This window comes from Scyliorhinus torazame, chromosome 29, assembly GCF_047496885.1.
Source record: "Scyliorhinus torazame isolate Kashiwa2021f chromosome 29, sScyTor2.1, whole genome shotgun sequence".
NCBI lineage: Eukaryota > Metazoa > Chordata > Chondrichthyes > Carcharhiniformes > Scyliorhinidae > Scyliorhinus > Scyliorhinus torazame.
The window spans coordinates 24682025-24795628 of record NC_092735.1 but is presented as its reverse complement, the minus strand read 5'-3'; the positions used below and the strand labels follow the sequence as shown (position 1 = coordinate 24795628).

Here is a 113604-nt window from a genome sequence, read left to right as displayed (position 1 = left end):
GCAAATGGAGCAGTTTTGGGCCACCTTCTCAATGTCGGTGTCGAGGCCTGGCCACCAGACATAACTCCGGGCCAACATTTTCATTTTGGTCACACCTGGATGCCCATTGTGCAAGCCCCTTAGTATCAGCTCCTGGCCTTTTTCCGGGACAATCACACGCGTCCCCCACAAGAGGATGCCGTCTTCCACGCTGAATTCTGACAGCCTGTAGGAAAATGCCCGCAACTCGCCTGGTAGCTGTCTATGCTGCCCACCATACAGGACTATGTGCCGAACCTTTGACAGGACTGGCTCCGTCTGGGTCCACTCACGGATCTGTGATGCCGTGACAGGCAAGGTGTCCATAAAATTTAGGGTTGCAACCACCTCACCGGTCGTGGGGGTCGACATGGGGCCGGTCGATAAAGGCAATCGGCTCAGTGCGTCGGTATTTGCTATCTGCGTTCCTGGTTTGTGCTCCAGAGAATATTCGTATGCAGCAAGCAATAAAGCCCAGCGCTGGATCCGTGCGGAAGCAATGGGCGGTATTGGCTTATCCTCTCTGAAAAGTCCCAGCAGAGGCTTATGATCAGTCACGATAGTGAAATGGCGGCCATACACGTACTGGTGGAAGCGTTTCACTGCAAAAACCACTGCCAGGCCCTCCTTCTCGATCTGCGCGTACTTTTTCTCCACTGCAGTCAATGTGCGGGAGGCGAAAGCTATCGGTCGCTCGACCCGTTCTCCATCTTGTGGGACAGGACGGCCCCAATACCATACAGGGATGCATCACATGTGACGAGCAAAGGCTTTCCAGGATCATAGTGGGTTAGTAACCCAGACGATGATAATTGTTGCTTTACCCGCTGGAAAGCGGTTTCTTGCGGCTGACCCCAAACCCAGGTATGATTTTTCTTTAGCAGAAGGTGCAACGGGGCCAGCGTAGTTGCCAGATTGGGGGAGGAACTTCCCGTAATAGTTTACGAGACCGAGAAAAGAACGAAGATGCGAAGTGTCAGTCGGGGCAGGGGCCTGTTGAATCGCACGCACCTTCTCTGCGACAGGGTGTAAACCTTCGCGGTCCACCTGATAACCTAGGTAGACTACTTCCTTTGCCTGAAATACGCACTTTGTGCGACGTAAACGGACTCCAGCCTCCGAAAAGCGTCTAATGACAGCCTCCAGATTTTCCAAATGTTCCTGCTCCGACTTCCCTGTAATCAAAACGTCATCTAAGTAGACAGCAACACGTGGTAAACCTCACAAAATGCCCTCCATAACACGTTGAAAAATAGCGCAGGCAGAGGATACTCCAAAGGGCAACCTTTATATTCATCCAGGCCCCGGTGTGTATTAATTGTTACATATGGTCGGGAGGCAAGGTCCAGCTCCAACTGTAGGTAGGCGTGACTCATATCTAATTTTGTGAAGGAGAGTCCGCCTGCAAGCTTCGTGTAGAGATCCTCTATGCGAGGCATTGGATATCGGTCGAGTCGGGAAGCCGTATTCACTGTAAGTTTATAGTCGCCACACAAGCGAACTGTGGCATCTGGCTTCATTACAGGTACAATTGGTGCTGCCCAGTCAGCAAAACGGATGGGCCTGATAATACCCAAACTCTCCAAACGAGTGAGCTCCCCTTCTACCTTCTCGAGCAAGGCGTAAGACACCGGGCGCGCCCGGAAATAGCGCGGCGTGGCTCCTGGTTCGACTTGGATACGGGCTACGGACCCTTTTATTTTCCCCAAACCAGGCTGGAATACATCTCGGTATCATCCTAGCACCTCAGTCAACCCTTCAGAAACTGTTTGGAGGATGTGCTGCCATTGCAACCGCAAATGGCGCAACCAGTCCCGACCCAACAGGCTGGGCCCATGGCCGCGCACCACGATAAGTGGGAAACGCCCCTCCTGGCGTCCATAAACAACAGGGGTCATTGTAGTTCCTGCAATGTCCAGTGGTTCCCCCGTGTAGGTGGCGAACCTGGCCTAGGAGTCGGTTAATGTAATGGTCTGTATACCCTGCTTGATGCGGTCGAATGTCCTCTGGGCGATCACGGAGACCGCTGCGCCAGTGTCCAACTCCATCTCAAGCAGGTGACCATTGACCCGTACTGTCACCTTAATGGGGGCCACACGGGGAGCTGCCACACAATGCAGCTGCAGGCAGTCGTCCTCCGTCTCCACGTCCTCAGGAGTAGTCGCCGCAGGTTCATCCACATGGACGGTACGGCCCCTGGGCTGGTCCCAGTTTTGGTCGGAACGACGGCGCCTCTGGTGCCTCCAGGACCGGCGTCCGCGACGGGGTCGGCGCCTACAAGTCTGACACGGACATGGCTCCTAATCCATTGGTTCTGGAGAAGGCTCCCTTCGGGGAGGACTGTCCGACGGCCACTGGCGTCGATCCGGACGTCACCTTGCCCAAGGTACCGCAGGAGTGCGGGGGAATGTTTTCGGACGGAAGGGGTTGCGCCCCAAGGCATGCACTTCCATTCCCTGTAGCTCCTGCTCTCCTCGTTCTGCGCTCTCTTGGGACAATACTATTTGAATGGCCTGTTGAAAAGTCAATGTTGGCTCAGCTAACAACTTATTCTGGGTGGCCGCATTGTTAATACCGCAAACCAAACGGTCGCGTAACATGTCTGACAAGGTCTCACCATAGTCACAGTACTCCGCAATCCTGCGTAGCCTGGATAGAAAATCGGCAAGGGATTCTCCAGGTGTCCTCTCAGTGGTATTAAACCGGTAATGCTGGACTATCGTGGACGGGGTTGGGTTAAAATGTTGCCCCACCATATTCACAAGTTCATCAAACGTTTTGGTGTCCGGTGCAGCTGGGTACGTAAGGCTCCTAATCACCCCAAACGTATGCGGGCCGCAGGCGGTGAGCAATATGACCACCTGCCGCTCGTTTTCGGTGATATTGTTTGCCCGGAAATAGTAACGCATCCGTTGTGTGTACTGGTTCCAGCTTTCTAGCGCAGCATCAAAAACATCCAAACGTCTGTACAGAGGCATGGTGTAATAGAAAACAACTTCCAACCTGTATCCAACAAAAATCCAGGTAGGTGGCTTCAGCAGTGTAGACAGCTATTCACTTTAACCCTCGTCACCAGTTTTGTGAGGGCCATGAAGAATCCAGCACGAGTTTTAAGGATACAAAGTGATAACATTTATTTACAATAACATATATATATATATAACAGCAGCAGCAACTTCCCTTGCTGCACACTCCTTCCTGCTGGTTCCAAACTGGCCAGCTTTATTTATACTTGGAGTTTACTAATGGTTTCTCCGCCCCCCCTCATTGGGGAAGCTCATACTCCCACAGGATTGTGGGATTATCATTAGTCTCCAGCCAATGGTCAGCAGGCAGGTTATAACAGCCTGTCAACCCATAATCGGGATATGCCTTTACGCAGAAGACTCAAAGTTGAAACAGCCTGCTTGTTAGCACACTGTGTTCCCAGGTTTTGTTTGGAGAGGAGAAGCCAGACTTCTCGGCACCGAGTGGATCTTAGAAACCAGGTTTGGAGGGAATTGGATCGATTGTTTTACAGGCAACCGGTGTGTTGGCCAGGGACATGTTCTGCCTGACAATAGTCAGTGATTGATTCCTGTGTGATGCTTTTCTGAAAGAACTTGGCAGAAGTGAAAGAAACACACTCTCTCACCTGCTTGGTGAAGTGAAAGAACTGCTCTCTTGTTCTGAAAGCAGTGAGTGCCGGGCACATCCCTTGATGTAAACCTGAAATGATGCTGAGTTTGCAGAGAAAGTAGACAACCATGGCAGAGAAAACCATCTCAAAAGGAAGAAGTACCAAAACAAAAACCTGAACATCAGAAAGACATTAACTGGAGGTCAGTCCAGAGCGTCAAAGATACTTTTATTTTTATTAATATTTTCTTTCCCTTCCCACCACCCTTTCCAACAAGGGATGGAGATTTTACTATTTTTCACCAGGGCTTTTCCAAACGAATCTACTGGGTTTGGCTGTTTGAATTGATCTATGGTCATGAAGCACAAAGTCAATTAAAATTGATTAAAGAGAAGTTTCTGAAACAAAAAGATGAATCCTTAATGTTGGATTATGTTGATGGAGAGACTCACAGGCGCTTGTCCGGTCACCCAAAAGCATTTAAAGGTTTCGGGAGAAAGAATGAAAATGTGGGCAGACAAACATGTCTGGTCCCGAATGTTCCAAGCTGCAAATGAGGTACTGGCATTGTTGCATTTGCAGGTGGAACCCCTGAAAGCAAAATTCAGCGGCCCCTAGAAGGTAGTTAGCAGTGTAAGGTGCCTTACCTAATAGATACTCCAGACCGTAGGAAGAAGGACCAATTTTGCCACATAAACATGTTGAAAATAATATCATTGTAGGCAGGAAAATAGGATGGACCCAATGCATCAGGTGGTAGAGTGGTGGATGAGGACAGAGATAGTAAGAGTGAGGTAGGGGAAGAGGTCAACAGTTCACAGAGTGGCCCTCCTGTGGTGCGACTAGCATGTACGGTAATACTAGAACATTTAGATACTGAGTTTGCAAATTTAGAAGAAGAGAAACAAAAAGATCTCATAAAGTTACTGTAAAAGCATAAATAGATTTGTAGGGACACACTGGGACATTAACTGAACATGATGTAGATGTCGGTGACTCCAACCGGATAAAACAGCATCCATTAAAAAAAATAATAATTTAGAGTACCCAATTCATTTTTTCCAATTGAGGAGCAATTTAGCGTGGCCAATCACCTACCCTGCACATCTTTGGGTTGTGGGGGTGAAACCCACGCAGACACGGGGAGAATGTGCAAAGTCCACACGGACAGTGACCTACAGCCGGGATCGAACCTGGGACCCCGGCGCCGTGAGGCAGCAGTGCTAACCACTGCGCAACCGTGCTGACCTTAAAACAGCATCCATAATCGACTGATTGGCGGCCCGGTAGCACAGTGGTTAGCATCGTTGTTTCACAGCACCAGGGTCCCAGGTTCGATTCCCGGCTTGGGTCACTGTCTGTGCGGAGTCTGCACGTTCTCCCCCGTGTCTGCGTGGGTTTCCTCCGGGTGCTCCGGTTTCCCCCCACAAGTCCTGAAAGACGTGCTTGTTGGCTGAATTGGACATACTGAATTCTCCCTCTGTGTACCCGAACAGGTGCCGGAGTGTGGCGACTAGGGGCTTTCCACAGTAACTTCATTGCAGTGTTAATGTAAGCCTACATGTGACAATAATAAAGATTATTATGATTATTATGAACCCACAGGAACTATTTCAGAGAGAAGGGGAATCATTGAATTGAGCTGGGTAGGAATAGCTGGTGTTCGGCAGTTGTGTTCGTACTAAGTAAGATGGGATTACCTAGCTCTTTATTGACCACTGGATGGTCGATGCCATCACTAAAACAGATTTGTATCTGACTCCCAGGTTGGAGGACTGTATTGCTGGGATAGGCAGTACCTCATGCCTTTCGAAAATTGATTTGTTTAAAAATTTTCATTAAAAAAAAAAATCATACAAAAGAACCAACCAGAGTTGGTTAACAAGAAAACGCACCTATTAACTTAACCGCAAAAAAACCTAAACTTAATAACTGACGGTAACTCGTTCTTTAAAAAAGGAAATGAATGGCTGTCATCAAAATTGATTTATTGAGGGGCGGCACGATGGCATAGTGGTTAGCACTGCTTCTTCACAGCACCAGGGACCCGGGTTCAATTCCCGGCTTGGGTCACTGTCTGTGTGGTGTCTGCACGTTCTCCCCGTGTCTGCGTGGGTCTCCTCCGAGCGCTCCGGTTTAGAACATAGAACAGTACAGCACAGTACAGGCCCTCCAGCCCACGATGTTGTGCCGACCATTTATCCTAATCTAAGATCAACCTAACCTACACCCCTTCAATTTACAGCTGTCCATGTGCCTAAGAGTCACTTAAATGTCCCTAATGACTCTGACTCCACCACCTCTGCTGGCAGTGCATTCCACACAGCCACCACTCTCTGTGTAAAGAACCTACCTGACATCTCCCCTATACCTTCCTCCAATCACCTTAAAATTATGTCCCCTCGTGACAGCCATTTCCGCCCTGGGGAAAAGTCTCTGGCTATCCACTCTATCCATGCCTCTCATCACCTTGTACACCTCTATCAAGTCACCTCTCTGCCTTCTTCGCTCCAGTGAGAAAAGCCCGAGCTCCCTCAACCTTTCTTCATAAGACATGCTCTCCAGTCCAGGCAGCATCCTGGTAAATCTCCTCTGTACCCTCTCCAAAGCATCACATCCTTCCTATAATGAGGTGACCAGAACTGGACACAATATTCCAAGTGTGGTCTAACTAGAGTTTTATAAACTGCAGCAAAACCTCGCGGCTCTTAAACTTAATCCCCCTGTTAATGAAAGCCAACACACCATACGCCATCTTAACAACCCTATCAACCTGGGTGGCAACTTTGAGGGATCTATGTACGTGGACCCCAAGATTCCTCTGTGCCTCCACACTTCCAAGAATCCTGCCTTTAACCCTGTATTCAGCATTCAAATACAACCTTCTAAAATGAATCACTTCACATTTATCAAGGTTGAGTCCAGAAACTGGAAGGGGTTGGTTCGGGGGGGGGGAGCATCGTGTCTCACTGTATCCGGATGACCTGCTCCTGTACATTGCGGATCCGGTGGAGGGGATGGGGGAGGTCATGCAGATTCTTGGAGGCTTTTCGGGGTATAAGCTGAATGTTGGAAAAAGCGAGCTTTTTGTGATACATGCGAGGGGCCAGGAAAAGAGACTGCGAGAGCTACCGCTCAAGATGGTGGAGAGGAGCTTTCGTTACTTGGGCATCCAGGTGGCTAAGAGCTGGGGGGTCTTGCACAAGCTCAATTTAGTTCGGCTGGTGGATCAGATGGAGGAGGACTTTCGGAGGTGGGACATGTTGCCACTCTCCCTGGCAGGCAGGGTGTAGTCCGTAAAGTTGACGGTCCTCCCTAGGTTCTTGTTCGTCTTCCAGTGCCCGCCCATTCTCATCCCCAAGTCCTTTTTCAAGTGGGTAAATAGGAGTATTACGGGACTTGTGTGGGCAAACAAGACCCCGCGGATTAAGAGACTGTTCTTGGAGCGCAGTCGGGGGGAGGGGGGTGGGTTGGCGCTGCCTAACTTTTGCAGCTATTATTGGGCAGCGAATGTATCTATGATTGGGAAATGGGTAATGGAGGGAGAGGGGGCTGTGTGGAAACGGTTGGAAGCGGCGTCTTGTAAAGATACTAGCTTGGGGCACTGATAACGGCACCACTGCTGCTTCAGTCGACACGGTATACCACAAGCCTGGTGGTGGCGGCGACATTGAGGATCTGGGGGCAGTGGAGATGGCACAGGGGGGAGGTAGGGGCCTCAATCTGGACCCTGATATGGAACAATCACAGGTTCGTTCCGGGTAGAATAGACGGGGGGGGGGGGGGGGGTGGTAGTCTGTGTAGAGGTATTACGGTACCTGGTAATGCTGGAACACGATTGGTAGATATTGTATGTTTCCTATTGGTCAAGCTGTATGGTAGCTCCGCCCTGGAAGGTGGGGTATAAGAGCCTGTGCCGCCCCAGCAGCCTTCATTCTGTACCTGAGCTGCTGGGGGAAACATCTAGCTTATTAAAGCCTACAGTTGGACTGCAACCTCGCTTTAGTGGTCATTGATCGTGCATCAATTTAATAAGCTAGATTTAAAAGGATGGAGCTCCGAATCAAGCCGGAGTGTCTGCAACTCAGCCCCCACGCGATGAACTCAACGGCAATCTTTAAGCACTGGCTGGCGTGTTTTAAAGGATATCTCGGAACGGCCGAAAACACACCCACGGGAGAACAGAAATTGCAAGTCCTGCACTTGAGGGTGAGCCCGGAAATTTACACCCTCATCGAGGACGCGGATGACTTCGATGCAGCAATGGAGCTGCTAAAAGGGCATTATATTCGCCCGGTAAACCAGGTCTACGCCCGACATCTGCTAGCATCGAGGCGACAAATACCTGGGGAATGGCTGGAAGAATTCTACCATGCACTCCTGGTGTTGGGGAGAAACTGCAGCTGCCCGCAAGTTTCGGCGAGCGACCACATAGAACACTTGATCCGGGACGCTTTTGTGGCAGGTATGCTGTCCTCCCAAATCCGCCAGCGATTGCTGGAAAAAGACACCCTAGGCGTCAAGGAGGCACGGGCCCTTGCCGGCTCCCTAGACGTGGCCTCCAAAAACGCCCGCGCTTATGTTCCCGACCGCATGGCAGCCCCCTGGGTAGCGTGGAACCTCTCCGCAGCCAACCCCGACACATCCCCCATCCCCCCACAACCCCACAAGGATGCAAGACGGCCTGGGAACCCCGGGGGCCCCGCCGCTACTTTTGCGGGCAGGCCAAGCACCCCCGGCAGCGCTGCCCAGCCCGCGCATCCACCTGCAAGGGATGCGGTAAAAAGGGCCACTTCGTGGTGGTATGCCAGGCCCGTGTGGTCGCTGCGGTCTCCGGCGGCGAATGCGGACCGCCACCACAAACCTCTCCACGGTCCCCGTGCGGCTAGCGGGCGCCACCATCTTCCTCCTCCAGGGCCACGTGCAGCCCCCGGGCGCCGCCATCTTGTCCCACGGACGCCACGTTCGATGGATGGGCGCCGCCATTTTGTGCACCCCCAGCTATGTGCGACCAATGGGAGCCGCCATCTTGGATGGACTCCCAGGACCCCAGCTCGGCTGACCGCACACCGCCCGAAGAGAACACTCAACTGCTGCAATTAGCCGCGGTGACCTTGGACCAGTCCCGGCCTCGAACATTCTCAACTGCTACAACAGTACTAATCAACGGGCATGAGGCGTCCTGCTTAATCGACCCTGGGAGCACGGAGAGCTTCATACACCCTGACACGGTAAGGCGCTGTTCTCTCCTCGCCCACCTCGTTAATCAAAAAATCTCCCTGGCCTCCGGTTCCCACTCAGTAGAGATAAAGGGGTTTTGTGTAGCAAACCTCACGGTCCAGGGGAGGGAGTTTAAATATTACCGGCTCTACGTCCTTCCCCACCTCTGCGCGGCCACACTCCTCGGTTTAGACTTCCAGTGTAATCTCCAAAGTCTAACTTTCAAATTCGGCGGCCCTATAACCCCCCTCACTGTCTGCGGCCTCGTGACCCTCAAGGTCGACCCGCCTTCCCTGTTTGCAAACCTCACCCCGGATTGCAAACCCGTCGCCACCAGGAGCAGACGGTACAGTGCCCAGGATCGGATCTTTATTAGGTCAGAGGTCCAAAGGCTACTGAGGGAAGGAGTCATTGAAGCGAGCAACAGTCCCTGGAGAGCTCAAGTAGTGGTGGTAAAGACCGGGGAGAAGCATAGGATGGTCATCGACTACAGTCAGACCATCAACAGATTTACGCAGCTGGATGCGTACCCTCTCCCCCGCATATCCGACCTGGTAAACAGGATCGCGCATTATAAGGTGGATCTTAAGTCTGCCTACCACCAGCTCCCCATCCGCACTAGTGACCGTAAATACACTGCCTTCGAGGCAGATGGGCGGCTCTATCATTTCTTAAGGGTTCCCTTCGGTGTCACCAACGGGGTCTCGGTCTTCCAGCGCGAGATGGACCGAATGGCTGACCGGTACGGTTTACGGGCAACATTCCTGTATCTCGATAATGTCACCATCTGCGGCCACGACCAGCAGGACAACGACACCAACCTCCGAAAATTCCTCCAGACCGCAAGGATCCTTAACCTTACATATAACAAGGATAAATGCGTGTTTAGCACCGACCGCCTAGCTATCCTCGGCTGCGTAGTGAGAAATGGAGTTATAGGCCCTGATCCTGAACGCATCCGCCCCCTTATGGAGTTCCCCCTCCCTCACTGCTCCAAGGCCCTGAAGCGCTGCCTCGGGTTTTTCTCTTACTATGCCCAGTGGGTAGTGAGTAGTTGTCCAACTATGCGGACAAGGCCCATCCCCTGATCCAATCCACAGCTTTTCCCCTGTTGATAGAGGCCCGCCAGGCCTTCAACCGCATCAAAGCAGACATTGCAAAGGCCACGATGCACGCCATCGACGAGTCCCTCCCCTTCCAGGTCGAGAGCGACGCGTCTGACGTAGCTCTGGCGGCCACCCTCAACCAAGCGGGCAGACCCGTAGCCTTCTTCTCACGTACCCTCCATGCTTCCGAAATGCGCCACTCCTCAGTTGAAAAGGAGGTCCAGGCCATAGTAGAAGCTGTGCGACATTAGAGGCATTACCTGGCCGGCAGGAGATTCACTCTCCTCACTGACCAACGGTCGGTTGCTTTCATGTTCGATATTGCACAGCGGGGCAAGATAAAAAACTATAAGATCTTGCGATGGAGGATCGAACTCTCCACCTACAACTACGAGATCTTGATTCGTCCCGGGAAGCAAAATGAGCCTCCTGACGCCCTGTCCCGCGGCACATGTGCCACCGCACAAGTGGACCGCCTCCGAGCCCTCCACGAGGACCTCTGCCACCCGGGGGTCACTCGCTTTTTCCACTTTATCAAGACCCGCAACCTGCCCTACTCCATCGAGGAGGTCAGGACAGCCACCAGGGACTGCCAAATCTGCGCGGAGTGCAAACTGCACTTCTACCGGCCAGAGAAAGCACATCTGATAAAGGCTTCCCGTCCCTTTGAACGCCTCAGCATGGACTTCAAAGGCCCCCTCCCCTCCACCGACCGCAACACATATTTCCTGAACGTGATGGACGAGTACTCCCGGTTCCCATTCGCCAGCCCCTGCCCCGACATGACCGCAACCACCGTCATCAAGGCCCTCCATAGCAGTTTTACGCTGTTCGGGTTCCCTACTTACATACTCAGTGATAGGGGATCCTCCTTTATTAGCGACGAACTGCGTCAATTCCTGCTCAGCAAGGGCATTGCCTCGAGCAGGACGACCAGTTACAACCCCCGGGGTAACGGACAGGTAGAGAGGGAGAACGGAACGGTCTGGAAGACCGTCCTACTGGCCCTACGGTCCAGGAATCTCCCAGTCTCCCGCTGGCAGGAAGTCCTCCCGGATGCCCTCCACTCCATCCGGTCACTGCTTTGTACCACCACCAACCAGACACCTCACGAACGTCTCCTTGTCTTCCCCAGGAAGTCCTCCTCTGGGACCTCGCTCCCGACCTGGCTGGCAGCACCCGGACCCATCCTGCTCCGAAAACACGTGTGGGCGCACAAGTCGGACTCGTTGGTCGAGAGGTTCCATCTTGTCCACACTAACCCCCAGTACGCCTACGTGGCGTACCCCGACGGCTGACAAGATACGGTCTCCTTACGAGACCTGGCGCCCGCCGGAGTCCCACGCATACCCCAGCCAGCAGTCCCACCCTCCCCTCCACCAGGGCACCTTACAGGGGGATCGGTCCTTCCGCCGCCCCCGTCTAGGCCCCCCCACCCACCGACGCACTCCGCAGGCGCTCTCTTCCCAGGTCAACCGTTTTCCCCACCAGCGCCATCTAGGGGTGACGAAACTGCCATGGAGATCGAAGCCACGCTCCCGGAGTCACAGACACCCGAGCCTCCACTGGAGTGACCACCGAAGCTCCGACGATCACAGAGGACGACCAGGGCCCCCGATCGACTGATTGCTTCATTTTAAATTGTAAACTGTAAATTTAAATCATCAATTGTAAATAGTTATTAGAATTGTAAATAGTTACAAAACGCTTTACGGAGGTATTACGGTACCTCCATAACTAATTCTACCACGTTGCCATGTATGTAGTATCAGGCCACCACCCCCGCCGGACTCTTTTTTAACAGGGGGTGAATGTGGTATTATCGGTATTACGGTACCTGATAGGCTAAAGCACCATTGGTGGAAACTGTATGCTTTCTATTGGTTAGAATGTATGATAGTTCCGCGCTGCTAGGCGGGGTATAAGAACCCGTGCCGTCCCAGCAGCCTTCATTCTGCACCTCAGCTGCTGGGGGAAACATCTAGCTTATTAAAGCCTTCAGTTGGACTACAACCTCGCTTTAGTGGTCCTTGATCGTGCATCAGGGATCCACTGGGCATCGTAGGAAAAAAAACCTAGGCAGCGCTTCAGGGCCTTGGAGCAATGCGAGAGGGGGAACTCCATAAGGGGGAGCAAGCATTCAGGGTCGGGGCCTATAGCTCCATTATGCACTACGTAGCTGAGGATGGCTAGGCGGTCGGTGCTGAACACGCATTTATCCTTGTTATACGTGAGGTTAAGGATTTTTGTGGCCTGGAGGAATTTTCGGAGGTTGGTGTCGTGGTCCTGCTGGTCGTGGCCGCAGATGGTGACATTATCGGGATACGGGAATGTGACCCTTAAACCGTACCGGTCAACCATTCAGTGCATCTCTCGTTGGAAGACCGAGACCCCATTAGTGACACCGAAGGGAACCCTTAAGAAGTGGTAGAGCCGCCCATCTGCTTCGAAAGCAGTGTATTTGCGGTCACTAGTGTGGATGGGGAGCTGGTGGTAGGTGGACTTAAGATCCACCGTGGAAAAGACCTTGTCTTGCGCGGTCCTGTTGACCAGGTCGGAAATGCTGGGGAGAGGGTACATGTCATGCTGCGTAAACCTGTTGATGGTCTGACTGTAGTCGATGACCATCCTATGCTTCTCCCCGGTCTTTCCAACCACTACTTGAGCTCTCCAGGGACTGTTGCTAGCCTCAATGACACCTTCCCTCAGTAACGGCTGGACCTCTGACCTAATAAAAATCCGGTCCTGGGCACTGTACCGTCTGATCCTGGTGGCGACTGGTTTGCAATCCGGGGGGAGGTTCGCAAACAGGGAAGGCGGATCGACCTTGAGGGTCGCGAGACCGCAGACAGTGAGGGCCGCCGAATTTGAAAGTTAGATTTTGGAGGTTGCACTGAAAGTCCAACCCTAGGAGTGTGGCGGCGCAGAGGTGGGGAAGGACGTGGAGTCGGTAGTTTTTGAACTCCCTTCCCTGGACCGTGAGGTTGGCTACACAAAACCTCTTGATCTCTACTGAGTGAGATCCGGAGGCCAGGGAGATTTTTTGATTAACGGAGTGGACGGGGAGAGAACAGCGCCTTACCGTATCGAGGTGTATGAAGTTCTCTGTGCTCCCAGAGTCGATTAAGCAGGACGTCTCATGCCCGTTGATTAGTACCGTTGTTGTAGCAGTTGAGAATGTTCGAGGCCGGGACTGGTCCAAGGTCACCGCGGCTAATTGCAGCAGTTGAGTGTTCTCTTCGGGCGGTGTGTGGTCAGCCGAACTGGGGTCCTGGGAGTCCATCCAAGATGGCGGCGCACACTGGTCGCACATGGCTGGGGTGCACAAAATGGTGGCCCCCGTCCATCGCACGTGGCGTCCGCGGGACAAGATAGCGGCACCCGGAGGCCACACGTGGCTCTGGTGGAGGAAGATGGCAGCACCCGCTGGCCGCACGGGGTCCGTGGAGAGGGTTGTGGTGGCGGTCCGTATTCGCCTCCGGAGACCGCAGCGACCGCCCGGGCTTGGCATACTGCCACGAAGTGGCCCTTTTTGCCGCATCCCTTGCACGTGGATGAACGGGCCGGACAGCGTTGTCGGGGGTGCTTGGCTTGCCCACAAAAATAGCAGCAAGGCCCCCCGGGGTTGCCATGCCGTCTCGCAGCACAAGCTTGTGGGGGGATGGGAAATGCCTTGGGGTCGGCCGCGGGGGGGGGGGGGGTCCACGCTGCCCAGGGGACTGCCACGCGGTCGGGGACATAAGCGCGGACGTTTCGGGAGGCCACATCCAGGGAGCCGGTAAGGGCTCGTGCCTCCTTGAGGCCTAGTGTATCTTTCTCCAGCAATCGCTGGCGGATTTGGGAGGACAGCATACCTGCAATGAAAGTGTCCTGGATCAAAAGTTCTGTGTGGTCGCTCGCCGAAACTTGCGGGCAGCTGCAGTTCCTCCCCAACACCAGGAGCGTACGGTAGAATTCTTCCAGGGATTTCCCAGGGATTTGTCGCCTCGTCGCTAGTAGATGTCGGGCGTAGACCTGGTTTACCGGGCAAATATAATGTCCTTTCAGTAGCTCCATTGGGGCATCGAAATCGTCCGCGTCCTCGATGAGGGTGTAGATTTCTGGGGCCACCCTCGAGTGCAGAATTTGCAGTTTCTGTTCTCCCGTGGGTGTGTTTTTGGCCATCCCAAGATATCCGTTGAAGCACGCCAGCCAGTGCTTGAAGGTTGCCGCTGAATTTGCCGCGTGGGGGCTGAGTTGCAGACACTCCGGCTTGATTCGGAGCTCCATCCTTTAAAAACTAGCGTATTAAATTGATGTGCGATCAATAACTCCAGATGCGAGATTGGAGACAATTGAAGGCTTTAATGAGCTAGATGTTTCCCCCAGCAGCGCAGGTACAGAAGAAAGCTGCTGGGGCGGCACGAGCTCTTATACCCCGCCTTGCAGGGCGGAGCTAACATACAGGCTTAACTAATGGGAACAAGTACATTCTCCACCAATGGTATTCCGGCATTACCAGGTACCGTAATCCTTCTAACACAGACTACCACAATGTCCATATGTTCTGGGCATGCCCGGCACTTACAGGATTTTGGAAAGGCTTCGCGAAGGCTATGTCCAAGGTCTTGGACACTCGGGTAAAACCGAGCTGGGGGATAGCGATATTTGGGGTATCAGATGATCCGGGAGTGCAGGAGTCGAAAGAGGCCAGAGTTGTGGCCTTTGCCTCCTTGGTAGCCCGGAGAAGGCTCTTGATGATGTGGAGGGACGTGAAACACCCAAGTGTAGAGGCTTGGGTCAGTGACATGGCTGGGTTTCTCAGGTTGCAGAGGATAAAGTTTGCCTTGCGTGGGTCCTTGCAGGGGTTCTCCAGGCGATGGCAATCGTTCCTTGACTTTCTCGCGGAACGTTAGGTGGAGGTCAGCAGCAGCAGCGAACCAGAGGGGTGGGGGGAGACTCTCCTATTTATTCCCCTAACCTTTTGAGTCTCCTATCACTATTGCTTTTCTATTCTATCCCCTTCCCTTCTGAGCCAGACTCAGTGCCAGAGACCTGGCTAGTGCAGGGTGATCTTTCAGAGGGTCGGTGCAAACAGTGCCAGGGACCCAGGTTCGATTTGCGGCTTGGGTCACTGTCTGTGCGGAGTCTGCATGTTCTCCCCTTGTCTGCGTGGGTTTCCTCCGGGTGCTCCGGTTTCTTCCCACAAGTCCCGAAAGACGTGCTGATAGGTAATTTGGACATTCTGAATTCTTCCTCAGTGTACCTGAACAGGTGTCGGAATGTGGCGACGAGGGGATTGCTTCATTGCAGTGTTAATGTAAGTCTACTTGTGACAATAAAGAATATAATTAAAACTTGATGGGTCAAATGGACCCCTTCTGCACTGCAGGAATTCTAATGCTCCGAAACAAGCCCAGTCTGTACTGGGCTGGGCTGCAGGCAAGATCATGGTGCCCCTCCTCCGCACCCTTTCTAGCACAGAGTTCCAGAAATCCATACGCTTGAAGAATACGTGGGGCAGCACGGTAGCGCAGTGGTTAGCCCAGCTGCTTCACAGCTCCATGGTCCCAGGTTCGAGTCCCGGCTTGGGTCACTGTCTGTGCGGAGTCTGCACGTTCTCCCTGTGTCTGCGTGGGTTTCCTCTGGGTGCTCCGGTTTCCTCCCACAGGCCAAAGATTTCACAGATTTTTTTTAGTGCTGAAGGAGGCCATTCGGCCCATTGAGTCTGCACCAGCCCTTGGAAAGAGCACCATACCCAAGCCCACACCTCCACGCTATCCCCATAATCCAGTCACCCCACTTAACCTTTTTGGACACTAAAGGCAGTTTAGCATGGCCAATCCATCTAACCTGCACGTCTTTGGTCTGTCGGAGGAAACTGGAGCATCCGGAGAAAACCCACGCAGACACGGGGAAAACGTGCAGACTCTGAACAGATGTGCGGGTTAGGTGGATTGGTCATGCTAAATTGCCCTTAGTGTCCAAAAAGGTTAAGTGGATTACGGGGATAGAGTGAAGGCATGGGGTTGAGTAGGGTGCTCTTTCCAAGAGCCGGTGCAGACTCGATGGGCCGAATGGCCTCCTTCTGCACTGTAAATTCTATGAAATCTGTCAATTGGGTCACGTCATAATACTGAACCAAACTTTCCCAAAGGTATGGTTTGGTTCATGTTTAATTCCCAGTGTTTGTGCACAAAGAGGAGTGGGTGATGCACATTGCTGTGAGAAGTGGGGAACTGCAGAGGGAGGGTGGGGGTGGAATGGAAGGGACTGTCCCAATGAGCAGCAAGGCATTGCGAGGCAGAATGACCAGACTGAGCCTGGGACGCAGGTCGGCGCCGGCCGGTCGGCGTCATGACGTCACTGCACGCTACGCACGCCCACACCTATAAAAGCCACGCCCCGTGACGTCAACCGGCAGTGTTTACTTCCGGTCAGTGAGGGCGAAAAAAAAACTCCGGTTAAATGACAGATTTGAGCCTCCCCCTCGGCCTCGTGATCCGGATAAATTGAAAGAAGTAACAGCGGTGACACTTTTGAAACGACTGAGCCACATTGATATATCCATCGGAGGCCACGAGGAGGTGCGGCGCCTATGGATTGGTTAATGGGGTAAGTCAAGGGTTTGCTGGCTGATTTGCACCTTGATTGAATTTCGGAAGGAATTCTAAACGCCACAGAATTAGATGTCCGATGAGGGAGGACGTTCTCCTCGATTTTTCGCCCCCCAAGTGCGCATGCTTCTGCATCGCGGCGTGTGCTGGGGCCTGGAGTTCCCGGACCGCACGAATCGCTGGGAACCGGAGGAGGAGGAACTACAGCTCCCAGGGTGCAGCGCGGCGGCCCCGTGCGAGAACCGTTAGCAGCCGAGCCAAGCGCGAGGCCTCTACCCGCGCGAGCCCCGCCCCTCCCAATGCAGCCCCTCCCCCTCCCAATACAGCCCCTCCCCCTCCCAATATAGCCCCTCCCCCTCCCAATACAGCCCCTCCCCAAGCCCCCCTCACTTCAGCCCCGCCCCTCCCATGCCCTGCAGCCCCTCCCATGCCCTGCAGCCCCTCCCATGCCCTGCAGCCCCTCCCATGCCCTGCAGCCCCTCCCATGCCCTGCAGCCCCTCCCATGCCCTGCAGCCCCTCCCATGCCCTGCAGCCCTGCCCATGCCCTGCAGCCCCTCCCCCTCCCATGCCCTGCAGCCCCTCCCCCTCCCATGCCCTGCAGCCCCTCCCCCTCCCATGCCCTGCAGCCCCTCCCATGCCCTGCAGCCCTGCCCTCTGCTGCCCCACCCCCTGCACCTCTTCCCCCTGGAGCGCATCCAGTCATGCTGCTTTGCCTCCAGTCCCGCCCCTTCTCCATCCTCTGCAGCCCAACCCACTCCCCTGCAGCCCTGCCGTCTCACTGCCTGCTGCAGCCCCGCCCCCTCCCCACACCCAACGCCTGTCATCACACCCCTGTCGTCCCGCCCTCGCCCCGCCCCTGTCGTCCCATCCCTCGCCCCGCCCCTGTTGCCCGTCCCTCGTCCCGTCCCTCACCCCGCCCCTGTCGTCCCGTCCCTCACCCCGCCCCTGTCATCCCGTCCCTCACCCCGCCCCTGTCGTCCCGTCCCTCACCCCGCCCCTGTCGTCCCGTCCCTCACCCCGCCCCTGTCGTCCCGTCCCTCACCCCGCCCCTGTCGTCCCGTCCCTCACCCCGCCCCTGTCGTCCCGTCCCTCACCCCGCCCCTGTCGTCCCGCCCCCTCACCCCGGCCCTGTCGTCCCGCCCCCACACCCCGGCCCTGTCGTCCCGCCCCCTCACCCCGGCCCTGTCGTCCCGCCCCCTCACCCCGGCCCTGTCGTCCCGCCCCCTCACCCCGGCCCTGTCGTCCCGCCCCCTCACCCCGGCCCTGTCGTCCCGCCCCCTCACCCCGGCCCTGTCGTCCCGCCCCCTCACCCCGGCCCTGTCGTCCCGCCCCCTCACCCCGGCCCTGTCGTCCCGCCCCCTCACCCCGGCCCTGTCGTCCCGCCCCCTCACCCCGGCCCTGTCGTCCCGCCCCCTCACCCCGGCCCTGTCGTCCCGCCCCCTCACCCCGGCCCTGTCGTCCCGCCCCCTCACCCCGGCCCTGTCGTCCCGCCCCCTCACCCCGGCCCTGTCGTCCCGCCCCCTCACCCCGGCCCTGTCGTCCCGCCCCCTCACCCCGGCCCTGTCGTCCCGCCCCCTCACCCCGGCCCTGTCGTCCCGCCCCCTCACCCCGGCCCTGTCGTCCCGCCCCCTCACCCCGGCCCTGTCGTCCCGCCCCCTCACCCCGGCCCTGTCGTCCCGCCCCCTCACCCCGGCCCTGTCGTCCCGCCCCCTCACCCCGGCCCTGTCGTCCCGCCCCCTCACCCCGGCCCTGTCGTCCCGCCCCCTCACCCCGGCCCTGTCGTCCCGCCCCCTCACCCCGGCCCTGTCGTCCCGCCCCCTCACCCCGGCCCTGTCGTCCCGCCCCCTCACCCCGGCCCTGTCGTCCCGCCCCCTCACCCCGGCCCTGTCGTCCCGCCCCCTCACCCCGGCCCTGTCGTCCCGCCCCCTCACCCCGGCCCTGTCGTCCCGCCCCCTCACCCCGGCCCTGTCGTCCCGCCCCCTCACCCCGGCCCTGTCGTCCCGCCCCCTCACCCCGGCCCTGTCGTCCCGCCCCCTCACCCCGGCCCTGTCGTCCCGCCCCCTCACCCCGGCCCTGTCGTCCCGCCCCCTCACCCCGGCCCTGTCGTCCCGCCCCCTCACCCCGGCCCTGTCGTCCCGCCCCCTCACCCCGGCCCTGTCGTCCCGCCCCCTCACCCCGGCCCTGTCGTCCCGCCCCCTCACCCCGGCCCTGTCGTCCCGCCCCCTCACCCCGGCCCTGTCGTCCCGCCCCCTCACCCCGGCCCTGTCGTCCCGCCCCCTCACCCCGGCCCTGTCGTCCCGCCCCCTCACCCCGGCCCTGTCGTCCCGCCCCCTCACCCCGGCCCTGTCGTCCCGCCCCCTCACCCCGGCCCTGTCGTCCCGCCCCCTCACCCCGGCCCTGTCGTCCCGCCCCCTCACCCCGGCCCTGTCGTCCCGCCCCCTCACCCCGGCCCTGTCGTCCCGCCCCCTCACCCCGGCCCTGTCGTCCCGCCCCCTCACCCCGGCCCTGTCGTCCCGCCCCCTCACCCCGGCCCTGTCGTCCCGCCCCCTCACCCCGGCCCTGTCGTCCCGCCCCCTCACCCCGGCCCTGTCGTCCCGCCCCCTCACCCCGGCCCTGTCGTCCCGCCCCCTCACCCCGGCCCTGTCGTCCCGCCCCCTCACCCCGGCCCTGTCGTCCCGCCCCCTCACCCCGGCCCTGTCGTCCCGCCCCCTCACCCCGGCCCTGTCGTCCCGCCCCCTCACCCCGGCCCTGTCGTCCCGCCCCCTCACCCCGGCCCTGTCGTCCCGCCCCCTCACCCCGGCCCTGTCGTCCCGCCCCCTCACCCCGGCCCTGTCGTCCCGCCCCCTCACCCCGGCCCTGTCGTCCCGCCCCCTCACCCCGGCCCTGTCGTCCCGCCCCCTCACCCCGGCCCTGTCGTCCCGCCCCCTCACCCCGGCCCTGTCGTCCCGCCCCCTCACCCCGGCCCTGTCGTCCCGCCCCCTCACCCCGGCCCTGTCGTCCCGCCCCCTCACCCCGGCCCTGTCGTCCCGCCCCCTCACCCCGGCCCTGTCGTCCCGCCCCCTCACCCCGGCCCTGTCGTCCCGCCCCCTCACCCCGGCCCTGTCGTCCCGCCCCCTCACCCCGGCCCTGTCGTCCCGCCCCCTCACCCCGGCCCTGTCGTCCCGCCCCCTCACCCCGGCCCTGTCGTCCCGCCCCCTCACCCCGGCCCTGTCGTCCCGCCCCCTCACCCCGGCCCTGTCGTCCCGCCCCCTCACCCCGGCCCTGTCGTCCCGCCCCCTCACCCCGGCCCTGTCGTCCCGCCCCCTCACCCCGGCCCTGTCGTCCCGCCCCCTCACCCCGGCCCTGTCGTCCCGCCCCCTCACCCCGGCCCTGTCGTCCCGCCCCCTCACCCCGGCCCTGTCGTCCCGCCCCCTCACCCCGGCCCTGTCGTCCCGCCCCCTCACCCCGGCCCTGTCGTCCCGCCCCCTCACCCCGGCCCTGTCGTCCCGCCCCCTCACCCCGGCCCTGTCGTCCCGCCCCCTCACCCCGGCCCTGTCGTCCCGCCCCCTCACCCCGGCCCTGTCGTCCCGCCCCCTCACCCCGGCCCTGTCGTCCCGCCCCCTCACCCCGGCCCTGTCGTCCCGCCCCCTCACCCCGGCCCTGTCGTCCCGCCCCCTCACCCCGGCCCTGTCGTCCCGCCCCCTCACCCCGGCCCTGTCGTCCCGCCCCCTCACCCCGGCCCTGTCGTCCCGCCCCCTCACCCCGGCCCTGTCGTCCCGCCCCCTCACCCCGGCCCTGTCGTCCCGCCCCCTCACCCCGGCCCTGTCGTCCCGCCCCCTCACCCCGGCCCTGTCGTCCCGCCCCCTCACCCCGGCCCTGTCGTCCCGCCCCCTCACCCCGGCCCTGTCGTCCCGCCCCCTCACCCCGGCCCTGTCGTCCCGCCCCCTCACCCCGGCCCTGTCGTCCCGCCCCCTCACCCCGGCCCTGTCGTCCCGCCCCCTCACCCCGGCCCTGTCGTCCCGCCCCCTCACCCCGGCCCTGTCGTCCCGCCCCCTCACCCCGGCCCTGTCGTCCCGCCCCCTCACCCCGGCCCTGTCGTCCCGCCCCCTCACCCCGGCCCTGTCGTCCCGCCCCCTCACCCCGGCCCTGTCGTCCCGCCCCCTCACCCCGGCCCTGTCGTCCCGCCCCCTCACCCCGGCCCTGTCGTCCCGCCCCCTCACCCCGGCCCTGTCGTCCCGCCCCCTCACCCCGGCCCTGTCGTCCCGCCCCCTCACCCCGGCCCTGTCGTCCCGCCCCCTCACCCCGGCCCTGTCGTCCCGCCCCCTCACCCCGGCCCTGTCGTCCCGCCCCCTCACCCCGGCCCTGTCGTCCCGCCCCCTCACCCCGGCCCTGTCGTCCCGCCCCCTCACCCCGGCCCTGTCGTCCCGCCCCCTCACCCCGGCCCTGTCGTCCCGCCCCCTCACCCCGGCCCTGTCGTCCCGCCCCCTCACCCCGGCCCTGTCGTCCCGCCCCCTCACCCCGGCCCTGTCGTCCCGCCCCCTCACCCCGGCCCTGTCGTCCCGCCCCCTCACCCCGGCCCTGTCGTCCCGCCCCCTCACCCCGGCCCTGTCGTCCCGCCCCCTCACCCCGGCCCTGTCGTCCCGCCCCCTCACCCCGGCCCTGTCGTCCCGCCCCCTCACCCCGGCCCTGTCGTCCCGCCCCCTCACCCCGGCCCTGTCGTCCCGCCCCCTCACCCCGGCCCTGTCGTCCCGCCCCCTCACCCCGGCCCTGTCGTCCCGCCCCCTCACCCCGGCCCTGTCGTCCCGCCCCCTCACCCCGGCCCTGTCGTCCCGCCCCCTCACCCCGGCCCTGTCGTCCCGCCCCCTCACCCCGGCCCTGTCGTCCCGCCCCCTCACCCCGGCCCTGTCGTCCCGCCCCCTCACCCCGGCCCTGTCGTCCCGCCCCCTCACCCCGGCCCTGTCGTCCCGCCCCCTCACCCCGGCCCTGTCGTCCCGCCCCCTCACCCCGGCCCTGTCGTCCCGCCCCCTCACCCCGGCCCTGTCGTCCCGCCCCCTCACCCCGGCCCTGTCGTCCCGCCCCCTCACCCCGGCCCTGTCGTCCCGCCCCCTCACCCCGGCCCTGTCGTCCCGCCCCCTCACCCCGGCCCTGTCGTCCCGCCCCCTCACCCCGGCCCTGTCGTCCCGCCCCCTCACCCCGGCCCTGTCGTCCCGCCCCCTCACCCCGGCCCTGTCGTCCCGCCCCCTCACCCCGGCCCTGTCGTCCCGCCCCCTCACCCCGGCCCTGTCGTCCCGCCCCCTCACCCCGGCCCTGTCGTCCCGCCCCCTCACCCCGGCCCTGTCGTCCCGCCCCCTCACCCCGGCCCTGTCGTCCCGCCCCCTCACCCCGGCCCTGTCGTCCCGCCCCCTCACCCCGGCCCTGTCGTCCCGCCCCCTCACCCCGGCCCTGTCGTCCCGCCCCCTCACCCCGGCCCTGTCGTCCCGCCCCCTCACCCCGGCCCTGTCGTCCCGCCCCCTCACCCCGGCCCTGTCGTCCCGCCCCCTCACCCCGGCCCTGTCGTCCCGCCCCCTCACCCCGGCCCTGTCGTCCCGCCCCCTCACCCCGGCCCTGTCGTCCCGCCCCCTCACCCCGGCCCTGTCGTCCCGCCCCCTCACCCCGGCCCTGTCGTCCCGCCCCCTCACCCCGGCCCTGTCGTCCCGCCCCCTCACCCCGGCCCTGTCGTCCCGCCCCCTCACCCCGGCCCTGTCGTCCCGCCCCCTCACCCCGGCCCTGTCGTCCCGCCCCCTCACCCCGGCCCTGTCGTCCCGCCCCCTCACCCCGGCCCTGTCGTCCCGCCCCCTCACCCCGGCCCTGTCGTCCGGCCCCGTCGTCCCGCCCCCTCACCCCGCCCCGTCGTCCCGCCCCCTCACCCCGCCCCGTCGCCCCGCCCCCTCACCCCGCCCCTGTCGCCCCGCCCCCTCACCCCGGCCCTGTCGTCCCGCCCCCTCACCCCGGCCCTGTCGTCCCGCCCCCTCACCCCGGCCCTGTCGTCCGGCCCCGTCGTCCCGCCCCCTCACCCCGGCCCCGTCGTCCCGCCCCCTCACCCCGGCCCCGTCGTCCCGCCCCCTCACCCCGGCCCCGTCGTCCCGCCCCCTCACCCCGGCCCCGTCGTCCGGCCCCTGTCGTCCCGCCCCCTCACCCCGCCCCTGTCGTCCCGCCCCCTCACCCCGCCCCTGTCGCCCCGCCCCCTCACCCCGGCCCTGTCGTCCCGCCCCCTCACCCCGGCCCTGTCGTCCCGCCCCCTCACCCCGGCCCTGTCGTCCCGCCCCTGTTGCCCCACTCCCCGCCCTCGGGTGAGGCAGGAATGTGGGGTTGAGGATACAATGCGATCAGCCATAATCTTATTGAATGGCGGAGCAGGCTCGAGGGGCCGTGTGGCCTCCTCCTGCACCTAATTCTTATGTTTGTGTGTAACCCAACCCAACAGCAGATCAACCAAATCGGTGTATGTAGGACAAGGGGGGATTCCCACTCGAGTTGGATTTGAAGTGTCCAAGATGGGGAACCCAAACCCAACTTGTTTGGGGGTTTGAAACCAAACAGGGTAAAGGACATATCTCAAATCCTATGGAGTTGGACGCAAGAACGGTACTGTTCAAGGCATAAAGCTGAGGCGGCATGGTGGCGCAGGGGTTAGCACTGCTGCCACCGGTGCCAAGGACCCAGGTTTGTTCCCAGCTCCGGGTCACTGTCCGTGTGGGGTTTGCACATTTTCTCCATGTCTACATGTGCAGGTAGGTGGATTGGCCACGCTACATTGCCCCTTAATTGGGAATTTAAAAAAAAATTAAGGCAGAAAACTGAGCTGGGCACACAATGGAGGAGATAACTCAACCCGTTGTTCAAGTTGTTCATTGCTAATAGTGTTTGGAGGGAAATAATTCAGACGTGGTCAATGGAAGTGCCCAGTTCCAGCTTATCACAGGAGAGCTACTCTTAATTCATTCTTCTGTATGACCTCACTGGCTTATTTCTCTTGCCTATAAATCGTTTCAACCTTGTTGTCCTGCATTTCTGGCCTTGATCTTTCACCTAGGTTTTCAACTTAAGGAATAAAAATGTCAGATCGACGTGATGTGTAATGGGAGAGGGTCTAGGCAAACATGGGCATGAGGGATTGTGTAAAACGAATTCAGTGAGTGCCTGTGAGGTTTGTCAGAAAGCAATGTTTGGTGCTGAAATTTAATCAAGCAGAGAATTGTGTAGACTTGGTCATTTGTAAGGTGAGTCAGATAGTAAGATAGTGGGAAAGTTAAGAGTGGAGGTTAGTTGGAAATGTTTGCTTGTATCTTTAAACCATTGACTGCCGAAACTCAGTGTCCGAATCAGGCTTGATATACATAGGTGGATTGGTGGAGCTGTCGTAGTTTTTAATAGATATACTTGGTAAGGCATCTTACGTAGAACTGTTCTTTTTGTTGCCTGATCGAAGTTGCTACATCCACCTTGATAAAATTAGATTGTGGGTAAGGTTAAGAGAGGGTAGCACAAGTGGATAGCACTGTGGCTTTACAGCGCCAGGGTCCCAGGTTCGACTGCCTCACGGCACTGAGGATCCGGTTTAGATCCCAGCCCCGGGTCATTGCCTGTGTGGAGTTTGCACATTCTCCCCATGTCTGATTGGATCTCACCCTCACAGCCCAAAGATGTGTAGGGTAGGTAGATTGGCCATGCTAAATTGCCCTTTAATTGGAAAAAAATTGGGTACTCTAAATTTATCTAAAAATAATAATGTTGGAAGGCCAACCATGGGATTTCAAAATGCAATCGGAGAAACAACGTTACCTGTGCTTGAATGATTCTGAAATAATTGTTTCTGTATTTAAACACTAGAATAGTAGGTGAAGAGTAAAATATTTCCCAAAATTCACCTTCTGTGAAATTGTTAGACACTACCATTCTCTGCAACTTTGACTCCTTGTCTGCAGAAAGATCCAAGCTTATCTCTCAGCGTCGGTGCTTGATGCTTGTTACACTCTTGTCATGTATTCCAGACTTGGCATTTCAAAGATTTCTCTGTATCGGGACGGACTTGACAGACCGTTTTCTGTTGTAAGTTTTGTTGCTTACCTCCTGCAAGTGGTTCTCATCTGAATTGTTGAGGACTTCATGTGTTTATAGGTGCCAGAATTAAAATTTAAAAAAATGTATTGGGGATGCATCGTTGGTACCTGACAGGGAAAAAAAATGGTTAACATTAAGAGACCTTCATCAGAACTTCTTGTGTATTTCCTGCTGAACAATATGGGTAGAAAGAAAACTGGATGTTTTTAGGATCAAGTCGGAGATGGAAGTTTTTGGGTGCAATTGAGCTGTCATGTTTCGAATGGTACTGTACAATTGGCAATTTCTTACATTTTTGTCCCATAATGCTAATCTTTTATACCCTGAACATAGAACATACAGTGCAGAAGGAGGCCATTCGGCCCATCGAGTCTGCACCGACCCACTTAAGCCCTCACTTGCACCCTATCCCAATAACCCCTCCTAACCTTTTTTGGTCACTAAGGGCAATTTAGCATAGCCAAACCACCTAACCTGCACACCTTTGGGACTGGGAGAAAACCGGAGCACCCGGAGGAAACCCACGCAGACACGGGGAGAACGTGCAGACAGTGACCCAGCAGGGAATCGAACCTGGGACCCTGGCGCTGTGAAGCCACAGTGCTAATCACTTGTGCTACCAAGTTGCCCTTAAGGTCCAGTTCTTAAGGTCCAGGCTCCCATTGAGATCTTTTCCATGTCATCCAGTACATTATAATAATCTTTATTAGTGTAACAAGTAGGCTTACATTATCATCACAATGAAGTTACTGTGAGAATTCCCGAGTTATCACCCACAGGTACACTGAGGAAGAATTTAGAATGTCCAATTCACCTAACAAATATGTCTTTTGGGGATTTTCTGAGAGGAAACCGGAGCACACAGAGGAAACCCACGCAGGCAAGGGGAGAACGTGCAGACTCCACGTAGCCAATGACCCAAGCCGGGAATCGAACTTGTGTCCCTAGCGCTGTGAACAACAGTGTTATTTTTATATAAATTTGGAATACCCAATTATTTTTTTTCCAATTAAGGGGCAAATTTAGCATGGCTAATTCACAGAATTGATAATAAACCCACGCAGACACTGGGAGAATGTGTCAACTCCACACGGACAGTGACCCAGGGCTGGGATTCGAACCCGGGTTCTCATCGCCGCAGTACCAGTGCTAACCACTGAAACAACAATGTTAACCACTGTGCTACCATGCTGCCCACAACTGGCCATTGTGCACAACCCTAGATGATGCGTGTTGGTCAGATCGCTCATGGCGGCTATCCTTGCCTTATGCAGATACTTAGTTTACTAGTGGGAAGGGGTGGGACAAGATTAATAATGATTAATTTTGAAATTCGAATGATTCACATCCTCTGGGCCCTGTGGGTCGTCATCACTTTGACGTGGGGGCGAGGTTTGTACGCTCACCTGATCCCTTGAATTATACTGTCAGGAGCTCCTTGCTCCTGGTAGGGCTATCAGTAGCATCAAAATCGGGGAGGGGGGGTGGGGTGGTGGTGCCAGACAAAGTGTCGACCTCGATGAGAGAACAAATGAAGGAGGAAGAAGCTGCAGGGTGATTTGGTCCCAATCATCGTGGTTCAACACATCACCAAAATCTGACTAGCCCATCAAGATTGGGTGGACAATGACACCACCAAGGTCCCCACGTTAAACAAAGTCATGTGTAGGCTTCTCTCAAGTGCCATCTGCCAAGTCCTGTGGCGATGGAGAATTGGCAAAGGGGGGACAGGGCAGTGAACCTGGGAGCCCTCCTCAATCATTGGCACTCAGGTGACAGATACATGAAGGTGGTTGGGCATCTGTGTTGGGACAAAGGTGTTTATGTGCAGCAGCATCTGTGACCGAGCAGTCCCCTTCAGGATAACCTCTGATCACCAAAATATAGAACACAGAACATTACAGCACATAGAACATTACAGCGCAGTACAGGCCCTTCGGCCCTCGATGTTGCGCCGACCTGTGAAACCACTCTAAAGCCCATCTACACTATTCCCTTATCGTCCATATGTCTATCCAATGACCATTTGAATGCCCTTCGTGTTGGCCAGTCCATTACTGTTGCAGGCAGGGCATTCCACGCCCTTACTACTCTCTGAGTAAAGAACCTACCTCTGACATCTTATATCTATCTCCCCTCAATTTAAAGCTATGTCCCCTCGTGCTAAATATGGGTAGGGGGCTTGAAAACATGCCCTAAAAATAGGCTGTCTGAGCTTCTCCTGGCTGGGGTCCCAACCAGATAACCATCTTTGTGCTCAAAGGAAGAGAACTTTAAAATTTTGCAACTTGGAATGTTAGAGCATTCATGGATAATCTCAAGAGTGACCATCCAGTAAGAAGGTCAGCAATCAAATCACGTCAGCTATCGAAATTCCAAATTGATATTGTTGCTCTCAATGAGACTCACCTCCCTGGGGAGGGGACACTGATGGAACAGGCAGAGGGATACCCTTCTACTGGATAGGAACGTCTGACAGTGACTCTCGTGTCCACTTAGTTGGTTTTCCCACCGGAATAAGATCTTTGATGCACTGCCAGAACTCCTCAATTGTTTTAAATGAGTTTCAAATGAAAGGCTCATGACACTTCACCTACAGCTCAGATATAACCAATGTGCCATTGACATCAGCGTTTATGCCTGACCCACGACTCTGATGATTGTAGAGTTGTACAGTGCAGAAAAGGTCCTTCGGCCCACCAAGTCTGGGACAATAACTATCCCTAAATTTCGATATTAAGGAAAAGTTCAATTTTAACTTTGAATCCTCACTGCCGTCCAATAAGAACGCAAAAGATCATCCTTCTGGGGAACCTTTGAGCATCCTCCGGGGTGGGTGGGGGGGGGGGGGGGGGGGGGGGGGGGTGGAAGAGGGAAGAAGGTCACGCCTGGGCGTTACCCTGGCAATTTACCTGGCACTGACCCCTGGCCAGAGGCATATTGCATAGGGGGGGGGGGTTTGGAAGGGGATGTTTCTACTTATATTTTTTAAAAATCTGGGTGCCCTTGATCTTTTTAAAAACCTAGGTTGTTGCCCGGCCTGCCAGTATTACGTCCTGGGACTGACCTGCTCCTTAACCTTTTATTTGCACTGAATGATTAAGGGTATGGTGGAGGAAGTGTTCTTGGGACCAGCAGCATTCAAACAAACTCAACCAAATCAACTTTGGATGGATGGACACTCTGTCCCGATCCTGAAAAATCCCCCCCCCCCCCCCCCCCCCCCCCCCCCCCCACTAGGTCCTCTTACTCAACTCTCAAATGGCCAGTGTTCCAGAGGAGGACAAATAAAGACACTGATTCTCCTCGTGGAGCGTGGCAAAATTGATAATATCGACTGGGAGGAGGTTTCTGCCAATTGCTCAGAATGGTGACAATCTGTCCATCAAGCTACATCTCGTTTTTGAGTCACAAAGTCTTTATGAATAGTCCAAAGCCACGCTAGAAAAGGAAGTAAACCCTGCACTCCTGAACCCACTGCCTCCTGGGGCATTCTGTCCCATGTGCTCAAAGATCTGTACGTTGAGATTTGGCCCGTTTCAGTCACATGAAGACCCTTGACAGAAACTCACGATCCTGATTAAACATCATCCTCGAATCAAGGGGCAGGAGACAATATATACGGAATCCCGGTGGCATCAGAAACAATAAGGGCAACAATTTGATGAGTCCAGTTAATAACTAGACCCGAAGAGGAGAAGATTTGAGTTGTTCATGGTTATCATCGAAACATCAGTGGAGCTACTTGTTGCTGTCAATGAGTATGCTGTTTCTACTGTGGCAGCTCGGAATGAGCTTTACTTTACATGAAACAAATTATGCTGACAACTTAATTGTTCAATTTAGAAAATGTTTGACTTCACATCAAGCTTCACTCTTGCCTGGGAGGGCTTGATATTGATATTTATTGCATGAGGTGGGTGATTTTGTTTCTTAGCACTGTTCCAAAATAAGTACATCACACAATAAAGATAGCCCAGATTGAAAGTTGGATCTTAAGCTGGTATTTTCATACTCAATACTTGTTGGAAATCTCTTGGCTGATCAATTCAGTATTGTCTACAAGCACTGCCTTTAGAATGGAGACCCTAATTGTCCCTCTGGCACTATTTCAAGAAGTGCAGGGGACTTCTCCCAGTTTCCTGGCGAATATTAAATCCCGATAGTAGCACAATGGTTAGTACAGTTGCTTGACAGCTCCAGGGTCCCAGGTTCGATTCCCGGCTTGAGTCACTGTCTGTGCGGAGTCTTCACGATCTCCCCGTGTCTGTGTGGGTTTCCTCCGGGTACTCCGGTTTCTCCCACAGTCCAAAGATGTGTAGGTTAGGTGGATTGGCCGTGCTAAATTGCCTTTGGTGTCCAAAAAAAAAGGTTAGATGGGGTTACTGGGTTATGGGGGTAGGTTGGAAATGTGGGGTTTAAATGGGGTGCTCTTCGAAAGGCTGGTGCAAACTCGATGGGCTGAATGGCCTCCTTCTGCACTGTAAATTCTATGATTCTATTTGAAATGGTTCAGTGCAGCATGTCCATGGAATGAAGTAACTATCATTTTCTTTTTTAAGGTAGCAGTTTAATAACATTATGTAGCAACTGGAAGAAAATAATTTGTAGGTCAAATCAGTGTTGGTTCATGATTTGGCAGAGATTAAAAATGTTCACATCTCCCATATTCTTTTGGATCTCCATATAATGATTTCTGGTTGAGATCTCATAGAAGACTGCATTATTTCAGTATTTGCCAGTAGTACTCTGGCTGCTTGTTAGTCGTGGCATGTAATTCCAGCGTGACCTTTCATCCCTTTCCTTAATTTCAAGCTTCTCATCCTTCCACATTCTGGAATTGATCACATGGGAAATTGTAGGGGAGATCTTTACACTCTTCAGTTCACGTTTGATTAAAATAACACAAGAACAAAAATGAAGACGAGCACAGTTAGCTATTCCTCCCTCTCAAAAAAAACCTTGTCTATCTGCTTTTTCCTGACTTTCGAAGCTCTCTTGCATTGAGCAGTTTAGTCATAAAACCTCCAAACCAAGATGCAAAGCCTGCTGATAGGCAAATAATGTACACGAGTGTCAGTGTGGCCAAGTGATACAGCACTCTAGGTTGGAGATGGAGCGCACTGTGGAGACTCGAGGATCTAATTTAGACTATGAAAGTTCCTTTGCTGAAAGATACCGACACTTGGATGCAATGAAGCCTTTACCTGTCTGTTCAGCTGGATGTAAAAGATCCCAAAACATACAGGTGTAATGGGTAGCATTTAAAAGTTGCTACAGTTCCAGATGACCATAGGCTACTTTCCCCTTTGAGGGGGAGAGCAGGCTGCTGGTGGTTTACTGAGGGTCACCACACCTCCGGTGAGGGGCAAGGTTGAGAAGGCAGAGTTTGGGTTATCCCTTCATTTACTCCTTAATCAACACCATTGAAAATGGATTAAGCTGGTCACTTATTTCTGTTTTTGGAACCCTGCTGTGCCAAATGTGCAACATTATGGTTCCAAGATAATTCATGTTTAGTGTTTTGGGATGTCCTGAGGGTGTGAAGGCACGGTGTTTAAAAAAAGAATTACCTGTTTCTGTGCACATTCTATGTAAATACCAACACCAGCCAATGTTCTCACCTTTCTGAATAAAACTGCTAGCTGTGTGAAATTGCAGAGTCAGTTTTGTGCTGTGGGCCCACACCTGTTAGGGGTTGATCAGAGTGGCCAAACTCATTTTCCCCCTGGAAAATACTTGCTCTATATTGTGTAGATATCTCTTGTAAAAATTCCAAGCTCTTTACAGGTAGCAAGTTACTTTGAGATAGTGTGCACAAAATTCAAGCAGTCATTCTGCACACAGCAAAACCCCATAAACAGCAATTAAATTAATGGCCAATTATTTGACAATCAGGAATGTTGGCCAGGACCTGTATAAGGCACTGTTAAAGTGGCTGTGTTTGAATCCTAGTCTCGGATTTATAAGGGCAGAGTGCTTCGAAAATTAAACTAGTGGTTCAGCTCAGTTGGCTGGACAGCAGGTTTGTGATGCAGAGTGAGGTCAACAGCACGAGTCCTGCTAAGGTTTTTCATGAAGGCCCCACTCTCTCAACCTTGCCCCTTGTCTGGGGTGTGGTGATTCCGAAAGCAGTCTATGATCATCTAGGGTTATGGTGAGTTTACTTACCACATATCATGCTATTGATTTGGACTGGAGTTATGACCAGTTGTAAGGTGGCTATGAGCTGGGTTTTTTACACACCCCTCTTTTTTTTTTTCTTTTCCCTCTCTTTCAAGTTGCTTCATTTGTAATTGAATCCTAGCCAATTCAAATAAAAACAAAATTCTGAAAGAACTAAGTAGGTCTAGCAGCAAGTTCCAAAGAAGAGAAATATGTTAAATCCTGTTTCTCTCTCCACAATGCGGCGCTTTCTGTTTTTATTTCACATTTCCAGCATCTGCAGTATTTTGCTTTTATCTTCGCCAACTCAAGCTGCGTTTATCTAGATTACCTTTTCTTTCCTCAAGGTTCAGATGTTGAGCCAATACTGAACTATTTCTGCTTCCATAGAGCCTACTTTTAACATTTCCAACTTTTCTGCCACTGCTTTTAAATTTACCTTTGTTAACTGTTGCAAGGCACACAGAAAAATGCTCTTTTGAGGCAAGCTTTTGAAATAGTTGTTTTAAACTTTGCAATGAATACAGCAAACTTTACTGTGAAATATTGTGTTTAAAGCTTAGCAAATCGCAATGTACTCGCCTCAGCCTGTGCTTTTGAAATCTTGCAAAGAGCACCTAATTTTGTTACAATCCCTGATTTTAAAAAAGTATATATACTTTTTTGATACATATTTTTCCAATTAAGGGGCAATTTAGCATGGCCAATCCACCTTCCCTGCACGTCTTTGGGTTATGGGGGTCAGACCCACGCAGACATGGAGAGAATATGGATCCCCAATAGCTTTTAAAGAAAAATCCGAACTTCCAGTTGATAGCTGAAAGAATGATGTGTCAAGATTTCACTTTTTAAAACATTTACTGTAGTAAGGAATTCACTAAGATATCATTGACAAAACTGTCCTTTCTTTTGTAGGCAACTTCCCCATTTAACTTTTGATCTGTTATGGCTTCACATTACACTGTCCTTTAAGTGGATCCTTCATCATCCAGAAACCAGTCTAAAATTCTCAGCTCCCAATTACTTTATTTTTACTTTCTCAGCTGGGTATCTCTAACCCCAGAACTATCTTTCTCTAATTCCAAGCTAGGCAAATCTTCCAGCCTCCTCTAAATCTACACAAACTCGATCTTCAATCTGAGTGCGAGCCCTCACGTGTGGTCTGTGTGATGACCGATAGGGTCTGCACTTTCTTTGCTTAAAAGTGCAGGCTTGGCTGTTTCTATCTCGTGCTCGTTACCTCTCAGATGTCTGCAGACCACACAAACCAAAACTGCTGTCTGTGATGGGTTTATAGGGAAGCCTGTAACCTCAACTCAAAAATGACTTCCTCTACCCTCTCTTCCATGGCAATGTGAACCATTGAATCTAAAAATGCTACTTCGTTATCTTTGATCATAACTCCCTTTCGTCATAAAAGTCAATGGATTGTTTACAGTACCACATTTTACATCTCGATAATTATAACACATTTTTAGAGTTTGGGAGACTCTGGGTCTACTCATGGTATTCCCAGAGGCTGGTCATTGTCTTTCAGTCTCTCACCTTCCTCTCAGTAAAACAATCTGACTTCTCTTGATCTCTAACAGTCAAAGCACCCAGGCTTACTGCCAGGCAGACTGCAGGTTGTATAAAGCCACAGCGCCAGAATATTATAATCTTTCAACTAAAATATACAGTTCTAAAACAATACATAATTATCTTTGAAACCCAAGATTAACAATTGTCACTCAAAGTTTTGACATTTGGATTTAAAAGAAAGATTTTTCTTCGTGATGCATACTGGATAACATTTTACACCAGCAGAATTTTAACACGATACATAGCTTGTGCCTTTTGTTGTAAATACAAATTCTCTGCAGACCTACTAGTTGAATTTGGAAAGACTCATATTTTGAATAAAATGGTGGCTTTCTTTGTTAATTCAGCACTGACTGGGTTAATGCCCCAGGATCTTTTGTACATTACAGAGCCTGCTGAGGCTTGTTGCGTTGCAGTTTGTTTCAATTAGATCATTTTCTTTTTTAGTTTGCAGCACAGTTTTATCTGCAGGTTTCATTGTGTCTCCACCATTTTTACCCCTCCTTGCAGATATCTTCCAAAGAACATTCCCATCTTGTTCTTTACCTGCTGACCTATCTGCCCAGAAATGATTTGAATTGTAGCATCTCAGCTGCCGTTCAGTTCGGCTCAGCTGAAGAAGGCGAGAAGAGTGCACCTGATGGAAATGAGCTGCTCTCTTACCATTGGCTGCACTGGAAATAAATATGGCTTTATTGTTCCCATAGCAGCGGTGACCTGGTTTTCTGTGTGTTGCAAACTTTTGTTGGACTGCTGTTTAAAAGCATAACAGTGGAACTAGACCGCTCACTTTTAATGTTAGAAATTGGGAATCTGGGCGGCAGGGTGGCGCAGTGGTTAGCACTGCTGCCCCACGGCGCTGAAGTCCTGGGTTCGATCCCGGCCCCGGGTCACTGTCCGTGTGGAGTTTGCACATTCTCCCCATGTCTGCGTGGGTTTCGCCCCCACAACCCAAAAATGTGCAGGTTAGGTGGATTGGCCATGCTAATTGCTCATTAGTGCCAAAAGATTAAGTGGGGTTACAGGGATAGGGCGAGGGAATGGGCCTAGGTAGGGTGCTCTTTCAGAGGGTTGGTGCAGACGGATGGGCTGAATGGCCTTCCTTGGCACTGTAGGGATTCTATAAGTAGCAGTGCAAAACAAATGACAGGTCTCTGAGAGGAGTATTGCTCTACCGAAGATCCTTAGCAAACATTAAAGGAACCTTAACGCAGCACAGAACGGAATCAAAGCTGGCACCTTCTGTCCTGTGAGGCTCAATGCTACGTGGGGCAGCGTCTTTACCCACTAGGCCGAGGGGAAACTGTCAAATCCTTCTATCTTTCTTATGATCTAGTCATGCAGCAATCTCCTTATCATGTAAGTGTTTGCTTTGGCATGCCCTGTCGCAAAAGTGTTCTGTCAAATAAGTGATGCAGAAAAAATAGGATCATATCCGTGATTCTGTTTGTACCCATTTCACAATGTTAGATTGTTTTTTCTAATTACAGTTCATTACGCATTCAGTTCTGGATGTAGATAGATGGATAATTTACAACTTCTTAAGTTGAAAATTTGGCTTAAGTATCTACTCGAAACAGCCCTTACCCGGGTATTCATTTTTAAAAATAAATTTAGAGTATCCAATTCTTTTTTTTTTCAATAAAGGGACAATTTAGCATGGCCAATCCACCTACCTTACACATCTTTGGGTTGTGGGGGTGAGACCCACGCAGACACGGGGGGAGAATGTGCAAACTCCACACAGACCGTGACCCCCGGCCGTGATTGAACCCGGATCCTCAGCACTGTTGGCAGCAGTGCTAACCACTGCGCCACCGTACCACCCTCAATCTACCTGCGTATTCAATGGATGTGAGCCAGCAGGGTGGGACATTGATCAAATAAAGTTCAGAAATTCAGAAAAGTGGTTAGCACTCATAAAGAAACCATGCTGCAAATGTACAGCAGTTATGTCATTGACAGAAGAGATAAAAGGCATGTTTATGTTCCAGGTAGTTTACCTTGTCAGAATGGCATGCAGTCTGGGAAAGGATCTATGTCCAAAAGGTTAATCTTGCCCCTGCTGTGAATTGGTAACAAATCTTTCTTTTGATCATAGAATCGCAGAATCCCTACAGTGCAGAAGGAGGCCATTTGGCCCTTCCAGTCTGCACCAACCCTCTGAAAGAACACTACCCAGGTCCACTCCCCACCCTGCCCTATCCCCGTAACTTAACCTGTACATCCCTGGGCATGAAGGGGCAATTTAGCACGTCCAATCCATCTAACCTGCACACCTTTGGACTGTGGGAGGAAACCAGAGCACCCGGAGGGAACCCATGCAGACACGGGGAGGATGTGCAAACCCCACACAGACAGTCACCCAAGACAGGAATTGAACCCGGTGAGGCAGTAGTGATAACCACCATGCCACCGTCCCGCCCATTTTATTTCCGATTTCCAAATTTCAGACGTTTCTTTAAGTCCATTGGACCATTGTTCTTGCACTTGACTCACTTTTTGTTATCATAGAATTTACAGTGCAGAAGGAGGCCATTCAGCCCATCGAGTCTGCACAGGCTCTTGGAAAGAGCACCCTACCCAAGGTCAACACCGCCACCCTATCCCCATAACCCAGTAACCCCACCCAACACTAAGGGCAATTTTGGACACTAAGGGCAATTTAGCATGGCCAATCCACCTAACCTGCACATCTTTGGACTGTGGGAGGAAACCGGAGCACCCGGAGGAAACCCACGCACACACGGGGAGGATGTGCAGACTCCGCACAGGCAGTGACCCAAGCCGGAATCGAACCTGGGACCCTGGAGCTGTGAAGCAATAGTGCTATCCACAATGCTACCGTGCTGCCCAACAGCATGATTGACTCTCTTCTGATTAAGCGTTCTTTTATAGCACTGTTCCGGTATATTCTAACCGGCCTGCACCACATCAAACTTTAGAGTTAGATGAGCAATGAGTGGTTTAGGCCTGGTCAGCACTGTGATTTATTGTCATGACGACCTAGGTCAGATTTGCCTCCATTAGTCATGTAATTATGCATGACATCGCCACCACATTTTGTATTTGGCTGTAAAATATAGTCTCTCAACAGGCTATATTGCAGAACACATTGGCTGTGTAACCCATTAAGGGACTGTTTTCTGCTAAGACTAACCTGTAGCTTTTGGAAAAGTGTCGAGGCATATTTGTTATATATGGCTCACATAGGATTGAACACCATGGTTTGGCTGGGAAAACTTTCATGTCATATCATCTTTTCTCTCTTTAGGTCCCTATAAAGCCACATGTCAGTTTCCAGTTGAGTGGCAAGTGACGAACCATTATGAAATAATGGATGTGGCTCAAAGTCATTCCCCAGCACTGTGGGTATACCTAGACCGCCTGGAGGCAATAGGGGATGGGCAATAAATGCTGGCCTAGTCAGTGACCCCCACATCCCGTGAAATCGTTTTTAAAATCCTGCTTTCCCTTTGCAAAAACCACATCCTGCACTCAATGCTTTTGTGTTGCTGATCGAAACCAGCATCTGCCGGTTTTCCTACGGACAGCTGAGGTAATTCACCTGGGAAGATTGGGGAAAGGGTGTGTAATACCAGTCTGTGCTGCACTGTTTGAAGTTCCCCCACAATGCCCATGGGAAAATACTTTATGCAGGCTACAGTGGGTTTCTAGACATAGGAGGATTTAATTCAGAAGAGCAAAATTTCATTTGTTGCGAATTTTAGCACATGGATACCAGCATTCATTATTTTTCACCGCCTTGTCTACCTCCTCTGACCCCTCTCTTATTACCCTTTGTTTCCCCTGAATTTCTGTTCTTCCCTCCCTCTAGGGAGGTGCGCTGCAGCCTCCTCCTTCGCTGTACTCCCATACACCAGCCTACACGCTAGTGTAGCGGTTCCCTTACCAGTCAGATTCCCCTATTTAACCCCGCTCCCCCCCCCGGCCCTGCCTTTTCCACACCTTTGCCTGAGTTCACTCCGCCTTTGTCATCATTTTGCAGCCCATGTTCTGGCCATTGCCCTCTATCATTGTTTGCCCAGACCATTCTTCTGGACAAACCTGTTGGCTTCCTCCATGGCGTCAAAGTATTGTTCCTTGACCTAGTATGTCACCCACAGCTTGGCAGGGTAGAGCATGCCAAACCGCTCCCCATTTTTGTGCAGGGCGGATTTGGCACTATTGAATTCAGCCCGGCGCTTGGCCAGGTTAGCATCAATGTTTTGGTACAAGCGAATGGAATGTCCTTCCCACTTGCACTCTCTCGCGCTCTTCGCCCACCACAGAATTCTCTCTTTGTTCTGATATCTGTGCAGCTTCACGATTATCGCCCGGGTGTCTACCCCGCCTTGGGCCACTGCCAAAGCGTCCTGTGGGTGCAGTCTGTCACTGGGGGTTGACAAAGCCCACCTCCCGAGCATTGCTGCTAGGTTCTCCGCGTGGTTTCTCCCCTCCGTTCCTTCCGGCAGCCCCACGCTTCTCAGATTCTGCCAACGCGATTTGTTCTCCAGGTCGTCGACTTCGTCTTTGAGCCCCGTCTGGGTTCTGACCAGGCTCGCCACCTTGACCTTGAGCGCCGCAATCTGGTCCCCGTGGTCCATGGCGGCTTTCTCAAGGTCCCTTGTCGTCTTCTCCTGGGCCTCTAGCCACTGCTCCATATTGACCAGCACCTCGCTTATGGGGGCTGCTGCAGCCTCTGCTGCCATTTCAACGGCTGCTAGGAGGTCTCTCCTTACTTCCTCTCTCTGTCCCTGGAATTCGGAGGTGATGAAACCCATCAGCCTGTCCATCGGTGCCTGGGTCTGCGCTGGGAGTTCTGCGGGATCGGTTATCCTTGGTTCCATGCCTCCATATGTAGTTGAGGTTTCACTTCCCTCGTCTCTGCTGGCTTTTCGACATGGTGGTTGACTTTTTCCCATCTTGCTTGGCAGTGCGGTTGATTGGTGGGTTGGGGTGCAGGATTGTGGGTACTTTTAGTGCCCATTTGCTGGGGTTAAAAGGCCGTAGTCGAAGATCTTACACGAGAGCCACCGTTCGTGCGAATGCTCAGCTCATGACTGCCACCGGAAGTCGGGGTAGCAGAGTTCTGTCCGTATCTGAAATGAACACTCCAGCAAGGGTTGGCACTTTCAGCAGAGGAAAGGGTGAAAATGTTGCTAGTGTCGGCGGTTGGTAGCTGGGAACATTCCTGAAAGTGCTGAGCTAATTTCTCAGAACCATATTCACAACAAAGTTGGAATTCTAAAGGCACAACTTCAACAGGATACTGTTTAAAAAGTTGGGAAAATAATGGTGAATTGTAGAATCCTTTAACTTTGTAACTTTCCTTTATAAAATTAAAAAAATCACTGATTTCTTCATTGAGGAAATGTTGTTAACATAAAGGGTCAGACATTATAGTTTGATGGATTAGTTTGGTCAGAGCATTGGACCATTGAGTGCTAAAACGTCAGTTCTATGCTTTTTGAGCTATGGATCAAGGAGAACATGAAAATGGTGATTAGAAATAAATAAAAATAACTTCAAAAAAGTTTTCCCCTCTCCCCACTGTTGTTTGCACTGGCTATAGAGCTTTGCCAATTGCTCTGAGAGCCTCAAGGGGCTGGAGGGGACTGGTCCGGGGGGGTGTGGAGCACAGGGTTTTGCTCTATGCGGATGATCTGCTTCTGTACGTTTCGGACCCAGTAGAGGGGGTATAGTACATAGAACATACAGTGCAGAAGGAGGCTATTTGGCCCATCCAGTCTGCACCGACCCACCTAAGCCCTCACTTCCACCCTATCCCCGTAACCCATTAACCCCTCCTAACCTTTTTGGTCACTAAGGGTAATTTATCATGGCCAATCTGCATGTCTTTGGACTGTGGGAGGAAACCGGAGCACCCGGAGGGAACCCACGCAGACACAGGGCGAACGTGCAGACTCTGCACAGACAGTGACCCAGCAGGGAATCGAACCTGGGACCCTGGCGCTGTGAAGCTATCCACTTGTGCTACCGTGCTGCCCCATGGATGGAAGAAATCATGAAGATTTTAGGGGCATTAGGCCAGTTTTAGGGGTATAAGCTAAATATGGAAAAGAGTGAAATGTTTGTGGTTGAGGCGAGGGGATAGGAGGGGCGACTGGGAGAGCTGCTGTTTAAGTCAGTAGGGGGTACTTTTAGGTACCTGGGCATAGAAGTGGCGCGGGAATGGGACCAGCTGCATAAATTGAATCTGGCCCGGCCAGTGGACCAAATGAAGGACGATTTTCGGAGATGGGACACACGTCCGTTGTCTTTGGCCGGGAGGGTGCAAACGGTGAAAATGACGTTCCTCCCGAGATTCCTATTTGTATTTCAGTGTCTTCCCATCTTTATTCCGCGGTCCTTTTTTAAGCGGGTCAACAGAGTGATCACGGGCTTCGTCTGGGCGGGCAAGACCCTGCCGGTAAGGAAGGTAATGCTTGAGCTGAGTCGGGGAGAGGGCAGGCTGGCGCATCTATAAGGAGCTTCTGGGGTCGGAGGAGACGCAGACCGAGGAGCTGAAGCGCAAGTGGGAGGAGGAGCTGGGAGGTGAGATAGAGGATAGTCTCTGGGCAGACGTGTTGAGTAGAGTCAACGTGTCCGCAACATGTGCCAGGCTCAGCCTGATACAATTCAAGGTTGTGCACCGGGCTCACATGACAGTGGCCCAGATGAGCAGATTCTTTGGGGTGGAGGACAGGTGCACAAAATGCGCAGGAGGATCAGCGAACCATGTCCACATGTTTTGGACATGTCCAAAGCGCAGGGGATTTTGGCAGGAGTTTGCGGCCGTCATGTCAAGGTTTTAAAAACAAGGGTGGCGATGAGTCCAGAAGTGGCGATTCTCGGGGTGTTGGAAGACCCGGGAATCCAGGAGGAGAAAGAGGCAGACAGTCTGGCCTTTGCTTCCCTGGTAGCCCGGAGACGGATACTATTGGTATGGAGGGACTCAATGCCCCTGAAGTCGGAGACCTGGCTATCGCACATGGCTAGCTTTCTCTGTATGGAGAAAATCAAGTTCGCCTTGAGAGGTTCACTGTTAGGGTTCGCCCGGAGGTGGCAACCGTTCGTCGACTTCTTCGCGGAAAATTAATCGTCAGCAGACGGGGGTGGGGAGGGGAGGGGGGCGGGGAGTAGTTTAGTTTCAAGAAGGGGGCAATAAGCCTCCCGTAACAGCCTCCCCGAACAGGCGCCGAAATGTGGCGACTAGGGGCTTTTCACAGTAACTTCATTTGAAGCCTACTTGTGACAAGCAATTTTTTTATTTTTATAAGGGTGGGACCTGTACGAAAGGTAAACGGCTTTTGCACTATGTTTATGGTTTCATGTATATTGTTTATTTTGTTGTTACTATACCAAAAATACCTCCATAAAATGTTTATTAAAAAAAATCAATCACAATCTTGTGCATGTTGTTTCCAGAGATTGGAAGGAAGTCAACTTGGATTGTGCCCACCTGCTTGCTCTCGGCTTTCCCACATCTGATCTCCCCGCACAAGGTGCAGTGAGGTTGCTGTTTGCCGAATCGCCCCAGGCTCCATCAACATCAGAACTGTACACTTATCTGGAATACTCTTATAACCAGAGGAGAGAAAATCTGTATGCTGGGGCCAGGGGTGATCTGGGATGAGAATTAATTGAAATCCTTTAATTGTTGGCTTGTATCAAATTTTGAATCACTTTCATGGCGGGTTTTGTTTTCTAAATCTGTTTTGTTAAACTCGCTGTCTTGCAAGCAATGGATGCCCTTTAGAAATATGTGAAGCACTTCAAGGGCTGCCAATTTTTATTTGGTCTGGTGCATGTTTTTGTGAAGCCTTGACATGCCCAAAGTTTGCACAATCATGGTGGAGTTTAAAGTTTTCAGTCTGTAATCGAGGATCTAGTCTCGTGCAAAATTGTTTGTTTTGGCTGGATGTCAAACATTTAACTATCTAATAAAGACCGGGGCATTCTGGTTTTATTTTTTTGCAAAACTCTCAGCTGTTAGCTAGGAAATAGTATGTTAACAGTCGCTTCAAAATAAAAATACTGATGCAAACTGCTTTGCATTTTCTATTTGAACAGATGGAAGCTGTTTCATTCCTGTGAGTGCCAAAGCAAACTGAATCTACTGTATTGGATTGACTGATGAATCAGTCTTCAGCACCAGATAGGTCACAAGACCTCACAGTTCTGTGGACCTCTTTTGCAAGTTTCATCAGCTGCTTATCTGTTTGATACCTTACATTGAGATCTTGCTGTCTATAATCTCACCATCCTGGCTTTAGCTTCCCATACCATCTTATCAGCCAAAGAAAATCCATACTTTGCATATGCTGAAATTAAGCAATGTTATACAAAAGACTTGCTGGTTTCTCACCCTCATATTGTCTATACGCAGACTATTTTGACATAGAATCATGGAATTTACAGTGCATAAGGAGGCCATTCAGCCCATCAAGTCTGCATCGGCCCTTGGAAAGAGCACCCTACTCAAGCCCACGCCTCCACCCTATCCCCATAACCCAGTAACCACACCTAACCTTTTTTTTAGACACTTGAGGGGCAATTTAGCATGGCCAATCCACCTAACCCGCACATCTGTGGGAGGAAACCAGAGTACCCGGATGAAACCCACGCAGACACGGGGAGAAAGTGCAAACTCCGCACAAATATTCCACACAGATAGTCGCCCAAGGCTGGAATTGAACCCAGGTCCCTGGTGCTGTGAGGCAGCAGTGCTAACCACTGTGCCAGTGCGCTGCCTCGTCCTTCCGGTATCCTTGTTGCTTAATACATTCCAAAAGGCACTGGCCCCACTTCACGCAGAAGTGGCGGATGAATATCAGCCTTGTACACTTCCACATATTGCATTATGCCTATCTCCAATAGTTGTTCCCTCACTTCTAGCTGGGCCAATGTTTTGTTTCACCTCTTTCTCATATCTACCTTCATCAAGTATACAAGCCCAGATTTAGAGATCTATCTGTCACTTCCAGCTCCTACACATCAATTCTGCTCTTCAGCCATTTATCCTCCCACGAGTAATTTGTTTTAATCTCCCTTTTCCAGATCCTTTCAACTCTTTTTCCTTCATTCACCTATGCAATCTGATCTTCAATGTTGAAAGTTTCCGTATCCATGGGTTACTAAAAATGTTTCTCCTGCCCTATTCTAAATTTCTTGTATTTATTCTAAAACTCCTGGAAAGACTCTGGGCTGGATTCTCCGATCGGCGATGCCAAAATCGCGTTGGGCGATCGGCCGGAGAGTCCCTGTTTACGCCAGGGTCGGGTCCACGCGCGGCCGGCGCCATGTTGCATGGCACAGCCACGGAGCCGGCCATTCTCCGGCTGTATCTGCAAGTGAAGCCGGGGGCTTTACGCTGCGCGGCTGCTAGCCCCCCACTGGACGAGGGATCGGTGCGGGGGCGGCGCCGACTCTCTGGTCATAAGACCAGAGGGATCCTGCGGACATAGCCGCAGGATGAGAAAATCCAGCCCTCTGTCTCTATGTACACATTTTTCATTTGAAACACTATCAAATCATCCATTATTCTAGACATAATAAGCCCCAACATTTCCAGTCATTCTTTGTATTTGTATTTCTTCATACAGTTGGAAATCCAAGAGAACCATCAATATCCTTACTGTGAGTGTGGAGTCCAAAATTGCATGCAGTACTTTAACTGGGGTCTTGTTAAGGTTTTATGTGAGCTGATCATTACCTTTTGGCTTTTATTTTCTATCCCTCTTGTGATGAAGTCCAGAATTCCATTAGCTTTTAACAGCCTTTGCTGCTTTTACTGTCGTGTAAAGTTGTATCCCCCCACATCCCCCTGCTCTTCCACATCACCAAGCATAATTACTGCTCTTCTCTTCACAAAATGCATCATCTCACATTTACAGGCATTGAATTCCAGCTGCTTCTTGTTTCGCCCATTTCCTATCTTAGTATTCAATTCCCTTTCCTCTAATCACTTAGTCTAAAGAATTAACTATACCTCTTTATTTGGGCATACGTTTGCAAATTTCAGTTGTAACCTCTCTGGGCTGATATCAAAATCATTGATAAACACGGTGTGCTCTTTCTCTCTTCCTGTCCTTTTCTTCGTCATCATGATGGCCGCAACTAAGGACATAACAAATGACTAAATAATTACCTGAGCATTTTATCTCTTTGTGCTGGAGTTACTCACAAGAGCTACAATTAGCAGTGACCTCCTTGAGGTGACTTCCAGCAACTCCTCGATATTTACACTGAACTTTTAACTTTAGTACTGTCACAATGAAGCAATATTTTTCATTTGTTTGTGAGTATTTGGAAATCCCTGCCTCTTTCTAGCATTCCCTTTCCTGCTGTCACTGGAGCAGTGTGAATGTAATGAATTGCCAGCATATTTGCAAAGGATGTGTATTTTTTCGCTTGAAGGTGCGTTGAGCACCATATTTACATATGGGAAAATATAGACAAGGAAAGCCTTACCGGTCCATACAGTTGAGATGCCTACTGTGTACATTCCCCGCCCTTCCCAGAACAATATCATTATCTGGGAGACCGAGGAGAAAAACAGGTTAAAAATCCTAGCCAATTAGTGGGGGAGAACAATTCTTTCAACCCCTTTTAATTAATTAATCTAGTACCCTGGTGCTGATTGACATTACAAGATGGAAATGGTGATCTCTGTTCATATCAGAAGCAGGCCCAGTTTTTGCTTGGAAGGAGCTTGGCGAGTCAGCAAGGAAGGAGCTTGGCGAATCAGCAACCTGTTTGACAGGCACACTTTTCTCTGGGTAAAGAGCTTCCCACCGACCATGGCTCTGCCCTTGTGCAACTTGTAAGTGTGGGGATTGGTTACCTCGCTTTGGAGAATCGAAGATTTCTTGTTGATTCACAGTAGATCGTTATTTGAGATATGTAAAATGGCTTTTAAAATCTAGTTTTAGGGGCAGCACAGTGGCGTAGTGGTTAGCACTGGGACTATGGCGCTGAGGACCCGGGTTCGAATCCCGGCCCTGGACCACTGTCCGTGTTGTAGCCATCTGGGATGGCCACTTCCCTATTACAAAATGGATACTGCAAAGATTGCAGGGAAAATGGACAATACTGAGAAAACAAGCAGGCTCATGGTTTGTCTGTATATTGGAGCCGCAGCTCCCAGACAAGACCAAAACCGCAAACCCATTAGCATACTAATGGCCCATCTCCGGGAACAAAAGAGTAACATTTGAGTAACCGATACTAAGGCAGACACCCCGGCGCAAGTGGAGACCAGAACAAAGCAGGCCAACGGCCACCTAGGACACACCCAGCCATCAGGCCACCCATCCCTTTATTGGATGAAATTGATAGGAACGATCGAGAAACGGCCCAATTGACTGGGGCCAAGTTCAAGGCCCGCCCAATATAGCGCGAAGCCCCTTTTGGTTATAAGAAGGATCCCCCAAGAGAGAATCGTTCGCTTGGCTCCGGCTCTCACCGAGGAGAGACCTGCCTAACAGCTGCACCAGAACAAGCAAGTCCAAGGTCAACGCACGCTACCAGACAGACTACCGTAGCTGTTCCCCTTCACCACTTCGACCCCAGCAGCCTCCGAACCGAGCAGCGGCCATTGTTCCTCTGACTGACCCAAAGGTAAGTATAGGCTTTAGCCGTAGTGATAGTTTAGTCTGTACTATTTGTGCATGAGTATATTTAACTGTGTATGTAAATAAATAAGCATTTGACTTTGAACTAACTAACTGGTGTATTGAGTCTTTGATCAGTATTCGGTTTGAACCTTGTGGCGGTATCGAAAGATACCTGGCGACTCTAGAGCAAAACGTAATTAGGATTAAGGAAGGCGACCACATTGACCGCCAACTTCAGAGCCAAATAAAGAGAGAAACAAATAGCAACATTTACTGGCGACTCTGGTGGGACTCGACCTAGAAGTGGCCTAGTCACTCTGAGAGAACCCAAATTTGATTTGGAATCCAATTGGAAACAGAAAAACCACAAGTAAGAGAACGATACTGATCAAACCTCCGAGATTCGGAAGTGTGTTAATGCATGCGTACTAACAGGGATATAAGGTAAACCTGAGAGATTTTGTTGCGTTAAACTGTTGGGAGTTTTGTAGGCCGGAAATTAATGTAAGCCGTATCCGTGTTTACATCACCACTTTATCACCACTTGGTCCAAATTCAGTAGAGAACCCAGAGATAGAGAGAAAATGGCAATGAAGGCAATGGAACGCCTTATGAACCCCCAAGTATTTGAGGTCGTAGCGACCAGGAGAGTAGGACAGTGTCCCGTATGGGAAAAGGAAATCAGAAAGTACCTCGAAGGGAAAGGATGGCCCCTTTTGGAGCGAATTCTGCGCGAATGATGAAACAGGTCCCTGGAGTATAGGACATGCTTGGTGGGAGAACCTGTCAGAGATCCACAAGAAGAGCTGAGGGAAAGCTCGCAAGCCGATGGCAATCGTGTCCTGCTTGGCACAATTGCGAGGCACAGAGGAGGTCGTTAGGACGCTCCGTAGAGAGATTGAGGAGAGAGACCGAAATAGTGAGGGAGATGTGAGCGAATTTGAGAAGGAGAATAAGGAGTTAAGAGAACAGTTAGCAGCGAGGGACAGAGAGGTGGATGATGCCAAGAGGGCACACCAGTCTTGTCTTGCCCATTTGAGTAGTTTTCAGACCCAGTATGATAAGGCCTACCAGGATACGCAACGTGCGGTCTTGATAAGACAAGAAACCGAGCAACAGGTAGAGAAATTGCAGAAACAGTGCAATGATTTAAAAGCAGCCCTACGAGCACTCCACACTTCCACGACGGAACAAAGGCAGAGCTCGGTAGATCACGCAAAGTGCCGGAAGCAAATTGCAGAATTGCAATCTCTGCTTTCTGTCCAGAATGAGTTTCAAAGTACGTTTGGACCCCAGTTAGACCAGGAAAACGGCCCCGATTGGCAGGAGTTAAATGAAACTGCCCACAGATACGTACATGGGACATGTACGCAAGAAAACCCCCCAAAAAGGAAAGCGCCCCAACCCCGACTGAACAGGCAGAACACACCCCCATGAATCCTGTAATCGCAGGGCCGCAGCAGAAGGAAACGCAGATTTTCTATATCCAACCCCGTTAACCGTGACCCAATTACGGGACGTGTGTGGAAAAATTACACCGTTCCTTCCCACATCAGACCCCCATCAGTTTTTCGCTAGAGTTTTTAAAAAATATATATTTTATTGAAATTTTTTTTTCCTTCCCTGAGCAACATTTTTCCCGCTTACAAAACAAGCGAAACGATAACAGCAACAAAACAGAAATTTTTAAACTTTTTAACAATAATAATAATAATATACAAGTAACAAAACCTCGTACTCTATTGACCTATACTCAACGGAGCCTCCTCCCCCCCCCCCCCCCCCCCCCCCCTCCCCCCTGGGTTGCTGCTGCTGGTCATCCGTCTTCCCTCTAACGTTCCCCTAGGTAGTCGAGAAATGGCTGCCACCGCCTGGTGAACCCTTGAGCCGATCCTCTCAGGGCAAACTTTATCTGCTCCAGTTTAATAAACCCCGCCATATCGTTTACCCAGGCCTCCAGTCCGGGGGGTTTCGCCTCCTTCCACATGAGTAGGATCCTGCGCCGGGCTACGAGGGACGCAAAGGGCACGACATCGGCCTCTTTCGCCTCCTGCACTCCCGGCTCTTCCGCAACTCCAAATAGAGCTAACCCCCAGCCTGGTTTGACCCGGGCCTTCACCACCTACGAAATCACTCCCGTCACTCCCTTCCAATACCCTTCCAGTGCCGGGCACGCCCAAAACATATGTGCATGGTTTGCCGGGCTCCCGCCACACCTCCCACATTTGTCCTCCACTCCAAAGAACCTGCTCAATCTTGCCCCCGTTATGTGTGCTCTATGTAGCACCTTAAATTGAATCAGGCTAAGCCTGGCGCATGAGGAAGAGGAATTTACCCTGCTTAGGGCATCAGCCCACATACCCTCCTCTATCTCCTCCCCTAATTCTTCTTCCCACTTTCTTTTTAGTTCGCCCACCGACTCCTCCCCCTCTTCCCTCATCTCTCTATAAATCTCTGACACCTTGCCCTCTCCGACCCACACCCCTGAAAGCACCCTGTCCTGTATTGTATCCCCTGTGTCGGGAGCCGTGGAAATTCCCTCACCTGTTGTCTAGTAAACGCCCTCACCTGCATATATCTCAAGAAATTCCCCCGGGGTAACTTATACTTTTCCTCCAGTGCTCCCAAGCTCGCAAAAGTCCCATCTATGAATAAATCTCCCACCTTCCTAATTCCCAACTGGTACCAGCTTTGAAATCCTCCATCCATTCTTCCTGGGGCGAACCTATGGTTGTTCCTGATAGGGACCCCACCAGGGCTCCCCGCACCACTCTCTGTCGCCTCCACTGTCCCCATACGTTCAGTGTTGCCGCCACCACCGGGTTCGTGGTGTACCTTTTCGGTGAGAACGGTAGCGGCGCCGTCACCAGCGCCTCTAGACTCGTCCCTTTACAGGACCTTCTCTCCAGCCTTTTCCACGCCGCTCCCTCACCCTCCATCATCCATCTACGTATCATTGCCACATTGGCGGCCCAATAATAATCTCCCAAGTTCGGTAGTGCCAGTCCTCCTCTGTCCCTACTGCGCTGAAGGAACCCCCTCCTTACTCTCGGAACTTTCCCTGCCCACACAAAGCTCGTAATGCTCCTATCTATTTTATTTAAAAAGGTCCTGGTGATTAAAATAGGGAGACATTGAAATACAAATAAGAACCTCGGGAGGACCATCATCTTAATTGCTTGCACCCTGCCCGCCAGCAATAAAGGCTGCATGTCCCACCTCTTAAAGTCCTCCTCCATTTGTTCTACCAGCCGTGTCAGATTAAGTCTGTGCAAGGTTCCCCAGCTCCTAGCGATCTGAATCCCCAAGTATCGGAAGTTTCTTTCCACATATAATTCACTCTTCCCCATGTTTAACCTATACCCCGAAAATTCCCCGAACCTCCTCAAGATTCGCATAACCTCTATCATCCCCCCCGCTGGGTCCGACACGTATAGCAATAGGTCATCCGCGTATAACGAGACTCAGTGTTCTTCTCCCCCTCTAGTCACCCCTCTCCATTTCCTGGAGTCTCTCAGCGCCATGGCCAGAGGTTCAATTGCCAGCGCAAACAACAATGGAGACAGCGGGCATCCCTGTCTTGTTCCCCTATATAATCGGAAATACTCCGATCTATGTCGACCTGTAACTACGCTTGCCGTCGGTGCCCCACAAAGTAGTCTAACCCAGCGAATAAATCCGTTCCCAAACCCAAACCTCCTTAACACTTCCCATAAATACTCCCACTCTACCCTATCAAATGCCTTCTCTGCGTCCATTGCCGCCACTATCTCTGCCTCCCCCTCTACTGAGGGCATCATTATCACCCCTAATAGCCGTCGCACGTTAACATTCAATTGTCTCCCTTTTACGACCCCTGTCTGATCTTCGTGCACCACCCCTGGGACACAGTCCTCTATCCTCGATGCCAGCACCTTTGCTAGCAGTTTGGCGTCCACGTTCAATAGTGAAATAGGTCTATAGGACCCACACTGCATCGGATCTTTGTCCCTCTTCAAAATTAGCGATATCGTCGCCTCCGACATTGTCGGGGGTAGTGTCCCCCCTTCCCTGGCCTCATTGAACGTGCTCGCCAACAAGTCCACATATTTTCTGTAGAATTCCACCGGGAACCCGTCCGGCTCCGGGGCCTTCCCTGCTTGCATGCTTCCCAGTCCCTTAATAACCTCGTCCACCTCAATCGGCGCCCCCAGGCCTGCCACCGCCTGCTCCTCCACTTTCGGGAACCTCAACTGGTCCAGGAACTGCCGCATCCCCTCCTCTCCCTCTGGGGGCTGAGACCTATACAGTTCTTCATAAAAGGTCTTAAACACCTCATTTATCTTTCCTGCCCTTCGCACAGTGTCTCCCCTTTCATCCCTAATTCCTCCTACCTCCCTCGCCGCTGCCCTCTTTCGCAGTTGGTGCGCCAACAGGCGACTAGCCTTTTCCCCATATTCATACCTCCTCCCCTGTGCCTTCCTCCACAGTACCTCCGTCTTTCTGGTGGTCAGAAGGTCAAACTCGGTCTGGAGTCGTCTCCTCTCCCTGTACAGCTCCTCCTCCGGGGTCTCTGCAAATTCCCGGTCCACCCTTAAAATCTCCCCCAGTAATCTATCCCTTTCCTTGGCCTCTGTTTTCCTTTTGTGGGCCCCAATAGAAATCAGCTCTCCTCTGACCACCGCTTTTAGTGCTTCCCAGACCACTCCCACAGGGACCTCGCCGTCGTCATTGACCTCCAGGTATCTCTCGATACACCCCCTCACTCTTGCACACACTCCCTCATCCGCCATCAGTCCCACATCTAATCGCCAGAGTGTTCTCTGCTCCCTGTCCTCTCCTACTTCCAGGTCCACCCAATGTGGGGCATGATCCGAAACCGCTATGGCTGAGTATTCAGCTTCTTCCACCCTAGAGATCAACGACCTTCCTAAAACAAAAAAATCTATCCAGGAGTACGCTTTATGGACGTGGGAGAAGAAGGAATACTCCCTAGCCCTGGGTCTAAGAAATCGCCATGGATCCACTCCCCCCATTTGGTCCATAAACCCCTTAAGTACCTTGGCCGCTGCCGGCCTTCTTCCAGTCCTTGAGCTGGATCTATCTAGCCCCGGGTCCAGCACCGTATTGAAGTCCCCTCCTAAAATCAAATTTCCTGCCTCCAGGTCCGGAATACGCCCCAGCATCCGTCTCATGAACCCCGCATCGTCCCAATTTGGGGCATACACATTAACCAACACGACCTCCATTCCCTCCAGCCTACCACTCACCATTACATATCTACCTCCACTATCTGCTACGATGTTCTTTGCTTCAAATGCTACCCGTTTCCCCACCAAAATGGCCACCCCTCTGTTCTTTGCGTCCAGTCCTGAGTGGAACACCTGTCCCACCCATCCTTTCCTTAGCCTAACTTGGTCGGCCACCTTTAGGTGCGTCTCTTGGAGCATAACCACGTCTGCCCTTAGTCCTTTCAAATGCGCGAGCGCTCGGGCCCTTTTTATCGGTCCATTCAGGCCTCTCACGTTCCACGTGATCAGCCTCACTGGGGGGCTACCTGCCCCCCTCCCGTGTCGACTAGCCATTACCTTCTCTAGGCCAGTCCCATATCCCGCCTCCGCGCTCCCGCTTGCTCCCCCAGCGTCGCATTCCGCCCCCGACCACCCTCTCTTTAGCCATTTCCTTTTGGATTTCCGCAGCAGCAACCCAGTTGTCCCCCCGCTAGATCCCTAACTAGCTTGATTGCTCCCCCCATATCACTTCCGTAAGTCAGCTGACTTCAACTGACCCCGGCTACTCCTGCTCGCTCCTCAGCCCCCCCGGTGTAAGGGAACTCCCATCCGCCTTGCGCCTGTTTTCCCGCCTTATTCTTTCTGGCGCGGGAACATCCCTTTACCTGATCCGCCTCTTATGGCGCAGCTCCCTTTCCCCTCCCCCTCTCCTTCCCCATTCTCTGACTATGTCCCGCCTCTCCCCCCCCCTCACCGGCGCCCACATTTCCCCAGTGTCCCCCCCCTTCCCTGTTTACTTCTCGATTAACTTTCACCATCCCATTAACAAAAACAATAATAACAACAATAACAGTTCCCTGCAGCATCAGTCCCTCAGTTCCGGTCCAGTTTCTCTTCATTGATGAAGGACCATGCTTCCTCCGCCGTCTCGAAATAGTAGTGTCTCTCCTGATGCGTGACCCATAGTCTTGCTGGCTGCAGCATCCCAAACTTCACCTTCCTTTTGTACAACACCTCTTTGGCTCGGTTGAAGCTCGCCCTCCTTCTCGCCACCTCCGCACTCCAATCCTGGTAGATCCTTACCACCGCATTCTCCCATCTGCTACTCCGCACCTTTTTAGCCCATCTCAGGACCTCTTCTCTGTCCTTAAGGCGGTAGAATCGCACGATTATCGCCCTCGGTGGTTCTCCCGCTTTTGGTCTTCTCGCCGGGATCCGATTTGCCCACTCCACCTCCATGGGGCCCGCAAGGCCTCAGCACCCATCAGTGAGCTCAGCATCTTACTTGCGTACGCTCCACAGTCCACTCCTTCCACACCCTCCGGGAGACCTAGTATCCTAAGGTTCTTCTTTCGCGCTCCATTTTCAAGGGCCTCAATCCTATCAGCACACTTTTTATGAAGTGCCTCGTGCGTCTGAGTCTTGACCGCCAGGCCCAGGACCTCGTCCTCAATACCTGATACCTTCTGCTCCACCACGCGAAGTTCAGTCTCCTGGGTCTTTAAAGTCTCCTTAAGCCCCTCAATTGCCTGTAACAACGGGGTCATTACCTCCTCCTTCAGCAGGTCCACGCACCGTCTCACCACCTCGTCCTGCTCAGGCCCCCATGTCACCTGTGGTTTCTCCGCCGCCATTTTGTTCCACTCCCTCTGACCTTCTGGCTGCAGATTCTTCGGGCTGCAGCCGCTGCCGCCGGTTTTTCCTTCCGTCGTTCGGGGGGGGGGACTCCCTTCCCTCGCGCCTCGCACCGGGTTTTACGGCCGTCCAAGTCCCCGTTGGGGCTCTTAAAAGAGCCCGAAGTTCCGTCGGAGCTGGAGCCGCCGAAACGTGCCGCTAGCAACCGCTAGCAACCCTGCCGCAACCGGAAGTCTTTCGCTAGAGTTAAACAGCAGGCTACCATGTACGGCCTGGAGGAAAAGGAGCTAGTGCGGCTCACAGTTTTAAGCCTCGACCCTTCAGTCGTGGCATCCCTTCCCGACCCACAGAACGTAGGAGGAGGCACCCTACAAGAAATGCACACAGTGATTCTGGATACGATCGGCTACAACCGAGGAGACCCGGTAGAAGGCCTAAACAAGTGTAGGCAAAAGAAAACCGAGCACAGCGTTTGCTGGACGCTTGTGGATACATTTCACAGCAGTTTTCGGAGAATTTGCCCGTGCCCATTTGTCCGCAGATAATATGGCCAAATGGACTCGAAGCCTAGTCTCTCATGCGACAGAGGCAGGACAGAGAGCTTGCGCAAATTATGACCCCTCAGACAAGGCCCACAAAGAGAAATGGGTTTTGAAAAGATTGTCCCGCGCTTGGGAACAATCCGTTCAAGGCAAAACCGCATTTGCAAAACCAGAGGAAGAGCAGGCAGACATGAATCCAGTCAGGATGCACCAGAACCCTGCATGGGTAAATGAGGGCAGGAACATCCCACCACAACCCAAATCCCAGGAATGTTACAACTGTGGACAATTAGGTCACTATGCACGAGAGTGCAATGCGCCCCAAAAGCAGCAGAAAACCCAACAGACAGGCACCCTAAATAAGAATAGGGCAAAGCCAATCCATAACGTTAGCGCCCATTCAGAGAACGCAGACATGAACTGCACCGACTGACGGTGTTCGGGCTCCCCAACTTGGGTCTGCGATGCCCTTTGGGACACGTCCGGTAGACCGGTCGTAGCAGGCAAAATCCGGGGACACCCCGTAGAATTTCTTTGGGACACAGGAGGGTCCCGCACCCCACACAATTCCTCCACGATGTCTTAGTGAGACACGTGGCCCACAACAGACACCATCACACTCAGCGGCTTTACAGGTCATTTACAACAAGTACACATCACAGCCTCTGTAGCGATACAAATAGGGAACATTACGACTAAACACCCCGTAGTTTTGGTCGATCTACCCCAGACAGCTGAACACATCCTAGGAATCGATTTTATGAGCTCCCACAATCTCTCTTTTGATCCGGTTAATAAATGTGTGTGGAGAATGGCAAAGGCAGCATGAGCCCCCGCCACGTTCACAGTTGGAGACTATGAAAACAGAATTAGCTCAGTAGGAGACTTCTGGTTCGACCCTCCAGCCATTAGTCAGGACAAACAGGTTAGGGAAGTCCTGCAGCAACACAAAGCAGCATTTGCACAGCACAAGCATGACTGTGGCAAGATAGCTGGCTTGGTGAACATTACAGATCCCGACCCCAGACCCCAAAAGCAGTACGGTTTTCCCCAAGAAGCAGAGGGAGAAATATCTAGGTAATAGAGAGTCTGCTTGATAAAGGTGTACTCCGATCAGTAGCCTCCACGAACAATGCACCAATTTGGCCCGTCAGGAAACCCGATGGATCATGGCGACTGACCATTGATTACCGGAAACTGAACAAAGTAACCCCAGTAGCAGCCCCCACCGTAGCCACGAGTCCCGAGACCATGCTCAAACAGGGACCCCAGTCAAAGCTTTTTTCGGTTTTGGACATTAGCAACAGCTTTTGATCCATTCCATTGGATAAAGTGTGCCAATATAAATTCGCCTTTACATTCCAGGGACAACAATATACCTGGACGTGCCTTCCACAAGGCTTCCACAATTCCCCCTCCATTTTCCACCGACAGCTGGCCTAGCAAAATTTTCCCGACCAGAATGTCTGGTCCAGTATGTAGATGACTTGCTACTACAGACCGATACAAAGGGAGAGCACATTTCGCTTCTTGCCGAACTCCTAGGACTCCTAAAACAGATTGGATGTAAAGTCAACCCCAAGAAGGCCCAGATTTTGCAGGAAAAAGTGATTTACTTGGGTACAGTAATCACTCATGGTAAACGCGAGATCGAGCAAAAGAGAATTGATTCGATCGTCAAATTGCCCCTTCCCCATAATGTCTCAGCCCTCTGGTCATTTTTAGGACTGGTTCGCTACTGCGGAAACCATATCGACGGTTTTGCCACGAAAGCAGCGCCCCTATCCGACCTTCTCAAGAAAACAGGCACCTTGGGAATGGCTTCCACAGCACACTGATGCCGTGGATGCTTTAAAGAGAGCCCTCAGCACAGCCCCCCGCATTACAGGTCCCAGATCCACTTTCTCCGTACGCAATTGAAGTTGCAAGCACTGACCGAACCCTTTCGGCCGTGCTCCTCCAGGAACACCATGACCAATTACGCCCCGTGGCATACGCCTCACGCGTGTTAGACCCTGTCGAGCAAGGATTTTCTGCCTGCGACAGGCACCTGCTCGCAGTTTTTTGGGCAGTACAGTACTTCGCCTACATTACAGGACTCAACCCCATCACCATTCTCACGGAACACACCCCAACACAGCTATTACTAGACGGTCGACTTAAAGATGACACAGTCGGCCAAATCCGCGCAGCCCGTTGGACCCTTCATTTACAGGGACGGGGCATTACATTTAAAAGAACCAAGACCCACACTTTCCTAGCCGATAATTTGCAATATGCAGGTACGCCACATGAGTGTGAGATCATCACCACAAAACACAACACAGGCCCATTTATGCCTAAGTCACCTCCCAGGAAAGCAGGTAATACACCCCAGGGACCCCAGCCCACGGACACGTGCGCACCCCTGAAGATTTATGTAGATGGCTCCTCCACAGTTTTGAATGGAAAGAGAATCACCAGTTGCGGCATTTCTGTAGAGGACGCACAGGGATGCGCCCTTGACGAGATTTCATTAAAGTTGCCAGGACATCTAGGCTCGCAGGCAGCAGAACTGGCAGCCAAAGCTTACATTGTAGACCACACCGACTCGTTTCCGACCCCAGCAGACATAGATTCGGACAGTTTGTATGTCTGTACTAGTTTAACGGAATTCCTACCCCTGTGGGAAATTAGAGGATTTGTTTCCGCAGACGAAAAGCCCATACCCTCAGCCCCATTACTCCGGCATATCCTAGAGACAGCTAAAAATAGGAAATATGGTATAATTAAGGTTCGCAGTCATCACTCCCCCCCGCCGCCGCCCCGGTAACGTTAAAGCAGATGCCCTAGCGAAGGCAGGTTCCAGGCATGATTACTTTTGGAACCCCCCCCCCCCCCGAGAGCACCCCAGTACACGCGGTTCAGAAGGAAGATGAAAAACACTGGGAAGTTTTAAAAGGAACCTTCCCAGCTCCGTACGATAAGTTTAAGAACGCAATAACCACACATGACGGTGTGATCCTGAAAGACGGCATTTATGTAGTTCCCAGCCAGGACAGGAACCAGATCATTTGTCAGTTCCATGACAATCATGGACACCAGGGCATTGAACGCACCCTAACCCACCTCAGACCTCTCTGCTGGTGGCCTGATTTAAAAGCCAATGTTACTCACTGCATTAAAAATTGCTAGATCAGTGCCCAGAACAATCCGGACAGATATGCATGAAAGGCTCAGTTTAGTCACACCCGCCCTGTTAATGGCCCCTGGACGAATTTGCAGATAGATTACATAGGACCCCCTACCCCCTGCAGAAATGTTTATAAGTATGTGTTGGTGGTCATCGACACCTTCACAAAATGGGTGGAAGCTTTTCCATCGAGAACGAATACGGCCAAGACAACAGCTAAAATCCTAACACAGCACATCTTTACAAGATGGGGCCTCCCATGCAGTATAGAGTCCGATCAAGGCTCCTATTTTACAGGACGAGTAATGAAGAACGTCCTCACAATTTTTGGAATTAGGCAGAAGTTTCACATAGCATACCACCCCCAGTCAAGCGGCATTGTAGAGAGGATGAGCAGAACTCTAAAAGCCACTCTCAGGAAAATGGTGCAACAGAACAACAGCATCTGGGATTCAGTTCTCCATTGGCTTTAATGTTCCTACGAAACACGGTATCCATGTCCACAGGATACACCCCCCACACCCTCATGACCGGACGCCCCATGAAAGGGACAGAGTATTTATTAGGACTAGATTTGGCCAGCCCCGCAGTCACCGTCCTCACCTAAGAAAATGCTGCACATAGTTACTTGAGAATATAAAGGCAGCCCTGCTCGCAGCAGCTGTGAGACTTCGGACCAGGAGGAAACAAAGCAAGGCTTGTTTCGATAAAACGGTACACGCCACCGAGTTTGTAGTAGGGCAGCAAGTGATGCTTTCCCGATACAACCCCAGTTCATTCCTTTCCCCCAAATTTTCCAGACCGTTCTCCATTTCGGACAAAGTCAGCCTCTCGGTATACAAGATCACATATCCCAACGGCAAGTCTGCGTGGTTTCACATAAACTAGCTTAAGGCTTATGGCTCGCAGAACAACCATGCACACCACATCTTGCAGCAGCAGATGAGCACGCCCCGCCCACAGATGACGCATTCCTACCCTCTCCCAGCCAGTCCAGCCCGTCCTCAGACACATCTTCAACTCCACCCCCAGAGGCACGACTCCACCTCTCCCTTCCTTCAACCGACAGCGACAGTGATAGCGATAGCAATGACGACAGCCACAGCACACCACGTTATGATTATACCCCTGTACCAGGCCCCATTCCCAGCGAATCCGAGCACGATTCCAGTGACCTCTTCGAAATTACGTACATCAAGGCCCCTGACCCAGGCCCCTGACCCAGACCCACCGCCCGACGATTACGGATTAAAAACTAGTAGCTCCAACCTCGACACACGATTCTGGCTCCGAGACAATTCGCTTAGGCTCATCTGGAATGATGAGATGGATCCCAATTCGCCCCAAGCAGCTTTAGTCAAACTACTCCAGTCAACAGTATGGCAACCAGGAGAAGATGATGACATAGAGTCTGCCTAAACTCCCACCAAGCGAATCCCTTTGCGACCCTGTTCGCTACTGAGCAATGAGGTGTCCACATGATGGTAAAAAGGAACCGATGGAGAGATACGGTGCCCTTTCTGATGGAACCTGCACCATGCTTGTAACGTATGTTTGTTTGTTCATTTAATGTACATGTTAAATGTTATTTGTGATTTTAAAAGTTTTCATGGCCCCACGCCACCACACTTTTAACGCCCACTGGCAGTTAATGGAACAAGTTTGTCAACAGACAACCGTTCAGAGGAACTAGTTTGTCGACAGACACCACTCATAGCTACTCTCCTGATTCAATCACGAGAGGCAACCCCCACGATGACCACTTTCTTACCCGTTCTTGCCGGTCGCTCAGGCAGTGGAGAAACTGCACTGGTCCCAGTCCTGCCTGAGGACGCCCCTCTGGTCAGCTAAGCTCGGGTAGAGCACAAACGGCACTGATCAACGTCCTACCTGGGGATTCCACCCATTTCTTACCCGCCGCGGCCCATACGCACCCCATTTTGGCTTGTTACGTTCAAAATTCTTTTGTTTGTTTCTGGCGACCCTTGGGTTGCTTCCGTATGCTATTTACATCCTCAAACACTAGGATGGTAGATCGCACAGGCTACGAGACGGCTCGCACTGTGTCAGTATTTTTCTCGGATGTCTTGTCCAAATATTCGTTTTTTTTAAAATGAGGGAGTCACAGATGGTGACCAATTATAATGGGTAATTGGCAACAAAGGACGGACAGACAGACATACGAGATCTTAAGCAAGATAATAACCTATATTCTGCTTGTGTCCATAGAACTCCGGAACCTCGGGGACCCCTGAGGAAGAAAAAGAAGAAGACCGACAAAAGGAAAGATGAAGACAACCTTCATGTTTTTCACCTGGATCTTAGCAGGATCCCTTCAGTTGCGCGCGGACGCTACCCCCCCCTAACCCCTACCACACAGGCCATGAATGATTCCCACCCCTGCCATACACTGTACCCCGAGATAGTTACCCCCGAGACAGTTACCGATACCCTGACCGGGTGTGACAGGTTTATCACCTGGTATTCACTATCTTACATAGTAGAAGCACTCTTAGTACTGGCGATACTCTGCAGTATCATGCAGACACTTAGACTCAGGAAATGGCGAAGGAGAGCCTCCCGCTCTCGCACCCCGGTATACACGTTTAGGTCCCCTATTTTCGGACTCCAACAAACCTCCCAACCCCTTTAAGTGAATTAAAGTGCATCCGTTTTTCTTTGTGTGTTTTGTTCGTTCAATAAAGAAATGTAAACCTCTGTGCTTGACTGCCAAGCCAGAGAAACTTGTGTTGCTGCTATTTGTACAGTTTAAAGTGTTGTAGATTATTTTTGATTGTTTGAGTGAGGATAGTTTTTTGAGGATCGTTAGAGGTTCCAGTTTTTTATTTTGTAATGCATGCCTGAATGTCATAGCGCCCCGTAGAATTTTATAATGATGTATATGTAAAATGATTTTAGGTAAAATTGTGATTCATAGGATAGGGCAGTGTAGAGCCCGTGAAGTGCCTATGGGTGCCCCGCTTGGTCAGAGAACGAAGAAAACGCGGTAATGTGATCCTTTACGCTTCGCGTTGAGGATCACAAGGAGGGTGTGTTGCCATCTGGGATGGCCACTTCCCAATTACAAAATTGACACTTTGCAAAGATTGCAGGGAAAATGGACAATACTGAGAAAACAAGCAGGTTCAGGGTTTGTCTGCATATTGGAGCCGCAGCTCCCAGACAAGACCAAAACGGCAAAGCCATTAGCATACTAATGGCCCATCTCCGGGAACAAAAGAGTAACATTTGAGTAACCGATACTAAGGCATCACCCCGGCGCCAGAGGAGACCAGAACAAAGCAGGCCAACGGCCACCTCGGACACACCCAGCCATCAGGGCACCCACCCCTTTATTGGATGAAATCGATAGGAACGATCGAAAACGGCCCAATTGATTGGGGCCAAGTTCAAGGCCCGCCCAAAAGTGCACGAAGCCCCTTTTGGGTATAAGAAAGATCCCCCAAGAGAGAATCGTTCTCTTGGCTCCGGCTCTCACTGAGGAGAGACCTGCCCAACAGCTGCACCAGAACAAGTAAGTCCAAGATCAACGCACGCTACCAGACAGACTACCTTAGCTGTTCCCCTTCACCACTTCGACCCCAGCAACCTAAGAACAGAACAACGGCCATTGTTCCTCTGACTGAGTGGGCGCCCAAAGCTAAGTATTGGCTTTAGCAGTAGTGATAGTTTGTAGTATTTGTACATGAGTAGATTTAACTGTGTGTGTAAATAAATAAGCATTTGACTTTGAACTAACTAATTGGTGTATCGAGTCTTTGATCAGTATTCGGTTTGAACCTTGTGGCGGTATCGAAAGATACCTGGGGACTCTTGAGCAAAACGTAATTAGAATTAAGGAAGGCGACCACATTGACCGCCATATTCAGAGCCAAATAAAGAGAAAAACAAATAGCAACAGTGTGGAGTTTGCACATTCTCCCCATGTCTGCGTGGGTTTCACCTCCACAACCAAAGATGTGCAGGTTAGGTGGCTTGGCCACACTAAATTGCCCTTATTTGGAAAAAATATATGATTGGGTAGTCTAAATTTATAAAAGAAAATCTAGTTGTAGTCTTGATATTAGAGTTTCAGTAAATCATAGGGTGGCACGGTAGCACAGTGGCTAGCATTGTTGCTTCACCGCGCCAGGTACCCGAGTTCGATTCCTAGCTTGGGTCACTGTGTGGAGTTTGCATGTTCTCTCCATTCTGATGGGGTTTCGTCCGGGTGCTCCTGTTTCCTCCCAGAAGTCCCGAAAGACGTGCTTGTTAGGTGAATTGGACATTCTGAATTCTCCCTCTGTGTACCTGAACAGACGCCGGCGTGTGGTGACTGGGGGATTTTCACAATAATGTCATTGCTGTGTTAATGTAAGCCGACTAGTGACACGAATAAAGACTTATTATTAATAGTTAGCATGTTACAGTTTCCTACAGCCATGTGTTAGCAACCAACCGTGCAATCATAGAGTCTGCCCTTTGAATTGTATGGAATGAACTCCTGGGGGGAGAAATCTATTGCCCCTTGCCGCAGTGGCAGAAATTTGAGAAAATTAATTAATAATCGTGTGTGAAGTCATTAAAATATAGTGACTCAGTTGAATTTTTTGTTCTCATCCAGTTTTTGGAACCAAATATATCAAGTGGACAGCGCTGTATTTTATAACCAGCGAGAGTCGTGTTTCTGGGACACAATTAATATTAGCTCACTTTCTTTGCACAGAATCCCTAAAGAGACGAGGATGACTCCTTTGTGTTGGGTTCAATTTAGAGACGCTCCCTAAGGTCTTTGCTTTGTGTTGTCGTGGCAGCAGCCATAGCCTGCCTTCCGATTGGTCTTCTTAGGAGTCGGTGCTATAAGCACATCAAATGCAGTCAAACTAGTTTGCAGAGTGGTTTGAGCTTGCTGTGTTACAGAGGGGGGACACTTTGCACATGCTATTGTGCCGGGTGTGGGGATTTTGTTTTGTTTGTGTTGGTTTCCTCCAATCTGGCGGTGTAGTAAAATAATAGGGGGGCCCTGGAGCAGTGCAGGATGGTCCTACAGGCTGTAGGGAAGGCACTGGGCTACAAGAAAAGGTAAGAAAGTAAGAGGGAAAGGCAAAAATTGTTTCGGGGAGCGTGCCGCTGAATTGGAGCGAATGCCCTTGCGAACTTTGAATCAGACCGCAGATCCTTGGGGTCCCAAATTTCTACCCTACCCGCACTGATCTGAGTAGTGCAGCATTAGCACAGCCTCCTGATCTGAGAACTTTCAACTGAAGTGTAAAACTGTTTTGTCTTCTCTGCTTTTTTCAGTTATTTTAAAGTACCGCAGCGAAAGGGAACAGGTTCAACGAAGTCAGTTTCTGCCCATCTAACCATAACATGCTGGGCAAAACTTGTAACTTGGGGATAATCTGTTGACCACGCTGTTAAATTGTATACTGTTGGACGGCCGGTTAAATGGTCCGCGCTGTGTTTGCTGGTAGGTATTTTGAAACGGTTTACTATCAGAATAGCCCAAACAAGAGGCGCACACATTTTAGGAATGCTGGATGATGCAGTAGTGTTGACACCAGGTGAGTGCACCGTCTCATGAAGCATTTCACAGTTGTTCAGCCATCTGGGTAGTTAAAAAAAACCACGCATTTTACCCAGGTGGGAGAAATCGACTGGGGTTCTTGTTCCTGATGAACGCCAAAGATGTATATACAAGGTGGTGTCAGATGAAATAAAAACAGAAAATGCTGGGAAAACTCTGCAAGTCTAGCAGCATCTGTGGAGAGAGAGAGTTAATAAGATATGACTTCCTCTGTTTGTATTTCGGATCTCTAGCATTAGCAGTATTTAGCATTTATTTTGATAGCTGTTTAGTCTTCTGACACTTTCAAAGATCATGCGAGTAGTGGGCACTTGGGCAAATATTGGAAGGTAGCAATCATTAGGAGTAGACAGGACAAGGACAAAAAAGTTCAACTTTATAACCTGTCTTGAGGTTTCACACGTTAAAGTTAGTGACCGGATTTATGGCCGTTTTTAAAATTTTACCAATCCAGTTTCCCTCATCTGAAAGCATAAATTCTTGCAAGATTAGAGTTCCCATGGGCATCGAGCCTTTCTTAATTTCCGAGCCGAGACAGCAAGTGCAGTCATGCTTTTTAACGAGACATGGCGTTACAGACGAGCCTTCTCCGGTCCTACTGCCCAATTACTAGGGCCGAGAATGGAAGCCCCCAGCCAGATGACCTGTTTCTAATCCAGAAATGCTGAGGCCAGCTGGAGAATCCACACTGTGACCCTGGCTGGGATGAGCGAGCTCAGCTCAAACTGGCAGTGGAATCTGAGAGTTTAGTGGTTTGTACGGCTCCGGTGCACTCCATTTTTACTGCGTTGTCAAGACATTTGGCACTATTAACTGCCACTTTTTGAAGCGTGCCAAATAGTATTTATGGGGTACTTGTATACTGTTTCATATTGTACACAGTGCTTCCTTTCTGCTGCCAGTAGTCCATTGTGTGTTGAGGGATATTCAATATTACTTTGCAAGGGGGAGAGAAGCTGACCAGAATCTGGGTTTCCGTAGAATACTATTCTTTGTTTCATTGCTGTGTTCAAAGACCTGGATTTTTAGTAAAATTACAGGCCTAGATAGTGAATAACTTTAGTAAATCTAATGGTAAATCTTACGCTATGCGTAAGTTACATTTTGGCAAGATTTTCCTGAAACCATACTTATGAAGTTTAAATTTAATTTTAATGCCATATAGCTGAAGGTAATTTGATACATCAAGGCAATATAGACATGTCTCTCTTAATCTAAAACTGGAGTATTATTATGCTGCAAAACCCTCCTCCCCTCTTTGATAACTCAAACTGGCCAAATAGGTTCGTACATATGAAACCATTGAACCAATTAAGCCCCTCATTTTTTTTCAGACAATCCCATCTACCTGTCACCTCACTTTATTTAGCAATCCCTTTTCTCCCCAAAACTCACCTAGCTGTCTCTCATCTGCTGCAATGGCCTCCCCGGTAACTTATTCAAAAATGTAACTGCCCGTTAGGTGAAAAGTTCCACGTGATGTCCTTCCTTGTTCTCCTGTGTTGCCTGGTGTTTGTGTCCTTCGCTCTAATTTGCTGGGATCAATTTCTTCATCATTCATTAGTTAAAGCAGCTCAGAAATGCAGACTTTGTTCCTCTTAAGATGATAATGGTTGTGGTAAAGAAAAGTTGGTAATATCAGTTTGAGTAGTTGTTCAGTGTTTGAAAGAGGTTGGGGGATTGGGTTCGAGATTGTGATACATTCACCAGCTTTGCAACAGACTAATCTCCTCAACTATGTTACACCTGTATAATGTATTTCATATGAGCTGTTAACCCAAGGAATGGAAATGGAAAATCACTTATTGTCACAAGTAGGCTTCAAATGAAGTTACTGTGAAAAGCCCCTAGTCGCCACATTCCGGCGCCTGTTCGGGGAGGCTGTTACGGGAATTGAACCGTGCTGCTGGCCTGCCTTGGTCTGCTTTCAAAGCCAGTGATTTAGCCCTGTGCTAAACAGCCCCTGTGGAGTACATCTAACCAAAATTCAAATTTGGGTGCAGTAACAGCTTTATTTCAAGTTATAGGAACTTGTCCGCTTTGACACCTGCCAAAGGCAAAGAACAAACTTCTGAAACAGCTGATAAAACCACCCCCCATTCCCAAATTGTGACCAGTGTTGCTAAACCTATTTGGCATATAGGAAAAAGGCAATATACATTGTGTAGTGTGCTGCTTCTGTGATATTCTCATTTTCAATTCTCCCCACAATCCATAATCACCAGTATGTCACCCTAATCTTGTACAACTCAAAGTGCTCTCTCCACCCACAGCCCACATTTGGAGTGACGGAATGTATAATTGGTTCCTTTTCCGCCATCTGAGAAGGAATATTGTGAAGATTTCACACACCCACCAAATTTTATCCTTTAATGAAATCCTAGTGACGACAGGCCATAATTTACCTATATTTAACTTAGACAGAATAACCCAGGCTGGAATATATAAATATATATATCCTCTTACATTCCAGATATTTTGCGAAGCTACTTTATACCAGCCACCCTCCTCCAAAGTTGCCTTGTAACATGCTCTTGCCTTGCCAAGCTTATGTGCCATTTTAGATTGGGTGGATTGGCCATGCTAAATTGCCCCAAGTGTCCGAAAGGTAAGGTGGCGTTACTAGGTTACAGAGATAGGGTGGAGGCATGGGCTTGGGTGCGCTTTCCAAGGGCAGGTGCAGACTCGATGGGCCGAATGGCCTCCTTCTGCACTGTAAATTCTATGATTTTCTCAAAATAATTGGAAACCATTAAAAAAAAATGGTTACAAAAAATCATATTTACTTTTTTTGCCAGATTATCTGTGACTTTTAGGTTGGGATCTTTTTATTCCGCTAATTGCGCACCCCGATCGTGGGTTTCCCGGCGGCATGGGGTGGATTCAGTGGGAAATCCCATTGACAAAAAGATCCCACTGCCGACCAACGGCAGACCGCCTCTCACTGCCAAGAAACACGTCACAGGGAGGCCAAAGAATCCCGTCCACTATTTCTCCACCAATTTCTTTTTCCCTGTTTTTCTCTCCTGAAAGATTTAAAAGGTTCAGATGTTTGGAATAGAAAATAACTCCTGTAGCACCACTTTTCAGGCATAAAACAAGAAGAAAGCTAAAGTATCTCTCGGCATTGATTCCACTGCTGCATTTGTGTGTCCGTTTTTATCTGCCGACGAATGGTAAATTTTAACTTTAGAAAGAATTAATATAAAAGCATTTTCTATGGAGCCAGAAAGCTCAGGAGGGCTTCCCCCCCATCATCATTTGAATTGAATTAAGTGGATGTATATCCTTTGAAGTTTAGATGAATGAGAGGTGAGCTCATTGAAGTATATGAAATTCTTTGTGTTTAACAGTTGGGCGTTGAGTGTCTGTTTCCACTGGCTGGAGAGTATAGATCTAGGGGTCATAGGGATAAGGGTTGAGCCATTTACTGCTGAAATGAGGAAACATTTCTTCACTTTGAGGGTTGTGAATGTTATTGGATACTAAGGGAATCAAGGGGATAGGGCATGAACGTGGAGTTGATCTGGAAGATCGGCCACGATCATTTTGAATAGTGAACCAGGCTTGAGGGACCGCATGACCTATTCCTGCAGCTATTTCCTACGTTCTTAGTCCTTGCGATCACTAACTGACCCCAGCAGTTGTTGAGCCAGCACCCATTTGGAATATATCTATACAATACTGACGGTAGAGGGCCTAAAATTGAATTTCCCCCTGGTCAAGCTACCTGTAGAGATGTGGCAGCTTGCACTGAACATGTAGATGAGGCCTTAGGGCCAATTCCTCAGTCTGACCAAAATAGTGGCCATTATCCTTATGTGGTTCTTGTCCACAAACTACTTGGGGATGGATGATGGTAGAGCATCCTGCCCATAAAGGCACACATATATGCACAGAGTTACTGGCTAGTGATCGGAAGCACCAACCCTAGTTAAGTCCCCCCCCCCCATCCCCTTTTTCTAGCAGAGCAGCACTGTGGCTAATTGTGATGTTTCTACCATATCCATAATGAATGAACTCAGTGGAGACTGTAGACTGTGCATGTTTTGATCCCTAGTTTTTTCAGCTGATCTCACTCATGTTGTTGGTAGGGATACAATTGGCTGCCTTGATATTCTGAGTTGGAGGAAAATCTGCCCGGTTTCTTACTGCTTATTACTGATAAGACAAGAGTATTGGTGTGAAGCCCACTATTTTGCTACCGCATCGCACCCTGCATCCCCACCCCTCGCCCCCAACCCCAGTTAGCTAGCTTACTGATTCAGACTGTTTAGGTTCAAATGAAGAATGGTCACCAGTGATAAGGAATGGGTTTAGAGACATTCCAATTAAATGTCTCATTTATGTTAAGTATCCAATAATTGACACATATGTAAAGAAACATCAGGTGGCCTTTGGGGAAGATGATGTGATGATAGAGTTTTGTACAGAGTTGTGTTGAAGGAAAATAAAAGTGTTTGTGAGAAGGAGCAGAACTTTGACTCTTTTTATACAACAGCAGCTAAATGTCTAACAACCAGATTAGGTACAAGAGGGGATGGAACCATAATCCATTGCAAGCCACCACCCTCAAATGAGAAGAGGCATAGATGGTTGATTAAACGAAAATTAATTTAAAAATCTCTGTTCTGCCCATTTACTTGTTCTAATAAGCTGCTGAGAGTGTTTATTGCCCCATCTCTGGAACAGTGCCTGACATTTGCAAAATGTAATGACAAAATGCTTTGAAATGTGAACATAAAAACATAAAAGGATTAATTCCTCTGTATTAAAACAACCAAATTCCCTCAAGGTGCGGACTTTTGTAAGATGCAAAAGGCACACTCTCCAGCCCTTCATGTGATTCCTGCAAAATTCCCTAACCCTCCAGGTAGTTAGTAAATCCTTTTGGCCAAGGCAGTTTTTGGCCCACGAGGTGGGTCTGGCCCAGGTGCTGTCTGGTAACTGACAGTAAGCAAGAAGTGGAGTAGACAAAAGAGGGGCTGAGAGTCAAACAGCGATGATTAATCGTGGAATGCAGCAAGCCTGAACTCGTATAGCTGAAACAGCCCCGGGGAAATCTGCACACTTGTGTTAACTAGCTGAAAACAATCTGCTCAAAAATATGTCTCTCTTAATTCATTTTTGATCGTATATTCTCTCTTTTCCGTTTATTCTTCTCTTTTCTCTTTCAACCTTGTTTAAAATCTTCCCTTGTTTGTTTTCCTCTCTTTTTAACCGTTGCAAAATGTAATGCCAAAAAGCTTTGAAATGTGAACTTGTAAAAATTTAACTATCCTCAAAAAGTCTGTTTTCCCCCCCCTTGAAATTATATCAGTGTGTTTCTAGAGAAGATGACAATATAAGAAATAGCAACAGCTAGCAATTATTCAGGAGTGGAGAGATAATAGGAATGGCTTTGGACAGTCCAAGTTGTTGAACCTAATCATCAAATTTTAATTGCTGCCTTGCTTTAAAATAAAATGCTCTTACGATGTTGCTCATGGGGAGTCGGGGAGCATTATAGTTGCATGGCAAATGGAACGAAGGGAACTGAGCAGCCAGATGAGAAATGTAACAGAGCTAGGAATCGCAAGTGTCAGAGTTGAGGTGGAATGGATGGAACAATGCAAAAGGCTGGAGTTGAACAAAATGGATTCCCTGTTGTCTTGGGAACCGAGAGTGTTATGGCTAGGGTTTAGAGAACCCCAAAGTGTATCATGGAGTTCACCTGACCCACAACTTTTAATAGATTGTCGTATGGGGAACACACGGCCCACTCTACAGGTGTGGTAGAGCAGAAATCGAAAAGTATTTTTTTAAAAGCAAAACAATGTTTATTCTATGAACTCCAGTTAACCTTTTTAAAACATACAATGAACATCTTAGCAACCATTAATTCAAATACAACCCCCAAAGAATACAACACTAAGTAATCCTTTAAGCTTTCCTTTTAACATCCATAAGACGGAAAACACCTTTCAACAGAAGCACATTAGGTTTACATTCACTACTGAGAACATTTATAATTCTGAATTCACCAAATGATCAAGAGATAATCTTTTGATGGCAGAGAGAACAACAGTACACCTGCTCTGTCTGGCTTCAGCTCCAACACTGAAAACGAAACTAAAACACACCCTGCAGCCTGCTCAAAAACAAAAGTAAAAGGCTGACAGACAGCCCAGCTCAACCCTCTCTCTGACATCACTGCAGTAGTAAACACCCATTTCTTAAAGGTACTCTCACTACAGATATTTATATACCCACCCATTTATAAACACCCATTTCTTAAAGGTACTCTCACTACAGATATTTATATACACACCCATTTATAAACACCCATTTCTTAAAGATACTCTCGCATGACGAGAGCAATAAGGCAAATAAAGATGCTGGAGCTCAGGCTGAAAGAAAAGAGATCAGTTCTGCGTAGCATGTCATCTGTTTCTATTATTATCTATTTCAGGCCATTGTGTAAAGCTAGTTATCAAAGTTTAGGAAAAAAAAGAATCTTGGAATACCAGCATTTATTGCCCATCGCTAGTTTCTCTTGAGAAGATGGTGAATTGCCTTCTCGAACCTCTGCAGTCTGAGTGGTGATAGCACTCCTGCTGCTGTTTACCCTTAGTGTCCAAATAAGATTGGGTGGGGTTATTGGGTTATCGGGATAGGGTGGATGTGTGGGCTTGGGTAGGGTGCCCTTTCCAAGGGCCGGTGCAGACTCGATGGGCCGAATGGCCTCCTTCTGCACTGTAAATCCTATGTCCCTCCAGATAGTGGAGGTCTGGGTGGTTCCACTATCAAAACAGCCTTGATCCAAGTACACAGTGGCGCCATGGTGCACCTGGTGGTCAATCAAACAATTTGCGGAGCAGGCTTGAGGGGAGAGATGCTCCTTTTTATTCCTGTTTTATGCTCTTATGTTCTTTGTCCTGAATGATGTTGACCTTAATTTCAAACTAACAATGTTTCTCTGTTTAATTCTTCAGACCTCCTTTAACTCAGAATTGGCAATGGGGTGAAAGCAGGATTTGCAAAAAGCAACTCCCAGTACATTCTGTGACGGTGCAGTACTACTAGATTGTAAAACATTTTTAGTATGTTCTGCCATATGCCCACCCCTACCTCTGCAGACTTGTACCCTGCCCCAAAGCTCCACAATGTATTGATGGATAGGAGCAGTCATGACTGCGCCCTGGAGTTGACATTTGCTGAGGAGCTTTTTCATTCAAGATAGCTGGGAACTGATACATTGATACAATAATATTAATTGGGGAATCTCAAATCAGGTTTGGACCTTAAGGAATTTTGAGAAAACATTGGGGCGGGATTCACCGTTTTGCCAGCAGTCTGGGGGTTTCCCGACGTCGGGAGCTGCCCCACAATGGGAAACCCCATTGACCGGCCGGCGTAACGGAGCATCCCGCCGGCGGGGTGAAGCAGAAATATGGCGCGGCGAATCCCGCCCATGTTCTTTTTAAAAAAAAAAAAAAAAAAGATTTCATTGTTCCGGCTTTGTTAAAATTCATTCTTTACAGGATGTGGGCTTCGCTGGCTAGGGCAGTATTTGTTACCCATCCTAATTGCGCTTAAGGAGGTGGTGGTGAGCTGCCTTCTTGAACTGTTGCAGTCCATGTGGTGTAAGTACACCCACAGTGCTACTATGGAAGGGGTCCCAAGGTTTTGACCCAGCGACAGTGAAGGAACGGCAATAGATTTCCAAGTCAGGATGGTGAGTGACTTGGAGGGGAACTTCCAGGTGTCTGCTGCTCTTGTCCTTCTAGGTGGTAGTGGTCGTGGGTTTGGAAGGTGCTGTCTAAAGAGCCTTGGTGAGTTGCTGCAGTGCACCTTGTAGATGGTACACATGGCTGCTACTGTGCGTCGATGGTGGAGGGAGTGAATGCTCGTGGAAAGGGTGGCAATCAAGTGGGGGCTGCCTTGTCCTGAGTGTTGTTGGAGCTGCACCAGGCAAGGGGAGAGTATTCCATCACACTCCTGACTTGTGCCTTGTAGATGGTGGACAGGCTTGGGGAGTCAGGAGGTAAGTTATCCCCCACAGGATTTCTAGCCTCTGACCTTCTCTTGTAGCCACAGTATTTATATAGCCAGTCCAGTTCTCCTTGCTAAATGATTTATTGCCTTTTGTAACTACTTGCCGCGCGTTTATTGATGATATTCCTTCCTGTTGGATGTTCTTTGTTACTGTTTTAAGAAAATTGCATTTGGTCCTGTTGGGTGGTAGTGTGTTGGATGCTTTGCCCCTGTGACATTGTGGCATTTTCTGGTGCGTTGAACAAGCAGTCCTCCCAATAAGATTTTAATTTGGTAAAACATTGTTAATTTTGCTTTGGATTTCCATTTCTTCCTACCCACCATGAACTCGTGTATCACAGGTAAATTCCTTAGTGGTAGTGGAAAAGACTCCTGCTTACGATGCTGTAGGGCAGCATGATAGCACACGTGGCTAGCACTGTAGCTTCACAGCGCCAAGGTCCCAGGTTCGATTCCCCGCTGGGTCATTTGTGTGGCATCTACACGTTCTCCCCGTGTCTGCGTGGGTTTCCTCCGGGTGCTCCGGTTTCGTACCACAGTCCAAAGACATGCAAGATTAGGTGGATTGTCCATACTAAATTGCCCTTGGTGTCCAAAAAGGTTAGGAGGGGTTAGTGGATTGTGGGGATAGGGTGGAAGTGAGGGCTTAACTGGGTCGGTGCAGACTCAATGGGCCGAATGGCCTCCTTCTGCACTGTATTTCTGTATGTATGTAATGACCTTGTGCAATGAAGTGAGCAGAACAACCAGAGTTTGTTTTTCTTTAAATGCATTTTTGTGCTACTGCATGGGGGCACGCTAATGCACGGCACCGCAAAAACGAATTGGCTCAGATACTGAACTCTCAATTTCAACCACATTGTTTTCAGATGATCCCTCATTTATTTTGTATTCTTTGAAAAACAGTTGCATAATTTTCAGAATCTACTTCTGTGTTTGTTTTTTAAGAGTTGGAATGCTGTGACATGTCTGATATGGGTAATTTACAATGCTTGGGAAAATTGCTTCTGTTTATGTGTAACCTCTTCACACCAGGGTTGCGTTATTGTAAAGGAGATCTGGGCGAGGAGACATGCACTAATGATGGAGGGAATTGCAATAATCATAGGGGAAAATGCCTACAAAATGGAGTTGGGAAAAGTGCCAACTCTGGTGGTCGTGTACTTGGCGGTATCTTCACAGGACCAGCATTAACATTATAGTTTGTCATGGTATAAATTGGAAATTGATTAGAGTCATGTAATCTAACCAGCGAACTCTCATTCTTATGGACACTATCAATGAGCTCTGTGCTGTTTATGACTAATGGCGGCGGGGCGGCGCAGTGGTTAGCACTGCTGCCTACGGCGCTAAGATCCCAGGTTCAATCCCGGCTCTGGGTCACCGTCCGTGTGGAGGTTTTGCCCCCACAACCCAAAGATGTTCAGGGTAGGGGGATTGGCCAAGCTAAATTGCCCTTTAATTGGAAAAAAATAATTGGGTACTCAAATTCTTTTTAAAATGACTAATGGCGGTAGACTAGGCTAACAGAGAACATCACTGACTTGTACCTAGAACATGTTTTATGATGTAGTGTTTGAAACCTATTTCTGAATTTATTTATAGTTTATCTTTTTCTCCCCCAGGAAGACTGCAAAATCAAAGTCAGATGAAAAACTTCCTTCGACTGAAGAGAAAAAGTTGTATCTGGAGGCAGAGTACACCTCAGCCCGAGTGTCTGATGCAGATTTGCCCATGCTCGTGAGCTTGCCCAGAGAAATCGACCAGAATGAATGGTTGGCCAATAACAGTGAGTAAACCTCACAATAAACTAAAGGTTCCCAGCGAGGGAATGGTATGGTGACATTGGTGCTTCAGGGTTAATGTTTGATTGGAATGGAGTTTATTCTCTACCAATTCTCCTTATAATGATTTCCTAGATATGTTCAGGCAAAGGCTAGCAGCGAGGGGAGATTTAAGTGAAATTGGGCGAGCCAGTCATCTTGTAGATGCTCTTGCAAATGCTTTTTAAAATAAATTTAGTGCACCCAATTCATTTTTTCCAATTAAGGGGCAATTTAGCGTGGCCAATCCACCTACCCTGCACATCTTTTGGGTTGTGGGGGCAAACACAGGGAGAATGTGCAAACTCCACACGGACAGTGACCCAGAGCCCAGAGTGCGGTGAATCATAACTCAGCCCAACGCATCACACAAGCTTGCCACCCCCACATTGATTCTGTATACACCTCCCCCTGCCTCAGGAAGGCAGACAGCATTATCAGAGACCCCTCCCACCCAGGCATTGCCTTCTTCCAAACCCTTCCATCAGGCAGAAGGTACAGGAGTCTGAAGACTCGCCCATCCAAAAGAACAAAGAACAAAGAAATGTACAGCACAGGAACAGGCCCTTCGGCCCTCCAAGCCCGTGCCGACCATACTGCCCGACTAAACTACAATCTTCTACACTTCCTGGGTCCGTATCCTTCTATTCCCATCCTATTCATGTATTTGTCAAGATGCCCCTTAAATGTCCCTATCGTCCCTGCTTCCACTACCTCCTCCGGTAGTGAGTTCCAGGCACCCACTACCCTCTGCGTAAAAAACTTGCCTCGTACATCTACTCTAAACTTTGCCCCTCTCACCTTAAACCTATGCCCCCTAGTAATTGACCCCTCTACCCTGGGGAAAAGCCTCTGACTATCCACTCTGTCTATGCCCCTCATAATTTTGTATACCTCTATCAGGTCGCCCCTCAACCTCCTTCGTTCCAGTGAGAACAAACCGAGTTTATTCAATCGCTCCTCATAGCTTATGCCCTCCATACCAGGCAACATTCTCGTAAATCTCTTCTGCACCCTCTCTAAAGCCTCCACATCCTTCTGGTAGTGTGGCGACCAGAACTGAACACTATACTCCAAGTGTGGCCTAACTAAGGTTCTATACAGCTGCAACATGACTTGCCAATTCTTATACTCAATGCCCCGGCCAATGAAGGCAAGCATGCCGTATGCCTTCTTGACTACCTTCTCCACCTGTGTTGCCCCTTTCAATGACCTGTGGACCTGTACTCCTAGATCTCTTTGACTTTCAATACTCTTGAGGGTTCTACCATTCACTGTATATTCCCTACCTGCATTAGCCCTTCCAAAATGCATTACCTCACATTTGTCCGGATTAAACTCCATCTGCCATCTCTCCGCCCAAGTCTCCAGACAATCTAAATCCTGCTGTATCCTCAGACAGTCCTCATCGCTATCCGCAATTCCACCAACCTTTGTGTCGTCTGCAAACTTACTAATCAGACCAGTTACATTTTCCTCCAAATCATTTATATATACTACAAAGAGCAAAGGTCCCAGAACTGATCCCTGTGGAACACCACTGGTCACAGCCCTCCAATGAGAAAAGCATCCCTCCATTGCTACCCTCTGCCTTCTATGGCCTAGCCAGTTCTGTATCCACCTTGCCAGTTCACCCCTGATCCCGTGTGACTTCACCTTTTGTACTAGTCTACCATGAGGGACCTTGTCAAAGGCCTTACTGAAGTCCATATAGACAACATCTACTGCCCTACCTGCATCAATCATCTTAGTGACCTCCTCGAAAAACTCAATCAAGTTAGTGAGACACGACCTTCCCTTCACAAAACCGTGCTGCCTCTCACTAATACGTCCATTTGCTTCCAAATGGGAGTAGATCCTGTCTCGAAGAATTCTCTCCAGTAATTTCCCTACCACTGAAGTAAGGCTCATCCAGTCATAGGACAGCTTCTTCCCCACAGCTACAAGACTCCTCAACAACTCCCCCTCGGACTTAACTGTTCCCTGTAAGAACACTTCACGACGCACTATGCTGCTCTTGCTAATGTATTTGCTTTGTTTGGCCCCTTGTTCCGCACTGTAACCAATCACTGTTTGTCGATATACCATTTGTCAATGTTCTCTGATGATTATTCTTTTGTCTACTATGTACGTACTGTGTACGTTCCCTCGGCCGCAGAAAAATAATTTTCACTGTACTTCGGTACATGTGACAATAAATCAAATCAAAATCAGAGCTGGGATCGAACTTGGCACCTCGGTGCCGTGAGACAGCAGTGCTAACCACTGCGCCACCTGATGCCCCGCTCTTGCAAATGTCCCAGTGACCTTCTAAGGAAGGTATTTGCAAAGGCCTGAGAGCAGATCAGTTGAATCTCTCCTTTTGTCCAGGACGTGGTGCTTGGTATAGAAAGCTCAAAAGGAGTGAGTGTAAATAGCTATAGATTAAATGCTGCCTTTAGTACTAATTTTCCTTAAAAAATATATTTATCATGGGATGCAGATGTCGCTGGCTAAATCAACGTTTTACTGCTCATCCCTAATTGCCCTTGGGAAGGTGGTGGTGAGCTGCCTTCTTAAACCACTGCAGTCCATATGGTGTAGGTACACCTACATTGCTGTTAGGGGGAGCAGTTCCAGGATTTTGACCCAGCAACAGTGAAGGAATGTCATAGTTACAAGTCAGGATGGTGTGTGGTTTTGAGGAGAAATTACAGGTCGTGATGTTCCCATATGTCTGCTGCCCATATCCTTTGAGGTGGTACTGCCTTCAGCCGCTCTGTTACTGCCTTCAGCCGCTCTGTTACTGCCTTCAGCCGCTCTGTTACTGCCTTCAGCCACTCTGTTACTGCCTTCAGCCACTCTGTTACTGCCTTCAGCCGCTCTGTTACTGCCTTCAGCCGCTCTGTTACTGCCTTCAGCCGCTCTGTTAGGAGATCTGTGTTTTCAGCGTCACATTCTCCCGTTATACCTTTTTCTTCCATAAACCACAAATCTTGACTGTGAGTCACTGGAGGGGGTCAGTAAAAGTATAACCAGTTTCTTGAGCAATCTGCTCTAGTAATGCATTCTTTACTCAATGATGGTACACCAGTCAAGACTGAACTGGAAACTCTCCGGCTCCCTCCTTCAGGCAGTGAAGCCATTAACGTGAAGTATTGATTTCCCATTCTTTTGCCTTGTACCATTGCGAACACTCCCATTAAAGACTTGTGCTTCATTCTTGACTTCAACATAATTCCTATAGGTTCAATAGACTGCCTCCACTGAGTTGTCAGTTGCATTGTAAATCGCTCTGCAGCCTCCGAGCACATTTACACAGACCGGAAAAATACTAATGCAGCCCTATTGACCTTGTGCTCATTGGCCGGCTTCTTGGGTATAAATACTCTGCACGGTGTGGCACTGAGCCATTCAGACCATTAGGTGCCAGGACTGATACTTGGGGTGTGCAAGGTTAGCTGGTGTCAGCCTGGTCGGTAGTAGATCTGTTGTTCTCAAGACTGTTTGCATTAAAAAGAGGAAATTCAGCAAGTCATGGATCCCTTTTAATACTAATCTTTATTATTGTCACAAGTAGGCTTACATTAACACTGCATTGAAGTTACTGTGAAAAGCCCCTAGTCGACACACCCCGTGCCTGTTCGGGTACACGGAAGGAGAATTCAGAATGTCCAATTCACCGAACAGCATGTCTTTTGGGATTTGTGGGAGGAAACCGGAGCACCCGGAGGAAACCCATGCAGACACTGGGAGAACATGCAGAAACCGCACAGACAGTGACCCAAGCGGGAATTGAACCCGGGACCTGAAGCAACATTGCTAACCACTGTGCTACCATGCCGCCCGGACTTTGGGAGAGGACAATATTCGGATCTGCTTTGATTCCTTCCACAGCTGAACAGCTTTCAGGTGCTGCAGACTCTTGTGTGGGAGAAGGCACTAAGAAATGCTGGTGCCCAACCCAAAGATGTGCAGGTTAGGTGGATTGACCAAGCTAAATTGCCCCTTAATCGGAAAAAAAAATGAATTGGGTACTCTAAATTTATAAAAAAGAAGGAAAAAAAAGAAATGCTGGTGCCCATGAAACCATCGTTTTCAGGGATGAGCGGGGGGGGGGGGGGGGGGGGGGGCAGGGCGACAGGGAAACCAGGGTGAGACATTGATTGCTGGTGTGTCATACGTTGAAAGTTCCCGGACAGAGACATTGGAGAGGATTACTCTCTAACATAGCGTGTGGAGAAATAGAAGAGATATAAAAACCATCAGAATCTCAAGCTTAAGATTCTAGTGTCAGATACCATTGTTGTAGTGCTACTTTTTAGATATAGGAGCAGCCATTGAAAATAAAGCAGGGCATTGTTATTACAATAATTAATTTAGATTGTACCATTGTCTCACACATGTGTTCCTAATTATTTTTGTTTTGATAGCAATGACATTCTTCAATCACATAAATCTGCAGTACAGTGCAATCTCTGAGTTCTGCACAGCAGAGACCTGTCCAGTGATGAATGCATGTAACATGTAAGTACTTAGCGTTATGCACTGTGTATTTTATGTACTTGAGTCTTTTTTAACTAGAACAATTCCCTACAGTGATCAACTTAAAAAAAAAAAAATTAAATGATCAACTTAAAAAAAAAAGAAAATGTTATTTCACGGGATATGTGTGTCATTAGCTGGGCCAGAATTTATTGCCCATCACTAAACTCCCCTGAGCAGGTCATGATGAGCTGCCTTCTTGAACTGCTTCAGTCCATGTGGCAGTATAGGTACGCTTACATGCTCGGGTGAGATATCCAGGACTTTGGCCCGGTGACAATGAAGGAATGGCGGTATACTTCCAAATGGCCTGGAGGGGAAGTTGCAGGTGGTGGTATTCCCATGTGCTTGCTGCCCTTGCACTTCTGGGTGATAGAGGTCGCGGGTTTGGAAGGTACTGTCGAAGGAGAATTGCTGCAGTGCATCTTGTAGATCAGGGTCTTTCAAAGTGCAGGTCCGACCCGTGGGTGGGTTTTGGAACGGTCGCCATGCGATCGGTCGCGGCATTCCCACGGGGGTCCTCATCGCGGGGGAAGTGCCCAATTAACCTTGCCGGCATTTTTATTGATAACAGCCGCCGCTACCACCTTTTAAATGAGAAGAAATGAGGCTGTGTGCAGTCTTCCAGGCAGAAGCGGCAGCAGTGAGCGGGTCATGCACCCTGCACACTGGGTGTCAAGCGCCCCCTGTGTATGTGCTTTTAACGCCAAATCATGGGGTTGAGCCTCTTCCATTTTCTAGCTGTTGGAAAGCAAGGCAAGAGGACTGTGAAGATGAATCATTTTTTTTCAAGTAAGGGACGGCGAGAGACACAAATAGGCAGAGTGCATACTGGACAGGATCTTGCATCTGAATCTGCTGGAGATGCTGCTCAGGCAGAGCAATGCTAGTCTTAGTTCTGTACAGAGCCTCTGGTTAACAGCCTTCAAATAAGAAACTTAACTTGGGAACAAAGCAGTATAAAGATGATTTCTTGAGGTATGGTTTTGTCAAATAAGGATGCAAAGCCCATGTGTGTTACATGCAGGAAAGTACTGGCAAATAAGAGAAGTTTCAGATTTTGAAAGAGAAGTAGTGGGTGAAAAAATTCCTTTTGCGGTTGAGACCCCAGAGTCAGTTATTAACTTACAGTTGACTCCAAAATAAAAGACTACACTGCTGTACCTGATCTGTGATAGCACATCAAAACATGTCTAAAGCCCATGAAGCTGTCAGCATTCAGGATTAGCTTCTCCCAGGAGCGTCTAGTGCTGATAAAACAAGCATTTTATTCCCATTGTTCGTCATGACAACCTACATGTAGGTGGTACAGTGGTTACCCCTGGGACTACGGCACTGAGGACCCAGGTTCGAATCCCAGCCCTGGGTTACTGTCCGTGTGGAGTTTGCACATTCTCCCCGTGTCTGCGTGGGTTTCACCCCCACAACCCAAAGATGTGCAGGTTAGGTGGATTGGCTAAATGTCACGCTAAATTGCCCCTCAATTGGAAAAAAAAATAATTGGGCACTCTTAAGTTTATATAAAAAAAAAAAAAAAAAAAAAATGACAACCTACATGTGCGAGGTTGGATTTTCCGTCCTCAGAATGATGAAGACGGCACAAAGGAACTGGCTAAACACCTGAACACATTGCCATCTCCCCTTGTGAACCTGATTGGAGTGAGTTCGTAAGGACCAAGCAGGCAGTCCTTTTGCAATAAAGGTTAAGTGGTGACGTGAGTTGCGAAGGTCAGCTGGTGTAGTCCCCGAAGGTCATCCAGCGTGGGTCATGAAGGTCAGCTGGTTGGCAAAAGTGAGTCCCGGGGGGGGAGGTTTAAAAACGCTGTAGATGTTTAACGGTGGTGCAGGCGCTAATGTTCAAGCTGCTATGATATTGTTCAAGCTGCCAGGATGATATTGCCACAGAATTCCCAGCCTCTGGCCTGCTCTTGTAGCCACAGTATTTATAGGGTCAATGGTAATCCCCAGGATGTTAATAATGGAGAATTTAGTAATGGTAATGCCATTGAATGCCAGAGGTAATTGACTGGCACTTATGTGGCACAAATTTTATTTGCCACTTATCAACAGAAGCCTGACTGTTGTCCAGGTCTTGCCGTATGTGTACCTGGATTTCTTTCGTATCTGAGGAGTCATAAACATTCTGCAATCATCAGTGAACATCCCCACTTTCAACCTTCTGATGGAGGGAAAGGGAAGGTGATTGATAAAGCAGCTGAAGGTGGTTGGGCCTCGGGCAATATCCTCTGGAACTCCTGCAAAGATTTTCTTTTTAGATTTTAGAGTACCCAATTCATTTTTTCCAATTTAGGGGCAATTTAGCGTGGCCAATCCACCCACCCTGCACATCTTTGGGTATGGGGGTGAAACCCAGGCAAACACGGGGAGAATGTGCAAACTCCACACGGACAGTGACCCAGAGCCGGAATCGAACCTGGGACCTCGGCGCTGTGAGGCAGCCGTGCTAACCACCACCACCGTGCTGCCCCCCTCCTGCAAAGATGGCCTGAGACTGAGATGATTGACAACGAGAACCATCTTTGTGCTACGTATAGCACTCGGTAGCACGGTGGTTATCACAGTTGCTTCACAGCTCCAGGGTCCCAGGTTCGATTCCCGACTTTAAAAAAATATATATATATTTTTTATTAAGGTTTTTTAACAACACAATTTTTTCCCCTTACAAACAATAACGCCCCCCCCCCCCCGTAACAAAATAACACAAAATCTCCCTGAGCAAGATATATACATGGCAAGATGGTATATTTACATAGCTCTATACACTGGCCGCACGTGCCGTTTCTCCCCACCCTCCATGCCATCTCCCGCTCGTCCATCCCCTCAAACAATCTCTCGTTTCCCCCCCCCCCCCCCCCCCGGTTGCTGCTGCTGCTGACCGACCTTCTTCTAACGCTCCGCGAGATATTCTAGGAACGGTTGCCACCGCCTGTAAAAACCCTGTGCAGACCCTCTCAAAGCAAACTTAATTCTCTCCAATTTTATGATGTCGTTAATCCAGGCCTCCAGGCTAGGGGGCTTCGCCTCCTTCCACAATAGCAAGACCCTTCGCCGGGCTACTAGGGACGCAAAGGCCAGAATTCCGGCCTCTTTCGCCTCCTGCACTCCCGGCTCATCCACTACTCCAAATATTGCTAGTCCCCAGCTTGGCTTGACCCGGACTTTCACCACCTGGGATATTACTCCCGCCACACCTCTCCAGAACCCCTCCAGTGCCGGGCATGACCAGAACATATGGACATGGTTCGCCGGGCTCCCTGAACATCTTTCACATCTATCCTCTACCCCAAAGAACCTACTCAGCCTCGCCCTCGTCAAATGCGCTCTGTGAACAACCTTAAATTGTATCAGACTGAGCCTGGCACACGAGGAAGAGGTATTAACCCTACCCAGGGCATCAGCCCATAGCCCTTCCTCAATCTCCTCCCCCAGCTCCTCCTCCCATTTACCTTTCAATTCTTCTACTAGCGCTTCCCCCTCTTCTTTAATCTCTTGGTATATTTCCGACACTTTGCCCTCCCCTGCCCATACCCCCGAGATCACCCTATCTTGAACTTCTTGTGCCGGGAGCAACGGAAATTCCCTCACCTGTCGCCTCACAAAAGCCCTCACCTGCATATATCTAAATGCATTTCCCGGGGGTAACTCAAATTTCTCCTCCAGTGCCCCTAGGCTCACAAATGTCCCATCAATGAACAGGTCCCCCAATCTTCTTATCCCCGCCCGATGCCAGCCTTGGAACCCCCCGTCCATCTTCCCCAGGACAAACCGGTGGTTACCCCTGATCGGGGACCACACCGATGCTCCCATTGCACCCCTGTGCCTTCTCCACTGGCCCCAGATCCTTAGTGTTGCCGCCACCACCGGGCTTGTGTATTTTGTCGGCGAGAGCGGCAGCGGTGCCGTTACCAACGCCCCCAGGCTCGTTCCTTTACAGGACGCCATCTCCATCCTCTTCCATGCTGCCCCCTCTCCCTCCATGACCCACCTGCGGATCATCGCCACGTTTGCTGCCCAGTAGTAACTCCCTAGGTTTGGCAAAGCCAACCCTCCTCAGTCCCTGTTGCGTTCCAAGAACCCTCTCCTAACCCTCGGGGTCTTATTTGCCCACACATACCCCATAATACTCCTACCTACGCTCTTGAAAAAGCCCTTGGTGATCACGATGGGGAGGCACTGAAACACGAACAAAAACCTCGGAAGGACCACCAGTTTGACCGACTGCACCCTACCCGCCAGCGAGAGCGGGAGCATGTCCCATCTTTTAAAATCCTCCTCCATTTGCTCCACCACCCTCGTCAAATTCAGTTTATGTAGGGCCCCCCAACTTCTGGCTATCTGGATCCCCAGATACCGAAAACTCCTCTCCGCCCTCCTCAGCGGTAGGTCCCCTATCCCTCTTTCTTGGTCCCCTGCCTGTAATACAAAAAGCTCACTCTTCTCTACATTAAGCTTGTAGCCCGAGAACTCTCCAAACTCCTTCAGAGTCTGCATGACCTCCACCATCCCCTCCATTGGGTCCGCCACGTATAGCAGCAGGTCATCTGCATATAGCGATACCCGATGCTCCTCTCCCCCGCGGACTATCCCCCTCCATTTCTTAGACTCCCTAAGTGATATGGACAAGGGTTCGATCGCCAATGCAAACAACAGGGGGGACAGGGGGCACCCCTGCCTCGCCCCAACATGCGCTTCATAAATCCAGCATCATCCCAGTTCGGGGCGTATACATTTACCAACACCACCCACGTCCCTTGCAACCTACCACTCACCATCACATATTTCCCTCCATTATCCGCTACGATAGTCTTGGCCTCAAATGACACATGCTTTCCCACCAGCATTGCCACCCCTCTATTTTTCGTGTCCAATCCAGAGTGAAATACCTGTCCTACCCATCCCTTTCTTAACCTGACCTGGTCCGCCACCTTCAAGTGTGTCTCTTGGAGCATTGCCACGTCTGCCTTCAGTCCCTTCAAGTGCGCGAACACCCGAGCCCGCTTCGATTCCCGACTTGGGTCACTGTCTGTGCGGAGTCTGCACGTTCTCCCAGTGTGCGCGTGGGTTTCCTCCGGGTGCTCCGGTTTCCTCCCACCGTCCAAAGATGTGTTGGTTAGGTGGATTGGCCATCATAAATTGCCCTTGCTGTCCAAAATAGGTTGGGTGGGGTTACTGGGTTACGGGAATAGGGTGGAGGTGGTCTTATGTGGGATGCTGTTTCCAAGGGCCGGTGCAGACTCAGTGGGCTGAATGGCCTCCTTTGCACTGTAAATTCTATGACTCCAACCTGTGCAAGTGTTTTTTCCTCCTGATTCCCATTGCCTCCAATTTTGTGAGGGCTTCTTGATGCCATTCTTGTTCAAATGCTTCCTGGATGTCAAGGACAGTGAGTCTCCTCTCACCCCTTGAGTTTAGCTCTTTTGTCCATTTTTGGACAAAGACTGCAGTGGTGTTAAGAGCTGAGTGGCACTGATGGAACTCTAACTGAGCAGGTTATTACTGAGTAAGTGCCACTGGAGAGGACACCCCTTCTGTTATTTTGCTGATGATTGAGAGTAGACTGATGGGGCAGTAATTGGCTGGTTTGGATTTGTCTTGCTTTTCTGGACAGATAGATGCCAATGTTGCACTGGAACAGCTTGGTGAGAGGTGTGGCTAGTTCTAGAGCACAAGCCTTCAGTATTATTGCCAGAATGTTATCAGAGCCTATAACCTTTGCGGTATCCAGTGCCTTCAGCCATTTCTTGATATCACATGAAGTGAATTGAATTGGGTGAAGACTGACATATGTGATGCTGTGGACCCCAGGAGAAGGTCATGATGGATCATCCAGTCAGCACTTCTGGCTTCAGTCTTGTCTTTTGTGCTGATGTGCTTGCCTCCCTCATCACTGAGGATGGGGATATTTGTGGAGCTTCCTCTGCCTCCACTTAGTTGTTTAATTGTCCACCACCACTCATGACTGGATGTGGTAGGACTGCAGAGCTTGGGTCTGATCCGGTGGTTGTGGGATTACTTGCTTACACTGTTTGGCATTCAAATAGCTTTACCAGGTTGACCCCTCATTCTAGATATGATGAGACCTACCCCTGGACTCTTCATTGAACCAGGGTCAATTTCCCCATCTTGATGGTAATGGTAGAATGGGGGCTATGCCTGGCCATGAGGTTACAGATTATGGTTGAGTACAATTTTGCTGGCCCACAGCACCTCGTGGATGCCCAGTTTTGAGTTGGTAGATCTGTTTGAAATCTATTCCAATTAACAAGGAGGTAGAGGCCATTTCAGAGTCAGTCTTGTTGCTGAGAGTCTGGAGTCCCATGTAGCCAGACGAAGTAAGGAAAGCAGATTTTCTTCTTTAAAGGGCATCAGTGAACCAGTGCTGGTGATACTTAATTGCAGCTATGGTAGGATTTGAACTCCTGTCCCCAGAGTATTCGCCTGGGCCTCTGGATTACTAGTCCAGTGACATTAGCACTATGCCACCACCTCCCTTTGATGATGTGATACATTTAAGGTGCATTTAACAGCTGAAATCGCAGATGAGGCCATTGCCAATGTGCTCAAAGGATCAACACTGGCTCCATGGAGTACACAAAGAGGAAATGTGGAGGTCAGACATATTCACATACAGCTTACAGAGAGCAAACCTTTGGGTGGCACAGTGGCTAGCACTGCTGTCTCACGGCACTGAGGACCTGGGTTCGATCCCGGCCCCCTCCCTGTTTTTGTGTGGAGTTTGCACATTCTCCCATTGTCTGCGTGGGTCTCGCCCCCACAACCCAAAAGATGTGCAAGGTAGGCGAATTGGCCATGCTAAATTGCCCCTTAATTGGGGAAAAACTCTAAATTTATTTTAAAAAGCGAGGAGACCTTTGTGTCATTGGTCAAAGCTGGATGAAGAGCCAGAAATGCTCTAAGACCAGCATCCAGTTTGTTGAATTCTCCTGTTGGGGCTGATGCTGCCATTACAGAGCAGCCTGGGGGAACCAATCCAGCTGCCTCTTTTGGCTCATGGCGATGCAGAGAGAGCCATGGAAGGGGGAGAAAATGCCTCCAATCGAATGAGCATCATTTTCAATAACAACATAATAACATTTTGCTTCCCCAGTGATGTGGCAGGCGCTCAGTCCCCATCTCGGGCAGCGTTGCTGTGCAACGAGCAAATCATGCGGCCCAGAAATACAATCCTAAAGCTGATTTTTAAAAAATCATTGACATATGAAAGTATACTTGGAAAATTCTTCCAGGGCAGCAACTTGTGTTCTGCAGTCATTGCCTGATAACGATGCAGCACCATTGTCATTTGACTGAGCTGAAGTGTTCAAACACTGCTGCAAGTATAAACGAGTATTGTGTTATGTTAACCTGGCTGGTAATTTGGCCGGTGTGTAGCACATGTTGTTGCTTTTACATCTGTTCAATTGTTGATGACAGTTTAAATTTTAATGGCTGCGCCTGTATCCTTGTGATCCCACTTGTCTGATAGAAAGCCATGTGGAGCTCCCCCTGTGGCTTAGCAACTCCAAGTGCCATGCAACACGAGCCACAATAAGTCCCGTTTGAGACACGGTCTGTTGATCTCAGCTGTGTAGCAGCTTGGGCACTACATTTGGTCCCCATACTTTTAAAGTGATTTGTAAAAGAAGCGAATGCGATGTGAGAAAAAACTTTTTCACACGCGTGGTTCAGGTCTAGAATTCACTGCCTAGGAGTGAGGTAGAGGCAGATTCAATCGAGGCATTCGAGAGGGCATTAGACGAGGGTACGAATCTAATGTCAGTACAGGCTTAAGGGGCCAAATTTCTATGTTCCACAAAATGCTTTTTGTTGATGTGAGGATAGCCTTGGAATCACTGTGATGTCCTTTAGTGTTGAACAGTATACAATGTACTCACTGTGATCGTGGCCACACAGATGTGTTGTTGATCTCCATGTTACTCACCCTGTCTCTTATAATTTGTCTCATTGTAACAGTCAGTACTTCTGGACAGATGAGCGAGGGAAGAAAATAAAGTGTACTGCACCTCAGTATATTGACCTAGTGATGACGCATATCCAAAAACTACTGACCGATGAGGAAATTTTCCCTACCAAGTATGGTGAGTTTTTAAAAAATGAATTTAACAAATGTATGTCCTTGTTTAATGTGTTTCCTACCTGTTACCTGTCCAAAATCAAAAAGAGCGTTTGTGTGCAAACAGGAAACTGATCTGCCTGCACTTTACTCACAATCTAAGAATTTACTGTAAACTTGACTTTTACTCCCTGGCTTTCATTCGCAAAATGATTACATGGCAAACAAATATTGTAGTGACCTGTGTTGTTAAGCCCCGATGGTAACTATAATAACAACTGACATGTCAATCTTGACATCTTCGCCACCCGTAAATCGCTTCTCCAACAACAACACCACAGTGCCACCTGTATCCCCTTTATATTTGGTTCAGTCTCGTAAACATTTGAAACCCCAATTCCAACTTAAGTACTAGGGAACATTAACCTTTTCCTAACATGGCACAGTGATTATCACTGCTGCCTCACAGTTCCAAGTACCCGGGTTCAATTCTGGCCTTGAGTGACTGTCTGTGTGGTGATTGCACTTTCTCCCTGTGTCTGTGTGCCTCTAGGTGCTCCAGTTTCCTCCCACAGTCCAAAGAGGTGCAGGTTAGGTGGATTGGCCATGATAAAAATTGCTCCTTAGTGTCCAGGGATGTTCAGGTTAGGTGGGATTAGGGGGTTATGGAGATAAGGTGGGAAATGGGGCTTTGATAGTGTGCTCTTTCAGAGGGGCAGTGCAGTCATGATGGGCCTAATAGCCTCCTTCGACACTGTAGGGATTCTATGGTTCTCCCCGTGTCTGCGTGGGTTTCCTCCGGGTGCTCCGGTTTCCTCCCACAGTCCAAAGATGTGCAGGTTAGGTGGATTGGCCATGCTAAATTTCCCTTAGTGTCCAAAAGACTAGGTGGGGTTATGGGGATAGGGTGGAGGTGAGGGCTTAAGTAGGGTGCTATTTCCAAGGGCCGGTGCAGACTCAATGGGCTGAATGGCCTCCTTCTGCTCTGTAGGTTCTATGAACTCTATAAGAATCGAGATACATGTAGTGTATTGGTGTCTTTTGTAATACATCTCACTTAGTACATCACCACTTCAGATTGCAGACTGTGGATCAATGACTGACTGTAAAGTCCAAAATTAACCACGTTAATCAGCTCAAAATGATTGCTTTGTGTACATCCAATGAAAAGAGTATAAATGTTATATTTGTCCTCTTTCTCATACAACATCTGCACATGGGACATGATGCACCTGCACCATGAATGTGTTTTGTGTCAATGTGTGCATGCTTGTCTTTGCTCCTGACTGTCCAAGCGTATCCAGGACCATTGCTCTTGCGAATTAACTGAACTCCTGTTTTGCCAACAGGTAAAGACTTCCCGAGTTCCTTTGAATCCCTCGTTCAGAAGATCAGCCGCTACCTCTTCCACGTTCTTGCTCATATCTACTATGCCCACTTCAAGGAAGTCGTGGCCCTTGAACTGTACCCACACCTCAATACCGTGTACACACACTTTCTGATCTTTGTCAGGGAATTCAATCTCATCGAACCCAAGGAAACGGCCGTGATGAGGGACTTAACGGATGTTCTGCTCTGTGGTGCACCGCAGCCCCAGAACCATGTTAACCACAGATGAGCCGGGTGGCCAGTGCACATTATGGATATTAGAATTATTTTCTTTAGTGGAAAGAATAATAACTTGAGTGATCATGTTGCCCATGGCAATGTTGAAGTAACATGTGACCAACAAATCAGTGATTCCAAGTGGCCCAAAATGGTGACTACATTGAACCCCCAGTACTACTATCCTTTATGACAGCCTCACTGAGTATCACCTTTTTTGATAGTAAACTGTATATGGTGTCATTTAGCCCCCTCCCACTTCAGCACCCTAGTGACAGCAAGTAATGAGTTCTTTCACCTATGCAGAAGATTCTCATAACTCGCTTGCTGCCAGTTATGGATGGATCGGTCGGTGTTCATGAAATAACTGATGTCACTCGCTGTCATGCGCGAATTATCCAACTGTTCACCAGGTCCTCCAATGCCATTCTCCGGTTTGGCACGGAACGTGGCCTGGATGCCACAAATCTGCAGGCAGAGTAAATGGGAGTAGAAAGATCCTTCGAGAAGCATTGTATGGTTTGTGGTTTTGAACCAATAAAGGCTTCCGCGGCGTTGACAATTCCTGGGGTATATTTGTAACCAAGGTGGAGATGGTTTTTGCTTTAAGGTACATGCTGCTATTCCTGCTGCCTTCTTCTTTCCCCACCACTCCCCTTTTGCTAGTTGTATAGTTAGTGGATGCCATCAAGTGAACTCTATTGAAGATAGCCTACATCTAACGATCCTAATGGGTCAGACCAACTTTGTGACCTACAACTTGTTTCGTATCCTGCATGCAATCTTTGAGTTATGTGTGAGTTTAAGTGCCACTTATGTCACATAACCTGAAAACACTGTATACACATGGCTATGAACCTTCCGTCAAACTGGTATATATCGGCGACTTCTTCACATCAATTGTTGTGCTGATTGGAGTGAAAGGAGCCTGTGCTGGGGAACGGAACATTCTCCGTTGTCAGCTCAGGCACACGATTCTAGCATGCGTCAGTTGCAGAGTAAAGATATCCTCCGCTCCATCTCAACAACATGCCTCACACACTACCTTGGGAAGCTGCAGCAGTGTGGCATTTTTCCCACCCTTGCCACTTTTGCGTGCGATTACCAGGCGGTGTCGGAGTTAAGGCTGGTATGCGCTGCAGTGCACGTTCATGGGGCAGATTTGAGACTGCTGTGAGTTATAGTTCTTTTTTAGCATCGGCGTATTACACTGCTGACTTGGAAGTGGTGGGACAGGTCAAAATAGTTCAACTGATGACATCAGAATCGTGGGTACCAATCACTTCCTCAATGTGCCTGTGGCTTTACGTCACCTTGTTGTTTAAATGACCTTTACTGCGCTTTATCCTTTTGGAACCAAATTAACTTGTAGCATTTTGGAATGAAAATAGCATTGCAGGTAAAGTTTCTAGCTCTCCCATCTCCAGGTTGAAACTAGATTATATAGTTTGAGAGGTGGTGGGAAATGGTGGGGTAATTCCGGGAACCAGTTAGATTGTGCCTCATGCCCTTTTGTTCTATTTAATAATATTTTAAATCTGGAGTATTGGGATATGAGCACAAAACTAATTGAAGCAAACACACCCACTGGCTTGCCAGCACTTTCTCCTGTGCTGCCATGACCCCACTAAGGTAATAGCAGAAATGAGTCACATGAGGTATGCTCAAGATCCTGACACTTGTCTCGAATTTTCCCACGATTCTGCAGCAGATTTAACCTTCTTTATCATAGTAGAAAAGTTTGCGTGACCCAAGAATGAGCCCTACCTTTTTCTTCTCCGCCTTCCCCTGTCGGAGCTGAAGCTTTGACACACTGGAATTTGTAAATTAATTTCTCAGTTCTCTGTAACACAATCTGTGTAAGAACAGGAGGCTAAACCTACATGGTTGCACAGTCGCACAGGAACAACTGTGACACCAGAATCGTTAAGAACATCATTGAGCCATTTTGGTTCTCTGTCAAATGCGAAGTAGGTAAACTATGGAACACAAAGAGCCAGTAGAACACCGATCTTGTGTGTTAGCAATAACTCGAGTCCAGTAACTCAAGTCTGTTCCTGTACAGTTTTATTTTTATTGGCTATAATTAGTGTTTGTTCATTTTCCACTCCAGAATCAGTAGAACCATTTCACAGTGAGAGCCAGATCCTCCAGGAAAGGAAGGTGTGGTTAGAAATTGGCAGCTTTGATCATCAGTAAATCAGTTTTAATTTCAATTATCTCTGTTCGGGATTGCAAAGCACTCCCAACAACTAGACTGTAAAAGGGTAATTTTGCAGTGGAAGCCACTATTTGGAATGAGGGATAGGAGGGGTATAGCCTTGTTAAACTGGTTTGGTCAAAGTGGGCAGCCAGGACTGGCACAATCTGTCAGTGACATCTGAAATGGACTAGGTTTATGAGGTAACAGATTTATGTTTCCAGGTTTAATTTTTAAAGACCATAACAATGCAATGTACTTCAATACATTTATTAATCTGTAAATTTTATTATACTGTATCCTGATTTGCTCCGTGGTAAGGTGGTATTTGCAAAGGGTATTATAAAATATTTTAAAATGTCAGTGGTGGCTGGAGGACCGGATTTTTTATTTTTTTTTGTTCTGTCAGGTGCAACTACTATTCATTTTGGCAGGTTGTGTTTCTTTGGTGACTGAGCAGTATACAGGCTGCATCGACACGTTGCTTGGAATGACTGACTGATGCTAGGAGTGCCTGGTTGCACCATTAAACCTTTCCATACAGTATAAGTGGGTATTATGATGGTTTTAATCCAGGATTTGTGGGTTTAAATTTGGCATGTTTACCCCACAGAAATGCAGTTGCCAGCAAATGTGTGGATTTATGGATTTACTCTCTCTCTCTGCTTCATTCTATTGTGTAATCAAACCCAAGTTCTGATCGCATTGCAGGTTCAGAAAGATGTGGGTTTGAAGTTCAGTGAGCAGCGCACACTTGAACCCTTGCCTGATACACGCGACAGCGGTAAGCTCAAAGGAAAAGAGGATCCACACGGTTTTGTGTCGGAAATGATTTGTAGATAGGGCAGCTATGATGGCAAATGTGGTTTAACTGTTTTTGGGTGGTGGAGGGATTGGGGAATTAGAAAATTTAACAGCCCTGTCATTTGTACCAGTAGCTCCGTGATTGGGAGTGAGGGGTTTCCAAACTAGGGAGGCGTCTCTGGACTGAATTCATGAGGTGACCCCACAGAAAGACATTTAAAAAAATTTAACAGCCAGAATGATCACTCCCTGCTGTACCCATTGTACGTTGCATTAGCGAGTGCAGGACGTTCATTTTACTGTTTTTGATTTTTCTTTTGCATCTAGAGCAAAGATTTTAAACGAGTCCGTGTAGAAATGACTGTGTTTGGTGACAGACCACTGGGTGTATTGGCCGAGTATCAGGAGCGGTCACATGCATTTATTTAAATGTACATATCGGGGTTGGACTGTGCTGATGCACTTGAGTGGCAATGAAGCCAGTCGCTGTCATTCTGAAGCCATGACCTTTTTGGGTGTCTTGTGTGGTGTTTTATTTTGTTTCTTTTTTTAAAAATCAATCTATTAAGCAGATGTATGTGTTCTCTGGATGGATCCCTCCCAGGCTAGTGGACTGTAACTCAACAGCTTATCTTGGGGTATGAGCTCAGTGACTTAGTGTAATTACAAGGTGGAACTTGGCTCATTCCGCAGAAAGCAGAGTGGGCGAGTTCACTCCCAGGAGGATTTTTTCTTGATCTCGGTGGCTGGAGGAATGTTGGCAATGATTTCTGCTTGCATCGTCTCATCTTCGAACTTGAATAATCTTTGATGCTGACTACTTTGAAGCTTGCGATGGAGATGCCTGAAACACTGTCGTGCATGGTGTATTGTCATGAGATGCCAAGACAAATTGCACCCCAATTATCTTTCATATGATTTGATCGCTTGTAGACTTTGTTTTATTTCTCCCTCGTTAGGAAGCATTAGGCTTGGGGTGAGTGTGAAAGGATAGTGCGGGGTTCTCCGTTGTTCACTGTTAGTGCACTCTATGACTGACCAACAGGAAGAGATTGCACACTGACCGTACCAGATCAAAAAGGCATGCTTTGGCTTCAACCCACAACTGCACTGATGGTGCTAGCTTGTTGCTACAATGAGTTAATTTACAGAAAGCCTAAGGTAGTCTATTAATACTGGATGTGAAAAATAAAAAGAATAACTTTAACATTCACTGTGTATGATTTCTGACGTTCTTTTAACTTTCATTTTTTTCAATGTGTTACACTTCAGTGTTGCCCTTGTTATTGACTTCACCCTGTGTTTACTGAACGGTTTAACATGGTGACCTCATCCGCAACGTAGTGGCACACTATGTCACATATCTGACTTATGGTTGCAATGTCACAGGAAATCCACTTGTCAATCTTGAGTTCTCTCCAGTTTCCTTCCATATGACATTCCACCTCATCTAAAGCTTCTTATTTAGTGGTTGACACCTTTAGCAAAGAACAAAAAGTAAAACACTTGCTCCAGGTTTCCTTCACCTGATTTATTGTGTTACAGGTGCCCCAGCCCCGCTCCTCTCCATTTATTCAGTCTGACTATTTTAACAGTGGGAACGGGCTTCGAGCTCTTCCAAAACCAACTCTATCCTCACTTCGCACAGGCATGGGCTCTTTTTGACTCCAGATCTCTTCTTGAAGCCCATTGCTGCCTCAAGCAGTGCGAATGGCCCCATTGTTGCCCTGGCTGAAACCACTCAGCTTCTGCACCAGGCTTGTCCACCGTTTCGCTCGGGGTGGGAGGGTTTGCAAATTTGCATAATTTTCTTACTCCAGAGGCCGAAGAGCAAATTTTGGAAAGATTAAAATTTGGTGCAACAATAAATTGAGTTTTAAAAACCAGTTGAGATTTTAAGGAAAGACACAAATGCTGAAAATTCATGGCAATATAAGTTTAAAGATTGGTAAGTATTCATTTGACCAGAGTGTGTGCATGTAGGCGGTGGTGAGATTGGGTGAGAAATCTGAGACTAGGTGCAAGGCGGACACTAACACACCCCCCCCATACATGCATTCAGTCAGTCAGTCTCGCATGTACACCATCCCTCCCATGCACACCCACACAGACACACACTCTTGCACAGACATACTATCACTCCCTCACACACTAAGAAGTCTTACAACACCAGGTTAAAGTCCCAGCAGCTTTATTTGGAATCACTAGCTTTCGGAGCACAGCTCCTTCCATCAGGTGAGTGATGCACATTCACTCTCTCACTCCCCCACACACACCATTTGCTCTCATATTCCCACACAGTCACTTCCTTACGCCCACACAAACAGTCGCTCTCACTCACACACAACACTCACTCCCGCACATACACACAGTCACTCCGCACACACACAGTCATTCGCTCACACACACTCTTGCACCCACAGTCACATACAGTCATTCTCACACACACTCACATTTACACTCACACCCACATACACAGTCATTCTCCCACTCCCACACACACAGTCGCTCTCACTCATGCACACACAGTCATTCCCTCATTACCACACACTATCATTCCCACAGTCACACTCTCCCACACACTCGGATGCACGGTCACTCTCACACCCACATGCACATTACTCTCCTACACACACTAGTCATCCTTTCATACAGTCGCACACGTGCACAGTCGCTCGTTCTTGCACAGTCGCTCTCTCGCACAGTCGCTCTCACGCAGACATTCCCTCAGACACACACAGTCACTCCCACAGGCATTCCCTCCCTCACACACGCACACAGTCACTCTCTCTTCCACAGACATTCCCTCACACACCGACATTGTTATTCCCTCACTCTAGGGTGGCACGGTTTTGCAGTGGTTCGCACTGCTGCCTTACGGCGCTGAGGACTCTGGTTCGATCCCAGCTCCGGGTCTCTGTCTGTGTGGAGTTTGCACATTCCCCCTGTGTTTGCGTGGGTCTCACTCCCACAACCCAAAGATGTGCAGGGTCGGTGGATTGGCCCCACGCTAAATTGCCCCTTAATTGGAATAAAATGAATTGGGCACTCTAAATTTAAAAAAAAAGTTATTCCCTCACACACATACACAATAATTCTCCCACTCCCACACATGCACAGTCACACTCACGCATTTAGTCACTCTCGCACTCCCACACACAGCCATTCTCTCACTCCCACACAGGCCGGGATTCTCCTAGGGACTAAGTCCCCACGCCAGCGGGAAAACCAGCGCCAACGACTCTGGCATCAACGAGCCCCCAAGGTGAGGAATTCTTGCCTGTCTCGGTGGCGAGGTGGACGCCGGAGCCGTTGGTGCCGCTCCAGCCGGCGCTGAAGGGACTGCGCGAGTTCATGCATGCGCAAAACGACCGTCGTGATCTCGTGCATGCGCGGAACGGCCGTCGTGATGTCGCGCATGCGCAGAACGGGGGTCATGATCTTGCGCATGCGCGGAATGGGCGTCGTGATCTCGTGCATGCACAGACCAGCCGTCGTTTTTTGCCGCAAGCGCAGGGGGTTCTCTTCGCGCAGGCAATGGCGGCGCCCTACAGGGGCCGGCGCGGAAGGACGAAGTTCCCCCGTGGAACAGGCCCGCCCGCATATCGGTGGGCCCCGATCGTGGGCAGGGCCACTGTGGCCCCCCCCCCCCCCCCCCGGGGTCGGATCCCCCCGCGCCATCCGAGGTCCGCCCACACCGACTTACCCACGCCGGCGGGACTGGCTTAAAATGGACAGCTGCACGGCCCAGGGGAGGCCGCTGCGAACGGCCCCCGACCAGCGTGGTGTGAGTCCCGCCCCTGCCCAAAAAATGGCACCGGAGAATATGTCATTCTCTCACTCCCACACACACTCATTCTCTCACTCCCACACACACCCATTCTCTCACTCCCACACACACCCATTCTCTCACTCCCACACACCCATTCTCTCACTCCCACACACACACAGCCAGTCTCTCACTCCTCCCCCCCCCCCCCCCCCACACACACGCATATTCCCTCCCTCCCACACGCAAGCACATTCACTCCCTCATTCCCACACAGTCACTCTCACTCAGACATTCGCACACACGGTCGCTCTCACTCCCATGCACAAGCAGTCTCACTCCCACAAGGGTTACTACCCCACACAGTCACTCCCACACACTCGCCACCCTTTCACACAGTCGCTCTCTCCCACGCACAAGCACATCCACTCCCATGCACAAGCACAGTCGCTCTCCCATACAGACACAGTCCCTCCCCCTCATACAGTCACACTGCAGTCACTCCTTCACACCCACAGTCCTTCCTCACAGTCACTCCCTCTCACATATGTTCAGTCTCTCGCACACACTGTTCACAGTCTCTCGCACACACTGTTCACAGTCTCTCGCACACACTGTTCACAGTCTCTCGCACACACTGTTCACAGTCTCTCGCACACACTGTTCACAGTCTCTCGCACACACTGTTCACAGTCTCTCGCACACACTGTTCACAGTCTCTCGCACACACTGTTCACAGTCTCTCGCACACTGTTCAAGCCTCATACACACTGTTCAGTCTCTCTCACACACACTGTTCACAGTCTCACACATAATCACAGTCTCTCATACACCATGTTCAAGTCTCTCGCACAATCTGTTCACAGTCTCTCTCACACACTGTTCCAAGTCTTTCACACACACAGTTCAGTCTCACACACACGGTTCACAGTCGCACACACACACTGTACACAGTCCCACATGCACTGTTCAGTCTCTCTCACACACTGTTCAAGTCTCGCACACTGTTCAGTCTCTCGCGCACACATTCAGTCACACACGGTTCACAGTCTCACACACACACACTGTACACAGTCTCACACACACACTATACACAGTCACACACACACTGTACACAGTCACACACTACACAGTCCCACACTTTTCAGTCTTTCACTTACACTGTTCAGTCTCGCACACACTGTTCACAGTCTCTCTCGCACACACTGTTCACAGGCTCTCTCGCACACACTGTTTACAGGCTCTCTCGCACACACTGTTCACAGGCTCTCTCGCACACACTGTTCACAGGCTCTCTCGCACACACTGTTCACAGGCTCTCTCGCACACACTGTTCACAGTCTCGCACACACTGTTCACAGGCTCTCTCGCACACACTGTTCACAGGCTCTCACGCACACACTGTTCACAGTCTCTCACTATTCAGTCTCACACTGTTCAGTCTCGCTCTCTCACACCTCAGTCTCACACACAACATTGTTCAGTCTCACACTGTTTATAGTCTCTCTCACTGTTCAACTTCTCACACACTGTTCAGTCTCTCACCCTGGTGCCTCTCTCACACACACTGTTCACAGTCTCTCCCTCACACACACTGTTCAGTCTCTCACACACACGCTGTTAACAGTCTCACTAATACACTGTTCAGTCTCTCACACACACTGTTCAGTCTCTCTTACACACTGTTCAGTCTCTCTATCTCTCACACACACACTGTTCAGTCTCACACACATTGTTCACAGTCTCTCACACACACATTGTTCACAGTCTCACACACACACTGTTCACAGTCTCTCCCTCACACACACGGTTCAGTCTCTCACACACACGCTGTTAACAGTCTCACAAATACACTGTTCAGTCTCTCACACACACTGTTCAGTCTCTATTACACACTGTTCAGTCTCTCTATCTCTCACACACACACTGTTCAGTCTCACACACATTGTTCACAGTCTCTCACACACACATTGTTCACAGTCTCACACACACACTGTTCACAGTCTCTCACACACACTGTTCACAATCTCTCACACACTGTTCACAATCTCACACACTCACTGTTCACAATCTCGCTCACTAACACACTGTTCACAGTCTCTAACACACTTCAGTCTCACACACATTCAGTCTCACACTCACACTGTTCACAGTCTCACACACACTAAACAGACACACACACACACTACACAGACTCACACACACACTACACAGTCACACACTGTTCAGTCTCTCACACACTGTCCACAGTCTCACCATTCAGTCTTGCTCTCTCACATATCAGTCTGACACATCACTGTTCATTCTCACAATATTTATAGTCTCTCACACTGTTCACAGTCTCTCTCCCTCACACACATACGCTGTTCACAGTCTCTCCCTCACACACACACTGTTCACGGTCTCACACACTGTTCAGTCTCTCTCTCACACAGATTCTGTTCACAGTCACGCTCTCACACTGTTCACACACTGTTCACAGTCTCACACACTGTTCAGTCTCTCTCACACACTGTTCAGTCTCTCACACAGACTGTTCACAGTCTCGCTCTCACACTGTTCACACACACTGTTCACAGTCTCACACACACTGTTCACAGTCTCTCGCACACTGTTTAGTCTCACTCACACACTGTTCACTGTCCCACACACACTGTTCACAGTCTCGCCCACACACACACTGTTCACAGTCTCGCCCACACACACATTGTTCACAGTCTCACACACACACTTCACAATCTCTCACACACACTGTTCACAATCTCTCACACACACTGTTCACAATCTCTCACACACACTGTTCACAATCTCTCACACACACTGTTCACAGTCCTCCACACACTGTTCACAGTCTCTCACACGCTGTTCACAGTCTCTCACACACTGTTCAGTCTCTCACACACAGTTCACTGCCCCACACACATTGTTCACAGTCTCACACACACATTGTTCACAATCTCTCACACACACTTCACAATCTCTCACACACACTGTTCACAGTCTCTCTCACACACACTGTTCAGTCTCACACACGCACTGTTCACAGTCTCTCACACACTTTTAACAGTCTCACACACTGTTCCGTCTCTCACACACACACACTGTTAACAGTCTCGCTCACTCTCACACACTGTTCAGAGTTTCACACACTGTTCAGTCCCTCGCACGCATTCAGCCTCACACACACTGTTCACAGTCTCTCTGACACACTGTTCAGTCTCTCTCACACACACACACACTTCACAGTCTCTCTCACACACTGTTCACAGTCTCACACACTGTTCAGTCTCTCTCTCACAGACTCTGTTCACACACACTGTTCAAAGTCTCACATACACTGTTCAGTCTCTCTCACACACACTGTTCACGGACTCAAACACACTGTTCACCGTCTCTCGCACACTTTAGTCTCGCACTCACACACTGTTCACTGTCTGACACACTGTTCACAGTCTCACACACACTGTTCACAGACTCACACACACTGTTCACAGTCTCACACACACTGTTCACAGTCTCACACACACTGTTCACAGTCTCACACACACTGTTCACAGTCTCACACACACTGTTCACAGTCTCACACACACTGTTCACAGTCTCACACACTGTTCACTGTCTCACACACTGTTCACTGTCTCACACACTGTTCACTGTCTCACACACTGTTCACAGTCTCTCACATACACTGTTCACAGTCTCTCACATACACTGTTCACAGTCTCTCACATACACTGTTCACAGTCTCTCACATACACTGTTCACAGTCTCTCACATACACTGTTCACAGTCTCTCACATACACTGTTCACAGTCTCTCACATACACTGTTCACAGTCTCTCACATACACTGTTCACAGTCTCTCACATACACTGTTCACAGTCTCTCACATACACTGTTCACAGTCTCTCACACACTGTTCACAGTCTTACACACTGTTCACAGTCTCACATACACTGTTCACAGTCTCTCCCTCACACACACACTGTTCACAGTCTCACACACACACTGTTCACAGTCTCACACACACTGTTCACAGTCTCACACACTGTTCACTGTCTCACACACTGTTCACTGTCTCACACACTGTTCACAGTCTCACACACTGTTCACAGTCTCTCACATACACTGTTCACAGTCTCTCACACACACTGTTCACAGTCTCACACACACTGTTCACAGTCTCACACACACTGTTCACAGTCTCACACACACTGTTCACAGTCTCACACACTGTTCACTGTCTCACACACTGTTCACTGTCTCACACACTGTTCACAGTCTCTCACATACACTGTTCACAGTCTCTCACATACACTGTTCACAGTCTCACACACACTATTCACAGTCTCTCGCCTCTCGCACTGTTCACAGTCTCGCTCACTCTCACACACACTGTTCACAGTCTCACACACTGTTCAGTCTCTCTCACACACACACTGTTCACAGTCTCTCCCTCACACACACACACTGTTCACAGTCTCTCCCTCACACACACACACACACTGTTCACAGTCTCTCCCTCACACACACTGTTCACAGTCTCTCCCTCACACACACACACACTGTTCTCAGTCTCTCCCTCACTCAAACACTGTTCACGGTCTCACACACTGTTCAGTCTCTCTCGCACACAGATTCTGTTCACAGTCTCGCTCTCACACTGTTCACACACTGTTCACAGTCTCACACACTGTTCAGTCTCTCTCACACACTGTTCAGTCTCTCACACAGACTGTTCACAGTCTCGCTCTCACACTGTTCACACACACTTCACAGTCTCACACACACTGTTCACAGTCTCTCGCACACTGTTTAGTCTTGCTCTCACACACTGTTCACTGTCCCACACACACTGTTCACAGTCTCGTCCACACACACATTGTTCACAGTCTCACACACACACTTCACAATCTCTCACACACACTGTTCACAATCTCTCACACACACTGTTCACAGTCCTCCACACACTGTTCACAGTCTCTCTCATACACACACTGTTCACAGTCTCTCACGCACTGTTCAGTCTCTCACACACGGTTCTCTGCCCCAAACACACTGTTCACAGTCTCTCCCACACACACATTGTTCACAGTCTCACACACACATTGTTCACAATCTCTCACACACACTGTTCACAATCTCTCACACACTTTTAACAGTCTCTCACACACTGTTCACAGTCTCACACACTGTTCCGTCTCTCTCACACACACACACTGTTAACAGTCTCGCTCACTCTCACACACTGTTCAGAGTTTCACACACTGTTCAGTCCCTCGCACGCATTCAGCCTCACACACACTGTTCACAGTCTCTCTGACACACTGTTCAGTCTCTCTCACACACACACACACACTGTTCACAGTCTCTCTCACACACTGTTCACAGTCTCTCTCACACACTGTTCAGTCTCTCTCTCACAGACTCTGTTCACACACACTGTTGACAGTCTCTCTCACACTGTTCACAGTCTCTCTCTCTCTCTCTCTCTCACACACACTGTTCAGTCTCTCTCACACGGACTCTTCACAGTCTCAATCTCACACTGTTCACACACACTGTTCAGTCTCTCTCACACTGTTCACCGTCTCTCTCGCACACTGTTTAGTCTCGCACTCACACACTGTTCACTGTCTGACACACTGTTCACAGTCTCACACACACTGTTCACAGTCTCACACACACTGTTAACAGTCTCACACACACTGTTCACAGTCACACACTGTTCACAGTCACACACTGTTCACTGTCTCACACACTGTTCACAGTCTCTCACATACACTGTTCACAGTCTCTCACATACACTGTTCACAGTCTCTCACATACACTGTTCACAGTCTCTCACATACACAGTTCACAGTCTCACACACTGTTCACAGTCTCTCACATACACTGTTCACAGTCTCTCACATATACTGTTCACAGTCTCACACACACTGTTCACAGTCTCTCACATACTGTTCACAGTCTCTCACATACTGTTCACAGTCTCACACACACTGTTCACAGTCTCACACACACTGTTCACAGTCTCACACACTGTTCACAGTCTCACACACTGTTCACTGTCTCACACACTGTTCACTGTCTCACACAGTTCACAGTCTCTCACATACACACTTCACAGACACACTGTTCAGTCTCACACACACTGTTCAGTCACACACACTTCACAGTCACACACACTTCAGTCTCTCTCACACACACTGTTCACAGTCACACACGCTGTTCACAGTCTCTCACACACTGTGCAGTCTCTCCCACACATTGTTCACAGTCTCTCACACACACACTGTTCACAGTCTCACACACACTATTCACAGTCTCTCGCACTGTTCACAGTCTCGCTCACTCTCACACACACTGTTCACAGTCTCACACACTGTTCAGTCTCTCTCACACACACACTGTTCACAGTCTCTCCCTCACACACACACACTGTTCTCAGTCTCTCCCTCACACACACACACTGTTCTCAGTCTCTCCCTCACTCAAACACTGTTCACAGTCTCACACACACTGTTCAGTCTCTCTCACACACACACTGTTCACAATCTCTCACACACACACTGTTCACAGTCTCTCTCTCTCACAGTCTCTGTTCACTATCTCACTCTCACACACACACACACTGTTCACAGTCTCACACACACTGTTCAGTCTCTCTCACACACACTTCACCGTCTCACACACACACTGTTCACCGTCTCACACACACACTGTTCACAGTCTCTCCCACACACTGTTCACAGTCTCACACACACTGTTCAGTCTCTCTCTCTCACACACACTTCACCGTCTCACACACACACTGTTCACAGTCTCTCCCACACACTGTTCACAGTCTCACACACACTGTTCAGTCTCTCTCTCTCACATACTGTTCACAATCTCTCACACACACACTGTTCACAGTCTCACACACTGTTCACAGTCTCACACACACTGTTCACTGTCTCACACACTGTTCACTGTCTCACACACACTGTTCACAGTCTCTCAAATACACTGTTCACAGTCTCTCACACACTGTGCAGTCTCTCCCACACATTGTTCACAGTCTCTCACACACACACTGTTCACAGTCTCACACACACTATTCACAGTCTCTCGCACTGTTCACAGTCTCGCTCACTCCCACACACACTGTTCACAGTCTCACACACTGTTCAGTCTCTCTCACACACACACTGTTCACAGTCTCTCCCTCACACACACACACACTGTTCACAGTCTCTCCCTCACACACACACACTGTTCACAGTCTCTCCCTCACACACACTGTTCACAGTCTCTCCCTCACACACACAAACTGTTCTCAGTCTCTCCCTCACACACACACACTGTTCTCAGTCTCTCCCTCACTCAAACACTGTTCACAGTCTCACACACACTGTTCAGTCTCTCTCACACACACACACTGTTCACAATCTCTCACACACACACTGTTCACAGTCTCTCTCTCTCACAGTCTCTGTTCACTATCTCGCTCTCACACACACACACTGTTCTCAGTCTCACACACACTGTTCACAGTCTCACACACACTGTTCAGTCTCTCTCTCTCACATACTGTTCACAATCTCTCACACACACACTGTTCACAGTCTCGCACACTGTTCACTGTCTCACACACACTGTTCACAGTCTCACACACACTGTTCACAGTCTCTCACATACACTGTTCACAGTCTCTCACACACTGTTCACAGTCTTACACACTGTTCACAGTCTTACACACTGTTCACAGTCTCACATACACTGTTCACAGTCTCTCACTCACACACTGTTCACAGTCTCACACACACACACTTCACAGACTCACACTGTTCACAGTCTCTCACACATTCACAGTCTCACACACACTGTTCAGTCTCTCTCACACACACTGTTCAGCCTCACACACACTGTTCAGTCACACGCACACTGTTCAGTCACACACTTCACAGTCACACACACTTCACAGTCTCTCACACATTCACAGTCACACACACGCTGTTCCATCTCTCCCACACATTGTTCACAGTCTCTCACACACACACTGTTCACAGTCTCACACACACTATTCACAGTCTCTCGCCCTGTTCACAGTCTCGCTCACTCTCACACACACTGTTCACAGTCTCACACACTGTTCAGTCTCTCACACACACACACACTGTTCACAGTCTCTCCCTCACACACACACACACACACACACACAGTTCACAGTCTCTCCCTCACACACACACACACACTGTTCACAGTCTCTCCCTCACATACACACTGTTCTCAGTCTCTCCCTCACACACACACTGTTCACAGTCTCACACACACTGTTCACAGTCTCTCTCAGTCTCTGTTCACTGTCTCGCTCTAACACACACACACACACTGTTCACAGTCTCACACACACACTGTTCAGTCTCACACACACTGTTTAGTCTCTCTCTCACAAACACACTGTTCACAGTCTCACACACACTATTCACAGTCTCTCGCACTGTTCACAGTCTCGCTCACTCTCACACACACTGTTCACAGTCTCACACACTGTTCAGTCTCTCTCACACACACACTGTTCACAGTCTCTCCCTCACACACACACACACACACTGTTCACAGTCTCTCCCTCACACACACACACACACACACACTGTTCACAGTCTCTCCCTCACAAACACTGTTCACAGTCTCTCCCTCACTCAAACACTGTTCACAGTCTCACACACACTGTTCCGTCTCTCTCACACACACACACTGTTCACAATCTCACACACACACTGTTCACAGTCTCTCTCTCTCTCACAGTCTCTGTTCACTATCTCGCTCTCACACACACACACAATGTTCACAGTCTCACACACACTGTTCAGTCTCTCACACACACTGCACAGTCTCACACACACGCTGTTCACAGTCTCACACACACTGTTCACTGTCTCACACACACTGTTCACAGTCTCACACACACTGTTCACAGTCACACACTGTTCAGTCTCTCTCACACACACACTGTTCACAGTCTCTCCCTCACACACACACACACACACACTGTTCACAGTCTCTCCCTCACACACACACACTGTTCTCAGTCTCTCCCTCACACACACACACTGTTCTCAGTCTCTCCCTCACTCAAACACTGTTCACAGTCTCACACACACTGTTCAGTCTCTCTCACACACACACTGTTCACAATCTCTCACACACACACTGTTCACAGTCTCACACACACTGTTCAGTCTCTCTCTCTCACACACACTTCACCGTCTCACACACACACTGTTCACAGTCTCTCCCACACACTGTTCACAGTCTCACACACACTGTTCAGTGTCTCTCTCTCACATACTGTTCACAATCTCTCACACACACACTGTTCACAGTCTCACACACACTGTTCACTGTCTCACACACACTGTTCACTGTCTCACACACACTGTTCACAGTCTCTCAAATACACTGTTCACAGTGTCTCACACACTGTGCAGTCTCTCCCACACATTGTTCACAGTCTCTCACACACACACTGTTCACAGTCTCACACACACTATTCACAGTCTCTCGCACTGTTCACAGTCTCGCTCACTCCCACACACACTGTTCACAGTCTCACACACTGTTCAGTCTCTCTCACACACACACTGTTCACAGTCTCTCCCTCACACACACACACACATTGTTCACAGTCTCTCCCTCACACACACTGTTCACAGTCTCTCCCTCACACACACACACTGTTCTCAGTCTCTCCCTCACACACACACACTGTTCTCAGTCTCTCCCTCACTCAAACACTGTTCACAGTCTCACACACACTGTTCACAATCTCTCACACACACACACTGTTCACAGTCACTCTCTCTCACAGTCTCTGTTCACAGTCTCTCTCTCTCACAGTCTCTGTTCACTATCTCGCTCTCACACACACACACTGTTCTCAGTCTCACACACACTGTTCACAGTCTCGCACACTGTTCACAGTTTCACACACACTGTTCAGTCTCACACACACACTGTTCACAGTCTCACACACTGTTCACTGTCTCACACACACTGTTCACAGTCTCACACACACTGTTCACAGTCTCACACACACTGTTCACTGTCTCACACACACTGTTCACAGTCTCTCAAATACACTGTTCACAGTCTCTCACATACACTGTTCAGTCTCTCACACACTGTTCACAGTCTTACACACTGTTCACAGTCTCACATACACTGTTCACAGTCTCTCACTCACACACTGTTCACAGTCTCACACACACACACTTCACAGACTCACACTGTTCACAGTCTCTCACACATTCACAGTCTCACACACACTGTTCAGTCTCTCTCACACACATTGTTCAGCCTCACACACACTGTTCAGTCACACGCACACTGTTCAGTCACACACTTCACAGTCACACACACTTCACAGTCTCTCTCTCTCCCTCACACACACACTGTTCACAGTCACACACACGCTGTTCAGTCTCTCCCACACATTGTTCACAGTCTCTCACACACACACTGTTCACAGTCTCACACACACTATTCACAGTCTCTCGCCCTGTTCACAGTCTCGCTCACTCTCACACACACTGTTCACAGTCTCACACACTGTTCAGTCTCTCACACACACACACACTGTTCACAGTCTCTCCCTCACACACACACACACACACACACACACACAGTTCACAGTCTCTCCCTCACACACACACACACTGTTCACAGTCTCTCCCTCACATACACACTGTTCTCAGTCTCTCCCTCACACACACACTGTTCACAGTCTCACACACACTGTTCACAGTCTCTCTCAGTCTCTGTTCACTGTCTCGCTCTAACACACACACACACTGTTCACAGTCTCACACACACACTGTTCAGTCTCACACACACTGTTCAGTCTCTCTCTCACACACACACTGTTCACAGTCTCACACACACTATTCACAGTCTCTCGCACTGTTCACAGTCTCGCTCACTCTCACACACACTGTTCACAGTCTCACACACTGTTCAGTCTCTCTCACACACACACTGTTCAGTCTCTCCCTCACACACACACACACACTGTTCACAGTCTCTCCCTCACACACACACACACACACACACACACTGTTCACAGTCTTTCCCTCACACACACACACACACACTGTTCACAGTCTCTCCCTCACAAACACTGTTCACAGTCTCTCCCTCACACACACACACTGTTCTCAGTCTCTCCCTCACTCAAACACTGTTCACAGTCTCACACACACTGTTCCGTCTCTCTCACACACACACACACTGTTCACAATCTCTCACACACACACTGTTCACAGTCTCTCTCTCACAGTCTCTGTTCACTATCTCGCTCTCACACACACACACAATGTTCACAGTCTCACACACACTGTTCAGTCTCTCACACACACTGCACAGTCTCACACACACACTGTTCACAGTCTCACACACACTGTTCACAGTCTCACACACACTGTTCACTGTCTCACACACACTGTTCACAGTCTCTCACATACACTGTTCACAGTCTCTCACATACACTGTTCACAGTCTCTCACACACTGTTCACAGTCTCACACACACTGTTCAGTCTCTCTCACACACACACTGTTCACAATCTCTCACACACACACTGTTCACAGTCTCTCACACACACACTGTTCACAGTCTCTCTCTCTCACAGTCTCTGTTCACTATCTCGCTCTCACACACACACACACACTGTTCACAGTCTCACACACACTGTTCAGTCTCTCTCTCTCACACACACTTCACCGTCTCACACACACACTGTTCACAGTCTCTCCCACACACTGTTCACAGTCTCACACACACTGTTCAGTCTCTCTCTCTCACATACTGTTCACAATCTCTCACACACACACTGTTCACAGTCTCACACACACTGTTCACAGTCACACACACACACTGTTCACAGTCTCACACACACTGTTCACTGTCTCACACACACTGTTCACTGTCTCACACACACTGTTCACAGTCTCACACACACTGTTCACTGTCTCACACACACTGTTCACAGTCTCTCAAATACACTGTTCACAGTCTCTCACATACACTGTTCACAGTCTCTCACACACTGTTCACAGTCTTACACACTGTTCACAGTCTCACATACACTGTTCACAGTCTCTCACTCACACACTGTTCACAGTCTCACACACACACACTTCACAGACTCACACTGTTCACAGTCTCTCACACATTCACAGTCTCACACACACTGTTCAGTCTCTCTCACACACACAGTTCAGCCTCACACACACTGTTCAGTCACACGCACACTGTTCAGTCACACACTTCACAGTCACACACACTTCACAGTCTCTCTCTCTCCCTCACACACACACTGTTCACAGTCACACACACGCTGTTCACAGTCTCTCACACACTGTTCAGTCTCTCCCACACATTGTTCACAGTCTCTCACACACACACTGTTCACAGTCTCACACACACTATTCACAGTCTCTCGCACTGTTCACAGTCTCGCTCACTCTCACACACACTGTTCACAGTCTCACACACTGTTCACAGTCTCACACACACACTGTTCACAGTCTCTCCCTCACACACACACACTGTTCACAGTCTCTCCCTCACACAAACACTGTTCACAGTCTCACACACACACACTGTTCACAGTCTCTCACACTGTTCACAGTCTCTCTCTCTCTCACAGTCTCTGTTCACTGTCTCGCTCTCACACACACACACACTGTTCACAGTCTCACACACACTGTTCAGTCTCTCTCTCTCACACACACTTCACCGTCTCTCACACACACTGTTCACAGTCTCTCCCACACACTGTTCACAGTCTCACACACACTGTTCAGTCTCTCTCTCTCTCACACACACACACTGTTCACAATCTCTCTCTCACACACACACTGTTCACAGTCTCACACACTGTTCACAGTCTCACACACACTTCACAGTCTCTCACACACACTTCACAGTCTCTCACACACACTTCACAGTCTCTCACACACACTTCACAGTCTCACACACACTGTTCACTGTCTCACACACACTGTTCACAGTCTCACACACTGTTCACAGTCTCACACACTGTTCACAGTCTCTCACACTGTTCACAGTCTCTCACACTGTTCACAGTCTCTCACATACACTGTTCACAGTCTCTCACACACTGTTCACAGTCTTACACACTGTTCACAGTCTCACATACACTGTTCACAGTCTCTCACTCACACACTGTTCACAGTCTCACACACTTCACAGACTCACACTGTTCACAGTCTCTCACACATTCACAGTCTCACACACTGTTCAGTCTCTCTCACACACACTGTTCAGCCTCACACACACTGTTCAATCACACGCACACTGTTCAGTCACACACACTTCACAGTCTCTCTCTCCCTCACACACACACTGTTCACAGTCACACACACGCTGTTCACAGTCTCACACACACTGTTCACAGTCTCACACACACTGTTCACTGTCTCACACACTGTTCACAGTCTCACACACACTGTTCACTGTCTCACACACTGTTCACTGTCTCACACACTGTTCACTGTCTCACACACTGTTCACTGTCTCACACTGTTCACAGTCTCTCACATACACACTTCACAGACTCACACTGTTCAGTCTCTCACACATTCACAGTCTCACACACACACTGTTCAGTCTCTCTCACACACACTGTTCAGTCACACACACATCACAGTCACACACACTTCACAGTCTCTCTCACAGACACTGTTCACTGTCTCACACACTGTTCACTGTCTCACACACTGTTCACAGTCTCTCACATACACACTTCACAGACTCACATTGTTCAGTCTCTCACACATTCACAGTCTCACACACACACACTGTTCAGTCTCTCTCACACACACTGTTCAGTCACACACACATCACAGTCACACACACTTCACAGTCTCTCTCACAGACACTGTTCACAGTCACACACGCTGTTCACAGTCTCACACACACTATTCACAGTCTCTCGCACTGTTCACAGTCTCGCTCACTCTCACACACACTGTTCACAGTCTCACACACTGTTCAGTCTCTCACACACACTGTTCACAGTCTCTCCCTCACACACACACACTGTTCACAGTCTCTCCCTCACACACACACACACACTGTTCACAGTCTCTCCCTCACACACACTGTTCACAGTCTCTCCCTCACACACACTGTTCACAGTCTCTCCCTCACACACACACACACTGGTCACAGTCTCTCCCTCACACACACACACACTGTTCACAGTCTCTCCCTCACACACACACACACTGTTCACAGTCTCTCCCTCACTCAAACACTGTTCACAGTCTCACACACTCTGTTCACAGTCTCACACACTGTTCACAGTCTCACACACACTGTTCAGTCTCTCTCACAGTCTCTGTTCACTGTCTCGCTCACACACACACACTGTTCACAGTCTCACACACTGTTCAGTCTCTCACACACACTTCACAGTCTCACACACACACTGTTCACAGTCTCTCTCTCACACACACTGTTCACAGTCTCGCACACACTGTTAACAGTCTCTCTCACAGTCTCTGTTCACAGTCTCGCTCTCTCACACACACACACACACACTGTTCACAGTCTCACACACACTGTTCAGTCTCTCTCACACACTTCACAGTCTCACACACACACACTGTTCACAGTCTCTCCCACACACTGTTCACAGTCTCTCCCACACACTGTTCACAGTCTCTCACACACTGTTCAGTCTCTCTCTCACAGACTCTGTTCACACACACTGTTCAAAGTCTCACATACACTGTTCAGTCTCTCTCACACACACTGTTCACGGTCTCAAACACACTGTTCAGTCACTCTCACACGGACTCTTCACAGTCTCAATCTCACACTGTTCACACACACTGTTCAGTCTCTCTCACACTGTTCACCGTCTCTCTCGCACACTGTTTAGTCTCGCACTCACACACTGTTCACTGTCTGACACACTGTTCACAGTCTCACACACTGTTCACAGTCTCACACACACTGTTCACAGTCTCACACACACTGTTCACAGTCTCACACACACTGTTCACAGTCTCACACCCACTGTTCACTGTCTCACACACTGTTCACAGTCTCACACACACTGTTCACTGTCTCACACACTGTTCACTGTCTCACACACTGTTCACAGTCTCTCACATACACACTTCACAGACTCACACTGTTCAGTCTCTCACACATTCACAGTCTCACACACACACTGTTCAGTCTCTCTCACACACACTGTTCAGTCACACACACATCACAGTCACACACACTTCACAGTCTCTCTCACAGACACTGTTCACTGTCTCACACACTGTTCACTGTCTCACACACTGTTCACAGTCTCTCACATACACACTTCACAGACTCACATTGTTCAGTCTCTCACACATTCACAGTCTCACACACACACACTGTTCAGTCTCTCTCACACACACTGTTCAGTCACACACACATCACAGTCACACACACTTCACAGTCTCTCTCACAGACACTGTTCACAGTCACACACGCTGTTCACAGTCTCACACACACTATTCACAGTCTCTCGCACTGTTCACAGTCTCGCTCACTCTCACACACACTGTTCACAGTCTCACACACTGTTCAGTCTCTCACACACACTGTTCACAGTCTCTCCCTCACACACACACACTGTTCACAGTCTCTCCCTCACACACACACACACACTGTTCACAGTCTCTCCCTCACACACACTGTTCACAGTCTCTCCCTCACACACACTGTTCACAGTCTCTCCCTCACACACACTGTTCACAGTCTCTCTCTCACACACACACTGTTCACAGTCTCACACACTGTTCACAGTCTCACACACACTTCACAGTCTCTCACACACACTTCACAGTCTCTCACACACACTTCACAGTCTCTCACACACACTTCACAGTCTCTCACACACACTTCACAGTCTCTCACACACACTTCACAGTCTCTCACACACACTGTTCACAGTCTCACACACACTGTTCACTGTCTCACACACACTGTTCACTGTCTCACACACACTGTTCACAGTCTCTCACACTGTTCACAGTCTCTCACATACACTGTTCACAGTCTCTCACACACTGTTCACAGTCTTACACACTGTTCACAGTCTCACATACACTGTTCACAGTCTCTCTCACACACACTGTTCAGCCTCACACACACTGTTCAATCACACGCACACTGTTCAGTCACACACTTCACAGTCACACACACTTCACAGTCTCTCTCTCCCTCACACACACACTGTTCACAGTCACACACACGCTGTTCACAGTCTCTCACACACTGTTCAGTCTCTCCCACACATTGTTCACAGTCTCTCACACACACACACTGTTCACAGTCTCACACACACTATTCACAGTCTCTCGCTGTTCACAGTCTCGCTCACTCTCACACACACTGTTCACAGTCTCACACACTGTTCAGTCTCTCTCTCTCACACACTGTTCACAGTCTCTCACACACACACTGTTCACAGTCTCACACACACTGTTCACAGTCTCACACACACTGTTCACAGTCTCACACACACTGTTCACAATCTCTCACACACACTGTTCACAATCTCTCACACACACTGTTCACAATCTCTCACACACACTGTTCACAATCTCTCACACACACTGTTCACAATCTCTCACACACACTGTTCACAATCTCTCACACACACTGTTCACAGTCTCTCTCGTACACACGCTGTTCACAGTCTCTCACACACTGTTCAGTCTCACACACGGCTCACTGCCCCACACACACTGTTCACAGTCTCTCCCACACACACATTGTTCACAGTCTCACACACACACTGTTCACAATCTCACACACACTGTTCACAATCTCTCACACACACTGTTCAGTCTCACACACGCACTGTTCACAGTCTCTCACACAATTTTAACAGTCTCTCACACACTGTTCACAGTCTCACACACTGTTCCGTCTCTCTCTCACACACACTGTTAACAGTCTCGCTCACTCTCACACACTGTTCAGAGTTTCACACACTGTTCAGTCCCTCGCACGCATTCAGCCTCACACACACTGTTCACAGTCTCTCTGACACACCGTTCAGTCTCTCTCACACACACACACACACACACACTGTTCACAGTCTCTCTCACACACTGTTCATAGTCTCTCTCACACACTGTTCAGTCTCTCTCTCACAGACTCTGTTCACACACACTGTTCAAAGTCTCACATACACTGTTCAGTCTCTCTCACACACACTGTTCACGGTCTCAAACACACTGTTCAGTCACTCTCACACGGACTCTTCACAGTCTCAATCTCACACTGTTCACACACACTGTTCAGTCTCTCTCACACTGTTCACCGTCTCTCTCGCACACTGTTTAGTCTCGCACTCACACACTGTTCACTGTCTGACACACTGTTCACAGTCTCACACACTGTTCACAGTCTCACACACACTGTTCACAGTCTCACACACACTGTTCACAGTCTCACACACACTGTTCACAGTCTCACACACACTGTTCACTGTCTCACACACTGTTCACTGTCTCACACACTGTTCACTGTCTCACACACTGTTCACTGTCTCACACACTGTTCACTGTCTCACACACTGTTCACAGTCTCTCACATACACACTTCACAGACTCACACTGTTCAGTCTCTCACACATTCACAGTCTCACACACACACACTGTTCAGTCTCTCTCACACACACTGTTCAGTCACACACACATCACAGTCACACACACTTCACAGTCTCTCTCACAGACACTGTTCACAGTCACACACGCTGTTCACAGTCTCACACACACTATTCACAGTCTCTCGCACTGTTCACAGTCTCGCTCACTCTCACACACACTGTTCACAGTCTCACACACTGTTCAGTCTCTCACACACACTGTTCACAGTCTCTCCCTCACACACACACACTGTTCACAGTCTCTCCCTCACACACACACACACACTGTTCACAGTCTCTCCCTCACACACACTGTTCACAGTCTCTCCCTCACACACACACACACACACACTGTTCACAGTCTCTCCCTCACACACACTGTTCACAGTCTCTCCCTCACACACACACACTGTTCTCAGTCTCTCCCTCACTCAAACACTGTTCACAGTCTCACACACTGTTCACAGTCTCACACACACTGTTCAGTCTCTCTCACAGTCTCTGTTCACTGTCTCGCTCACACACACACACTGTTCACAGTCTCACACACTGTTCAGTCTCTCACACACACTTCACAGTCTCACACACACACTGTTCACAGTCTCACACACACTGTTCAGTCTCTCTCTCTCTCTCACACACTGTTCACAATCTCTCTCACACACACACTGTTCACAGTCTCACACACTGTTCAGTCTCTCTCTCACACAGACTCTGTTCACAGTCTCGCTCTCACACTGTTCACACACTGTTCACAGTCTCACACACTGTTCAGTCTCTCTCTCACACTGTTCACAGTCTCACACACTGTTTAGTCTCGCTCTCACACACTGTTCACTGTCTCTCACACACTGTTCACAGTCTCTCCCACACACACATTGTTCACAATCTCACACACACTGTTCACAATCTCTCACACACACTGTTCACAATCTCTCACACACACTGTTCACAGTCTCTCTCTCACAGACTCTGTTCACACACACTGTTCAAAGTCTCACATACACTGTTCAGTCTCTCTCACACACACTGTTCACGGTCTCAAACACACTGTTCAGTCACTCTCACACGGACTCTTCACAGTCTCAATCTCACACTGTTCACACACACTGTTCAGTCTCTCTCACACTGTTCACCGTCTCTCTCGCACACTGTTTAGTCTCGCACTCACACACTGTTCACTGTCTGACACACTGTTCACAGTCTCACACACTGTTCACAGTCTCACACACACTGTTCACAGTCTCACACACACTGTTCACAGTCTCACACACACTGTTCACTGTCTCACACACTGTTCACAGTCTCACACACACTGTTCACTGTCTCACACACTGTTCACTGTCTCACACACTGTTCACTGTCTCACACACTGTTCACAGTCTCTCACATACACACTTCACAGACTCACACTGTTCAGTCTCTCACACATTCACAGTCTCACACACACACACTGTTCAGTCTCTCTCACACACACTGTTCAGTCACACACACATCACAGTCACACACACTTCACAGTCTCTCTCACAGACACTGTTCACAGTCACACACGCTGTTCACAGTCTCACACACACTATTCACAGTCTCTCGCACGGTTCACAGTCTCGCTCACTCTCACACACACTGTTCACAGTCTCACACACTGTTCAGTCTCTCACACACACTGTTCACAGTCTCTCCCTCACACACACACACTGTTCACAGTCTCTCCCTCACACACACACACACACTGTTCACAGTCTCTCCCTCACACACACTGTTCACAGTCTCTCCCTCACACACACACACACACACACACACACACTGTTCACAGTCTCTCCCTCACACACACTGTTCACAGTCTCTCCCTCACACACACACACTGTTCTCAGTCTCTCCCTCACTCAAACACTGTTCACAGTCTCACACACTGTTCACAGTCTCACACACACTGTTCAGTCTCTCTCACAGTCTCTGTTCACTGTCTCGCTCACACACACACACTGTTCACAGTCTCACACACTGTTCAGTCTCTCACACACACTTCACAGTCTCACACACACACTGTTCACAGTCTCTCCCACACACTGTTCACAGTCTCTCCCACACACTGTTCACAGTCTCACACACACTGTTCAGTCTCTCTCTCTCTCTCACACACTGTTCACAATCTCTCTCACACACACACTGTTCACAGTCTCACACACTGTTCAGTCTCACACACACTGTTCAGTCTCTCTCACACTGTTCAGTCTCTCCCACACACTGTTCACAGTCTCTCCCACACACTGTTCAGTCTCACACACACTGTTCAGTCTCTCTCTCTCTCTCACACACTGTTCACAATCTCTCTCACACACACACTGTTCACAGTCTCACACACACTGTTCAGTCTCTCTCTCTCACACACACTGTTCACAATCTCTCTCACACAAACACTGTTCACAGTGTCACACACACTGTTTAGTCTCTCTCACACACAATTCACAGTCTCACACACACGCTTCACAGTCTCTCTCTCACACACACTGTTCACAGTCTCGCACACACTGTTCACAGTCTCTCTCACAGTCTCTGTTCACAGTCTCGCTCTCTCACACACACACACACACACACACACACTGTTCACAGTCTCACACACTGTTCAGTCTCTCTCTCACACAGACTCTGTTCACAGTCTCGCTCTCACACTGTTCACACACTGTTCACAGTCTCACACACTGTTCAGTCTCTCTCTCACACTGTTCACAGTCTCACACACTGTTTAGTCTCGCTCTCACACACTGTTCACTGTCTCTCACACACTGTTCACAGTCTCTCCCACACACACATTGTTCACAATCTCACACACACTGTTCACAATCTCTCACACACACTGTTCACAATCTCTCACACACACTGTTCACAGTCTCTCTCTCACAGACTCTGTTCACACACACTGTTCAAAGTCTCACATACACTGTTCAGTCTCTCTCACACACACTGTTCACGGTCTCAAACACACTGTTCAGTCACTCTCACACGGACTCTTCACAGTCTCAATCTCACACTGTTCACCGTCTCTCTCGCACACTGTTTAGTCTCGCACTCACACACTGTTCACAGTCTCACACACACTGTTCACAGTCTCACACACACTGTTCACAGTCTCACACACACTGTTCACAGTCTCACACACACTGTTCAGTCTCTCTCACACACTGTTCAGTCTCTCTCACACACACTGTTCAGTCTCACACACCGTTCAGTCTCTCTCTCTCTCACACTGTTCAGTCTCTCTCTCACACACTGTTCAGTCTCACACACTGTTCACAGTCTCTCTCTCTCTCTCTCTCTCTCACACACACTGTTCAGTCTCTCTCACACACAGTTCCCAGTCTCTCTCACTGTTCAGTCTTACACACACACATTCAGTCTCTCACACACTGTTCAGTCTCTCTCACACACTGTTCAGTCTCTCTCACACTGTTCACAGTCTCTCTCTCTCTCTCTCTCTCTCACACACACTGTTCAGTCTCTCACACACTGTTCAGTCTCACACACACACACTGTTCACAAACTCTCTCACACACACTGTTCACTGTCTCTCACACACACTGTTCACTGTCTCTCACACACTGTTCAGTCTCACACACCGTTCAGTCTCTCTCTCTCTCTCACACTGTTCAGTCTCTCTCTCACACACTGTTCAGTCTCACACACACACTGTTCACAATCTCTCTCTCACACACTGTTCACAGTCTCTCTCTCTCTCTCTCTCTCTCTCTCACACACACTGTTCACAGTCTCTCTCTCTCTCTCTCTCACACACACTGTTCAGTCTCTCTCACACACAGTTCCCAGTCTCTCTCACTGTTCAGTCTTACACACACACATTCAGTCTCTCACACACTGTTCAGTCTCTCTCACACTGTTCAGTCTCACACACGCACTGTTCACAGTCTCTCACACAATTTTAACAGTCTCTCACACACTGTTCACAGTCTCACACACTGTTCCGTCTCTCTCTCACACACACTGTTAACAGTCTCGCTCACTCTCACACACTGTTCAGAGTTTCACACACTGTTCAGTCCCTCGCACGCATTCAGCCTCACACACACTGTTCACAGTCTCTCTGACACACCGTTCAGTCTCTCTCACACACACACACACACACTGTTCACTGTCTCTCTCACACACTGTTCATAGTCTCTCTCTCACAGACTCTGTTCACACACACTGTTCACAGTCTCACACACACTGTTCACAGTCTCACACACACTGTTCAGTCTCTCTCACACACTGTTCAGTCTCTCTCTCTCTCACACTGTTCAGTCTCTCTCTCACACACTGTTCAGTCTCTCTCACACACACTGTTCACAATCTCTCTCACACACACTGTTCAGTCTCACACACTGTTCACAGTCTCTCTCTCTCTCTCTCTCTCTCACACACACTGTTCAGTCTCTCTCACACACAGTTCCCAGTCTCTCTCACTGTTCAGTCTTACACACACACATTCAGTCTCTCACACACTGTTCAGTCTCTCTCACACTGTTCACAGTCTCTCTCTCTCTCTCTCTCTCTCACACACACACACTGTTCAGTCTCACACACACTGTTCAGTCTCACACACACACTGTTCACAAACTCTCACACACACTGTTCACTGTCTCTCACACACACTGTTCACTGTCTCTCACACACTGTTCAGTCTCACACACTGTTCAGTCTCTCTCACACACTGTTCAGTCTCTCTCACACACACTGTTCAGTCTCACACACCGTTCAGTCTCTCTCTCTCTCTCACACTGTTCAGTCTCTCTCTCTCTCACACACTGTTCAGTCTCACACACACACTGTTCACAATCTCTCTCACACACACTGTTCAGTCTCACACACTGTTCACAGTCTCTCT

At 49.7% G+C, this 113604-nt stretch overlaps 1 protein-coding gene across 2 annotated transcripts; it reads left to right on the top strand.

Annotated features, from left to right (window-relative positions):
* The first annotated feature begins 16357 nt into the window (after positions 1-16357).
* Positions 16358-88453, top strand: LOC140403941 (MOB kinase activator 2-like). 2 transcript variants are annotated; one of them, XM_072492225.1, is made up of 5 exons: positions 16358-16557; positions 69815-69978; positions 74425-74518; positions 82532-82656; positions 83981-88453. In XM_072492225.1, exons 1-5 carry the CDS (start codon positions 16541-16543, stop codon positions 84247-84249), a joined length of 669 nt encoding a protein of 222 aa, XP_072348326.1. In that variant the 5' UTR covers positions 16358-16540; the 3' UTR covers positions 84250-88453. The 2 variants fall into 2 exon arrangements, with proteins under 2 accessions (XP_072348326.1, XP_072348325.1); XM_072492224.1 differs by lacking the exon at positions 16358-16557 and adding an exon at positions 59421-59647.
* Positions 88454-113604: the final 25151 nt, after the last annotated feature.

Excerpts from the sequence above, each read along its gene's own strand:
- LOC140403941 (XM_072492224.1), top strand. The coding sequence starts at position 59,604 with ATGGTCCTACAGGCTGTAGGGAAGGCACTGGGCTACAAGAAAAG. Across the intron at positions 74,519-82,531 it reads GTGATGAATGCATGTAACAT|TCAGTACTTCTGGACAGATG; the intron begins GTAAGTACTTAG and ends TCATTGTAACAG. Across the intron at positions 82,657-83,980 it reads AATTTTCCCTACCAAGTATG|GTAAAGACTTCCCGAGTTCC; the intron begins GTGAGTTTTTAA and ends TTTTGCCAACAG.